We start from the raw sequence: 144,179 nt of genomic DNA on the forward strand, positions 1-144,179 counted from the left end.
CAGGAGATCAGGTTTTAATAATGCGTCCAACATCAGAACAAAAACTAATCGCCAAATGGCAGGGCCCCTATAAGATAATAAGAGCAGTTTCTCCTGTTACCTACTTGGTTGAACTATCAAACACTCCCCAGAAATCACAGATTTATCATATAAATCTCCTTAAAAAATGGGAAGAACCAGACAACTCGAACTCTTCCAGAGTGTTGGCAGGATTCCTATATCCGAATAACGAGTTAAGTATTGAGTTCTGTCCAACCGAACACAGCAATGGGGAGGGTCTACCCGCAGTAAATGAAACATTAACAAGATCAGAGAAGGAACAGGTATACAGCTTACTAGAACACTTCCGGGATTTTTTTTCAGCATTACCGGGTAAAACCACCTTGATAACCCATAAAATAGGAACTACCCCAGGGAAAATTGTGAGGTTACGGCCGTATCATATTCCTGAGGCGAGGAAACAAATTATGGAGGCTGAAATACAGAAAATGTTAGAACAAGGAGTGATTGAACCATCAAATAGTCCCTGGTGCTCCCCGGTTGTTTTGGTGCCAAAACCCGATGGTACTATTAGATTCTGTATTGATTTCAGGAAGCTTAACGAAAACTCCATGTTTGACACATATCCTATACCCAGAGTTGATGACGTATTAGAGAAACTAGGAAAAGCCGAATATATGTCTACCCTAGATTTGACAAAAGGGTATTGGCAGATTCCCTTAGCCACAGAGGATAAAGAGAAAACAGCTTTTGCCACTCAGTCCGGTCTTTATCAATTCACTGTGCTACCATTTGGTCTCCATGGAGCACCAGCTACATTCCAACGGTTAATGGATAAACTCTTAAACCCCTTCCAGTCTTTTGCAGCAGCCTACCTAGACGATGTAGTGATTTTTAGTGAAACCTGGAACGATCATCTAAAACATTTACACCAGGTTTTCCACACTCTTACCACCGCGGGATTAACTGCCAATCCTAAAAAGTGCGTCATAGGAACACCCGACATATCATACTTGGGCTACAAAATTAGTCAAGGGAGCCTAAAACCTCAAACAAAAAAAGTAGAGGCCATTCTAAATGCACCTAAACCGACAACAAAGAAAGAGTTACACTCCTTCCTAGGATTGGTAGGCTACTATAGAAGGTTCATACCTGATTATTCTACCCTGGCGGCCCCTCTCACGGACCTTCTGTCTAAATCCCATCCTAATAGGCTAGCACCCTTTTCGGATCAACAGAAAAACAGCTTTGAACAACTAAAGTCCTACCTGACCAAAGACCCAATACTCCGGTGCCCGGATTTTTCGAAACCTTTTCATCTCTATACTGATGCCTCAGATCTCGGTTTAGGGGGAGTATTGGCCCAACCCGACGGGGAAGGTAGGGATCATCCAGTAGTATACGTCAGTAGGAAACTGTTTCCCCGGGAACAACACTATCCGACCATTGAAATGTCTGGCCATTAAATGGGCCGTGGATACATTACAATATTACCTTCTAGGCCGACCCTTTATACTTTTTACGGATCATGCTCCCCTCACGTGGTTGTCTGCCCATAAGGATACCAATTCACGGATTTTAAGATGGTTCCTTGAACTGCAACCATTTTCATTTCAGGTCCGTCACATACCAGGCCACCAACATGCCCCAGCTGACTATTTATCTCGCTTCCCAGACTCTGCTACGGTCCTCGAGCAGGACCTTTCATGGGGAGAGGTGTGTAGCCGGGCGATCCCGGCTACGTGCGACTCGGATGACGTATCAGCAAAGGCCGATACGTCCTTTCCGCGTCTTCCCGTTGCCGGGGAGACGCGGCGCGAGCGAGGCCGGCGGGACATCGTTGCCTGGGAAACGAGGTCAGTTTCCCGGGCTGGAGGACAACAAGAGGCAGACGCGCTGGGAGGAAAGGGGGAGAGAGACACGGCCACGGAGACAGAGACCGGGAGACAGGAGGAGAGCGAGGAGGAACGGAGGAACAGGAGGAGAGAAGCAGACGAGGAGCAGGAGGAGGGAGAGAGAGAAGAAGAGCGCCAGAGCCTGGGAAAATGGGACCAGCAGGAGGACCACTACCAAACCAGCCACGACCCTGGAGGGTCGTGGCTAAACAAGGTACGGTCCTTTTGGACAAAAAGAAGGGAAATTAGAGAAAAGGGGACTGGGGAGGGGTCATAGAGGAGGGTTGGAAAGGGAGGTAGAAAGAAGGGCACTACACTTATCACACCAGTGACACTTATTCCTTCACTAAGAATAGATGTGATCACACCATTCCCTAAAAACTCCTCACCGGCACCAACCCCCCTCCTTTTGTGTTTACCGCTTTCCCCAGTCCAGAGATAAGAGAGAGGGGAGAACCCCAGTTATAAAACAATACTTACCTTAGCGTTTTTCCCTTCTGTTTCCGGTATCACCCTGGACTCCGACGAGCGAGCAAGGCAGATGGGTTACCTGTAAAGACAAGAAGCACGAACATAAAATCACCAACCTAGGAAAAGATACGAAAGAAGAACAGAACGACCGAGAAAGACAATCGCCCTTGTTGTTTTGTTGAAATACCTTACTTCCCATATAACTAAAAAAATAAACCACTTACCACTAACAAAACAACGTTTCAGTGGTCTTCATACTGTTCGACCTGCCACACCTACCCACACAAGTGAGGTATAGTTTCTATTCGGTGACTTGAGTGAATGCTGGGTGGAATGAAATCTGTGGCTCCTCTCAGATTCCCGAACTTTCTGTCACTGAAATTTGTGGAAAAAGTGTATTTTTTGCCAAATTGTGAGTTTTGCAAAGTATTCTGGGTAACAAAACGTGGTGAGAGCCCCACATGTCATCCCATCTTGGATTCCCCTAGGTGGCTAGTTTTAAAAAATGCACAGGTTTGGTAGGTTTTCTTAGGTCCCGGCTGAGCCACAGGCCAAAATCCACATCTAGGCACTGTGCAAAAAAGAGTTCTCTTTGGGAAAATGTGATGTGTCCATGTTGTGTTTTGGGGCATTTCATGTCGCGGGCACTAGACCTACCCACATAATTGAGGTACCATTTTTATCGGGAGACTTGGGTGGTTGCTGGGTAGAAGGGCATTTGTGGCTCCTCTCAGATTCCAGTACTTTCTATCACCGAAATGTGAGGAACAAGTGTTTTTACGCCAAATGTTGAGGTTTGCAAAGGTTTCTGGGTAACAGAACCTGGTGAGAGCCCAACAAGTCACCCCAACCTGGATTCCCCTAGGTGTCTGTTTTTAAAAAATGCACAGGTTTGGTAGGTTTTCCTAGGTGCTGGTTGAGCTAGAGGCCAAAATCCACAGCTAAGCACTTTCCAAAAAACACGTTAGATTTCATTGTAAAAATGTAATGTGTCCAAGTTGCATTTCCTGCTGCGGGCATTAGGGCTACCTGTGCATGTGAGATACCATTTCTATTGGGAGTCTTAGGGGAACGCAGAATAGAGGAATAAGTGTTATTGCCCCTTGTCTTTCTCTACATTTTTTCCTTCCAAATGTAAGACAGTGTGTGAAAAATAACTCTATTTGAGAAATGCCCTGTAATTCACATGGTAGTATGGGGAGCCCGGTATTCAGAGATTTGCAATTAACCACTGCTTCGCAACACCTTATCCTGTGCCCATTTTGGAAATAAAAAGGTTTCCTTCATTCCTATTCTTTAATTTTTTTTCTTCACCAAATTAATTGCTGTATTCCTGGTATGCAATTAAAACCCATTGCAAGGTGCAGCTCGTTTATTAGCTCTGGGTACCTAGGATTCTTAATGAACCTACAAGCCCTGTATATCCTCACAGCCAGAAGTGTCCTGCAGATGTAACAGTATATTGCTTTTGAACATCTGTCATTGCAGGTAAAAGTTGCAGATTAAAATGTGGAGAAAATGTGTTTCTTTTTACCCCAATTTCAATATTTTTATTTCAGCTGTTATTTTCTGTTGGAAAACCTTGTAGGATCCACACAAATGACCACTTTATGAATTAAAAAATGTGTCTATGTTTCAGAAATGTTTAGCTTTCCGGGATCCAGCATTGGTTTCACACCCATTACTGTCACTAACTGGAAGGAGGCTAAAAGCACAAAAAATTGTGAAAATGGTGTATGTCCCAGTAAAATACCAAAATTGTGTTGAAATTTTTGATTTTCTGATTCAAGTCTGTCTGTTCCTGAAAGCTGGGGAGATGGTGATTTTAGCACCACAAACCCTTTGTTGATGGCATTTCCAGGGAACAAAAACACATGCCTTCTTCTGCAGCCCTTTTTGTTTAAAAAAAAAGGATTTTTTTGCTGTATTTTGGCTAATTCCTTTAGTCTCCTCCAGGGGAACCCACAAACTCTGGGTACGTCTAGAGTACCCAGGGTGTTGGAAAAAAAGGACACAAATTTGGGGTGGGTAGCTTATGTGGACAAAATGTTATGAGGGCCTAAGCGAGAACTGCCCCAAATAGCCAAAAAAAGGCTTGGCACTTGAGGGTGACAGGCAGTGGCCTGGCAGTGAAGGGGTTAACTATGCGGATTGTGAGTTACACTAACTGAGTCTTATTCACTGTAAGATCTGATCAAAAGGATTTCAGTGCTAACTGCCAGCACCTGCCTTTTCAAATAAGGCCCACTGCTGAGCAGCTAGCGTAAGAGGCTCTGGGCTGGTTGCATGTAATCACCTGCATGTAGGCATGTGCATACATGTGCAGGCTCCGCAAGTGGATCTACCGTCTAACTCAGCTGGGTATTTGCGCACAGGTAGCATGTTATCAGTTGGACCTTAAATTAATTGAATATGGCCTTTGTAGGTCTTATAATATATGTGGGGTTTTAAGATTACCATAAATATGTGTGCTTAACTTACACCTGTAGTTCTTAATTGTATTTACACAAAAGGCAAAAGCTGCCCTAAAGTATAGCTTAACTTTGTTTGGATGTAGAGAAGAGTTTATTGTCTCTTTCTATACATAGAGATTAAAAGAGGCAGGTCACCTTGGATGAATGGTTCCTTTATGGATGTAACACTACCTAGAGTCGTGGAACACCTTGCACTTCTACTTACCTGGACTACGTTGTTCTACCTCTCCAAGGTCACCTCACACCCTCTGTGGAATAGTAGAGAAGTGGACTTGCTGTGATACCCTGGAGGAGAGAGTTTCCTGGAACATCTGTGGATTAGTCCTGGAAGTGAGTGACAAACAATGGGTGATTCCTGACTCCTCCTTATTAGCCTTTGGAGTACAGGCAGGGAGGGTAATCTGACTCGAGGGCCACAGGTTGTGCTGAAGAAAAGATGGGGTCAGGGAGAAGACAGAGAAACAGGTCAAATACTTGAGGAGTTAAAGATCAGGGCGACAGGCTCTGAGTGAAAAGACAAGCTGTTGAATATTCCCAAATTGTTAGATGCTAGGAGGCCAAAATGAACACTCCTGCTCACTAGACCATGACACCAACAGAAAAACATAATAAATGGAAAGAGAGCCTGTGACACCATGAGTACCCCAAAGGGGATCATTGAGTGGCCCTGCTCATGGCCCCCCCTTCTGTATCTTACAGGTAATTCTTATCGGAGGCTAGGGCCCACCGACTGAATCTAGGGAAAATGTGGAGCTTCCCACATTTAGCACTTTTAGGCCCAGACTTTTGAAAAATGAAAGTTGGGTGTCCACATTTTTAACACGAGCTACCATCATTCCCTGATGCTATCCATGCGCCATATTTATGGCGCATGATGGCGCTAGGGAATGGTTAGTGTAAAAAAATTATGCTAACCATTGAAACATGCCGTTATTAAAAATGAGGCTAATGCTGCAAAAGCGGCACTAGATGTTTTGTGGCGCATATTTTTCAATGCAAAACGGGTTAGCACCATATTTAACCGCATTAGTGTAAAAAAATGCACAAGCAGGGAAAAAAAAATTGGAAGGACAAGATGGAGAATGCAGGCCAGGAGAGACCCCCAGAGAGACCCCAATCACCCCAGTACCAGTGAGGAGGGTCCCCCAAAGTCCCAGGAGAAGGAGAAGAGGAAGCAGAAGTGTCACTTTAGTGAGAAGGAGCATGACATCTTGGTCAGAGAGGTGACGGAACACCAGCTCTTTGTCACCTCCACATTGCCAGTTGGTAGGTGAGAGGCCATATGGCAGGCGATAGTAGACAAAGTCAACAGCATGGCAGAGGTAAAGAGGACTGTCACGGATTGCAAGAAGCACTGGCATGATTGCAAGCACAGGAGTAAGGAGAAACTGGCCAGGAACCAAAAGGCAGCACTGCAGACTGGAGGTGGAAGTCCTGCACCAAAGAAAGACCTGGAGGAGATTGTTGGAGCACTCGTCCAGGAGGAGCTGGGCACTGGAATCACAGGACAGGGCAGACTACCAAGAGCTACCACCAATGCAGGGTAAGTTGCTGGGGTTATCTGGAATCTCACAAACGGCAGTACGGGGAGGCACAGAGGACACACTCAAAGCATGCTAAAGGGTTGCATCGGGACACATAGGTCCTGCATCAAAATGCCCCATCGCCACCCAAGCCATACTTGTACTGACGCTCTGGTTGCGCAATGCACTCTGACATATACACAACGTGGTCATAAGCCACCCACTATGGCTATACTCTACCATCTAAATATGCAGCACATTGCCTGGAAGTGACGTGCAATTAGTGTGGCTGTGGCTGTGTCACGGCAACACCCACTGCAAATTGTCATAGCCCCTGATCCAACACAAGGTGCACATCAGAGACTCCGACTGAAGTCAATACCACTCTAGGGGTGGTGTCAGGATGACATAGCAGGGTAAACTGCTTCCCTTCCTCCTCGTGTCATTGCCCTTCTCACGTGTGCTGCATCCTGCAGCACACATTGAAATGCCACCTTGCAAAAATAGCTTGTACATGCGCAGGAAGGGACACCTCCCTTCAAATAAACAATCTATCCCCTCAATGCAGGTATCCCTTCATCATGCTGCAACAATGCCTGCGTTGGTGCAGGAAGAACCTGTGCAGTCACAGGGGGAATGGCAGGGGTGTACTGTATTCCAGTAAACATGGCACATCCCTGCATTTGTAAACTGGTGTGGCATTGTGCAACAAATATTGGTGCTGCACTGAGCCATAAGACTTGAGAAAAAATCAGCCCTTAAGTGCGCAACCTGTGGAACGCAAACCACACAGGGTGAACCAACAACTCTCACACAACTCTATGCTCCATTTGGGAATGGCCACAAAAGTCAACACATACAACACATGGGGCATGCATGTGAACAACATTTGTGCAGCTCTACAAGTAGCTGCAATCTCACCATATGACAAGTTAGAGTGTGTTGTGTGAATGGTTGGTGTACTGCTTAATGGTACAACCAAAATGCGTAAGAACAGGCACAAGTGGCATAAATGTTGCACTACCGGCACAATGTCACTAACCCAGAATGAAACTGTATCATCATTCAAATATTAGCCCATGTGGAACCAAGCTGCACATTCCCCTTGTGCCACATCAACAAAGTCAAAAAATGCATGCATTGATCCACATTCAACAACCTTACACCAACACATGCCTGTTGCAGATATGCTGTGTGCAAGGAAATGTTTCATATTCACGAAGGACAATCTAATGGAGCAGACAATCCAAAATGGTTGCACTGTCCCTTCCAATTAGCACATGTGTGGGCCTGCTACAGGCAGATGAGAATGCAACACAAGCATTGTATGCAATGATCCTACCTGTGCTATGGTGCACTAGTCCCATCATTCATTGTGCCAATGCATCATAGCACCAAAAGAGTGACAGCACACACTACACTACTGTGGCAATATCCACCATGGTGAAAAGGAAGGCAAATTACATGCCAGCATGGAGTCAGTGGCATGGACAAGGAGCCTGCAAGAAACTAGGTGGTGTGGGATCAAAGCACAAAGGGCCAGATGTAATAGTAAATGATGGTGTGCTGAGCTTCCCCAAATTTGGCAGCATTGTGCACCGTCATTTTAAAAACTCAGGGATGCACAATATTTACTAGAATACAGGGCACCCCTGTGCTACTCCCTGTGCTGGTGCTAAATTAGCTGACATGGGCCACTGCAGCAACCCTTGCACCATATGTTTTTGTACAGGAAGGAACACCTTTCTACACAAAAACATTCTTAAAAGGCCATTAACTCTGTCTATGTCTGTTGCAAAATGCAGTACACATGTTGTGCCATGTCAACGCCACCCCTTGGATGGCGTTATATTTTGGCGATGCCTCTAATTTATGAAAACTCGTAAACCTGAGGCACTGTCAAAATACAACAGCTGTTGCTGTGGCATGCCCACAGCAACACCCATGGCAAGCCTCTTCCACACAATGTGCTGCATGTGAAGAGGCCCCTTTTACAAAGTGGGGTAAAGCCACAAGTCACTTAGTGCCACCTTGTAAATCCGGCACAGGGCTTTGTGCCACTGGAGCATTACAAAAAGTGACACTCCAGTGGCCTAGGGGCTCCTAAATATGGCCCAAAATACCTTGTGAGCTTGCCCCATGTGTGATGAACAATGTTATACATAATATACAACTACAACCTTGGGTTTGTAACATGTCACTGAGCCTCCAGTAGCAAGTAAATGATGTGCCATGTTAACAGCCATCACAATCCAAGATTTTCATTTCACTATCTCATTGCAGAGGATGATGCCTTATCTCCTGCTGACCTGCCTATCCTGGATTACACAAATGACATGGATGACCAGCTGCCGACCTTTAATGAAGAGACTCCCCAGGATGTCCTAGGTTCCTTCCAGACACTACCTCCATGCGCAGGGAGGGCACACAGGGTTGCAGGGTCTCCACATGAACGACCCAGCTACCAACATACAGCACCAGTCAGTCATGGCACAGCCCTTGACTCTGAGGACCCAGGCATCACCTTATAGAGAAAAGTGGTAGGAGTCCAGCAGGAGCTGGCCAAGCACATGTGAGTGGGGATGGAGACCATGACAGGCAGCCTAGAGGGAGTGCAGAGGTGCCTAAGTCCAACTAAGGAAAACTCAGCTGTCATCAGAGGCACCCACTCCTCGCTACATGGACTCCAGTAGTCCCTAGCCAACATAGCTGCTGTCATAAGGCAGAGGCTTCAACAATTGCCCTCCCAAAGTGACATCAGCATGACAGACAACTAGCTGGGGGCTATACAGAATACCCTGGAGTCCATACAGTGGGAAGTGGGGAAACCGCCGGAAGAATGAGTCCGGAACCATGAGGTTGTGAAAAACGAAAGCGAAACAATGCTTTAATTTTCCACGACTTCCTGGTTTTGGTACCTTAACCACGCATGTCTGAACAACGTAAATGCGTGGTTAAGGTACAGAAGGGAGTCGGAGTGGAAGCGGTGAAGGAGGAGGTAAGTTGGGCTGGGACTGGGGCTGTTTTTTGGGGGGCTGGAGGTAATTAGGGTTTAGGGGGGCAGGGTTTAGGTTTTAGGGGTGGGGTGGGGACTCAGGGTATTTTTTGTTTTTGGGGTGGGGTGGGGGGCTGGGGGTGATTAGGGTTTAGAGGGGAGGAGGGAGGTAAGGGTTTAGGTTTAAGGGGTGGGGTGGGTGGCTGGGGTGGAAGCATGCTGGGTCATGCATGCGGATTGCTAATGCCTTTACCAGGGATGCGTTTACAATGGTAAAATCGTTGTAAACGCATTCGTGGTAAAGGCAATAGTGGTTAGAACAAGGTCATTGTTCCGACCTCATTGTTGAGCCACGGGTGGTTTAGGCATCCGTGGTTCTGAGATATAACCGTGGGAAGTGGCCTCCCTCTGGAAAAACCTGGCTGCCTACCACCGTGATGTTGCTGCGGTGTTGAGAAATCAGCAGTTCCTCCTTGCTGCAGTGATGCCTTATGTGTTCCCACAAATGGCAGCTACTGGGACCTTTGACTCCATATCTCTATCCCCTGATGTGTGTGTGGCCCACTCAACCTCAACAAAAGCACCACCCATGGCACATGAGGCACCACACACACCAGTATAACTAATATGTGTGGTTCAGAAGCGGCTAATCTAATCAGTGACGGCCAGCTGTCAATGTTGCAGGATACAGTCACAAATTTGGCTATTGTCATGTGCCACACTTTCCTATAATGATACAGCTAGACCCCACCAATGACAGTCAAAGTTCCATAGTTACCTGTCCAAGATAACGTAAACGTACACAATGTGAATGGCTGGAATAGTGGATGACAAATGTATTGACTAGTTGATTTTATTTAGCATTCAATCTGACAGCTCCTTGGTCATAGGGGATGCACATGGTAATTCATGGAAATAAAGACAGGAAGCATACCCTAAGCCAGTGGTTCCCAACCTGTGGTCCGGGGACCCCTGAGGGTCCGCGAGAGCCTAGAAAATTAAAAAATATTAACAAATATTGACACATTAGGTCCCCAGCTTCCAGTAATGACTCAGGCGGGGGTCTCCGGATTCCAATGATGATCAAGTGGGGGTCTCTGGGTTCCATTAATGTTAAAGTGGGGGTCCACAGAAATCAAAAGGTTGGGAACCACTGCCCTAAGCCATTCCTCCTACTTGGCCAGTGCAGACATGAGAACGCCAAGACACTCAATCAACATGGAGAAAAAATAGTCTATTATTATCAGGATTAATTTCAATATATTTAAAACATCATATTGAAACCTATCCTAAAAACACCATTACACTAAACTAACATTAACTACCTTAACTTAACTTACACCTACACCTATCTAACCTATTCTAAACTAATCTTACACATGTAACACCACTCACTAAACATTGTCCCCCCACCCCTCTAAGAGACAAGATACATGTAGGACAACATAAACTAAGGCTAGACATGTACTAACTTAACCAATGTCCTAAACAAATATATATATGTTTAAGTTTTTTTAAAGTTTTTTTAATTTTTTAAACATATAGGCCTTCATTACAACCCTGGCGGTCAAAGACCACCAGGGCTGTTTTGGAGTTTGTACTGCCAACAGGCTGACGGTACAAACCTGGGCATTACGACCGCGGTGGAAGCGCCACAGTCGCACCATCGGGACCGTCAGTTTCCCGCCACTTTTGTCCCGGCGGTTGTAATCCCCCAGGGCAGCGCTGCTTGCAGTGCGGGCCAGGAGATTACGAGTCCCCCTCCTGCCAGCCTTTTCATGGCAGAAAGGGGAGTCGCAGGGCCCCCTGCCACGGCCCCATGGAGCTTTTCACTGTCTGCATAGCAAACAGTGAAAAGCGCGACGGGTGCAACTGCACCCATCGCACAGCCAAAACACCGCTGGCTCCATTTGGAGCTGGCTCCCGTGTTGCGGACGAGATCTCAAAATAGACCCAGCGGACTGCAGTCGCATTGGCGGCCGCCCCACGGTTTCAACTTGGCGGGCGGCGGTTTCCGCCCGCCAAAGTTGAAATTAGGGCCATGGACTCCAACATAACCTCCGACCCAACACTGCCAAAATTAAAAAATGTACTAAAACCCACCCCAACTATACTTACTCTAACTATCTTACACTATTTCACTAACCTAACACTACCCATCTAAAACCTACTATACATTTCTTATAACTGTTAAAGGGAGAGGGAAGGAAGTGGTAGGTTGTAACACTGACTGTACACAATTTGTTGCTTTTTTATAGCACTTTAGCAACTTATGATTTTTGGCACTCTCTTTCTCCAACCGTTCCAATCTGGACATAAAGGCGGCCATGTCCCATCTCATGTCTGATTCAAAGTTTGATGTTGTGGCTGGAGCAGGTGGCAATACAGTGCCTGGCTTAAGACAGCTGCAGCTGATGTGGAGGGGGTAGGACCCGCTGAAGCCCCCTGAACCCCAGATTTCTTTCCCAATGTGGCCTGCTTTGGTTATGGCTATTGCAGGGGTCCCTCATGTGGGAATGCATGCAATGCTCCTGTGGCCTTCTCCTTCCAAAATCTCCTCTCCATCCTTTGGTACATGGCATTCACCTCCAAATATGCCTGTAACTGTCTGCCTGCTGTGAAAAGCATGTTGTTCTCCTGGGGTCATATTGGCAGCTGAAATATGAGGAGAACAAAGCATTAAATATAGCATTGGGTGGAGATCGAACAGACATGTAATGTACACAGCATCCGCAGATGACACATGCAGCCCACCACACATTCCACAACACTGACTGACTCCAAATCTATACCTATTTCCTACCAGTCATCTATGGTATCGTGTACCTGTCACTGGGATAACAGCTATCCATTGTTGATCATCAGGGTCCAGAGGTGAGTGGACTACTGCGTCCTTGTTCAACATGTTTGTGAACAAACTAGTGAGGATCAAGTGGCCCAACAAGTCTAGATTCCCTGTGCATTGTCAATATGTGGTGCTTTGTATGCAATCCACCGCTTTGACACCTCTGCTGCTGCATCAAGCCTTGCCCAGACATCATGAATGCAAGGTGAGAGTCATCTGATATGTGTGCTGGAAACTTCTCACCTACAATTCTATGGTTAGATAAAGCTTAATCAATGTATCCTGGGTTAAGACCTGCTCTGAGAATACATTACAAGGGAGTACATCATTGCTTATGATGTGTCCACATTGCAATTTGCCAGACATCACCTAAGTACCAGCTACACACTCAGCATTCATATTACATGCACATGTGATGTGAGCAAGATCACTCACAAATATCATGATGGATAGACCATGTTGGTAAATGTGCTGAGATCTAACCTTGTTACAATCCATAGGCATTTCCCACAACCATCTGGAGCTCAGTTGTATACTAACTGTGTACTCTACTCACTGTTGCCCAGCACAATATGGCTCCTTGCATGACTGCGGCCTCAATTTACATCTGAAGAGTACTGAGGCACCAGTTGTGCAAGTGTCTCCTACATAAGCACCCTAGAGATCTCTATACATTTCCTTCATCTGTACCATTTCATGAGTAACTGAAAGCTACCTGTGGCACACAGTGCTGTCAAAAGGGCTGTGACAAGGTTGTTGGGAACAGGCATGCTAATCACATTAACAGCAGCTCTGCCACCTATCATCATTGACATCAATGTATATGTGGGCATGCTTTCCTTTTCCCTACACCCACAATTCCATAGCAGCACGTGCTGCCACTTCTGCAACAATCAAGCCATTCTCAATGCTCAACATTGCATCAGACATGATGTCAACATCCTAACTCAGATAGTTTCATAGTATTGGTCACACATCGCTTTTAATCATTGCATTGTGCACATGAGACAGTCTCACATAAAAACCTGAAATGCCAAACGTGATGCACAAGTTGACACCTACTGGCAGCATTGGGGCCTTCAAATTTTGACACTTCTCCACTGGTGTAGGGTGGAGGCCCACCTGAACTACATGAAAGGAAAACATAGCTTTGTGATATTTGGATATTTCTGTGCATGAATGACAGTTTCAAAATCAACTTGTTAAATTGAGTGAGGAAGTCAACCTAGTGGTAGATCAGAGCAACTGTCAAACATCTATAATCAGTCAGACACAGGGTCAGATAACAGAGACCCTGGCACCTACAAAACATCACTTTCCCTGACACTCCTGTGGTGCATTTAACTGCACCATATGTACATGGAATTGTGATGCCGGTATTTTGTTGCTTTATGCCTCCATGACCATATGGGGCTGCATGACACAGTATTCTGCATCTGAGGGGCATGTGATGGTTGATGCAGTGGCTATCCCATTGTGATAACCATAGCTTTTGACCCTGCCCTAGATATTGGACATCTAACTCATTAAAAGACGGACAACTGCCCAAGGGTTGTGTGAGTATTGCAAAGGGTTGAGGAATGCAATGATACATCCTTGTTTCTTGTTTCTAATATGTGTGTGCCGTTACAAGGCCCACACACTTGACTTATCATGCCAAGGCAATTTACTTATGTTTATTTAGTTGTTCCTACCTGCACATTAACTGAATGACATTACGGATTTCTTGCCAATACTGTGCGGCCAGCTATTGTTTCCACAATATAACATTTATTCTCCAGGAAGAGATACCAACATGCGCACAGACATTCCCCTCAACACAGACACACTTGCTCTGTGGTCTAAGGATGCCTGTGTTGGTGTAGGTATCTGAGTAATGTGTTAGTGCAGATGCTCGTCTGCCACATGCTGCCGGAAAGACGCGGCAGGCCTGTGGTACAAATTCAGCACATGTGTGTGTGGCAATAGACACACAGGGTGTATGTGATAATGTGATACACAATGTACAGGAAGAGGAAAGTGCTAGTAGTCTGAACTCAGTGCAGAGACAAGCTCCCTTAAATGGCATTGGCCAATAACACAAAGGGCCAGATTTAAGGAAAATGGTGCTGCACCAAGTGTATCACTACAGTCCTTGTGGCCCATAGTGCACCCCTTTCCCCGCCATGTGTGCGCCTTATGAAATATACGGTGCAGCATGGTGTAGGTAGGGGGCAAGTGCATCAATTTATATGGATGCAAATTATTTACTCAGCAGGAGTAGCAACAAAAAGATTAGCACTACTTCTGCTGAATACGTAGAGGCCCATCATATGCAATGAGATGCCCCCTTTTAACACTTGCTCTAAGCAGCTGTTCAAAGTGCAGGAAATACGGCAATAGGAAATGTATCATATTTCCCAGACCCCTGCATTTTAGCCCCCCTCACAGGAGTAGGGCCCCCCTCTCATACATGATGCCTGGCACAGGCCTCGTGTTGTGCTGGTTTAAACTGAGTGACGCTATGCATGCATCGCACACCTTTGTTATTATGGCGCAGGGTAGATGGCACTTCTGCCCTGGCTCAGCTTCATTAATGAAAATCACAATGGCAGCCCTAAGGAGGCGCTGGGGCTCTTAATACAAGCCCAAACCAACCTGTCCAGATCCCTTGACAAAACATGCTGCACTCAACCTTATCTCCACCTGTAATACACATGAAAATAATGGTGTTGCTATGCAAATGGGATACTTACCAACTGCTCCACCAATCTGAATCCCCAGGTGATCCAGTAGGTCTAGCTCCCTTGAGATTAGGTCAGCCCAACGGTGTTTCAGTTGGTGGTCATTGCGTCTTCCTCCAGAAATTCTGGTTAGGTGGTGGAGCACCTGTGTCCCCACAGCTTCCTGGCCTCTATGTGGTAGCCCTGTATAACGCGACCACCCAAAACCAGCATCATTAGTAGATAATGCAGCACAAACCATAGAAAGCCTCCCAGTTCATCAGCTGTCATCTTTGGCATCCTCCCTTTCCCAGACATACCTCTGTTTTTGTACACTGCAAATGTAATAGCACAAACATAAAGTAAATATAAAACTACCCCGCCTACCCCAAATACCCAACAAACTATACTACCCCTAATCAAACACCCCACAATACAGTGACAGATACAGTACAAAAACACTACAAAAGACTGATGAAAAGACAGATAGGACACAGCAGCAACAGCATACAGCACAAAAACACTACAAAAACTCCAATCCACCAACAACACCAGCTCCACACAGTCACAGACAATATGACTGTGAAGCGAAAGTGAACTCACTGTACCATGTATGCAGGCAGGATGTCCTGTTTCATCACTTCCTGGGCCTGTGCGTAACGGTTTCAGATATGCATCATTTTTTTGATGCATGATGGTCATGCTGTAATTTTTTCCCATTGCGCCCGACAAGGCCTGTGGACTTGCGATTGATGCTTAGGGGCCAAGCGTAACTTTTCTGCATTGGAAAGTATGAAGTTTTGGCATTGCGTCAAAATCTTTGACGTATCATGGTCATGCGTAGTATTCCTTCTGATACAGCCTGACAAGGCCTGTGGCCGTACGATTGACACGGAGGGGCCAGTCGTCATTTTTCTGGCCTTGCAGAGTACAGAATTTATCAGTTTGCGTCAAAATATTTTGACGCATGACAGGAATGCGCAGAAATTATTTTGAAAGGGTTACAGTGCACTAAGATTCACATACCATGTCACAGGGGCTACGTATGTATGTAGTCAGTGTGGTATGGCTACATGTGTGTGCATGTCCATTTATATCTTGAAGGTGACCGGTACGTTTTACCTGTATGTTTGTATATGTGTGTGATGCAATGGATGACTGATACCATGTGCATATGTGCATGTGTAGCGAGACTGTGGCCACATATATGTGAGCACATGTGTACTATGAGTGTACATAAGTGTTCTAACACATATTTGTAGGTGTATCACATTTTAATGTCAGATGTATAAAAGTACTTATACCAACCACAGAATAGATATGATCCAGGCTATGTCCAATACATGGTAAAACATGTGACAGCCATGAAAAATTGCATTCAGAGGATGCAGTAGACTACGGCTGGGTTGAAATCACGTTACCCCTGGAAATGTGTGTGCATGTGTGTCCACTCTGTGGTGTGATGTTAGGTTCAGCCTTCATAATGCTCTGCTACATGTGTGACATATAGTTCCCTTGGCATCTTAGATGCAGGAGCTGGTGCACACACATGTCAACGAAGGTTGGTATATGAAACCTCACATATCTATCTTCCTGCATGGACACATGTTGGACTTTGACAAATGCCTGTGCACACACATGTCAACGAAGGTTGGTATATGAAACCTCACATATCTATCTTCCTGCATGGACACATGTTGGACTTTGACAAATGCCTGTGTAGTCATATCAGTGCCACCTATGTTTCCGTATGTCCGAACACATGTGAAGGTCATTTTATTATGTCAATTATCTTGTGATATATATGAACTTACATTTGTGGAAAGTTGCCTTTTGTTCAGACTCTAATACACATTACCAGGCCTGTGCCCTTTAAGTGGTACATATTTGCAGAGCTATACTAGGTACTCACATTTGACCACATCAAGTTTGTTATGACTGTCACATACAATGGCATACCACTGTGTAGCAGTGTTGCAGTCTAGCAAAAATGGCAGCCTGCTTATCATCACTACTGTGGGAGTTTGTATGCCCACACAGACCCATGGTTGCAATTTTAGGCCCAGGTTTACGATACTCCACACTACTCAGTCCACTGTGCCCAGGCATCATGCCCCTGACAATGTTAATAGTATATGTGGCCTGAGCAGTGGTGTTAGAGTGTTTTGGGAGGGGATATAGCTGCTTAATAATTCCTCTTCAGCAGAACAATGCACTGCTCCCTGCAGACATACATAATCACAATTGTGATCAAAAGGACTGGAAAATATTTTTTTGTAACATAACTGTCTATTTCTTCTTCCATTTATTTTTGGATGGGTCTGTGACATGTTTGGACACTGCTGGACATATATGCACATCCCACACCTGACTGATATGTTGGAGACCTAAATACATTAGGGAATGTTGTCACTGTTGGTAACTTTCTCTTGGTCTGGCATGTGAGTATCAATGAGTGGTGTGTATTGATATGTTCTGTGTGATGGTGTGATACAGACTATACTAGGTTACCTTGCTGACACTTTAACAATTGTTGGTAATTGGAAACCCTTTGCGGCCTAGGTCATAAGCCTGTACATTAGTCTTCACATGTATATACAGATTAGCTGTAGGCATGTGTCATGACAGCAGATTTGTGTGACAAGTATGTATAGAATGTACATAGGGAGTGGAACACACTCTGTTTACATTCCGCCGAGACATTAATTTGAGGGTGCATTGTCCCATTTTATTCTTGAATCCTGACAATGGGCCATATGTTAAGAGAGTTGTTCAGCATCCATTGCAGCTTCATTTGTCTGGCAAACCATAGCGCACTCCACAGCCAACGTTTATGTGCCATATTTGAGGTACAGCGCACCATGTGGCAGAGTTGGGCCTAATGGCAGTGCGAGGACATAAGCCCATTGATATACAGTGAAGGCTCTAACATTGGTTACTAACTCTGAACAGTAAATTAAGGTCCATAATTACCAATGGTGTCCCCCCTTGTCACAAAGGCACAGTGCTAGCGTAGCAGAGATCCACCTGAGATGTGACACTGTTCAGTTCTGACATTACGTGAACAGTATTTGAAAAATCCCCTGCCTTATGTATGCCCCCTTGCATACAACCCGACAGGTGTGGGGATGATGTGGGGGAAGGGCTAGGATTTTGCACATTGCCCACTTCATGCCACGTTATATTTAGTTGTGCATGGACCTAGGCCTTTAAGCGCCACATGCCCATAAGTTATGTGACACTGATGTGTGACATGGAGGCACCAGACCCTCTTACAACACAAACTATGTTGCAACCATACTTTTAACTATTGTGTTTCTTTTCTGCTCTCTGAGGTATGAGTTACATTCCAATGGTATATGTAGTGGAGAAGGAGTACGCCATGGAGGTACTAAATAATTTATTGGTGATATTTACAAAGTGATTATATTTGTACAGCTACTATGTCTATAGAAGTTCTGTACAATTTGTAGTCTCCTCCAAACTCCAACAGCAGTGTTTTGTAGTCCCCCTTCCAAATGTGCTGCACCACTGTCATCCTCCTCCTCGTTGGGGACATCTACCTGTTCATCCTAGAGAACATTGGTCTTCATATATATATTATGCAAGATTCCACATACCACTATCATCTTACATACCAGTGGTGGAGCATACAACAGGCTTCCTTCTGTCAGGGCCAGACACCTGAACCTTGACTTCAGAAGCCCAAATGTCCTCTCCACCACATTTTGTGTTCTTCTGTGCCCTTCATTGTATGTGTGCTCTTCCACCATGTGTGCTCTTGGATTGCCAAATGGAGTTATCACCCATGGCTGTATACCATAACCTTGGTCAGCTGCAAAGGAAGGAGAGAAGATGTGTTGATAATGCTTGATAGTAGTAAGGTATGTTCCTTGGCAATTTTTAGTTTTAGGTGCAGTGATGTCTCTGACTTATTTCTGGTATAGTGTATGTTCCTGTTTTGTGAAATTGTTTCTTAGGTCTGTGTTGATGGTTCAGCCATTGCCAATTAGGTGTTGTCAATATTTGTGCCAGTGTCCTTTTGTTGGTGTAACCTTCCATCTCCTTGCACCGCAGTGGTTTTATATGTAGAGACACCATGGTAGCCCTACAAAGCCAAACTGTGGCCTCCATGTTAACATGTGGTGCTACGCATGCAGTGCAACACATAGGCCCTCATTACAACCCTGGCGGATGGTGGAGAAGTGGTGGTAATACCGCCAACAGGCCGGCGGCAAAAAAAATTGAATTATGACCATGGCGGTCACCGCCATGGTCATCCGCCACTTCTCCATTCCGACCGCTGGGCTGGAGACTTCGGTCTCCAACCCGGCGGCCGTCCCCAGACTGCCGGAGGTATCACGACCCTGCAGATCGCCATGGATTTCAGGTGGTTTGGCACCGCCATGAAATCCATGGAGGTAGGCACTATCAGTGCCAGGGAATTCCTTCCCTGGCACTGATGGGGGTCTCATCTGGTGAGTCCTCACACCATCCCCCCACCCCTCTCCCCACCCCTACCCCCAACATTGGAACACACCCCCACCCTACGCGCATACAGACACCACCAATACACATACCCGCACTCCTACCAACAAACATACCAACAGACACGCACACAGTCATACACGCACACATACATACAGACATACATGCACACATACTCACAGACATACAAACAGACAGACACGTACACATTTTCAAACACACAACACCCCTGCATGCATACACGCATTCACACCCCCTCAACATACTCACACGTACACCCCCATGCACACACACAACACACAACACCCCCGCCCCCTCCACTAACGGACGATCAACTTACCTGGTCCGTTGATCCTCCGGGAGGGGACGGGATCCATGGGGGCTGCTCCGACACCAGCTCCCCATCACCAGAACACCGCCACACTGAATCATGGAACGTGATTCGGTGGGCGGTGTTCTGATGATGGGGCGTTGGAGGTGGAGCAACCTCCACTTCCCCGCCAACCACCTGTATGGCTGCTGGCAGCTCTCCGTCCAAAAAAGGATGGAGGGCTGCCAGCAGTCATAATTCGCTGAGCGGAAAACCACCTGCACTGGCGGTCTTCAGCACAGCGGTTCCTCGGCGGTCTTTGAAAAAGTCCATGAGGTCGTAATGACCCCCATAGTGGCCCTTTATGCCAGATGATGGCTGTTTCAGCCATCAAGTGTATTAGGGTGTGAATCACACAATTGGAAGATAAGCAAAAGTTGGTACAATATAATCTCCTAAATTTCTATACATGATTTATCACAGACACTTTTAAAACATGCACAGTGCTGGTATTGGGAGGAGCCACACCATTCTTTACATGGGTCCCTATGCACAGTGCATGAAAGGTCAGGTATGTCTTCTATACTCCTATAGATTCCTACTATGGCATCCATGATGTTTACTGTATTGCACAAACTCTGCGCCATGGTTGGCCGTTTCTTGTACACGGCACACACATGGTGATGTTAAGGGGTGCTAAGGGGTGCATATGAGGGACACTGGACTAGGTGCTGCACAACTTCTCTTCATTCTGTCCCATGGTCTTTCATGGCAGGTAATGTTGTATTCCTATGTGTGTGACACAATGCAACAGACAGGTGAATGTGCACATTACAGGTATGTCAGGTATTTGTAGGTGATATGTAGTTGGTCATGGCACCACGTAGTGGCATTTGATATTGGTGCTGCCAGAGGCTTGAACTCCATGACTGATGTGGGGCTGTGCCCTTGTGTTACTTTCTTTACAGTGACATGGCCTATGCCTTTCATATTGCTGAGCTATTCCTTATTAGGAGTAATGTGTGTGGGATCTGTATTTAGGTTTCAACCATTGGACACTTGTAGTGGTTTGGGCCCACATTCTGCATGCAAAGGGGACATGACTGAGTGTATATGTGTGTGTGTGATGTGCAATGATTGCGGTGTAGTGTGCCATGTGGCATATGTGTTGTTGCCTGTACGTCTGTGTTCCCCTGCCTCTGTGTGTTTAGTATGGTGTATGTCTTGTTTGTCCTACAAGGAAGGAGTGTTGTCTATGTACTGATTAGTATGGTTGCTTACTTACGAGTAGGCCATTGCCATATTGCCCATCCTGGAACCGCTCATTGATAGTGGAATGCCAGAATAAGTACGCATCATGTATGCTACTGGGGTATTTGGTAAGTATGTTTTAGGAGAGCCCACGGTGGTCCACAGTGACCTGCACATTTATGGAATGGGTGTGCTTACGGTTCTTGTATAGGTGCTCCGTTACTGCCGGTGGCACAAGTTGGACATGGTTGCAGTCCATTGCTCCCAGCACATGCGGGAACCCAGCAATTAGATAGAAACCTTGCTTGGTCTCCTGCTGCAGTTGCTGGGTGTTGGGGAAGCAGATGTGCTGGGGTGTGAGAGGTATGATTGCGTCCAGAACCTTTGGAAGGAAGACCAAGAAGGATGGCTGCGAGATACCTGCCACTCGTGCACCCATTATCTGAAAAGATCCTGACGCCAGAATATGGAAGACAGTGAGGAGTTTGATCATGGGTAGTATGTTTCTTGCAGTTGCCACCCTTGCAGTGATGTCTGGCGCAATGTGGTGCAGCAGGCATACTATTGACGCCCGGTTCAGACAGTAATTTCTGATGACATCTTGTTCCCTGAGTCCAAGAATTGTTGTACGTAGTCAAAATATCCTCTCCTGCCTTCTGCGCTGCCTTTATGGCTGCTGTGGTGGTGTTTGGGGTTCCGGCTGTGGTGGTGGAAGGACCTGTTGTCGTCGCTGATGTCTGCGGCATGTGCCAAGCTGGAGCAATGACAGTTCAATGTTGTCCAGGACGTGGCTGATGCTCCTTCTGTGTGTTTTCCTTAAGTGGTGATGTGTGGGCCTCTTTTCAACACCTGACCTGACCAGGAGTTAAAATTTGACACAAATAGGCCTTTGCGTCATTTTTTGGGTCCACTTCCTTTCCGTGCATCATTTTTGCATTGGGGTAAATATGGTGCTAGAGGGCTAGCGTAATTTTTTGGAAGGGAATGCCTACCTTCCATATAATTGTCGCAATACAGCGCAAGGTTGGTTGGCGCTTCCAAAAAATGATGCTAACTCTGATATTTTGATGCTACACATGCCTAGCATCAAAAAAGTAATATGGTGGTAGGTTTGCGCCACTGTTGCATAAAGAAAATGACACAAAGGAGGCACAAACTTTTCATAAAACTAGGCCTCGGTCTTTTGGGAGGGACAACGTGCTGAGGTGAACTGGAGTGCAGGCACTCCTGATTGAAGAAGCTTTTGACAAAGAAATCCCCACCTTCATGGACCACAGGAGAGACAGGAACTAAAAGGCTAGCTCCTATGTCATTTGCATGGGAGCTGTGCCTAGCAGGGGAGCAGTGATAGAGTAAGGGCTATGGGGCTCCCTCAGGACCCCCAAATAGACAACCACTTGGGTGGACCTGTGGAATTGTGCATCTGCAATTAAAACACCAAGCACCAAGGGCAAGTTAAGAAAAGAAATAGAAAGGGGAAACAACGGTGGCGTCACAAGAAACACTGCAGGCTGCCCCGAAGGATTGGTCAATAATGGCTTGAAAAGCTTCTGAAAAGGTTCATATTTTGTTTGATGGTGCCCCAGGAGGGCAGGGGCAGCAATGGATAATGTGTGCTGGGTCTCTGGGGCTGCTAGTTGTGCAGCAGCCCAGTAGGAGCCTTCAATACAATTCAAAAGATTGCTGTAAGTCTCCCAGGTACACGCCAGAGTGACCTGAGAAAAGTGTTCTCTTAAGCTGTTCTGTTGTGGGCATTTTTCATCTTTTTGCTCGAGTGCTTAGAGGTCTTTGTTTATAGGTCCTGTGGCTGCTTTGTAGAAGGTACAAAAGTAGACAAACACTCATGCACTGAATAAGAATAAACTTTGAATCAATACATTGATTGGTGCATTGTACAAGTACTATCCTGAATAATTTGAATTTTGTTCGCCTTGTGATTTGATATCTCTGATCTTAACAATTGTTGTGACACCCTGAAAAAGCTTAAATCCCTGACATTAATTTTCTGCACCCACTGTATTGTGCTCGGCATTTAATAGAGGTATATTGTGGCTTTAAGTGTCAGGCTTGCTGGTGAGCAGACCTTTACTGGTACTTCCAGCACATGGGGAACAAGGAGAACAGAGTACAATTAGGGAATTTTCAACCACACAAAAAGTGATGGAAGGAATGCTAGAAATGTGTCTAACCACTGGCAGTCACCTGGCGCACATTCCAATCCATCATTCTGTTGCCCACCACAATACCTTAGATGGTCCCAGCCATTTGCAAATCAGTCTTAACCCTGCTCCAACAGGGACTGTCAGGCCTATACTTCCAGGCCAGATTCTCCCTGAACCAGAACGCAAACAACCAATGACCCGTTGCACCCTAATTGGGACTCATCAGTGAATTGCTTATATATAAAAATATAAACACAGTGAAAGAGGTTTCATTATGCATGTATATGAAAATGTATATTTGTGAATCAGCCCTTTATGTAATGGCATATGCATGCTCCCTCTTCACTTCGTTGGTAATATAATGACTCAGTGGTGTGTTAAGACTTTTAAATAAAATAGTTGGCTTTCCTCAATCAACAGAATCATTTTGTTGAACAGTATGATGTTTTCCTCTGATTAAAAAGAAATAAGCAAGATTCATGATATGCCATAAGCTTGGGTCTCAATTTTTAAACAAATGTGTGCTGGTCCACAAATGTTTTCTTGAAAGGCTGAGTATAGATGTGACCTGGGTGAGGGAGGCATGCCTAAGCTTCCCATGAATTAAGTGCTGGTGGTGCCTGTGGGAATCTGGCCTGGCGTGTGGTGGACACCTATTGTGTAATCACCTTCTACCAGGTCCAGGTATTCCCTATTAGTAAAGTGTCGGCAGTGTCTAGAAAGCCAGGTCTCTCTAAAGGTAGCTGTGGATAAGCAGCCAAGACGTATGTAGGAGACATGCAAAGCTTATGCAATACCAATATAGTTACACAGCAATGTATCACACATGAAAGAACCACACAGTGTTACAAAAAGAAAGGTACTTTACTATAGTAACACAATGCTAGAACACTTATAGGCAGTTCCCCCCAACTGGAGGAAAGTACACACTAATTATATACACAGTAGTAATCAGCAAAGAGCATAAAAAGCAACAAGCATTGGCAATATGAGAGGGCCAAATCATATTCCAGAGAAAGTGGAATGCAAGATACAGTCCCACACCCAAGGATGTGGAATCATTAGAGGGGAGCTGGAGGAACTAGGAACCCCAAGAAGGGAGATCCAAAGTGACCCCCAGCGACCAGAACAGCAGAGGTAAGTACCTGGTTGTCCCAAGACCTAAAAGGAGTACTTAAAAAAAGGATAGCACGAGATCAGTAACAGACAGGAAGAACCCAGAGGTGGGTTCCATTATAAGGGGACCAAATCCTGTCATGACCAAATCCAGTGTCCGGTCATGGCAGGGACCACTACCCACCCTTGTGTGGATGCAGGACCAGGTCTACAGGGGATAAACAAGACCAGCTGTGCGGAGCAGGAGCTGAAGAGGGGTCCCTGAAGCATTGTAGATGGTGTCACACATCAGTTGTTGGACGCAGATGGTCAGTGGTACAGGAGAACCACCAACAAGCCTTTGCAAATACAATGAGTAAAATTGAAGAATTGCAAGTCTGAAGAGGGCCAGCAAGCCCCAGGGGAATCAACCCAAGGAGGGAGTCTGAGCTGACCCTCAGCAGTCGAGAGGGTCAACAGAAGCAGTTACAGCCCCCACAGGCAGCCCACTAGCAGTAGGCATAGCACGTCGCAGTGAGGCCCAGTCAGCACACCTGAAGAGGAGTCCCACGTTGTTGGGGCAGCAGGAGTAAACAAGCCTTGGTAGCTGCGAGAGTTGGGGTGCATGGGGTTACTCTCCTGCAAGGAGAAGCAAGGGCTTGGCAGGAGAGCAGTTGCATGCAGGCATATGTTGATGCAGTGGTGCCTGCAGATGCAGGTGAGTGACTCATTCATTCCAAGGGAGATTCTTTCTTGCTGCTTGGTACAAGCTGAAGTCTTGTCAATCTCAGAGGATGCACAGCTGGGGAAATGTTGCAGGTGCTGGAAGGAGCCAGGGAAACATTGTTGCAAAGCTGAGTCATTGCTGAAGTTGCAGGTTGTTGTTTCCTGAAGAGTCCAGTTGCGGTTCCAGTGGCCAGAGGGAGACCCTAAATAGCCCAGGAAGGGGGTTTGGTCACCTAGCAAGGAGACCACCTATCAGGAGGGGGCTGTGATGTTATCTACCTGACCTGGCCACTCAGATGCTCCCAAGGGCCTTTGCACATCTTGGTTTGAAGATGGCAGAATCCAGCTGCCACCTGGAGGAGCTCTGGGCATCACCCCTGGGGTGATGATGGACAGGAGAGCTGTCACTCCCCTTTCCTTTCGCACCTGAGCAGGGACGAAGGGTCCCTGGGCTGTTACAAACTATGTTTATGCAAGGAGGGCACCAAATGTGTCCCTCAAAGCAAACCAGCGGCTTGGGGAGGCTACCCCTCCCAAGCCTTGTAACACCTATTTCCAGTGGAGAGGGTGTTATCTCCCTCTCTGATAGGACATCCTTTGTTCTGCCTTCCTCTGCCTGAGCTGGTCAAGAAGCAGGAGGGCAGTAACCTGTCTCAGGGGTGGCAGTGCATGGAATCATACAACCAATACTAGCAACAGTATTGGGATATGGTTCCAACATTTTTGACACCAAACATGCCCAGGTTCGGAGTTAGCGTTAGTTAGCTGGACAGAGGTTGTGACCTGTGTCCAGTACAAGGGTAAAATGACCTCCCTGCACTTACGAAGTTGAGTGTAATTGTGCTGGATTTCATAGGGGCATCTCGCACACTGGGACCTGCACCATGCCCTCTGGGTTAGGAGGACCTACAGTATGGGTGACTTACAGTGTCCTGGTGCAGTGACCTGTTGTGAAAGGGTGCATGCACATTTTCATACAGGCTGCAAAGGCAGGCCTGCAGACACATTTTGCATGAGCTCCCATGGGTTGCACAATATATGCTGCAGCCCCTGTGGATTCCCTGGTGCCCCGATGCCTTGGGTACCTAAGTACCATATACTAGGGACTTAAGGACAATATACTAGGGACTTATAAGGGAGCACCAGTATGACAAATGTGGGGTGTGAGAAGTCCTAGGCAATCAAATGTAGGGATAGAGAGAGCACAATCACTGGGGTCCTGGTTAGCAGGATTCTAGTGAAAACAGTCAAAGCATACTAACAGCAGCGGAAAGTGGGGATAACCAGGCCAAAAGAGAGTACTTTTCTACAGTGCCCACATGCAACAGCCTGCATGAATTAAGTATTGCATAGGCTTTTAAATATCTCTGAAATTAGTTATGCACTATGTTTGGATGAAATATTGAGTTTTTAATATAGTGATAGAAAAATATAATAACCAAAATATTGTAGTGCAGCAATATTGTGTCACAGAATATTGTTGACAGGAATATTGGGTTTTTGGTATATAATATTATTTTAACTGAGGTATTTTTATTTAATATTTTATTATCTAAATACAATTATAAAAATATTTTATTGGAAATTTACTATGTAATGGTTTTAATGTTAATGTTTTGGTGGTATTATTGTTTGTATAATTGTTATTCGTTTTTTAGATATAGTTTATAATTTGAAATGTTTAATTATTTTTAATTGAGTTATTATTTTATAATGTAGTAGCATGTTGTTTGGTTTGTAGTCAAATAGAGAGGGGAGTTACATGAATTGTCTTACATGTAATGTTAATTATTACTGTATTGTAATTGAACATTTAATTATTTTATAATTATTCAAATAATGTAATTGTTTACTAGTTGAGTTATGTATTTATAATTAGTTTGTTATGTTCATTGTATATTTGATTTTTACATTTGTATAATTATTATTAATGTAGTAGCTGGATGCAGATTTTTGCTGTGGAATTCAGTGGGTACTTAAATTACTAATACATTTATAGTAATGTTGATTATACCTTCATTATTTATTAAATATGTAATGGATTATTAAGTATTTAAATTGCTTTATTTTTCAATGCCTTAAACATTCTAAAGCATATTTAAATGTTTAAGTTTAGTTTGCAATCCATATTTGTGTAGTGAGTTGTTAGTTTTGTTGGGGAATAGAATTTTCAATTCTTAATTAATTATGTGATTGTTGATTATATTAAATTGTTTTATTTCGTAAATGTTATATTCATTTACATTTTTCATTTTCACAATATATTTAAATGTTTAAATTTTTGTTAGCATTGTCTAGTACAAGTATTTTTGTAGTGTGCTATTGGTTTTGCAGCAGAATAGGGTAGAAAGTTATTGGGATAAAAGTATATGTTAAAATAATTGTTAACTATATTTGATCAATTAGTTGATCATTATTTTTTATTTGTGTTTTTTATGTATGTATGTTATGTATGCTTATTGGAAATGTACACTATTTGTTTTATTTAATAATTTTATAATTTTTTAATTAATAATGTTCGCACAATGCATTCATTATTAACTTGTTTGTTAAAGGAACAGAATGAAAATATTAAATCTAACACCTACATGTTCCAACATTTTACCTACTATTGTGTATATTGGAACGGAAATAGTAAATGTAATCTTTCTGGAGTCCAACACTTTCTCTACTGTTGCTTAGGCTGAAGTGAAAATAATAAAGCTAACCTCTCTGGAACCCAACACGTTCTCTTCTGTTGCTTAAACTGCAATGATAATAGTAATTCTAACCCCTCTGGAGTCCAACACTTTCCTCACTGTTCTGTAGAGTGTAGTGGGAATAGTAAATGTAATCCTTGCAGAATCCAACACATTCCTACTCTTGAGTAGATTGAAGTGGGAATAGGGAGTCTAACCCTTCCGGAGTATTACACTACTATTGCATAGATTGGAGTGGAAATATTCAGTCTAACCAATCCAGAGTCCATCACTTTCCCTACCATTGCTTAAATTGGGGTAAGAATAGAAAATCAAACTCCTTTGGAGGAAACACCTTCCCTACTGTTGCTTAGACTGGAATATTAGTTGTAAATCTAACCCCACCAAAGTCTAACCCTTATCTTACTGTTTAATTGGATGCAGTTGGAATAGTAAATTTTTTTGAAATTACATATTTTAATTAATGCTTTTATAGTATTTGTTTAATATTGTGCATTTATATTTTTTAATTCTTTTTATTGTTTAGGGCATATTATTTTTAGTAAAATGTTACTTAGTTTGATATTCATTATAATTGTTTAATAATTGTTATTTTCTGTTGTACCTATTTTTGATTGTTGTTACTGTTTAAAAGTTTTTTTTTATTTTTTATTTGGACTATCTTGGTTAGGACACCCCAGACAAAGCTGTGTCTCTCTGACAAGCTCATAAAATGCGACATAAATGTCAGGGACTTCTTTTATTAATTTCAGTTTGACTTGGATGGTATTTTATCAATCTAAAGGTGAAATACTATACCTGGTGTGGTAAAAGGCTTGTAGAATTTTTCAGATAGGCATGTATGGCACTAGCTATGCTATACCTAAAGACGTTGCTGCAGAATAGCAAAGGACTTTATCAGTTTTCTACCTCAGCATGGATCTATATATATATATATATATATATATATATATATATATATATACATATAGATATATATATAATAATATTTGTGTGCTTGTGTGGGTGTATATATTTTGATTATATTCCCTTCGCGCTTGATATTTTGTTAAAACTTTGCATTCATGGTTCAGTTTGAAATAAATACAATAGTTTAGACCCAGAAAACTATGGAATGGACAATTGTTCTTATAATGATTATGTAATATACTATAACTAATAAGGCTAAGTGGTAACTGTCTACTTCTCTCAAAGCGCTTAGTTAGGAACAGAGTTAATGCATCTACTTAAAGCTGCTACTTTTATGGATTTAACGTGTTGTTGATATGTTCATAAGGTGTAATTAGTAAGTATGGTGATCTTTCTGATAATATATTTGGCAACTCTTTGCATCATTGTTTAAAGTACTCGAATCAACTGTACCAAGGAAGTCCGATAGAGTGAGAACTACTCTCCCATTACTATAAAATAGTAAAATGTCAGTGCTGAGTAAATGGAAAATTTTAAAGACAGTTTATCTGCGGTCAGGTGAGGGTAAGACCACGTAGTAGGGCAGTCATGACAGTAATAGTCTCATTACCAAAGGGTCCGTTAACTGTAGGGGTGCAGAATTAATAAGTAAGCCTAATAATCTAGATGATTTGATGGCGGAATCAGTAATTCTACGTCTGATTTCCCTGTTAATTATTATTTCTCCACATTGTTTCCCCCTGGATTTCTAGAGGAAATATTACAGGCCTGTAGATCTGCAACTCTTGTAATTACCGATGGGGCCTGCAACCCTGTTACCGGGGCCATTGGGAATTTCACGATACTCGTAATGATGGTAATTGGAGTATGGAAACCTGCTGTGTAGAACAGATGATGACAATTCATAACATCTTCTTGTGAGGTTAAAGTTTGTACTGCTGCATGTGTATGTGCATGCATGTGAGCATAGGTGTTTGCATATTTACACTTATGGTTGTATGTGTGAGTGTGAGTATGTCTTGTTCCACATGACTTAATAGAATACTACAAAGAGTTTATGTCTTGTGAATTAGATGTAGTGTGAAATATTAGTTGAGTATTCAGTTTGTTTGGTGCTGTATTATACTAACAGAATCCATCCGGGCAGTCTCACTTTCTGAATGTAGCAATGTATCACTAATCGTTCATATAACACACCACAGCAACCAAATTTGGTGTTCTGCTTTCCACAATAGGAAAAACACAGTGCACATTAAGATCTGCTAATATTGGCCTGCTCTCATTGCCTGCAAGTGTGCAATAGTTAGCACACATTGCGCGATGCAAAGCCATGCACAATGGAGTTGAGGTGAATGTGCACTTTTTAGCATAGAATTTCTCATGGAAGCATAACCTTCAAGTACAAATTTATATGCCTAAACATATTTCAAAAGGATGCCAAGCACACTGTAGCTGACACCTTCTCTCTGGGTTTTGGGGCTCTTTTGAGACATAAAATCATTTTCCCTTGATAAAGTCTGCTTCGAAGAGGTATTGGGGGGCAGATTTATGAAAAGTTGCGCTGCACCTAGTGCAGCCCCACTTTTCTTGTGCCCCTTAGCGCCCCCTAACGCCTCGATGGTAGCAATATATTTAAAATCCAGCCACCATGGCAGTAATTAGGGTGATTAGCATCATAATTTCTTTAGCTAGTCCAGCGCTTTGCAAGAGTAGCATACAAAATTATGACGCTAATCCTGCAAAGCACCCAGAGGCCCATTGTAATCAATGGGAGCCTCTGTTTAATGCCGGCGTTAAAAAATGACGATAAAAATGGCACAAAGGAATCTCATAGATTCCTTTGCTCCATTAACTCCCCCCGGCATACATTATGCCTGGCACAGGCATAATGTGGCACAATGGGTTACAAAGTGGCGTAATGCAAGTATTGTGCAACTTTGTAAATAAGGCGCAACGTTTTTCCCCTTTCAACGCCACATTAGCATAAAAAAAATGATGCTAATGTGGCATTGGAACGGCGCAAGACCAGCATAAATCTGTCACTGGGTTTCTTAGTAGGTAGGAATTTGTCTCAAAACGTGTCAATGTTTGCACTGATTTGGCCAAGTATTTCCCTAATAGTGCTCTCTTGAGGCAGATTGACCCTACGTGATGCAAAGCAGCAAAAATCGATTTGTTCGCTGAGAAAAGTCAACTCGTCCACCATAACTTACCTTTTGCTTTGGAAAGCAAATACCACTGCATCGCTTTGAGTCGCTTTGCGAGGGTCAAATCCTAGAAAATCTGGGCCAAAATATTACTTACTTCCAACTCTTTTTCTTATTTTGGCTCATTTACATACACAAATTGCGTAACCGATTTCAACTCATTTTACAATTTTCCAAACTCACAGTACTTACAGTTACTAGATGTCAGGCTTCTTCGGTTTTAATAGTGCGTCCAGGACCCCTTGAAGGGGTTACTTACGACTGCTGTGTGGCTTGAATGAAGAAAGCAGGCCTGAGTTTAAAATAGAGAAAGAACATATGTGTTGTCAGGGGAGATGAATTTGAAAATAATACCCCACTTAGAGATATTCCAAGCATCTGCAGTGAAATGTGCAACACCGAAATGGCATGCCTTGGATCACTCTTCCCCTCCCTGTGAATCTACGTATACTATGATGTAATACATTCAGAATGTATACTTCGCTTCCTTTTGTGTCAGAGGCTGATGTAGTTGTGTTGCCTGGCATGTGGACACTGCAGCCAGATCTGATCCAGACCTCTGCAGGTGATTATGATATATTTCATTTGGAGTAGATCTCCTTTGATTCTTTGGGGTACAATAAAAAGTGGAAGTCTAGCCTGATTAATTGATATTTAACTGTGCTTATATTGCCGAATGAGGTTAGCACATTGTACCTCAATAAAAGTTTAATATGGCATTAGTAGTAAGTCAGCCAATTTACAGCAAAAAGTCTCGCAGTTGGTAAAGTACTCACGAATTTATGTTTATTGATATTAAATCTAAATCTACTTTAGGGAAGAAAACACATATTCCCGAAGCTATGTATTTTTCCGTGTTTCAACACATTAACATTCTTGTTGCATACTTTTGCTCTCTCCCATCTAGGTCTAGCAGACAGAATGGTCACCGATTTACCAAGGAATGACGGAAAAAAAGAAGCAACAAAAGTCCAGAATCACAAAGTTTTATTTTTCCACGAGTAGGGCTTTCATACTACTGAAATTCCAGGAAAAGAGATTTGCGAATCGAGCCCTTGACAGACAAGACGTCTACTATAGCTAAGAAAAAAAGTTAAGGCAAACAAAGTTACATTTTAAAATGAAAAAAATTGGTTGAAACTAAACAAATTTCATTGTATGTGTCTGGATATTTATTTGAAAAATCAGACAATGGATGCAAAGTGTACACTTTTCTGGAATGTATTGGCAAAGCGCTCAGGCTGAGATTCAAGATGTGAGATTGTAGTGTTCCGCATTGTGATATTGTAAGCGCTCTGTGCAAGTTTTTGCAGCTTACCTGATTTTTTTTGTTTTGTTTTTCTGCCTACATGGCGAAAAACTTTTTTTGACTCCTTTGCTGCCAGGTCTTTCCCCACTCAGGTGCCAGGCCTTTTTTTGGCTAATTGGGTCAGCTTGCGCTTAGGCCCTCATAACTTGTTGTCCACATAAGCTACCCCAACATACTAGGGATTCTAGAGGTACCCAGAGTTTGTGGGGTCCCCTGGAGAAGACCAAGAAATTAGCCAAAATAAAGCAAACATTTCCTATTAAATTTTTTTTTTTTTAAAATAGGAAAACAGGGCTGCAGAAGAAGGCTTGTGTTTTTTTTCCCTGAAAATGGCATTAACAAAGGGTTGGCAGTACTAAAATCACCATCTTCCCAGCTTTCAGGAACATGCAGACTTGAATCAGAAAATCACATTTTTCAACACAATTTTGATATTTTACTGGGACATACCCCATTTTTACTATTTTTTGTGCTTTTAGCCTCCTTCCAGTTAGTGACAGAAATGGGGGGTAGAAACCAGTGATCGATCCTGGACAGCTAAATATTTCTGAAAAGTAGATAACATTTTGAATTCAGCAAGGGGTCATTTGTGTAGATCCTACAAGGTTTTCCTACAGAAAATAACAGCTGGAACAAAAAAATATTGTAATTGAGGTGAAAAAACAAGCAATTTTTCTCCACATTTTACTCTAACTTTTTCCTGCGATGTCAGATTTTCAAAAGCAATATACCATTACATCTACTGAACTCTTCTAGTTGCAGGAATATATAGGGCTTGCAGGTTCATCAAGAACCCTACGTACCCAGAGCCAATAAATGAGCTGCGCCTAGCAATGGGTTTTCATTGTATACCAGGTATCCAACAACTTAGTGGGTGAAATATAAAGAGTGAAAAATAGGCATCAAGGAAACCTTTGTATTTCCAAAATGGGCACAAGATAAGGTGTTGAGAAGCAGTGGTTATTTGCACATCTATAAAATCTGGGGTCCCCATACTAGCATGTGAATTACAGGGCATTTCTCAAATAGACATTTTTTTTCACACACTGTCTTACATTTGGAAGGAAAAAATGTAGAGTAAGACGAGGGGGAAATAACACTTATTCTGCTATTCTGTGTTCCCCCAAGTCTCCCAATAAAAATGGTACCTCACTTGTGTGAGTAGGCCTAGTGCCCACAACAGGAAATGCAACATGGACATATCACATTTTTACATTGAAATCTGCTGTGTTTTTTGCAAAGTGCCTAGCTGTGGATTTTGACCTCTAGTTCAGCCAGCACCTAGGGACACCTACCAAACCTGTAAAATTTCGACCTAGAGGAATCTAGGATAGGGTGATTGTGGGGCTTTTACCAGGTTCTGTTACCCAGAATCCTTTGTAAACCTCAAAATCTGGCAAAAAAACACTTTTTCCTTAAATTTCAGTGATAGAAAGTTCTGGAATCTGAGAGGAGCCGCAAATTTCCTTCCACCCAGCATTCCTCCAAGTCTCCCGATAAAAATGGTACCTCACTTGTGTGGGTAGGCCTAGTGTCTGCGACAGGAAATGCCCCAAAACGCAACATGGACACATCACATTTTTACATTGACAACTGATGAGTTTTTTGGAAAGTTCCTAGCTGTGGATTTTGGTCTCTAGCTCAGCCAGCACCTAGGAAAACCTATGAAACCTGTGCATTTTTTAAAACTAGACACCTATGGGAACCCAGGATGAGGTGACTTGTGATGCTCTCACCAGGTTCTATTGCTCAGAATCCTTAGAAAACCTCACAATGTGGCCAAAAAACCCCACTTTTTCCTCACATTTTGGTGATAGAAAGTTCTGGAATCTATTAGGAGCCACAAATTTCCTTCCACCCAGCATTCCCCCAAGTCTTCCGATAAAAATGGTACCTCACTTCTGTGGGTAGGCCTAGTGCCCGCAGCAGGAAATGCCCCAAAACCACAACATGGACACATCACATTTTCCCAAAGAAAACAGACCTGTTTTTTGCAAAGTGCCTAGCTGTGGATTTTGGACTCTAGCTCAGCAGGAACCTAGGGAAGCCTATCAAACCTGTGCATTTGTGAAAACTAGACACATGGGGGACTACAGGATGGGGTGACTTGTGGTGCTCTCACCAGGTTCTGTTACCCAGAATCCTTTGCAAACCTCAAAATTTGGCAAAAAACACTTTTTCCTCACATTTCAGTGACGGAAAGTTCTGGAATCTGAGAGGAGCCACAAATTTCCTTCTACCCAGCATTCCCCCCAAGTCTCCCTATAAAAACGGTGCCTCACTTGTGTGGTTAGGCCTAGAGCACATGACAGGAAATGCCCCAAAACACAATGTGGACGCATTACATTTTCCCAAAGAAAACTGACCTGTTTTTTTGCAAAGTGTCTAGCTGTGGATTTTGGACTCTAGCTCAGCCGGCACATAGGAAATCCTAGCAAACCTGGACATTTATGAAAAACAGACACCTAGGGGAACCCTGGATGAGGTAACTTGTGGTGCTCTCACCAGGTTCTGTAACCCAGAATCCTAAGCAAACCTCAAAATTTGGGAAAAAAAACACTTTTTCCTCACATTTCAGTGCTGCAAAGTTCTGAAATCTCTGGGGAGCTACAAACTTCCATATACCCAGCATTTCCCTAGGTCTCCCCATAAAAATGGTACCTCACTTGTGTGGGTAGGCCTAGTGCCACAACAAGAAATGCCCCAAAACACTTTGTGGACACATGATAATTGTCAATTACTAAACTACCTGTTTTTGTGGGGGGCACCTGCGCTTTTGGTCCTGGGCTCAGTAACCATCTAGATAAACTTCCCAATTTGAAACATTTCTGAAAACTAGACACCCGAGGGAGCCCAGGGAGGTGTGACTTGCGTGGATCCCCCAGTGTTTTCTTACCCAGAATCCTCGGCAAACCTCAAATGTAGCTAAAGACCCACATTTTCCCCACATTTCTGGATGGGATCACATCACTGGCACACATTTCCTACCACCCAACGTTCCTCTCAGTCTCCCAGTAAAAATGATACCTCACTTGTGTAGGTGGGTCAAGTGCCTGTGACAGCGAAGAGCCAAAAATATGTCTAAATTGAGAAGAAACCAAAGTGGGTACAAAAGAAAGGCCAGTTTGAAAAAAAACATTTGAAGGCTGACAAGTGGGGCAGAGTTTTTACCGGTATAGATGCAACAATGCTGGGTGGTAGGAATTTTGTTGATTCCTGCAGATTCCGGAAGGTTCCATCACAGAATTTTTTTTTTAATTACCTGGAATCTAGTAGGCTTTCTGCCCCCCAGGGAGTGGATCGGGGGTACTTGTCCCATCTGCCCACCGGTGGGCAGAACAACTTTGTCCCCATTTATTTGGGTGGGGGTATGGCCAAAGCCCCACCCTCTTTTTGTGAAAAAAAAAAAAACTTCCTTGGTCTCTGGTGGACTTTCTGACCCCCTTGGTGGCAGATGGACATTATAAAAATAAGCCGATCTTCCCCCAAGGGGGGCAGAAATGGCCAACAGTAATGTGCCCCCATGGGGAGCTACCCTTGCCCAAAGGGCTGCCCCCGAACAAAACACACTCACATACATACACCAATCCCTGGTGCCCAAGTGGTATCTGCCTCCTGGGAGCAGACGGCCCTTATAGAAATAGGCTAATCTGCCCCGAAGGTGGCAGAAATGCCTTAAAAAAAATGTTCCCCCCAGGGGAGCGAATCTTGCCTAAGGGGTCGCTCTCCTTGCATGAAACTGACATAACAAAAAAATCCCTGGTGTCTAGTGGTTTCTGCCCCCCTGGGTGGCAGATTGGCCTAAGAAAAATAGGCAGATCTGCCCCTAAGGTGGGCAGAAATGGCCTAAAATAAAATTGTCCCCCAAAGGAGCAACCCTTGCCTAGGGGGTCGCTCCCCCTCTGTAAAAAAAAATACAAAAAAAAAAATCCCAGGTGCCTAGTGGTTTCTGCCCCCCTTGGGGGCAGATCTGCCTAATCATAATAGGCCGATCTGCCCTCAAGGGTGGCAGAAATGGCCTAAAATAAATTTGTCCCCCAGGGTAGCGACCCTTGCCTAAGCGTGCAATGTCATCAGACGTCACTGGGGGAGTGGGGGGGGTCAGGGGTGGAAGGGGAAACGATTCCCGTTCCATCCCTGATAGGGGTTGTGGGCCAGGTGCAGGACGAGTAATGAGACTACTGGATTTGGGTGGCAGAATAACTTACACTGTGGGGGTCTGAGTCTGAACCCACTACAGGTGACACCTGTCGGCCTAATCCGGGTTTTGCTTCGGCTAACTAGCAGTGCCTCATCTCTACCCAGGAGCAGGGATGATTGGGCTGCCGAACGCATGACACAATTGACTCCTAGGGGAAATCGTGGTCGCTCAGATCGCATCCCTTTCTCTCAGTTACATTAGTCTCACGTATACAAGGACAATCAGAGGCAGAATAGAATTCAATAAGATTTTGTTGAAATAACTGCATCTTAGATAACAAAGCATGTACTGCAATAACTAGAATGATGAAGCATGACAGGAATAAAATTGTGACAAGGAGAGTGAAGCATAAGAATAACGCTACCTTATTGTCACTAGAACTATTAAAATAGCTCCTGCCTAGGCTACATTAGAGCACAGCATATTAAGCTCTAGTCCTGCCCTTCAGGTTCCCGTGGGAAGACATCATCCCTCATACCTGAGCAAGACACCTGTAATCTACATAAGCAGCTGTAGCGAAACACTCAGCATCAGCATACAATCGTAGTCTTCTCGCTGGAATCTCCCTCTAACGTACATGGGTCAAAGTAGTGTTTTTATAATAAAACAGCTGATGTTTCAAGAAAGGATCCCTATGTAAGAGTGTGTATGTTTCTATGAACACTAGAGACAAAACGTTACTACGTTTGCCACAAACCTATCTTACTGCAGCCTTCAGAAAAAGCACAGAGTGAAAGAAATGTCTTGTTTAAGAATGCAGTGCTGGCCTAGGTAAAGAACAGCTAAATTGAGAAAATAAAACAAGACTGCAAATGTGGCTATTTTTAAAATAATAAAACAAAGCTGAATAAAATATGTCTAGATTAAAGTGCACAGCGGTAGGTCTAGTTTGCTAAAAGAACATGTATGAATCTATAACTAAAATGGCTACACAACACTGTCCTCAGCACACAATATCCGTGGCCGAAGACAAGACCCGCTTGTACCGGGCACCCTGGAGGTTAAAGTTTTTGTTGGGCAGAAGTGCACTGAACAAGACTGGGCTAGACTGGGCAGCCAAATCTGCCCCTGAAAAAAATCCTCACCCTGCCCCTCTCCCTTCCTCTTCTCAACAGCTTCCCATCCATCATTCTCTCTTGTTTCTCTCTTTTCCACCCCTGATCACTTGTTGGCTGTCCATACCCTCTCCAACTCTTTCTATCTTTCTTGAAGCACCCCGCTACACCATTACTCAGTACCTGCTGCAATTAATCCTTTTAGTACTTGAGAGCTGAAGAAAGTGATACAGGACCGGCCCTGGGTTTCAAAACCAGTGTTTAATGGCTCCAGCCCATTGGGAAAGTTCCCAGTGGAATAAAAGGCCAGTCTTGTCTGAAATACAGCATCAATTTAAAAGGGACAATTCAACAGATGAAGTGACAGTATGTGCCAAAACCAAAACAGACCTGATCAAACAAAGCTACTGTCCAGAACGCCTACTGTCCAGAACGCCTAAGTGTGAAACCTCCAATAGCTACAAACGTGCCTTAGAGTCCTTTTTTGAAGTATCTACATGCACAGTTCGTATTACTGAGAATAACTCAGTCGTGCTACTTTTGAAGGTCAATAACACATTTTGAACTGCATTTAAAAAAAAAAAAACAAGCCTCTGGTTACCCAATTGGGACGTTTTTAGATCTGGCATAAGCCAAGACATATGCGTAATATGTTTATCTGCAGGGGCGTTCTGACTGCTCTCTTCAATTTTGGTATGTTATAATGCTATTCACATTTTTCTTCTGCCTCACTGCAGCATACATCATGGCGAAATGGGTCTGTCTACTTCACTCATTGGATAACTTCACTGAGAGATGGCATTTTGACCTTTGGGGAGCACATCCACACACAAAGTAGTCATTTTAAATTTTAGTTAGGATTATAAATGTGTGCTGTTTGAGACCCCACAAATAGCTTTGCTTTTAGCCCATGTTTTCCTTTTAGATCGATGAGGCAGCTTCACCAACAGTAAAGGTTCTCTGCGACCTTGTCAAAACTAAACAATCATTCATAGAGCCAAAAGTCTGTCAGACAAAGTCGACCTATTGAATTTGGCAATGCTCATTTGAGAACTGCAATGACAATTGTGAAAATGGAGGTTTACTCGCAGTTCCCAGCATTTTAGCATCTTTCCTCCACTGCATAGCCAATTTAGTCAAATAAGAAAAATATGAAAATTTATGGAAGGTGAGAAATAATAGCCATGTGTACTAGGTGCTGTAAAGAAAAATAAGTGTTACCGGATTTTTTAGCAGGTATCTCACATGTTTTCCGGTTGTGTAATGGAGAACGTCCTTGCTGGGCCTTAATGGTGCAGATGAACTAGTTTTAGTGTGAGAGCACTGTGCTTCGATGAGATGCTAATAAAGTGTAGTCTTGGAGATTGTGGAAATAAAACAGCACCGATCATTGTAGGACCCAATGAACAGCAGACAATGGCTGTGGCTGTGGAATAGAGGGACGTTACACACACAGTGTGGACCTCTACCATATATGTCCCCTGCACTACACACAACACAAAACACCACATACACACCCGTATCTATTATCATTCCACCAAATCACAATACATAGATGCTGCAAACAAACACTGATGGACATCCACAACACAACATTCATTCACCATTGTGACAGAGTGATAGTAGAGTTAGTGCACTCGACTTCCTTGAAACTGAATCACTCTTTCTGATATGGGCAAGGGAGGGGTAGAAAAACACTGGGATGCTCCAGCACTTTTCTTGGATAATAATAATTGTTGGCACAATTACTAACACTCCATTACCAAAACCCAAACTGAGAACCATAACAATAAGTACTGCAACACTAGGGCTGGCCTCCTAGAGATTCACTGTTACACACTACAATTAGAACTGTGGTTGCACTTATCATGCACAAGAAAGACAAACAAGGGCATTAATTATATCACGTATAACTTTCCTGCATGCATATGGTTAAATTAAAAGGAACAAAAACAATCCAAGAAATACAAATGTCCACTCATGGTTTAAACAGTTAGGGTGGCACAGTTTGATTTGGTTTCCCTGTGTGTGTGAAAAACCCTTCAAAAGCAAATTCCTCAAACCTGAAACACAGGCATGAATGACACAATTTAAATTCAAGAGTTATGCTATTAGAGAAAGAAAAGTCATGTAAAAACACTTTTAAAATTGCACTGTCACTTTTTGTAGTACTTGAACTCAAGCAGGTTTCCTGAAGCACATTTAGGCAAGTAAGTACAATAATAATGTAGAATTTTCAGAAATGCTTTTGTCTCCTCAAGATAAGCACTCTGCCGAAATACGAGGACTGAAATACACCAGCTGTTCTAGGAAAGTGCAGCGCTCAAAGAACAAACTCCCTGGAGAATACTAGTCACTTAGCTGCAGTCTTTTTCCAGAGTGCTAGAGGAATGCCTAGTGTCAGCTGGTACAGGAACAAAGAAAATAATTGTCTCAAAAGTCCTGAATACGAGGATGAAAGCAGGAGCTGGACTGCCAAATCAAATGCTGTGATCAGGAAGCAAAACAAAGCCAAGCAGGGAGGCATGCTTCACTCTGCTATTTATAGGCAATCAGGAAAGCAGTTGAGTTTCCACATGTGGATGAGTCACCACGCCCAATTAGAAGCACATGTCTACACCACACCCAATTAGAAGCACATGTCTAACCCTGCTCACATTAGCAAACAAGCATTGGCAAAACAAGCATTGATAAAACCAATTGTGTAACACAACACATTCTGTTTACTTAGAAACATGAAGGTTTAACCAAGAACAGAGATATGACTTAACCCTAATCCCTGGGGATGCAGACAGAAAACACAGGAGGCACCTTCAGGCCAGCTTAAAACCCACAGTGAGCAAGGGATCCACGTCTGGACATTCTCTTCCCACTTAGGGCAACACAAAAGGATGATGGGCGGAGTGTTGAAGCTTTTCAAACACTCACCCCCAGTCACAGATCAGAGTTTAATCCATCTTTTGTTTGCTCACCATGCCATCCTTGTTTGGACCCAGCTATATGCAAATCAGTCTTGACCCTGTTCCCCATGGGAACCGTCCAGCCCAAATTGCCAGGCCAGGTCCTCCTGAACCGGAAACAACCATCCTGGGACTGGTTTCAGGGTATCACCCTTCATCAGCCAGGCTAGCCTGAATCCAGTGGCACAGTGAGCAAGGGATCCACGTCTGAGCATACCCTTCCCATGTGGAGCCGTCAGATATGTTAGCCTATGACAGCATCCATTGCGGACATTTCCACCTATCACGCTGTCAACCTCTGCTGAAAGACGTCTGGTAGCCAATGGCCTGACATGAAGGTTAGGCAGCCACCATTTTAGGGTGTGCAGCTGTGTACATTTAAATTATTAGTGCGTCACCAGTACTCAAAATGGAGACTGGTGTCTATTTAAATGTCAAATACAAACAACACTGTTTTTATCAAGATATGGCACATTAACCTGATCTGTGCCTTGGACGAGATGATCTCGTCCAAGGCTACAGTTCCCCTGTGCCTTGGACGAGATCATCTCGTCCATGGCACAGGGGAACTTGGGGGACGCTAGCGTGCCCCCCGTGCACCCCCCTCCTCCCCCAAGTCGGGGATGGAAGGGGAAGACCTTCCCCTTCCACCCCCGACCCCCCCACCCCCCCTGTGACGTCAGCACATGAGCGCGCGCTGATTTGTCACAGGGGCCTCCCTCGTCGCGCTGGAAGCTCTGCTTCCAGCGCGATTGAAAGAGAAATGCAAAAGCATTTCTCTTTCAATCACTGGGGAGGCCCGGAGGGGCTTCAAAGGGAAGGAAAAGTATTTCCTTCTCTTTGAAGTCTCTCCAAGGGTTTCAAAAGCCGGATTGCTAGCAATCCGGCTTTTGAAACCCCACTAGACACCAGGTTTTTTTTTTTTTTTACTAAAATTCACATAAGGGAGCGACCCCTTGGGCATTATTATTATTAGGCCGATCTGCCCCCGGGGGGGCAGAAACCTCTAGACGGCAGGGCAATTTTTTTTGGTGTGTTTTTTTTTTTTTTTTTTTCTTTTTTTAGAGATGGGGAGCGACCCATCAGGCAAGGGTCGCTCCCCTGGGGGACAAATTGTATTTAGACCATTTCTGCCCCCCCTGGAGGCAGATTGGCCGATTTTAGGTCAATCTGTCCCCAAGGGGGCAGAAACCACTAGGCACCGGGGATTTGTTTTTTGGCGCCAATGTCACACAGGGGGAGCGACCCCGTAGGCAAGGGTCGCTCCCGGGGGGTGGGGGTTGAGGGGGGGGAAATTTATTTTAGGCCATTTCTGCCCCCCCGAGGGCAGATCGGCTTATTATTAGGCCGATCTGTCCCCAGGTGGGGGCAGAAACCTCTAGGCGCCAGGGCAATTTTTTTTTTTGCGTTTTATTTTTTTGTTTGTTTGTTTTTTTAGAGATGGGGAGCGACCCATCAGGCAAGGGTCGCTACCCTGGGGGGCAAATTGTATTTAGGCCATTTCTGCCCCCCTTGGGGGCAGATTGGCCGATTTTAGGTCAATCTGCCCCCAAGGGGGCAGAAACCACTAGGCACCTGGATTTGTTTTTTGGCGCCAATGTCACGCAGGGGGGAGCGACCCCGTAGGCAAGGGTCGCTCCCGGGGGGGGTGGGGGTTGGGGGGGCAAATTCATTTTAGGCCATTTCTGCCCCCCCTGAGGGCAGATCGGCCTATTATTAGGCCGAACTGCCCCCGGGGAGGCAGAACCCTCTAGGCACCAGGGCAAATTTTTTTTGTGTTTTTTTTTTGTTTGTTTGTTTTTTTAGAGATGGGGAGCGACCCATCAGGCAAGGGTCGCTCCCCTGGGGGGCAAATTGTATTTAGGCCATTTCTTCCCCCCTTGGGGGCAGATTGGCCGATTTTAGGTCAATCTGCCCCCAAGGGGGCAGAAACCACTAGGCACCTGGGATTTGTTTTTTGGCGCCAATGTCACGCAGGGGGAGTGACCCCGTAGGCAAGGGTCGCTCCCGGGGGGGTAAATTTATTTTAGGCCATTTCTACCCCCCCTGGGGGCAGAACCCTCAGGGCACCAGGGCAAATTTTTTTAGGCCATTTCTGCCCCCCTTGGGGGCAGATTGGCCGATTTTAGGTCAATCTGCCCCCAAGGGGGCAGAAACCACTAGGCACCTGGGATTTGTTTTTTGGCGCCAATGTCACGCAGGGGGAGCGACTCCGTAGGCAAGGGTCGCTCCCGGGGGGGAGCTTGGGGGGGGGGTCAAATTTATTTTAGGGCATTTCTGCCCCCCCTCCCGGGGCCGGCTGAGCTAGAGGACAAACTCCACAGGTAGGCACTTTGCAAAAAACACCTCTGTTTTCTGTGAAAAAATATGTTGTGTCCACGTTGTGTTTTGGGCCATTTCCTTTCGTGGGCGCTAGGCCTACCCACAGAAGTGAGGTACCATTTTTATCGAGAGACTTAGGGGAACGCTGGGTAGAAGGAAATTTGTGGCTCCTCTCAGATTCCAGAACTTTCTGCCACAGAAATTTGAGGAACATGTGTTTTTTTAGCCAAATTTTGAGGTTTACAAAGGATTCTGGGTAACAGAACCTGGTCCGAGCCCCACAAGTCACCCCATCTTGGATTCGCCTAGGTCTCTAGTTTTTAAAAATTGACAGCGTTGGTAGGTTTCCCTAGGTGCCGGCTGAGCTACAGGCCAAAATCCACAGGTAGGCACTGTTTTCTTTCAAAAATTTGGATGTGTCCACGTTGCGTTTTGGGGCGTTTCCTGTCGCGGGCGCTAGGCCTACCCACACAAGTGAGGTATCATTTTTATCAGGAGACTTGGGGGAACCCTGGGTAGAAGGAAATTTGTGGCTCCTCTCAGATTCCAGAACTTTCTGCCACAGAAATGTGAGGAACATGTGTTTTTTTAGCCAAATTTTGAGGTTTGCAAAGGATTCTGGGTAACAGAACCTGGTCCGATCCCCGCAAGTCACCCCTCCTTGGATTCCCCTAGGTCTCTAGTTTTCAGAAATGCACAGGTTTGGTAGGTTTCCCTAGGTGCCGGCTGAGCTAGAGGCCAAAATCTACAGGTAGGCACTTCGCAAAAAACACCTCTGTTTTCTTCCAAAAATTTGGATGTGTCCACGTTGCGCTTTGGGGCGTTTCCTGTCGCGGGCGCTAGGCCTACCCACACAAGTGAGGTATCATTTTTATTGGGAGACTTGGGGGAACGCTGGGTGGAAGGAAATTTGTGGCTCCTCTCAGACTCCCGAACTTTCTGCTACAGAAATATGAGGAACATGTATTTTTTTAGCCAAATTTTGAGGTTTGCAAAGGATTCTGGGTAACAGAACCTGGTCCGAGCCCCGCAAGTCACCCCTCCTTGGATTCCCCTAGGTCTTTAGTTTTCAGAAATGCACAGGTTTGGTAGGTTTCCCTAGGTGCCGGCTGAGCTAGAGGCCAAAATCTACAGGTAGGCACTTCGCAAAAAACACCTCTGTTTTCTTCCAAAAATTTGGATGTGTCCACGTTGCGTTTTGGGGTGTTTCCTGTCGCGGGCGGTAGGCCTACCCACACAAGTGAGGTATCATTTTTATCGGGAGACTTGGGGGAACGCTGGGTGGAAGGAAATTTGTGGCTCCTCTCAGATTCCAGAACTTTCTGCCACAGAAATGTGAGGAACATGTGTTTTTTTAGCCAAATTTTGAGGTTTGCAAAAGATTCTGGGTAACAGAACCTGGTCCGAGCCCCGCAAGTCACCCCTCATTGGTTTCCCCTAGGTCTCTAGTTTTCAAAAATGCACAGGGTTGGTAGGTTTCCCTAGGTGCCGGCTGAGTTACAGGCCAAAATCCACAGGTAGGCACTGTTTTCTTTCAAAAATTTGGATGTGTCCACGTTGCGCTTTGGGGCGTTTCCTGCCGCGGGCGCTAGGCCTACCCACACAAGTGAGGTATCATTTTTATCAGGAGACTTGGGGGAACCCTGGGTGGAAGGAAATTTGTGGCTCCTCTCAGATTCCAGAACTTTCTGCCACAGAAATGTGAGGAACATGTGTTTTTTTAGCCAAATTTTGAGGTTTGCAAAGGATTTTGGGTAACAGAACCTGGTCCGAGCCCCGCAAGTCACCCCTCCTTGGATTCCCCTAGGTCTCTAGTTTTCAGAAATGCACAGGTTTGGTAGGTTTCCCTAGGTGCCGGCTGAGCTAGAGGCCAAAATCTACAGGTAGGCACTCGCAAAAAACACCTCTGTTTTCTTCCAAAAATTTGGATGTGTCCACGTTGCGCTTTGGGGCGTTTCCTGTCGCGGGCGCTAGGCCTACCCACGCAAGTGAGGTATCATTTTTATTGGGAGACTTGGGGGAACGCTGGGTGGAAGGAAATTTGTGGTTCCTCTCAGATTCCCGAACTTCTGCCACAGAAATATGAGGAACATGTGTTCTTTTTAGCCAAATTTTGAGGTTTGCAAAGGATTCTGGGTAACAGAACCTGGTCCGAGCCCCGCAAGTCACCCCTCCTTAGATTCCCCTAGGTCTCTAGTTTTCAGAAATGCACAGGTTTGGTAGGTTTCCCTAGGTGCTGGCTGAGCTAGAGGCCAAAATCTACTGGTAGGCACTTCGCAAAAAACACCTCTGTTTTCTTCCAAAAATTTGGATGTGTCCACGTTGCGCTTTGAGGCGTTTCCTGTTGCGGGCGCTAGGCCTACCCACACAAGTGAGGTATCATTTTTATCGGGATACTTGGGGGAACGCTGGGTGGAAGGAAATTTGTGGCTCCTCTCAGATTCCCAAACTTTCTGCCACAGAAATGTGAGGAACATGTGTTTTTTTAGCCAAATTTGAGGTTTGCAAAGGATTCTGGGTAACAGAACCTGGTCCGAGCCCCGCAAGTCACCCCTCCTTGGATTCCCCTAGGTCTCTAGTTTTCAGAAATGCACAGGTTTGGTAGGTTTCCCTAGGTGCCGGCTGAGCTAGAGGCCAAAATCTACAGGTAGGCACTTCGCAAAAAACACCTCTGTTTTCTTCCAAAAATGTGGATGTGTCCACGTTGCGCTTTAGGGCGTTTCCTGTCGCGGGAGCTAGGCCTACCCACACAAGTGAGGTATCATTTTTATCGGGAGACTTGGGGAAACGCTGGGTGGTAGGAAATTTGTGGCTCCTCTCAGATTCCAGAACTTTCTGCCACAGAAATGTGAGGAACATGTGGTTTTTTAGCGAACTTTTGAGGTTTGCAAAGGATTCTGGGTAACAGAACCTGGTCCGAGCCCCGCAAGTCACCCCTCCTTGGATTCCCCTAGGTCTCTAGTTTTCAGAAATGCACAGGTTTGGTAGGTTTCCCTAGGTGCCGGCTGAGCTAGAGGCCAAAATCTACAGGTAGGCACTTCGCAAAAAAAAAATCTGTTTTCTTCCAAAAATTTGGATGTGTCCACGTTGCGCTTTGGGGAGTTTCCTGTCGCAGGCGCTAGGCCTACCCACACAAGTGAGGTATCATTTTTATCGGGAGACTTGGGGGAACATAGATTAGCAAAACAAGTGTTATTGCCCCATGTCTTTCTCTGCATTTTTTCCTTCCAAATATAGGAGAGTGTGTAAAAAAGAAATCTATTTGAGAAATGCCCTGTAATTCACATGCTAGTATGGTCACCCCGGAATTCAGAGATATGCAAATAACCACTGCTCCTCAACACCTTATCTTGTGCCCTTTTTGGAAATACAAAGGTTTTCTTGATAGCAATTTTTTACTCTTTATATTTCAGCAAATGAATTGCTGTATACCCGATATAGAATGAAAACGCACTGCAGGGTGCAGCTCATTTATTGGCTCTGGGTTCCTCGGGTTCTTGATGAACCTACTAGCTCTATATATCCCCGCAACCAGAGGAGTCCAGCAGACGTAACGGTATATTGCTTTCGATAATCTGACATTGCAGGGAAAAGTTACAGAGTAAAACGTAGAGAAAAATTGATGTATTTTTCACCTCAATTTCAATATTTTTCTTTTTCAGTTGTTATTTTCTGTAGGAAACCCTTGTAAGATCTACACAAATGACCCCTTGCTAAATTCAGAATTTTGTCTACTTTTCAGAAATGTTTAGGTTTCTGGGACCCAGCATTGGTTTCATGCCCATTTCTGTCACTGACTGGAAGGAGGCTGAAAGCACAAAAAATTGCAAAAATGGGGAGTGTCCCAGTAAAATGCCAAAATTGTGATGAAAAATTGGGTTTTCTGATTCAAGTCTGCCTGTTCCTGAAAGCTGGGAAGCTGCTGAGTTTAGCACCACAAACCCTTTGTTGATGCCATTTTCAGGTGAAAAACCACAAGCCTTCTTCTGCAGCCACTTTTTCCAATTTTCTTGATAAAAACAAAATGTTCCCTGTATTTTGGCCAATGTCTTGGCCTCCTTCAGGGGAACCCACAAAGTCTGGGTACCTCTAGAATCCCTAGGATGTTGGAAAAAAAGGACGCAAATTTGGCTTGGTTAGCTTATGTGGACAAAAAGTTATGAGGGCCTAAGCGCGAACTGCCCCAAATAGGCAAAAAAAGGCCTGGCACAGGAGGGGGAAAAGGCCTGGCAGCGAAGGGGTTAAAAAGTGAACTGTGACTGTGTTTTTGATAGTGCCGCCGGGGACGTAATACCTTTGTTCACAGTACTTTGAACATTTGTTTTAATTTTGTGCTAAACATACATTTCAAATGTGTTATCTGCCCATAATTACCAAAAAATGAACATATAAAAAGTGAGTTTTGAAGTAAAAAAATGATAACGCTGCTTGTACATGTATGACACAATGAGGTTCCTATGTTAGCAAGACTTAAGATGAGTATTATCAAAGTGTGATGTGACCATTTAAACTGACATTTTCTTTTACATACATGCAGACATTTGAACCCAGGGATGGGTAGGAGACAAGGGCCTCAGGTCTTCAAGCCATTTCCAGACCTTGCCACCATAGAGGGAAGGGATATTATTAAGATGTTTTGGTTAAATATGCAAACTATCCTGGATTTTTGTCAACAGCTGGATTCTGATCTCCTGCTTCACAATAGGAATGCAGAAGCAATAATACAATAGTAAAACTCATGGCAGTACCTCATTTTGTGGCCACTGGCTTTTTTCAATACACTGTGGCAGTATATGGGGCATGTCCCAATCAACTTCATTGGTGTGCTACAAGAAGTCCCCTTTCTTCAATGCTGAGACACATCAACAGCTACATCCATTTCCATGAGAACATGATTTGGCCAATGTTAAGGGAGAATGTTCTGCTTTAAGTGGACTACCACATGTGGTTGAAGCATTAGAGGGCGCCCGTGTCACCTTGGTACCACCACACACAGCAAACAGGTCTACTTCAATTGGAGGAACTTCCATCTCATCAATATGCAGTTTGTCTTCTTAGTGAATTTGTTCATCTCAAGTGTGTGTGCCTGCTTTCCTGAATCAACACGTGCTTCATTTGTACTGTGGAAGAGCACCATACCCCTGCAAATGTAACAGCTTGGACCTGAGAGGGCGTGGCTAGTTGGTAAGTACATTATCACTTGAGGGTCATTTGCTTGAATTCTAGTTTAGGAAGGTACAATGGCTTGATATGATATTATTCCATTGATATGTTGCTATGATGTAGGAGACTCAGCCTATTCTAACAGACCATGGTTGTTAACACAGCTGAGGAATCCAACAACACCAGGGGAAGTCAGCTTCAATTAGGCCAATGGAAGAAAATTGAGGCCAGTGGAGTGGGCCTTTGGGCTCCTTAAGGACATCTTTAGGTGCCTGGACAAGACTGGTGGAGCATTCCTCTACTCACCTGATAAGGTGTGCCAAGTCACAGTTGTCTGCGGCATGCACCCCAACATCGCCCTGAGACAGAATATCCCAATCATTGCAGAGAATGGAGACCATGAAGAGCCACTGGGTGAGGATATTGAAATGCCCAATGAAGATGACAGTGGTGAAGAAGAAGGAATTAACATATTTCAGGATGTTATTGACCACTTCTTAACCAGAGTGTGTGTACCTTTACAAATTGTAACCTCCAAAGTCAGAACAACTTGTTGTCATAACTTGAACGCTTCTTACTGCTGTAATCTGCCAGTCACTGGGCACCACCTGGTTTCTTGATTGTTCTTGATTGGCCAAGGTAGGCGCAAGCCTTTCCAGTAGCCACGGTTCTGCTGATAATAGAACACCAAGCAGGCTGTAACCTCAAGGAGTCCTAGAGGAAATAAACCCAACTAGGGAAAAATCTCAGATCAAGGAACTCTTGAAAAAGGTGTAAAAGAAAAGAAAAAGTGAGGCACAAAAACATCTGGAACAAAAACATCAGACAGGGGAAAGCAGGTGAAGTCCAAAATCACAGGATACAGGAGCATGTTACACAGCCAGAACGTAAGTGTTTGCATTACAAAGAACAGAAGATCAACTGAGCTTATATACTGACAAACAGGAAGTCATATGCAGGAAGTATTGAAGACACCATCTTGGATTGGGGAAAGCCACATTAATGTAAATGGGAAAATAGCCATAGTCTAGAAAAAGTAGGGAGCAAAGCACGCAGGGAAGGAAACACAGATTGCTGGGAAAGAGAAGCTATGGCCAAAGAAGAAACAAAAAGAAAAGGAGAAAAAGAAGAAAAACTGCAAAAAACAGGTAAGTAAAACTAGGGGGGCAAAAGTGGGCGTAGTGCGAAACAGAGCCAAAAGGGAAAGTTTCAGGTCAAGCTACGGCCCAAAAAACAGGTTGCGACCCGAAAAGTGGCCTGTGACAGAAACGGCCATCCAAGACACGGACCCCCGATCTGACCGCGGCCCGCAAGTGGGGCGCCGCTGGTCTTCGCAGCATCACACTTGTGACGTAAGAAACATATCAGTCCTGTATGGTAATTTGGTAAGAATGGTCAGTTCAGGAAAGTCCAAGGCGAAGATGTATGTTGATCAGAGTTTCCCTACATAGACTGCTGTGGTTATTGACATAGATTAACAGTACTTGTGCTAAGTATATGTGTTCTCCTATCTTATCATTTGAGTCAGCTTGGGTATGTGAAATCATTAGTTTTCCCTTGTAAGTCTGTTTCAGGGTACTTCACCGTGTCATCTTCATTTGGACATTTCAAAGTTGTGACATGTGTAGTATTATATTAATGTTGGAAAGTAAAAAGTGAACATGTGTTAATCCTGGGGCAGACACCCACTTGGGATGGACAGATTTTATACAGAGACAACTTGCACTGTCATTGGATGGAAATTCTTGCAGTGGTATCAGACCTGTTTTCTGTGGGATGTTGCCATCAACGCTATATGTGCCAGTTAATGTGCTCCAACCAAATAGCACACTATTCCTTCACATTGGTTAAATCTTCAATACATGTTCAGTGTAGGTAGCTGTTGATATGTCTCTTCATAGTTGATATAACTTTTTTAGCACACCACCGAAAAGTGGTTGTGACATTGCACCAGATACTGCCCCAGTGTCCTGTAATTGTTATGTGGCCTCAAATTGTGCTACTGGCATGATGTAGACTATTGGTGTTATTGATGTAGGATTCCTATTGTGAGTGCACAATGTATGGCTTCAGCTGAGGTCATGCATCAATGATAGTTTGCCTATTTAATTTGATCCCATATAATATTCCTTTTCTTCCATGGTGTCAGGGCTGTGGAGTGTCTACCTCTAAATAGCACAGGCTATTGGGGTTATGCATGGTTTGTGAAACTCAGCTTTGATTTTGTCTACATATGAATGACCTATATATGAATGGCACAAGTACATTTGTATTTTGTTTTGATTTGTTTGAGTGAAATGGATAACACCTTACCTCTTTGTCATATCTAATTTTCCTTTGCAACTAATTGTTCAAAAGATATGTGAAAATGATGGCGAAAAACAGACATGAAAAAAGAAATATCAAAATAAATGCAAAAATAGTCTTGGGGTTTGTGTCCTTATCATTGATTTCCATGAGACAAAGGGACTGAAAAATGTTTCAAACAATAAAACAATTCACAAAAAATAGTCTATCATGGAGGATAGAAGTATAGTAGTAGATTCAAAATTGTTGGAATTCCAAGGTACAAAATGCAACTGTCTTCTAAAGCATAAAAGTGTCCCTGAAATAGTCCACAAAGTGAATGATAGCCACACACTAGAGCAAATTAGGATCTGTGTCTCATGGAGGTGGTGGTTGAAGTCTTGCCATCCTTTCCTAGTAGTCTGGATGACCGTCTTCTCCGAGGAGGAGAGGGAGGCACAAGTGCAGAGACTGGGGTGGGAGGAGCAGGCTTCTCATATGGCATGTTGCCCCTGTCTGTGGCTGTTGTACCTGGTCCAGTTGTAGATGGCCCAGAGAGAGGGGCATATTGTATGAGAAAAGCCCTGCACATGTGGTGACAGATTTCGAAAAGCAACCCAGTCAAGGAGCTCATTTTGTCATTATGGTTGTGTATTTCCAACATGAGCTCCCTCTGCACCTCCTTGATCTACAGGTGATCAGTTACAACTTGGTCCATCCTGCCCTAGGGACTCTTGTACTGCTTCCAGACATGTAGAGTCAACATCATTACCAACTTAGCACTGGAGGTATCTAGAGTCTCTTAATCAAGAGAGGAACTCCAGGGTTGCTGTAAAAGAACCCTTACTCATCAACCTTGTTGGTGACATGCTTCATCATCGGTTTCCCATCCTGGGAGCCGAACACCCCCAGGGTGTGCTTCAAAGCCGGATTTACTGCTGAGCTGGGTTTTTGTAAAGTGTGTGAGATGCTAGTGATTTAAAATTATCTCCAGGTCTACCACCCAATGTGGTTCTTTACTTAATGGTGGCCTTGAATAAGATTAAAAACATGGGGGATATTTCTTAGAGACTTCTATGGTTCTCCTATGTCTCCTATGTCCCTTTTTGTGTGTTCAACATGTTTCAGCCATCTGACTTGTGCCAATCTGGGCCAACAAGGCTTTTGTCAGGACCGTATTATATAATGTGCATGCACGCTCAGGCATGCACCATAAGTGTCTTTTTCACTTACTTCCTTGTGTCAAAGGAGAGGCTTTTGCATCTATACTCATTGGAGAGAAAAAGATCTGAACATGCAATAATAGAGACAGTGTTAATCATGTTGGTACATTCTTATAGAATATTAGCATAAGCCCCCAGGGGGTCAATAACAGGCTCACAACAGTGTTAAGTGGGTAATGATACTCGTCCTACATATTTGGAAGTTATGAATATAAAGAAGATAGACAAACTTCCCCTTCTCTCTCCCCAAATTTGTTTTTTGAATAAGTAAGCAGTGCACAGCTGTGAAAGTGTTTATCCTATGTTGCCTGGGAAAACAATACTTACAGAATGGATGTTTCCCCCAGAAAAAGGAATAGAGAAAAGGAGACATGGAAAAAGTAAAAAAAAAAGTCTCTAAGAAACAATAAAAGAAAAATAAGGGGCAAAAACAAGGAAATTGGGAATAAGAAGAAAATGGCAGAGATTCAAGGTTTGACATTCACTAAGGAAGATATAAATGAGATACGAGCAAGACCTCCACTTTTAGAAGATCTAAATGTGGCACAGACAATCACACAAGCTAAAGATTGGGACAAACACAGCAAAAAAGGAATAGTATCAGCTCAATCCTACAAGGGGTTATAATGATGCAACACATTTGATCAAATTTCACCCCTGAGGGCTTATAGTAACAAACACACCCAGGATCTTCCTGGAGGCTGCTGTCTTCATGAGGAACTAGGCATAGGTTGCCTGGCACTGCACCAGAGACTGGCTAGTGTTGATTATACAAATTGCAGCTTGTCTGTCAGAAGCAATGTTAACTGAGATCCAATTAACTGAGAACCATCTAAAAACTACAATAACTGCACATAAAAGGAGGTTAGAGGAGATTAATAGGGAGATGACAGAGTATAAGGCTTTTCTAACTCAATCGAAAATCCCAAACTTTCTAATTACATTTGGTTTTCTTATAATAGCTGAGTTTTGATAGTCTTCAAGAAACAGCCCCTGGTTTTGGTTCCTAAAATTAACTCATAGATCATTGGTGTTTCAGCTGGACTTGATCTGTGTATCTCACCCATAATCAGAACTCCCATGTGTTGTAACATGTAGGACTAGTAATAAAGCATGAAGTTAGGAACTAATCCCCCTCTAGTTTTGAGAAGACCCATATGTTTAGCAGCCCTTCTTGGCTTCTTAATTTCTCAAAGGAAACTAAAAAGGACACTTTTGAATTTAGTCAGCCAAGATTTGTTAAGGTCCAGAGGGGCACCCTGAATATATATAGCACCTTTAGTAATATTGTCCTTTTCTTGTACTTTACACATCCCCCCAATGAGAGGTATAGATGACTGATTGTCCTATGTTCCTTCTTTATACTACGTAACAGAGGGGTTAAGTTCAGCTTGACTAAGTGATTCAGAACCACTGTTATCCTAACCCCTAAATACAAAGCCTCCTCTACCAGCTGTTGAACATTAAGTCCAGTTCCATTGGTGCAAATAACCTATGTTTTCCCCTCATTGAGTTTGTAGCTAGCAGATGTCCAGATTTGCTTAGCTTCCTTTTTTATTTTAGCAAGAGCCCTGAGGAGGTCTGGTGTGACCACTGCTATGTCATCCACATAGGCCAGCAATGTATATGCTATCTGATTCACCATGACAGGCCTTATCAGCGCATTATTTTCCAGTAATACTATAAGGGGGTCAATATAAAGAGCAAATAGCAATGGTGAGCAAGGATACTCCTGCCTAGTCACCCCGGTTATTCATATTTGATCGTATTCCATTCCCGTAGTTCGTAATCTTGCATTAGGGGCTTGATTCAGAGCTTTAATGGCTTTGATAAATCCAGGGTCAAACCCCTTCAGGTTTAGGACTACCCACAAGAAGCCTCACAAAACCTGATCAAAGGCCTTTTCAACATCATGTCTTACCAGCTCCATTTGTGTCCTAGTGGCTTCAGCTATATGAAATAGAGATGTTACCCTCCTATAATGGTTTACCATCCCTCGCCCAGGAACGAAGTCATGCTATTGAGGTGATACCAGGGTAGAGATGACTTTCCCTAACCAGTTTGCCAGCACTTTTGCATTTATTTTAGCATCAGACTGTATTAAAGAGATTGGTCTATATGACCCAGGACTTAAAGTGAGTTTGCCTTTCTTCCTAAATATGATGATAATGGCCGATTTCCATGAAGGGGGATTTCCCCAGACTGAGATCTTAGGAAACAGAAAGCACATTTTGCCCAAGTACACGCTGCAACTTCCTTATTAAAATATTGAGTAATTGTAGCCCCCGATACAGCGATCTTCTGATGAACCTCCGTGCTAAATTCGCGATCAATAATTGAGTCTGCCTCTCCTCTAGTAGAGCAAACTCTTTGTAAAATCCCTGAATCTCAGTGTGTTTTTGTTTATACCGGTTGTAACTTAGGGTTCTACCCCTAATTCCAGCTTTTAAAGCATCCCAAAGCACACTATCCGAGGCAGCACCCCTGTCAATCCTTAGAAACTCAGTGAGCCATTTGTGCATATAATTTAGGTACTCTAGATCGTATAAAAGCTTTTTTATCGAAAGACTAATTCCCCCTCGGTGTAATAAGTTCAGTGTTCAGAATTCCCAGCACCAGTGGAATGTGGTCAAAAGGGACCTGGGATATCTTTCAATTGTCCCCTGTCCACTAAGTAAGATAGAGGCAAAATATCTAAACACAGTAATTTATTGTGCAGAAAAGAGAAAGATGTATATTCTGGGTCTGGTGCCTTTAATTGATCCCATACATCTATTAGCCCATGATCTTTAATCACCAGTTGTAATGCTGTGAATACCAGTGGCTTCCTCCAGTTTAAGATTTGAGTCCCAATGAGCCCCTTTTAACCTCCAAATGTATGTTGAAATCTCCACATAGGATGAGGGGGACAGGCCAAGATGAGAGTTCAGTAATCAAATAATCGAAAACTTCAACTTCATCTGAGTTCGATCTATAGACCGTACATAGTGAAAATCTCACCCCTCCTACATGACATTCCAGAATAACCTACCTGCCCAGTTTATCAGTAGCACACTGGAATGCTGAGCATCTAGCCTTATTGGCGAAAACAGCTACCTCTCTGGAAGTCAAACTTTGTTGTATGCAGCCAAGAAGTGAAAATCCAAGATCAGCTAAATTTCCTTTCTTTCCCCAAGGATTATGCATCTCCTGAACACATATTCTATCTGGTTTCATCATCCTCAAGCCAAGTACCACCCTACCCCTCTCAGTCCTGTCATTAAGACCACAGACATTGATTGTGCACATATGTAAATTGTGATCAGCCATTCAACAGCTTTTTTTGGACCAATCCCAAAAATAAGCCATCCATCTGTCAGTCCACAAGCTGAACAACCAGGCTCTCAGTGGCACAAAATACTGAAGAAAGCAACTCCTAATGCCTTTAGCTATAGATTTAAAACATTGGCGTTGTCTGCCATAACACTATCCAGTGCCCTGCCCCCTTCCACAACACCCAACCTCCCCCTTCAAGCTCCACCCATCCCTCCCAACACCCCCATTCCCCCCACCCATCCACGAGAGGCATCTAGGTCCATAGATGGTGGTATGCCCTCCTCCCAGATCTGACCCACCCTGAAAAAGAAAATAGTCCACATAAAGCATGTGTTCCCCCATCCCCTTTTAGGGTGCAATCAAATGTTTGTAGTAAACGGTGATCATCAGTCCACTCCCACAAATTATGCAAATCAAATTTAAAATCATCATCAAATAGCAATGTTTCACAAAAGTAATCATGTTCAAAAAGCGATAAACCATCATCAACATTCATGCAGTACCATCTTCAATCTTCAAAACAAAATAGCCTGAGCTCAGGCTCTCGAGGAGCTCCTTTGCTTTAATTTGTAATGTAAAAAAATGGGCCATATCCTGAATGACAATCTTTAGTTTGGCTCGGTTCATCGGGTACACCTGAGCCCCTTAATTCTGAAAGGGCTGTGTCATCTGTCTCAAGCACCACAGCCACTCCACGGTGGCATGACAAAAACCAGGACTAACAAAAAATTAACATCCATCAAAAGTGAGTATCTGATTTGGGCGAGGAAGTTAAAAAACTGATTGTCTGAGAAGAAAGTTCACCAAAAAACCCAAGATTGTCTTTTGCTTTCCACCCTCCTGCTCCTGCAGATGCTGAGAATGCAGTTTGAACAGGAACCTGTGGCACATTGGATCTTTAAATCCCAATTCCAGGAAGGCACCTTTAAGTAGCCCCACTATGGGGCATATTTAAGAGCCCCTAGTGCTACCAGAGCATCACTTTTCGTGATGCTCCAGTGGCGCTATGCCCTGCACCATATTTACAAGATGACGTAAAGCCACTTTTTGTGGCTTAACACCACCTTGTAAAAATGGCCCCTTCACACGCAGCATTTTGCGTGGAAGGGGGATGCAATGGGTGTTGCTGTGGGTGTGCAACAGCAACACCCATTGCATTTTGACGCTGACCCAGATTTACAAGTTTTCATAAACCTGAGGCAGTGCCAAAATCTAACGCCACTCCAGGGGTGGCTTTAGCATGGTGCAACAAGGAGAAATACTTTCATTTCTCCTTGTTTTTTTATCTTTCCATGTGTGCTGCATTGTGCAGAACACATAGAAAGAGCAAATCACCATTTAACATTGGTTTTGTGTAGGAAGGTGTCTCTTCCTGCAGGAAAACAATCTCCCCCTCAACGCAGCCATCCTTGCACCATGGTGCAATGGTGGCTGCGTTGGCGCTTGGCTGCAAATTTACAGCTGGCGCACGAAACAACTTAGGGGTACACAATATTAAATTAAATACAGCACATCCCTGCATTGTGAAAATGACAGAGCGTGTCACTGCCAATTTTGGTGCAGCATCACACTTTGTTATTTTCTGTTAAACATGGGTCTATGTATTTTGCAGTGTCCATTCCATCTCATCCTTCTGCTACACCCAGCACCCTGATTTTGTTATGCCTTAGCCTATTTTCAAATTCTTCAAGTTACCACTGGGTCTCAGACAGTTCCGATTTGAGTGCTTCAGATACTTTCTTATGAGCTCCCACCTTGTTCTCTAGAATGACTACTCTATTTCCCACCTCAGTCATTCTCTCAGAGAAATCGGAGAATGTTTTAGCAACTCTCTGACTAGCACCCTGTAGCTTCCTGTTGGCAGTCTGAGCTCTGTGGCTGTCTGCCCAGGTTTCTTCTCGATAAGCCATAATGCCTTGGTATATCGCTTCCATTATGGTGATGTCTGGATGGTACAGGCCATGTTTTTTGCCATCTGGGATAGTTCCTTCGAAAACGTACAATACTGAGTATTCTTACTTCAAATGATGTGGTAGCCAATCTGTTAGCTTCTTGCTGTGGTTTCTTTTTCTTAACTGTCAGGAAAAAATCATTTTGTGGCAGTTCAGGTGAAGGAGTCTCGTCCCTTCAATGTAAACTGCCTTGTGATATTCTTCTGTGGCTGTTTCCAGGATCTCTAAATTTTCCTCAGATGGATCAGAAAGGGAAAAGAAGGGCCTTTCTGCCCCAAAATCAGCCCACGCATCGGCCTGAGAGTGATCTGCTTTTTTTCAGTGTTTTGGCCTTATCGGACTTGTCATCCTTATCAGGCTTGTCATCTGGGTAGGAGCTCCATGCCTATTTTGTCTGTCAGACCCTTTCAACCCCCCCACCTTCAATGACTTTATAGCAATGACCAGTGTGCCCCCTGAGTTGTGGGATGAAGCACCACTGAATATTGATTTCATAATCTCACTGCTCAATTCCAACCATTTAGGCAAGCTAGTCCCATTGATTCCTATCAGCATAGCCAGTTGACCAGTAAGCACAGCCCCCTTGGATTGTGCTACATCTGACCCCAGGACCACAGGACTCATATTTGCAGTGGCTTCTACTACGTTTCCCAGAGGTAAATTTCTTCCTCTATAAACTGCTTCTGCGTCTGCCCCCCGATTCCACTGAGGACAAGTAGGCTTCTTAAAAAAATCTGACTGAGGGAACATGGTTGCAAAGAGGACTACCATGTGTGAATGGTCGGTTCGGCCCTCCTCCCTACCTGACCCAACACAGACTCCTGCCTGTTGGAAACCTCTCCCTTCTAGTGGGTGGCAGGTGATTAATTCAGGGCTCGCAGCACTGGACTGTTGGCGGCTCTCCGACACCGCTGGTGAAAGGATCCTCATTGTGTTGTGCCAGGCCGTAATAAAGCTGGTTTAGTAGGCTGTTATGTTCATCAGAAGAAGGAGTCACAGGGGAGCCAGCCCCATAACAATGACCCAGTTAACTCTGAAAGCCATGTGAGTCTCAAGGCCCAGTGGGGCTGGCATTATGACAAGCAGAGGTGAGAGTGTGACGTCTTGCCAACACTGAAGCGAAGCAGACTCCATTAAAAATCCAGATGGGAGAGTCAGACCAGACTTGGGGACTGGTGGTCCAAAAGGAAAGCGAACTGAGATGATGCTGATATTGGTTTCTATAGATTCACAATATGGAACATGCAAAACCAGAATCTAGTACATATCGCCTAATATCACTCTTCGAATATTTATAAGAATTCTATTTGTAATACAAGTCTAACTAATTTTCTATCCACAACCAATATGCATGTGATTCTAAATAGTTTTACCCATAAACATTCCATTTTGAAACCCAGTCAAGCATGATGGCATTTATTTAGGTTTTTTAAATGTGTGCTTGCATTATTGTAGGTCATAGTCATTATAAGTCTTTGGAGATGTGGGATTGCAGCGGTTTTCCAGTATCTCACAATTTCCTGCCTTGCAATATTTTTCATATAAAAGATGAATTTTTCACCTCAACTCAGATTCAATGGTTCTCCTACTATCCCCAAAAATCTTGTAAACGTTGTTATAGTAACACATTTACATTGAAGTATCTGGTTGATCTTTATGTTGCTCTTTTCTCTATACATGAGTATTTGTGCGACATTAGATAACATTATCTGTAGAGACTCACATTCATGCAATCATTGGGGTTATTTCACAAAGGCCATTATGAGTGTGTGAAGTAATATCACATGAATGTTGCTTTACAGACTCCCCATTGCTAAAAGTGCAAAAGAGGCATAGGCCTTTCTATTTGCACTATTTATATAAGAAATGTTCCTGAATTTTTCCATTTTAGATATCTTGTGGCCAATATGATGGCCTTTATGAGTATATGAAGCAGTTGTACAGGATTTCCTCCTGTAGTACTACTCCTCTGCAGGAGCCTTTGTGAATTATCCCAATTGAGTCCTACTATCAGCTAATTGGACTACAATACTGAACAATCACTCTCGCGTTAAATAGAGATGTTGTATAGTGAAGAACTGCTTATGATGGATTGTTGCAGTGAGAGGGTCTTATTTAAAGTTTGGATGGACCTCAAAATCAGTAAAGGAAGTCACAACTTCAGGCCAACTCTGATGGAATGCAGGCCAGATAGAGGGATCAGGTTAATGCTGCTGACAAAGTCACTTTCTCCAAGTCTAACATGAAAAGTACAGTTTGCGGAGGGGGGAACTGTGAGGAGAGAGTTGTGGATGGTCATCGCTGTAGCATTAATAGCAGGTTGGGCATCAGAGAAGGTTGTTGCTGTAGAGTGAATTTCCTGTCAGGTGTTGCAAATGGTCACTGCTGGAGCTTCATGTTCACAGTCACTGTAGGCAAACTTCAGACCTCGTGTTGCTATTCATTGCTGGTGGTTGCTGTAGTTAGAAGCTTTAGGTTTACAGGAGATTTGCAACAGTAGTAGTTGTGGGCGGCAAGATCTTGGTGTGAATGAGCCTGTCTGCTTTCCTGAAGAGCCCAAAACCTCAGGAATTCTCCCTTTACTCCTCACAGGAGGCCCCCAATTAATGCTTGCCAAGGCTTCAGGACCTGGAAAGGCACCTCTTGGGGATCAGGAACTCATTCCAGCAGAGGCCAGCAGGACTCAGGCAGGTCCAGTGCAGTAGATCAGCAGGGCAGTTGCAGGGAGGCCTCCGGAGCTTATGGTCATCCTGTAGCTCAGAACAGGGGGTCAGCTACCAAACTCTTGGAGTATGAAGCAGACCTGCTGAAGGTCCTCTCCAGATCCAGGTGTGAACTAAAGATTGGGTCTGAGGGTACTGTCTTTATAACTGGTGCCAACTTTGAGGTGGTAAAAAACTTCTGGGCTTCCACTCACACCTGGTGCTGTAATTTCCTTCCTCCCCTGCTGAAGCTCCATGGAGTATAAGGAGACAAAATACTTCAGTGAAGTTCTTTGCGAGTGTGCTGAGGCAACCCCTTTGAAATGCAAGTGGGGCAGGGAAGAGCTACACCCCTACCATCCTAGCAAGATGGCCTATTCTGCCAACAACTAGCCTCCTTTATCTCAGTTTCTGGGAGGAAGACACAAAGGCCAACTATACCCAGTTACATGACATAAGAAATAGGCTGCAGGCACCAAATGGTTAAGACAAGAACATGTGAACTTCCCAAAAGTGGTATTTTCAGTATTGCCACTCAGAATCCAGCTTTGCCATTGAAGAATATTTTAAATTACAATTAATTTGCATATAAATATGACATTCCTATCTGCTCCCAATGAAAATTATAAATTGTTAAATGTAATAAGGTAACCCAAAGTTATCCTTTGGGGGTGAGCCTTGCAGTAGTAAAAATAAATTTATTACGTTTTCACTACCAAGTCATGTAATAATTGAAAGTGCATGCCCAACTTTTTAAATACACCACACTCTGTCCTATAAGCTGTGTAGGGTCTACCCTAAGGGTGTTTTATGTGTATTAAAAATAAATGTTTAGGTCAGGCTAAAGATTTATTTTGCCAGGTCAAATTGGCAGTTAAAAACTGCACACAGGCTGCAATAGCATCTGAGAGCACGTTTTAAGGGCTATTGAAGTGGGTGGCTCAATAAGTGCTGCCCTGGGTACATGTTGTATCACTTCTACTAGTGATTTATAACCAAACTAAATGCATCAATCAGATGTAGGCCAATTTTACCATGTTATTTATGTTGTCACAACTCAGCACTAATAAGCTGTTACAGTTGGGAAATCTTGTCATTTCATTAGTACAGGTGACTATAGACATCCCAACTTTGACTCTAGAGTGAAGTGAATGGACTGAAAGTAGGGAAATGCTTTTCAACAGGGACTGCAAGTTCACATGTATTACTTTAGGAATACAATATCCCCCACTGTATGTAATAGGAATGTTGAAAGCCACCTCACTTGTACTTCATCTTCATTCCTCTATTTTGTCATGGAACTACTTGTTGACTTGTTTTGCTGTTAGACCTGGCAGCCTTGGGGTGGTGTCCCCTAACTTTTTGCTTCTACTTCCCAGGTTGTTGCTGTGCGCTGGGCTTTTTGCTGTTTTTGTTACTCTGGGCACTTTCCCACTGCTGACCAGTGCTAAAGTGCAAGTGCTCCCTACGTGAAATTGTATGTGTGATTAGCTTTTCCATGATTGGCATATTTGATTTACTAGTAAGTCACTAATATTGTGCACTAGCAGTGCCTAGGGCCTGTACATAAAATGCTGCTAGTGGGCCTGCAGCACTGATTGTTCCACTCACCTGAGTAGCCCTGTAAACATGGCTCAGACTTGTCACTGCAGTGTATGTTTGTGCAGTTTTAAACTACCAGTTTGACCTGGCAGGTGTACCCTCTTGCCAGGCCCGCACCTTCCTTTTTTATACCTGTAGGGCACCCCTAAGGTAGGCCCGATGTAGCCCTATGAGCAAGGTGCAGTGTATGTGAAAGGTGGGACATGTACTGATGTATTTTACATGTCCTAACAGTAAAATAGTGCCAAATCCGGGTTTCAATGTTGCATGGCCTCTCCCTCTCATAAGTTAACATGGGGGCTCCCTTTAAATATCTCTTAAATGCAGCTTCCTTTTGAGAGCTGATAGAGATATGGAGTTTGGAGTCTCTGTACTCACAATGTAATAATACATCTTGTGGTAAAGTTGGTTTTAGATTGTTAGTTTGAAAAGCCACTTTCAGAAAGTACACATGTTCTTGGTTGAACCATTCTGTGACTCTACTTGTTTGTGGATTCCCTGTTTGAGTCAGACTGACAGTTGGGCTATTTGTGAATCTCCTCTAGGGAGCTGGGGTGTGTAGGAGGCTGGCCTGGCTTGTAGTGGGTACCAAAGGTACTTACACCTTGTGACAGGTCCAGTTATCCCTTATTAGTGTATAAGAGGTGTTTCTAGCAGCTTAGACTGATTGAAGGTAGCTATTGCAAAGCAGCTTAGGCTGAACTAGGAGACATGCAAAGCTCCTACTATACCACTTATATTATATGCACAACATCATAAGAAAACACAATACACAGAGATACTTATGACAATATGCCAAAAGTGTCTCAGTGAGTACACTCAGTAAGAAGGTAAGTAATATACACAAGTTATATGTACGCAAACCAAAATTAGGTAAGTAAGTGCAAAAAAAGTAATGCAAACAGTGTAGAATTACAATAGGTTGCAATAAGCAAGCATAGGTATAGGGGCAACACAAACCATATACTCCAAAAGTGGAATGCGAACCACGAATGGACCCCAAACCTATGTGAGCTTGTAGAGGGTCGCTGGGACTGTAAGAAAACAGTGAGGGTTAGAAAAATACCCCACACCAAGACCCTGAACAATAGGAGTAAGGTACACCTACTACCCCCAGAGAGCACAGAAGTCGTGATAGGGGGATTCTGCAGGAAGAACAAACCCCAGCAGTGCACTGACAATGGATTTCCAGACCTGAGTACCTGTAAGACAAGGGGACCAATTCCAATAGTCCCGACAGTGTCCAGGGGGGCAGGAACCCAGGAAAACCCGGATGAAGGTGCAAGGAAGCTGCCTCCGGTTGGAAGAAGCTTGGAGTTCTGCAAGACAGAAGAGGACTAGGAACTTCTCCTTTGGAAGACGGATGTCCCACATCGCGATGAAGCTTGCAGAGGTGTTCCCACACAGAAAGACCGCAAACAAGCCTTGCTAGCTGCAAGGGTCGCGGCAGACGTTTTTGGGTGCTGCTGAGGACCAGGATGTCGCATTTTGGAGAAGGAGACAGAGTGGGCACTCAGCAACTTAGAGAGCCCTCACAGAAGCAGGCAGCAACCGCAGAAGTACCCCAAAAGGCACTTAGAAGAAGAGTGAACCGGAGTCCACGCGAAGTCACAAAAGGGGGTACTTTGCAGTCTAGCGTGGGGAAGCAAGCACTTACCTCCACCAAACTTGGACTGAAGAGTCACTGAACTGTGGGAGTCACTTGGACAGAGTTGCTGTGTTCCAGGGTCCATGCTCGTCAGGATGAGAGGGGACCCAGAGGACCAGTAATGCAGTCTTTTGGTGCCTGCGTTAGCAGGGGGAACATTCCGTCGACCCACCGGAGATTTCTTTGGAGCTTCTGGTGCAGGGTGAAGGCAGGCTACCCCCAGAGAATGCACCACCTGGAAACAGTCGAGAAAGCCAGCAGGATTAGGCGCTACAATGTTGCTGGTAGTCGGCTTGCTACTTTGTTGCGGTTTTGCAGGCGTCCTGGAGTAGTCAGCGGTCGATTCTTGGTAGAAGGTGAAGAGGGAAATGCAGAGGAACTCTGGTGAGCTCTTGCATTTGTTATCTGAAGAATTCCCCAAAGCAGAGACCCTAAATTGCTAGAAAAGGAGGTTTGGCTACCAAGTTAGGAGGATTGGCTACCAAGAGAGGTAAGAGCCTATCAGAAGGAGCTTCTGACGTCACCTGCTGGCCACTCGGAGTAGTCCAGTGTGCCCCCAACACCTCTGTTTCCAAGATGGCAGAGGTCTGGGACACACTGGAGGAGCTCTGGGCACCTCCACTGGGAGGTACTGGTCAGGGGGAGTGGTCACTCCCCTTTCCTTTGTCCAGTTTCGTGCCAGAGCAGAGCTGGGGGATCCCTGAACCGGTGTAGACTGGCTAATGCAGAGATGGGCACCATCTGTGCCCATCAAAGCATTTCCAGAGGCTGGAGGAGGCTACTCCTCCCCAGCCCTTCACTCCTATTTCCAAAGGAAGAGGGTGTAACACCCTCTCTCAGAGGAAATCCTTGGTTCTGCCTTTCTGGGCCAGGGCTGACTGGACCCCAGGAGGGCAGAAACATATATGAGGTGTTAGCAGCAGTAGAGACCCCGGAAAGGTAGTTTGGCAGTACCCGGGTTCTGTGCTAGAGACCAGGGGGATCATGGAATTGTTCCCCCAATACCAGAATGGTATTGGGGTGACAATTCCATGATCTTAGGCATGTTACAATGCCATGTTCGGAGTTACCATTGTGACGCTATACATAGGTAGTAACCTATGTATAGTGCGCGCGTGTAATGGTGTCCCCGCACTCCCAAAGCCGGGGAATTTACCCTGAACGATGTGGGGGCACCTTGGCTAGTGCCAGGGTGCCCACACACTAAGTAACTTTGCACCCAACCTTCACAAGGTGAAGGTTAGACATATAGATGACTTATAAGTTACTTATGTGCAGTGGTAAATTGCTGTGAAATAACATGGACTTTATTTCACCCAGGCTACAGTGGCAGGCCTGTGTAAGAATTGTCAGAGCTCCCTTTGGGTGGCAAAAGAAATGCTGCAGCCCATAGGGATCTCCTGGGACCCCAATATCCGGGGTACCTCAGTACCATATAGAAGGGAATTATATGGGTGTACCAGTATGCCAATGTGAATTGGAAAATTTTGTCACTAGCCTGTTAGTGACAAATTAGGAATGCAGAGCGAGAGCATAACCACAGAGCCTCAGTGAGACAGTTAGGCATCACACAGGGAACACATACAGGGCACATACTTATGAGCACTGGGGCCCTGCCTGGCAGGGTCCCAGTGACACCTAGACTAAAACAACATATATACAGTGAAATATGGGGGTAACATGCCAGGCAAGATGGTACTTTCCTACACCCCTCTCCACCAAACGAAGGACAATAAGACTAGCCATGACCTGATGAGTCTTCATTGTCTAAGTGGAAATATCTGGAGAGTCCATCTGCATTGGAGTGGGTACTCCCAGGTCTATGTTCCACTGTATAGTCCATTCCCTGCAGAGATATGGACCACATCAACAATTTAGGGTTTTCACCTTTCATTTGTTTTAGCCAAAGTAGAGGTTTGCGGTCTGTCCGAACAATAAAGTGAGTGCCAAACAGGTACGGCCTCAACTTTTTCAGTGTCCAGACTACAGCAAAGGCCTCCCTCACTATAGCAGACCAACGCTTTTCTCTAGGGGTCAACCTTCTGCTGATAAAAGCAACTGGTTGATCCTGGCCCTCAGAATTCAGTTGTGATAAGACTGCCCCTACCCCTAATTTAGAAGCATCAGATTGAACAATTAATTTCTTGGAGTAGCATGGGCTTTTTTAGGACAGGTGCAGAGCACATAGCCTGTTTGAGCTCCTCAAAAGCTTTCTGACAGCTAGCTGTCCATAATACCTTTTTAGGCATTTTCTTACTTGTGAGATCATTAAGAGGGGCTGCTATGGAGCCATAGTTTTTAATGAATCTCCTGTAATACCCTGTGAGGCCTAAAAAGGCTCTCACCTGAGTCTGAGTTGTAGGGGGAACCCAATCGATGATTGTCTGGATTTTCCCCTGTAGTGGTGCAATCTGTTCTCCACCTACCAGGTGTCCCAGATAAACCACATTACCCTTCCCTATCTGGCACTTTGAGGCCTTGATAGTGAGGCCTGCCTTTTGCAGGGCCTCCAAAACTTTTCAAAGGTGGACCCGGTGCTCATCCCAGGTGGAGCTAAAAACAGCAATATCATCAAGATATGCTGCACTGAAAGCCTCCAACCCTTGCAGGACTGTGTTCACCAACCTCTGAAAAGTGGCAGGTGCATTTTACAAACCAAAGGGCATCACTGTGAATTGGTCTTGCCCTTCTATAGTTGAAAATGCAGTCTTAGGTTTAGCATCTTCTGCCAATTTGATCTACCAATACCCTGCAGTCAAATCAAAAGTGCTAAGATACTTGGCAGATGCCAGTGTATCAATGAGCTCATCTTCCCTGGGTATAGGGTGAGCATCAGTTTGTCTTACCTGCTTGAGACCTCTGTAGTCTACACAAAACCTCATGTCCCTCTTTCCATCTTTGGTGTGAGGTTTTGGTACAAGCACCACAGGGCTAGCCCATGGGCTTTTAGAAGGCTCAATCCCTCCCAGATCCAAAATGTTTTGCACCTCTTGTTTAATGCAGTCCCTGACATGGTCAGGCTGCCTATAAATCTTACTTTTGACAGGCAAGCTCTCTTCAGTATCAATTGTGTGTTCACACCAGGATGTTGTACCTGGCACAATTGAAAAGTGGTCATAAAATTGTCCAAGGAGACTGATGCAGTTGTCTTTCTGTTCTGCAGTCAGACAATCTGCCAAAACTACTCCCTCCACTAAAGCATCTGTTTCAGTGGTGGAAAAGAGATCAGGGAGAGGGTCACTTTATTCTTCCTGTCCCTCATCTGTTGCCATGAGCAGGGTGAGATCAGCCCTGTCATAGTAGGGTTTTAGGCGGTTGACATTAATCACCCTAAGGGGACTCCTGGCAGTGCCAGGTCTACCAAATAGGTAACCTCACCCTTTTTCTCAACAATTAGATGGGGTCCACTCCATTTGCCCTAGAGGGCTCTTGGGGCCACAGGCTCCAATACCCACACCTTCTGTCCTGGTTGGTACTGGATCAGAACAGCCTTCTGATCATGCCTTTGCTTTTGCAGCTCCTGGCTGGCCTGAAGGTTTTTACTGGCCTTTTTCATGTACTCAGCCATTCTGGATCTTAGGCCAAGTACATAATCCACTATGTCCTGTTTTGGCGCTTTTAAAGGTTGTTCCCAACCGTCCTTCACAAGAGTGAGTGGACCTCTTACAGGGTGTCCAAAGAGGAGTTCAAAGAGGCTGAAGCCCACTCCTTTCTGGGGTACCTCCCTGTAAGCAAAAAGGAGGCAAGGTAAAAGGACATCCCATCTCCTCCTGAGTTTTTCAGGGAGTCCCATTATCATACCTTTGAGAGTTGTATTAAACCTCTCTACCAGTCTATTAGTCTGTGGATGGTAAGGAGTGGTAAACATGTAGGTAACACCGCACTCCTTCCACATTGCTTTCAAGTATGCAGACATGAAGTTGCTACCCCTGTCTGATACCACCTCTTTAGGAAAACCCACCCTGGAAAAGATTCCCAGGAAGGCTTTTGCCACTGCAGGAGCTGTAGTGGCCCTTAGAGGAATTGCTTCAGGATATCTTGTGGCATGGTCCACAACCACAAAGATAAACCTATAGCCAACTATGTCAACCCCTACCCTTTCAAAGGGCACACCCAACCACTGGGACTGGGATTAGAGGGGCCTTTGGAGGGGCACCAGTCTTGCCACTGGCTTGGCAGGTCACACAAGACTTGCAAAAATCTTTAGTGTCCTCTGACATCCTAGGCCAGTGAAACAAGGGGTCAAGTCTTTCCCATGTTTTGATCTTGTCCAAATGCCCAGCCAAAGGAATGTCATGTGCAAGAGTTAGGAAGAACTCTCTGTACTGCAGAGGAATGACCAGTCTCCTGGCTGCTCCAGGTTTTGTGTCCCTTGCCTCTGTGTACAAGAGGTTGTCCTCCAAGTAAACTCTATGGCTGTCACTGACATCCCCATTTTGCTGTTTGACAGCTTGCTGTCTGAGACCCTCTAATGTGGGACAGGTTTGCTGTGCCACACTCAGCTCTTCCCTTGCAGGCCCCCCTCCACCCGACAGCTCAGCAGTGTCTGCTGCCAGCTCATCTGGTGAAGGTTCTGCACAGGGAGGACATTTTCCTTCCTCAGAAGGAGAATCATCTGTGGAGAGAGGGATAGTGGGTAGGGATTTACCCTTGCTACCCCTAGCTTTAGGGAGCACTTAGTCCATTGTTCCAGGATCCAAGTTACCCTGTCCTTTTTGCTTTTTGGCCTGAGCCCTGGTTAAAGCAAAAATATGCCCAGGAATGCATGAGCCTGCAACTCCACTTCTGCCCAAGTTGATGTCTCTAAATCATTTCCTAGTAGAAAGTCTACAGGGAAATCTGAGGCAACCACAACTTTCTTTGGACCAGTAAACCCCCCCCAGTTGAGATTCACAACAGCCATGGGGTGGCTAAGAGTCTTGTTATGAGCGTCTGTCGCTTAGCACTGCTGACCAAGTAGGTGTTGTTCAGGGTGGACCAGTTTCTCTATCACCATAGTTATACTGGCTCCTGTGTCCCTGTAGGCCTGAACCTCAACACCATTTATTAGGGGAAGTTGCTTGTACTTATCCATATTAAGGGGACAAGCAACCAAGGTGGCCAAATCAATGGCACCTTCAGAGACTAAAACAGCCTCTGTTGTCTCTCTAACAAGACCAACCCCAACTACATTGCCAATAGTGAGCCCAGCTACACCCTTGGATTGGCTATTAGTAGGTTTCCCACCACCACTGCTGTTACTAGGGGCACTAGAATTTGCAGCAGGGGTTGTGGTAGTGGGAGGTTTGGTGTTTTTCTTTGGACAACTGGAATCAGTTGCCCAATGGCCTTTGACTTTATACAAATAACACCAAGGCTTTTTAGGTTGATTATTGGAAGAGGATTTGGACCCACCACCCCCACCAGAGGATTTTTGTGGGCCTGATGAAGACTCAGTATTTTTACCTTTGTCCCCACCCTTGTCAGAAGACTTACCATCCTTCTTCTTGCCATCCTTGTCACCCCCTGTATGAACTTTTCTGTTCACCCTTGTTCTAACCCACTTGTCTGCCTTCATTCCCAATTCTTGGGGAGAGGTCAGATCCAAGACCATTAGGTATTGGTGCAACAAGTCAGACACATAGTTATTCAGGATATGCTCTCTCAGAATAAGATTATACAGGCTTTCATAGTCAGATACCTTACTGCCATGTAACCACCCTTCCAAGGCCTTCACTGAACAGTCTACAAAATCTGTCCAGTCTTGAGAGGACTCTTTTCTGGTGTCTCTGAACTTAATCCTGTATTGCTCAGTGGTTCAGCCAAATCCATCCAAGAGTGCATCCTTGAATACTGTGTAGTTGTTAGCTTCACTTACTCTAACAATAGGGAGCCTATCCCTACCCTTTCCAGTGAAAGATAGCCACAAAATAGCAGCCAACTGCCTCTGAGGGACCAACTGTACCATACAGGCCCTCTCAAGAGCAGCAAACCACTTGTTGATGTCATCCCCCTCCTTGTAAGGGGGGACTATCTTGTGCAGATTCCTGGAATCATGCTTTCTAAAAGGATTACTCTTAGGAATACTGCTGCTGCCCCCATGGGGTCCTAACCCCATCCTCTGTCTCGCCTTCTCAATGGCTAGGGATTCCCTATCTAAGGCCAGCTGTTGCTGTTTAGGCTTCAGTCCGGTCTTTTCAACACTCAACCTTTTGAGTTCCCTTTCTAACAAGTTATCCTCAGGGTGGGTGGGTTGGGAATGCTTTGACACAGATGACAAATTGGAAACTTCAGAGGGGGATCTGTCCCTATCTGTCTGGACCCTGGTAACTTGGCCTCTAGGAATAAAGGATGCCCTACTGTGATGGGACCCTCCATTACTACCAACATTACTAGGTGTTCTGCTAGGGGGCAGACCCTGTACAGAACCCTCCCCACCCTTCTCAGGGAACTCTCCTGAAACAGACTGGGAAGTTTCTACATGTTTTAACCTCTCATTTGATGGGCCAGCTTGGGTCTCATCATCTACAATAAGCATGTTGAACAGAAACTCTTTTGTAGGGTTCTTTCCTATAACTAAACCTCTATCTAAGCAGAGACTCCTTAAGCTCTTGTAATTCAAACTGTCATAAGTAGCATTGACAGTTTTGAGAGCTGAATCTACCACAGACATGATAGCAAAAGATTTAGAGATAGTGAGAAAAAAGAAAACGTTTCAGAACTTTTTAAAGCACAGAGAAAAAAACGTTTTCTATTTTTTAGAAAACTTTTAGAAGTTTTAAGAAACTTTCAGAACTTTGTAAAAAGTTTTAAAGAAGAAAAGCAAACTTTTTTGGTTAAGTGTACATACACTGAACTGTTTGGTATATGATTCTCTTATGAAAAGTACAAAACTGACAAAGTGGTAAGTAGTTACAAGTACTTATCCCACTGCTGCACAACTAATGTACGAGGCTGGCCTGGCTTGTAGTGGGTACCAAAGAGCCTGCATATCCTGATGAGCCATCTCGGCTGGAGTAGAGGGAGGTTTGGTCACTTATACCTGAATGGTCTGTGCCTGTTCTCACACAATGTAGTCTCCAACCCCCTCATGTGTGTCTGTGGTCTGGCCCTGGGCAAGGCAGAATCCTGTAAAAAAAAGAGACTTTCCTTTGAAGTTTGGCAACTTCAAATGCAGAAAGGGGTATAAGTAGTGGCCCCGGAACCCCAAACTTTAGATTTCTTCATGATTTGCTTCTGGAGCCAAGAGGAACCTCTGCCAAGGAGAAGAGATGAAGAGCTGAGGAGAAGTGTCCCCTGCCAAGTGGTGCCTAATCGAGTCCCAGGGCCCTCGAAAGGAGAAGCTGGTGGAAAATCAAGAAGATCCAAGGAAACCAAATTCGGAGGACTCCAGACTGATGCCCCTGCCACATCTTGTGATGCCTCATGCAACCAAAGTCGTGGTCCTCGCTGGAGTGCGACGACCCCGCAGGCCCAATGTCGCTGCAGCCTCACCGAAGTCCACGACTCCATTGAAGTTGCTGCACCACTTTGTGCCTGCCGGATATCGACTCCGCTGGAAGTGCGCAGATCCAACGCTTCACACTGATGCCAGCTCACCTCCATCGCTCCACAGCAAGGACCCAATGCCTCTTTGTGACACCTCCACTATTTTGTTCTACAGCACCAAAACGGAATCCACCTCAGAACCTTGTCTCTGTGCACCAGCTTGTTTCCTCATTTTCACAAGGCACTGTACCTAGCATGTGTGTGAATCTCTGACCGGCGCCATTGACATTGGATTGTTGGGAACAACTCTGTTACAATGCCGTGATATCACCTAATCGAAGAATTTGTGTTTCAAAGCGCAAATATTGAAGTTTAATCTTTAAACATTAATAACTTTGCCTGTGTATGTTGGATGTTTGTTATTTTGGTCTTGTTTTGCTCCAATAAATATTGCCTATTTGTCTAACCTGGTGTTGAGTCATTTTGTAGCATTTGTACTGTATTACTGCTTGCGTTGGTACAAATACTTTGCACATTGTCTCTGGGTTTAACCTTTTAGCTCGTCCAAAGCTACCAAGGGAGAGAGTGAGGGTTAACCGGTGTGTTTCTCCTTTGATCTGACTAGAGTGAGGGTCCTTGCTTGGACAGGGGGCAACCTGATTGCCAACCAAAGACAAATACACATAATATGCATTATCAAATAAATGTTTTCCATTGTTATTGCCATCACTTACCAGCCACCAACTCAAATATCTTCTTTCAATCTGCATGCACCTAATTTACATAGCCCTACATATCGTTGACCATCTGATATGCATAGCATTTCTCAGAGAAATTAGGGGCATATTTATACCCTGTTTGCGCTGAATTAGCGTAATTTTGTTTTACGCTAATTCAGCGCAACCCTAACTCCATATTTATACTTTGGCACTAGACCTGTCTAGCGGCAAAGATATGGAGGTAACATCATTTTCTGGACGTGAAAACCTGCCTTGCGTCAATGAGATGCAAGGTAGGCATTCCCGTCAGAAAATGACAATATGGCCTTAATGCCATATTTATCTCCCTGTGCTAAATTCAAGCAAGGGGGCCTTAAATGATAGTGCTAAGCTTGCTTAGTGCCATTTTTAACGCCTGGGTATGGGCAGGCGTTAGGGGACCTGTGGGCTTTTTCCAAGGTCAGAGATCATGGAAAGAGACAACAGGGGCCATTCCCTGGCCCCAGGGACACCCCCACCCACACCAGAGGGACATCATAGGATGGGGGACCTGATCCAAGTAAGTCTCAGTAAGTATACCTTTTCTTTTTTTCCACTCAGGCCTTAAATTGGGGCCCCCTGAATGGCTCTGGCCCCAGTGGCAATGCCCAGGGGACAATTGTCCCTTGGGCATGGCCATTGGGGTGGTGGGCATGGTTCCTGTCTTTACTAAGACAGGAGCCATGTCCATGGGGGTTGTGCACCAGGAAATGGCGTTACACTGCTAAGAGACATTAAACGGTGTAGAGACATAATTTGGCGCACAAGCTCTGGTTTCCCCTATGGCTCCCCCATCCGGTTAGCGTCCTTTACAAGGACGCTAACAGGGCATTAGCGCCGGCTAGCGCCATTCCATAAATATGGTGCCTGGCCGGCGTCCAGTAATGGCGCTAGCCCACGCTATACTTTCACACGCAAGACTGCGCTAACGCAGTTTTGTGTATAAAAGAATAAATATGGCCCACAGTTTGTTGAATAAATAAATATAAGTTATATACCTAGCCAACTAAGAGGTATTTTAAAACTGAAGACATGAATGGCTGGATTATACTCTGAATGCAAAAAAGAACAAGTGAAAGACGGAATGCTAAACAATGTAAAACATTCACCCCCAGTACAGAGATCTGGGCCTAAATCCATCGTTTTTTTGCTGCCCATGTCATTTCAGTTTGGACCCAACCATATGCAAATCAGTCTTGACCCTGTTCCCCATGGGAACATTCCAGCCCGAACTGCTAGGCGAGGTCTTCCCTGGACTGGAAACAAGCATCCTTGGACCGGTTTCGGGGTTTTACCCCTCATCAGCCAGGCTAGCTTGATTCCAGTGGCATGGGAAGCACAGGACCCACATCTTGGCATACCCTTCCCACTTAGGGCAACAAATGCAAAAAAGAACAAGTGATGGACGGAATGCTGAACAATGTCAAACATTCACCCCCAGTACAGAGATCTGGGCCTAAATCCATAATTTTTTTGCTGCCCATGCTATTCCAGTCTTGACCCTGTTCCCCATGGGAACAGTCCAGCCCGAACTGCCAGGCCAGGTCTTCCCTGGACTGAAAACAAGCATCCTGGGACCGGTTTCGGGGTTTTATCTCTCATCAGCCAGGCTAGCTTGATTCCAGTGGCATAGGAAGCACCGGACCCACGTCTGGGCATACCTTTCCCACTTAGGGCGACAAATGTAAAAAAAAGAACAAGTGATGGACGGAATGCTGAACAATGTCAAACATTCACCCCCAGTACAGAGATCTGGGCCTAAATCCATCGTTTTTTTTTGCTGCCCATGCCATTCCAGTTTGGACCCAGCCATATGCAAATCAGTCTTGACCCTGTTCCCCATGGGAACAGTCCAGCCCGAACTGCCAGGCCAGGTCTTCCCTGGACTAGAAACAAGCATCCTGGGACCGGTTTTGGGGTTTCACCCCTCATCAGCCAGGCTAGTTTGATTCCAGTGGCATGGGAAGCACGAGACCCACGTCTGGGCATGGGGTGGCATGATGAGCAAAAGAAGGATTAAACCCAGATCTGTGGCAGGGGGTGAGTGTTTGCATTATCAGCACTTTGTCCATCATTCTTTTGTGTTGCTCGATTACACGCTGTGCACAAGCATTCATTCGCATTATTTTGCCTGGGCCTAAACTATATAAACTATACAAAACTTTTGGGTTTCTTGTAAGCTTTTGTTGACCTCTTCATATACCAGCTTCTTTAAAAAACGTCATAATTAATGAAATAAAGTATTTTCAGGACAAAGAAGGAACAGTTCATTCCACACTGTTGAAATAACATTGAGAGATCAACTGTGTTTGGCAAATTCTTAGAAATAATCTGGCAATACACCCATCAGGTTAACCAGAGACCATTCGCTCTAGGAAACGCCCCCTGTCCCCGAAACTTGTAACTTTCTGAAAGGGTAACCAGTGTCCAAATGGGAGAGGAAGAGAAAGCTGAGTTACTAAGGAACTCCAAACCAGAACATTGATTAAACATCCAAATGTCCTGATAATTGCCCGCAAAAAATATTTAAACTTGAAGATGTAATCTCATTCCCACATCCATCAAATTAATTTTAACTACGGGAATAAACAGACGAAAATTAACCAGATAACTTTTGCAAGGTGCCCACAGCTCTGAAATTAGAAACCATCTTGCAGATTATGTTTATTATGAAGCAAAACCCATTAAATGGTGTCCTTCCCAGGGCATTGATTGCAAAATAAAATTACATTCATTACGACATTTTGGAACAACTTCATTCTCTAACATATGTTGCATAGTCAGCGGTCCTTGTATTTTGGAGAAATTCATGCTGGCCCAATGGAGGATTGATGAAGAGATAGTATGGAGGAGACGAGGCATGGTAGCAGAATGTGAGATATACTATGGGTTCCAGACTGAGGGAGTCTGAACGCAAGTACAACATGAAGTCAAAGGCTGTGAAGGGGAGTATGTCAAGTGTTTGACATAGTTTGATTGGGTTCCCATTATCACCTGCACCTACCCTCCACTGCTCATAGATTGGTTTCTATGTCCAAATGATGATTGCTGTTTATGTTCATCTGTTTAATACTGTGCCCTATTGGTCAATATACTCATATATTCGTATAATAATAGCTAGTGTTTTGTACAAAAGTAGTTTCATTGTATGTGTAACATCGTAAGGGTTAATTTTGTTGAATTATATGCGTATCATGAGTAAATTCTCATGACACAGACTTTTTTTCTTGGTGGACGCGAGAATCACTATTAAACGGTGTTTTCAGCCCTCTGAAGGAAAGATGAATATTTTGGACTTCCCTTATTTCTCCACCAAGGCTCTTGACCAAGCGCTTACTGAATTCTCATGAATAGAATTTCACATAGCAGGCTCCAGACTGTCTGCCTTCAGCTTTGTGGTATGTGGCAAATGCAGCGTACCCCTCACAATGGCAGATCTGGGCACAGTAAGAAGGGAATTCATATATTATGTTACATGCGGCCTGCTTTTACATTATTTATTCTTCAATCATTTATAATTACCAGGTTTCTACTAATATCTACTGTAATACTTTTGCATATTGTCAACACCACAAAGGTTTCATTAAAAATTTATAAAATGCTTTTCTAAATTTCTTCTGAATGCTCACAAGAAGAAAGTGTTAAGGGAACGGCCCCAAAAATGTCCATGTTATGTTCCTAAAATGAACACCCTCTGAGTACGCTCACTGAAGCTTCGTGGGACGCAAGCTATCCGTTTTCTCTGCTTTGAAAGGTAGGTTAATATACTTGCATTTCCTTAGGGCCACGTGAAACCTTCCTAGTGTGGGCAGGATATGCCCGGTCGTCTAACAAGGCACCTGAAGGATACGACCTGTGCTGGATATTCATGTTGGAACCAGGAAGCAGACTTGGCATTGGAGCAGGAACTGCTGCGAGACCACCTATTATAGACTACATGCAGGAGATCATTTTGAAACAGGCCTACAGCGATCAATTTTTTTGTTGGTGATGGACATTATTTCTAAAGGAGCAGGGGTCCCTCGAATGTAATGAATAAAGAGAGGTGAATATAGAAATACAATGAGATCTATATTTGATATTCAATTGAACTCGTCCAAGCGTTTATTGAATCAAAATATAAAAACATTGCAGTGGGTATGAAACCACAGGACGTCAACAAAAAATGCAAACTCAGGCATAAACAAGTGACTACAACCACAGAAGTGGTAAAGTCACTCACATTGAGTACCCATGCTTATAAACAAAAAACAATAATTGCGACAGTTCAAGCCAAGGTACTGTAGTCGATGACGTTTTGATCCCCTAAATGAATATCGGGATCATCATCAGCACACATGGATTTATACCTGAAATATAAGTGGGGTTACTGTATGTGTAACCAAAAGCCAGAACAATAAGAGGAAAAGAAAAAGAAAGGGGAAAAAACAAGGAAAAGTAAAAAAAAGCATTAGATAAAATATTATATCAAAAGGAATCAAGTTAAGCATACACACCATGCATAAGAGGTGTATAAGTGTCTCCAGGCATAATATGCGACCCTGAAGATATGGTAATCATATGAAAATATACAATTACAAACTATGTGTCAGCGGCGCAAAGGCGAGAACATGAGGAAGCACCCGGTGAAATAAAGAAAGGAATCATGCAAACAATGGGAATCAAATCAAAGACCAAAAGCCATAGAACACCTGTCCTACACATGTTGTAATCCATCAATTCAAATCTCATATCATAGAAAAAATGCAATAGGGGAAAATAAGCATACTCAGCAGGGCACCACAGTGGTCCTACATGCAGTCAAAATATGCAGAATTGGGCTTGGAACAAAAAAATAATTTGTTCAAGCCAGGCTTCATTCAAGCCATACTGAAAGGAAAGAGTTAGCAAGTGAGGATAAAATAGGAGCCATGTCAGAAAGATTCCATGAGCCCGTGAATGAAGGACTAAAAATAGAGGTATGAGCATGCATGCTGAGAGATGTAGATGCGGCGGCCATGATTGTGGGACAGTGACAAAGGAATCAGTATAAGGACAAGGGGCCATCTCAGAATAGTGCAGTTTAGCCTTCAAGAAATGACACACATAAGTAAGGGAGAAAATAGAGGCCAGTAATGAAAGATTCCATGTGTCTGAAAGCCCTTGAAGGAAGGACTAAAAATAAAGGTGTGAGCATGCGTGCCGAGAGATGACGTGGTGGACATTTTGGCAGGACAGTGCTGTAGGAATAAAATATTTTCAAGCTTACGCATCAATAAGTTTTGTTTCTATTGAGGACACAGAGGAGAGGATTATGCTTCTTTTTCTTTACTTAAATAAAAAGCATCAAATCAGAAACAATAAACTTTAAACTACATATCCCATGACCCTTTGTCTCTTCCAATCATAGGCGTCAAGTCCCCTATAAATATCAACCACTTTGAAGTCCTTCCTCTTTCTTTGCATCTGCAAGCCAAGCTCCAACCCAACTGCAAATGAATTAACTGGAACTGAAAAACCCTTACAATGAACCTCATGAACATCAGCTCCCCATGCAAACATGCAGATGAACATCTTGAACTGAGTAAGATCCTCAGGTCGTCTTTGTTTCTGAACATGGAACGAAAAAACAGTTAGTAACATCCTACCTACTGACATATATCACTCTAAAAAGGGCGGGAAAGAAACATGGATACAGTCACATCCACTGTCATGTAACCTATGTAACCCGATAAGAGACATGTTACATAATCTATATATATCCTGAATATGTTCTGTACTGGGTGGGATAATCCTCACCTCCGTGTCCTTAACAGAATCCAAAATTCTTGACGCAAAAGCTTGAAGATGTTTAATTCTATGTCAGGACCAGAGGCTTTGGATTATGCTAGTTTAAAGTTGATTCACAACTACAGAAGCCACATCCCCAATAGGTTTATGTTAAAACACTTTAAATGTTGAATAAGAAGACCAATCTGCCACAGCCATAATATCTTCCAGACAAGAACCCACAGAAAAAGTTTTAGAAGCCATTGTGCCCCTGTGAGAAACTGGGGCTGATTGCAGAGGCCCCCTAACTTTTTGCCCCCATTTTCCACTTTATGCTGGTGTTTTCCTGACTCTGATGGTGCCCTGGGTACTGCTAACCAGTCCCAGGGCCTGTGCTCTGTGTAAAATGGATATGCAAATTAGGCTAATTATAATTGGCTAAGTTAACCTACCTATAAGTCCCTAGTATATGGTAGGGCATGTAGGTTTAGGGACCACAGCATAGGTGGTGCACACCTAGGTGCATTGCTGAGGTGCCCAGTGTCATTTTAAAAGCAAGCCTGCCTTGCTGGCTGCTTTTAAATTAAAGTTATATGCAAATTCGACTTTGGAATTAAAGGTACTTCCAAAGTCTTAAACTACCTTATTTTTACATATAAGTCACCCCTAAGGTGTGCCCTATGTGCCCCTAGGGCTGGGTGCCATGTAACTATAAGCAGGGACTTTATAAAAATAGATTTATAAGCCCTGGTGAGGTAAAAACAGCCAAATTCGTTTTTCCCTCATTGAAGTAAATGGCCTTCATAGGCTAGAATGGGCAGACTTTATTTTAAATTTTAAAGTCTCCTTAAATGTTACATACCAAGAATTTGGTATCAAATTGATTGTTATAATAAATCCCACAACTTCCAGTTGTAGGATTTAATATAACTAGTGCAGGTAAAAAGTTTAGACTTTACCTAAAAAGTTGCCAATTTCAGCTCTGCATTGTTTTTGCTGCTGTGCTCTGATTGGCCAGCCTGCAGCAGCTTCTGCCAGGCTACTTTAATGAGGTGTGAAGTGGCCTGACTTCACACAAAGGAATGTGCTTGGGGGAGAGAATCTCCCCTCAGCAGATGGGGAAGCAGGAAGGGGGAGGGCTGCCAAACTGGTCTTCAAAGGCAGAGAAGGACATCTGGAGCACCCAGCAACACCCCCACATCCTGCAACCCCAGACAGCTAGGTGCCCCCTTGATTAGATTAGGAGAGGGCAGGAGAGGGGTGTGTTTATGATTTTTAGCCACACCAGTGGGTGGGCTCAGCCAGATCTCTCCTCCAAAAATCAGATTCATCCATTTTGGATTTTTAGAGACTATTGCCTTCTGGGATGGATTTTTGCCACACTTCCCAGGAAGTGGTCATCACAGGGGGTCGACCCTGTCCCTGATTGGAGGACCAGGGCCCCCCTGCTTTTCACCCAGGAGCAAGGATAAAACTGGCAGACCTGCACCCACGCCTCAGATCCCCACCAAATTTCAAGAAGAAAGAACTACAAGGAGAAGAAGGACTGCCCTGCTGGACCCCTGGCCTGCACCTGGACCCTGCACTCAGAAAGACTGCACCAGCTGCACACTTGGGCTTCACCACAAGAAGGACTTTGCCTGGCTTCCACTGGTTCAAGGAGGGACTCCCTGTTTGCTACAGGTGAAAAATTGCTAACCAGAGTCCCCTGCACCAACTCCTGAAAAAGTGACCAGCTGACCACTGCCCAGTGGCCAAAAAGGAGTTTGCGCCAGGTGCACTCTGGGAGTTGAAGTCCGCACTTCCCAAGGACCATCACAGAACTTCTGGACCCTTGGGGTGAGCTGTGGACCCCAAAAGAACCTTAAAAGAACATCTGGGTGAAGCCCCAGAAGTTTGGAAAAGATTGGAGAAATTTTAGAAAAAAAGCTCCATAAAGTGACCGACTCGACGCGGAAATTCTAGCCGGCTTGCCTCAACCGCGACCCGGCCTGACTTCGTGGTTCGTCCCGGTCAAGAAAAACATCCGAAAAAAAGACTAAGTCCGAACGTAAAAAGTTGACCGGGACCTTCCAGCCATCGTATCCGAGAAGGGCTCCACGGACGTCGGATCAAGATCCAGGTTTACCCCGGTCGAAGGATTTTCATCTCGAAAAAACGACTAAGTCCGAAGGTAGAAATCACCACCGAGGAAACCGACTTCGCGTATCCGGACAAGGGCTCCAGGAGGTCGGATCCAACTGGCAGGTTCGTCCCGGTGAAGAAAAACTTCAAAATAAAGACTAAGTCAGAAGGTAACTTTTTAACCGAGGCTTCCCGCGACCTGTATCCGAGCAGGGCTCCATCGCGGTCGGCCTGAAAGTTTGACTTTGTCCCGGTCCTGGTGCAACCAGATGACCCGATTGGCGCTTTTTGTTTCTATGCGCTAGAAAATAATAATACTTTAAAAATTCATATCTCCGGTTCCCCTGAACCGATTTTAATCGTTTTTGTGTCATTTTAAAGATAAAAATATAAGCTATTTTTATAAATTGGTTTTGGATTTTTAAACTGTTTCCTGTGTTTTATTTAATTACTGTTTTGTGATATTTGAATGCTTTACACTTTGTCTCCTAAGTTAAGCCTTGACGCTCGATGCTAAGCTACCAAGGGTAGAGCTGGGATTAATTTACTGAGACCTAACTGTACTTTTGTGGAGGTTTGTGGCTTGTTGCTAGGTGTAGGTACCTACCTGCCCTACCAATAACCCATTTTCCAACAGCCCCTCACTGAGTAAGCACCAAATATGGAGAAATCAATCCCTGCTTCACTTAAAAGCCATTTAACCCACCTAGCAAAGGTAGCCGATGAGACTGGATGAAAAGGTTTCTGCAAAGATATCAACAGCTGACCTTTACAATTCATTCTAAATTCGCAAGTGCAATCCTTATGGGCTTTGATACATTTAATCATGCATAATTTCTGATGATGTGGAGAGGCAGGATAACTAATTCAAGTAGATGCGGTCTTCATATGTCTGGACAATGTACAGGACATCCCCGAAGGAGTAAATACTCTACCAGCTAAATCCAGCGCACACACGTCTGAAACACGTCTGCAAGATATCTGACATAACAGAAAAGCTGATAATAGCTTGTGAAATAGATCCACATCACTGACCAAGATTTATGAAACTTTAAAACAACATCCACATCCCAAAAAGGGGAATATCGTGGTTGTGGGGGTGTACCAACCTGATGCCCCTAAGTACCTTACATAACATAGGATGTTAACCAGCAGGCTTACCATCCAACGGAGGGTGACCCGCCGAAATAGTAGATAGAAAGTGTTAAACCTGGCATCCTTGGCATAGTCTCCCCCCTCTTTTTTGCCTCTGCTTCCCATGTTTTGACTGTGTTGTGGACTCTGTTTTGCTGTTTTTGGTACTCTGTGCACTTTACCACTGCTGACCAGTGCTAAAGAGCAAGTGCTCCTGTGTAAACTGTATATGTAATTGGCTTTTCCATGATTGGCATATTTGATTTCCTAGTAAGTCCCTAATAAAATGCACTAGAGGTGCCTTGGGCCTGTAAATCAAATGCTTCTAGTGGGCCTGCAGCACTGATTGTACCACCTATATGAGTAGCCCTGTAAACATGTCTCAGACCAGCCACTGCAGTGTCTGTGTGTGCGATCTTGCACTACCAATTGCACCTGGCAAGAGTACCCACTTGCCAGGCCCAAACCTTCCCTTTTTATACATGTAAGGCAGCCCTAAGGTAGGCCCTAGGTAGCCCTATGAGAGGGGTGCAGGGTATGTTAAGGGTGGGACATGTACTGATGTGTTTTAAATGTCTAAATAGTGAAATACTGCCAAATTTGGTTTTCACTGTTGCAAGGCCTATCTGTCTCGTAAGTTTACATGGGGGCTGCCTTTAAATAACTTTTAAGGGCAGTTTCCCTTTGGGAGCAGATTGAGCTGTGGAGTTTGGGGTCTCTGAACTCACAATTGAAAAATACATATTTTGGTAACATTGTTTTTTAAAGTTTCTGTTTTAAAATGCCACTTTTAGAAAGTGGTCATTTTCTTCCTTAAACCATTCTGTGACTCTGCCTGCTTGTATATTGCCTGTCTAGGTCAGACTCACAGTTGAGCTGTTTGTGAGTCACCACTAGACAGTGACACAAAGGGAGCTTGGGTGTAACCTGCATATCCTAATGGGCCATCTGGGCTAGGGTGGAGGGAGGAGTGATCACTTACATCTCAATGGGCTGTGCCTGCCCTTATACATTGCAGTCTCCAGCCACCTCATATGTGTCTGGGGCCAGGCCCGGGCAAGGCAGGATCTTGTGAACAACAGAGACTTTCCTTGAAGTTTGCCTACTTAAAATGCAGCAAGAGGAATAAGTAGTGGACACAACACCTCAAATTTTCAGATTACTTTTGGACTCAAAAGGAACCTCTGCCAAGGAGAAGACCTGAAGAGGTGGAGAAGGAGTACTGCCCCTTTGACTGTGCTTTGCTGGGTTGGCCTGCAGTTGCTGATTCTGCCTGAGAGAGGACAAAGACTGGGTTTTGTGGTATATTCCTGCCTGTGAAGAATCTACAAGGCTTGGACTGAGTTTGCCTCCTGTTTTGAAGTCTCAGAGCCATCAAAGACTTCATCTGCCAACACTTGGACTCTCTGCTGAGACTCCCTCCCTTCCAAGTGGTGCCCTATCCAGTTCCTGGTCCCTTGAAAAGTGAAGCTGGTAGAGCAAGGACTGAAATCCATGCACAGGAAGCTGTGTGGGGAAAATTTAGATGTACCACCTGCAACGTGGCTGTAAAAACGACACAAGACTCTCTTGCAGCTGCTGAAAATGACGAAACCCCATGCAGAGTGGTTTTCCAACACCGGGAAACCAGATTTCTCTTGCATCGTCCCAGGGCATCAAAATCATCATGAATGTGCACGGATCTGAGGTGCCCCGACTGGAAATCGACACATTGCACTCTTGCGGGAGAGAAAAACGGTGTATCGCCTACCCGAGCGCAGAAGAAACAACGCATAGCCTCACTTGTGAGTAAGGAATCAACACATCGCTGACTTTTCCGACACACGCTGGCCCATGCAGCTTTATTTTTTACGCAAACCAGGTACTTTGTGTAACAACGTTTCCATTGTTTTCTATTGAGTAAGACTCTATTATTTTGGAAATTCATAACTTTACTTGTGTATGTTGGATTTTTGTTGTTTTGGTCTTGTTTGATTTAGATAAATATTTCCTGTTATTATAAACTGGTGTGGTGTCCATTTTGTAGTGTTTTCACTATATTACTGTGTGTGTTGGTACAAATATTTTACACTTTGCTTTTGAGATAAGCCTGACTGCTTGTGCCAAGCTACCAAGGGGCTGAGCAGGAGTTATATAAGTATGTATATCCATTGCCCTGACTAGCGTGAGGGTCCCTGCTTGGACAGAGTGCAAACTGACTGCCAACCAGAGACCCCATTTCAAACAGAAAACTATTAACAGTCAGGTAAGCTAATCTTTGCCCAGCCAAGTCCGAAAGAAAATTCACAATCATGTCCGCTCCAGTGCCCATGGAATTCTCATTGTTTTAGTTACACCAACAAACCCACCGTAGCCAGGCGGCCTCATACCTTTTGTGAGTAGAGGGAGCCCAGGAATGGGACAAAAAAACATAGCATCCTGCAAAACTCCATTCACTCGCCAATGATTCCTGAAATTCTTCAATCCATGATGGACAAGAGCCCCTGATTTACCAGTGGATGTGATTGGCCCATCAGATCCAAGAGAAGACCTGGGAAAGACAGAATCTCTCACCGGAGGCACACATGCCAGTGTCAACGTCACTGGAACCGTGACAAAGTCTTCCAACACAGACTTATCAGGACCATATCTGCTCTCTGACGCCATACCTGGGCTAGTAACCTCTGTATCATTAAGAAATGAGGGAACACATACATAAGACCGGACACCCAAGACTGAAGGAAGGCATTCGAAGTTGCCGCTTGTGGATCTGGCCTCCAAGAATAAAAACATCGGAAGTTAAGTATTCAGTCAGGACGCCAAAAGGTGTATCTGAAAATGCCCCTTGGGAATTCAATTGACAAAATACTTGCTGATGCAGTTTCCAATAGCTGGAATCCCTCTGAAAGTGAGAATTCCAATCCACAATGACATTGTTCCAGCCTGACATGTACTCCACCATCACAGATATCTGATGTTGGAGGCAATGATACCAAAAGTCCTTGGCGATTTCAACAGAACACAGGACCTTGTCCCCCCAGATGGTTGATATACTATACCACCGAAATGTACATTTCTAACAGTATATACCAGTTTGTATTTCCAGGAGACAGAATGTGGATCGCAGAAGCCCCCCAGAAGTTCCAGGCAATAGATGTGGAGACAAAGTTCCTCCAGGGACCAACAACCCTCTATTTACATCTGGCCTCATCTGGCACTCCAGCCCCATCATCTGGCACCGAATTCTATTATTATCTCCTGAACTGGAGTGAATATCGCTCAGTTGTTTCAGGCATCCATATGATCCAGCCACCAATTCAGTTCCGTCCTGGCCTCTTCCGGCAGGACTATTTTCTCTGAGTAAGCAAGTCCCTGACAAATATGTAAACTTTTCAACCATTGAAGGGCCCGATAATGTAGAGGACCTGGAAATATCTCCTGGATTGACAATGCTAACAGCCCTGCCAGGCGAGCCAATATCTTCAAGGATATAGTCGGAGAGGCAAGCTCTCTCCTCAATTCCTTCTTGATCAAGATCCTTTTCTATAAGGGCCGAAGAAGTTGAGCTGTGACTCAGTCCACTTGGAAACCCAGGAACTCCAACCTCTGAGTCGGAACCAGAATGAACTTGTCCAAATTTACAACAAACTCCAGATCCTGTAGGAGCTCGACTGTCCACTAAAGATGAAGGACCACTGTGTTTCACTCTTGATCCATATCCACGATGTCATCCAGATATATTATTAGATGCACCCCTCGTTCCCGCAAGAATGGAACCACTGATCGTAATAACTTGGTGAAGCACCAAGAGGCCGAAGACAGGCCAAACGGCATGGCTGCAAACTTGTACCACTGGTGAAGCCATTGAAATTGGAGAAATCTCTAATGTAGCAGGAAGATGGGAACTGACAAATAACCGTCTTTGAGGTCCAAAGAGACCAACCAATCTCTCTCATGAAATAGGTTGTGAAGCAAGTGTACGGCCTCCATTTTGAAGTGGTGATACACGATCCATGAATTGATTTTTTTGGGATTGAGGACTAAACGGAAGCCCTTGTCCTTTTTCTGCACTAGAAGTATTGTACTGCCAAGCCCTGAAGACGCAGCATAGCGTAGGAAATCACCCTTTTTATGAACAAAGACTGAAGCTGTTCGTCTATGAAAGAGCTCTCTGTCCGGAAAAAATGGAGAGGAAGATGAGGGGAGCTCTGATGTGCAGTCGAATAAAACTCCAATCTGAATCCCAGAACCGTTTGTAATACCCAGGGGGTTTGAGTAGTCAGTTCCCACTAATGTGGAAATGCCTGAATCTTTCCCCCAACCAATGCCTCTGATGCCGGAATCACACTTACCTGTGTAAAAGGTATCAGCAGTATTATTGCCTGCTCGACATCCACCTCATTGGTTGTGTCCACGCCCTCATCTATTACAGGGAGCATAAAAAGAGGACAATCCAGAAGGGGAACCTCAGTCTTGTGGATAACCTCTGGAAGCCTGATAGGTGCCTTGGCTAGGCTCCCGGCCTCGGAAGTGTCCAGCTCTGGTAAAAAAGGCCACTGAGTAATACCCTTTTCATGAATGTTTGTGCCTTATCCAAGGCTGCAAAGGTTGACAAGTACTTCCCTAGATCTTTCACTAATTTGTCACCAAACAGAAGACCATTTGCCATAGTTCCGACTTCCATGGAGGCCAACTCCATCAATTTAGGGTCAATGCACAACTTTTGCCATTCAATAGACATAGCACAGTTTGCATTGCCCAACATACAAATACTTGTTGAGCCCATTCTAGTACATATGCTGGATCCAGTTGAGTATTTGCCTCCTTGGCCTGGGCTGCCAACTCTAAATTCTTTCTAAGAGGCCCAGAAACATCTAATAATTTGTCTTGACACCCTCTCCAGGCTCTGTCCAGATCCTTTCTAGGGTCCTTGGTGAACTTCTTTAAGAACGTCCAGCTCGGACGTGTCCACCACTTTCTTCAGCAATGATGGTCCGGGGCATTAGAAGCAAAGAATGCTGTGCACTTCACGCTCAAAACCTTTACAAAGTCTCTCCTGCACATAGAGTGTGACTTCCATACATGGAACCCATTCCGTAGACCAGGGTGAATAATATTTTCAGGTTCAAACAATAGATTTTTAGACTGCACCGTAGATTGGTCCCCCATAATATTGTGCATCTTGCGTTTAAGTTTGGAGGGGGTAATGTAACACCTCCTGGGAGACATCGGTGTTCAAGGAGTCCTGCGAAGATGTAGAGTACAGCTCTGTGACCTGGGGTTTTACTCAGACGGGGTTCCCCAAGGCTTCAAAAGCTGCTTCGTATCCATATTCATGGTCCCTGAGAACCGATGTCGCGATTTGCGACAAAGCCTTTGCCGACCTTGAAGCAGAGTTCGATGCAGTACTCCCACCTGTGGGAAATTCCCATCCTGGACAAGGATTCACCTGACTCACCCCCAAATTCTCTTCATCCAAAACGTACCAGGGGTTGCATTAATGGCCTCAAAGCTTTGATGAAAACTTGAGTCACAGATTCTTGTACTTGATTATTCAGTGCTTCCACTAGTCGCTCTTCCATGTGCTGGTCATATGGTGCCTCATTATACTCAGTATATCCTTTCTCGTCATCTGCATAGTACGCTGTGATGCCTGACAAGTTTCAAGCAGTGAGGGATGGAAGAGATTAAGGGTGACTGAACCCTGTGCAGGTAACAGACTTTTCAGAAGCACCATTAACAATTAACACTATTTTCAATATATATAAAGTCTGTTAAATCAGCAAACCCAGAGTGGAGGTAGCCACCTGGAGAAAAGCCCTTAAAATCGTTCTGTGGGGATTTTTACTCTGTGAGCCACTGTTGTGCACTTGTTGTGAATCAAGTTAAGCATACACACCATGCATAAGAGGTGTATAAGTGTCTCCAGGCATAATATGCAACCCTGAAGATATGGTAATCATATGAAAATATACAATTACAAACTATGTGTCAGCGGCGCAAAGGCGAGAACATGAGGAAGCACCCGGTGAAATAAAGAAAGGAATCATGCAAACAATGGGAATCAAATCAAAGACCAAAAGCCATAGAACACACCTGTCCTACACATGTTGTAATCCATCAATTCAAATCTCATATCATAGAAAAAATGCAATAGGTGAAAATAAGCATACTCAGCAGGGCACCACAGTGGTCCTACATGCAGTCAAAATATGCAGGATAGGGCTTGGAACAAAAAAATAATTTGTTCAAGCCAGGCTTCATTCAAGCCATACTGAAAGGAAAGAGTTAGCAAGTGAGGATAAAATAGGAGCCATGTCAGAAAGATTCCATGAGCCCGTAAATGAAGGACTAAAAATAGAGGTATGAGCATGCATGCTGAGAGATGTAGATGCGGCGGCCATGATTGTGGGACAGTGACAAAGGAATCAGTATAAGGACAAGGGGCCATCTCAGAATAGTGCAGTTTAGCCTTCAAGAAATGACACACATAAGTAAGGGAGAAAATAGAGACCAGTAATGAAAGATTCCATGTGTCTGAAAGCCCTTGAAGGAAGGACTAAAAATAAAGGTGTGAGCACGCGTGCCGAGAGATGACGTGGTGGACATTTTGGCAGGACAGTGCTGTAGGAATAAAATATTTTCAAGCTTACGCATCAATAAGTTTTGATTCTATTGAGGACACAGAGGAGAGGATTATGCTTCTTTTTCTTTACTTAAATAAAAAGCATCAAATCAGAAACAATAAACTTTAAACTACATATCCCATGACCCTTTGTCTCTTCCAATCATAGGCGTCAAGTCCCCTATAAATATCAACCACTTTGAAGTCCTTCCTCTTTCTTTGCATCTGCAAGCCAAGCTCCAACCCAACTGCAAATGAATTAACCGGAACTGAAAAACCCTTACAATGAACCTCATGAACATCAGCTCCCCATGCAAACATGCAGATGAACATCTTGAACTGAGTAAGATCCTCAGGTCGCCTTTGTTTCTGAACATGGAACGAAAAAACAGTTAGTAACACCCTACCTACTGACATATATCACTCTAAAAAGGGCGGGAAAGAAACATGGATACAGTCACATCCACTGTCATGTAACCTATGTAGCCTGATAAGAGACATGTTACATAATCTATATATATCCTGAATATGTTCTGTACTGGGTGGGATAATCCTCACCTCCGTGTCCTTAACAGAATCCAAAATTCTTGACGCAAAAGCTTGAAGATGTTTAATTCTATGTCAGGACCAGAGGCTTTGGATTATGCTAGTTTAAAGTTGATTCACAACTACAGAAGCCACATCCCCAATAGGTTTATGTTAAAACACTTTAAATGTTGAATAAGAAGACCAATCTGCCACAGCCATAATATCTTCCAGACAAGAACCCACAGAAAAAGTTTTAGAAGCCATTGTGCCCCTCACTGAGTAAGCACCAAATATGGAGAAATCAATCCCTGCTTCACTTAAAAGCCATTTAACCCACCTAGCAAAGGTAGCCGATGAGACTGGATGAAAAGGTTTCTGCAAAGATATCAACAGCTGACCTTTACAATTTATTCTAAATTTGCAAGTGCAATCCTTATGGGCTTTGATACATTTAATCATGCATAATTTCTGATGATGTGGAGAGGCAGGATAACTAATTCAAGTAGATGCGGTCTTCATATGTCTGGACAATGTACAGGAAATCCTGAAGGAGTAAATACTCTACCAGCTAAATCCAGCGCACACACATCTGAAACACGTCTGCAAGATATCTGACATAACAGAAAAGCTGATAATAGCTTGTGAAATAGATCCACATCACTGACCAAGATTTATGAAACTTTAAAACAACATCCACATCCCACAAAGGGGAATATCGTGGTTGTGGGGGTGTACCAACCTGATGCCACTAAGTACCTTACATAATATAGGATGTTAACCAGCAGGCTTACCATCCAACGGAGGGTGACCCGCCGAAATAGTAGACAGAAAGTGTTAAACCTGGCATCCTTGGCATAGTCTCCCCCCTCTTTTTTGCCTCTGCTACCCATGTTTTGACTGTGTTGTAGACTCTGTTTTGCTGTTTTTGGTACTCTATGCACTTTACCACTGCTGACTAGTGCTAAAGAGCAAGTGCTCCTGTGTAAACTGTATATGTAATTGGCTTTTCCATGATTGGCATATTTGATTTCCTAGTAAGTCCCTAATAAAATGCACTAGAGGTGCCTTGGGCCTGTAAATCAAATGCTTCTAGTGGGCCTGCAGCACTGATTGTACCACCTATATGAGTAGCCCTGTAAACATGTCTCAGACCAGCCACTGCAGTGTCTGTGTGTGCGATCTTGCACTACCAATTGCACCTGGCAAGAGTACCCACTTGCCAGGCCCAAACCTTCCCTTTTTATACATGTAAGGCAGCCCTAAGGTAGGCCCTAGGTAGCCCTATGAGAGGGGTGCAGGGTATGTTAAGGGTGGGACATGTACTGATGTGTTTTAAATGTCTAAATAGTGAAATACTGCCAAATTTGTTTTTCACTGTTGCAAGGCCTATCTGTCTCGTAAGTTTATATGGGGGCTGCCTTTAAATAACTTTTAAGGGCAGTTTCCCTTTGGGAGCAGATTGAGCTGTGGAGTTTGCGGTCTCTGAACTCACAATTGAAAAATACATATTTTGGTAACATTGTTTTTTAAAGTTTCTGTTTTAAAATGCCACTTTTAGAAAGTGGCCATTTTCTTGCTTAAACCATTCTGTGACTCTGCCTGCTTGTATATTGCCTGTCTAGGTCAGACTCACAGTTGAGCTGTTTGTGAGTCACCACTAGACAGTGTCACAAAGGGAGCTTGGGTGTAGCCTGCATATCCTGATGGGCTATCTGGGCTAGGGTGGAGGGAGGAGTGATCACTTACATCTCAATGGGCTGTGCCTGCCCTTATACATTGCAGTCTCCAGCCACCTCATATGTGTCTGGGGCCAGGCCCGGGCCAGGCAGGATCTTGTGAACAACAGAGACTTTCCTTGAAGTTTGCCTACTTAAAATGCAGCAAGAGGAATAAGTAGTGGACACAACACCTCAAATTTTCAGATTACTTTTGGACTCAAAAGGAACCTCTGCCAAGGAGAAGACCTGAAGAGGTGGAGAAGGAGTACTGACCCTTTGACTGTGCTTTGCTGGGTTGGCCTGCAGTTGCTGATTCTGCCTGAGAGAGGACAAAGACTTGGTTTTGTGGTGTATTCCTGCCTGTGAAGAATCTACAAGGCTTGGACTGAGTTTGCCTCCTGTTTTGAAGTCTCAGAGCCATCAAAGACTTCATCTGCCAACACTTGGACTCTCTGCTGAGACTCCCTCCCTTCCAAGTGGTGCCCTATCCAGTTCCTGGTCCCTTGAAAGGTGAAGCTGGTAGAGCAAGGACTGAAATCCATGCACAGGAAGCTGTGTGGGGAAAATTTAGATGCACCACCTGCAACATGGCTGTAAAAACGACACAAGACTCTCTTGCAGCTGCTGAAAATGACGAAACCCCATGCAGAGTGGTTTTCCAACACCGGGAAACCAGATTTCTCTTGCATCGTCCCAGGGCATCAAAATCATCATGAATGTGCACGGATCTGAGGTGCCCCGACTGGAAATCGACACATTGCACTCTTGCGGGAGAGAAAAACGGTGTATCACCTACCCGAGCGCAGAAGAAACAACGCATAGCCTCACTTGTGAGTAAGGAATCAACACATCGCTGACTTTTCCGACACACGCTGGCCCATGCAGCTTTATTTTTTACGCAAACCAGGTACTTTGTGTAACAACGTTTCCATTGTTTTCTATTGAGTAAGACTCTATTATTTTGGAAATTCATAACTTTACTTGTGTATGTTGGATTTTTGTTGTTTTTGTCTTGTTTGATTTAGATAAATATTTCCTGTTATTATAAACTGGTGTGGTGTCCATTTTGTAGTGTTTTCACTATATTACTGTGTGTGTTGGTACAAATATTTTACACTTTGCTTTTGAGATAAGCCTGACTGCTTGTGCCAAGCTACCAAGGGGCTGAGCAGGAGTTATATAAGTATGTATATCCATTGCCCTGACTAGCGTGAGGGTCCCTGCTTGGACAGAGTGCAAACTGACTGCCAACCAGAGACCCCATTTCAAACAGAAAACTATTAACAGTCAGGTAAGCTAATCTTTGCCCAGCCAAGTCCGAAAGAAAATTCACAATCATGTCCGCTCCAGTGCCCATGGAATTCTCATTGTTTTAGTTACACCAACAAACCCACCGTAGCCAGGCGGCCTCATACCTTTTGTGAGTAGAGGGAGCCCAGGAATGGGACAAAAAAACATAGCATCCTGCAAAACTCCATTCACTCGCCAATGATTCCTGAAATTCTTCAATCCATGATGGACAAGAGCCCCTGATTTACCAGTGGATGTGATTGGCCCATCAGATCCAAGAGAAGACCTGGGAAAGACAGAATCTCTCACCGGAGGCACACATGCCAGAGTCAACGTCACTTGGAACCGTGACTAAGTCTTCCAACACGGACTTATCAGGACCATATCTGCTCTCTGACGCCATACCTGGGCTAGTAACCTCTGTATCATTAAGAAATGAGGGAACACATACATAAGACCGGACACCCAAGACTGAAGGAAGGCATTCGAAGTTGCCGCTTGTGGATCTGGCCTCTAAGAATAAAAACATCGGAAGTTAAGTATTCAGTCAGGACGCCAAAAGGTGTATCTGAAAATGCCCCTTGGGAATTCAATTGACAAAATACTTGCTGATGCAGTTTCCAATAGCTGGAATCCCTCTGAAAGTGAGAATTCCAATCCACAATGACATTGTTCCAGCCTGACATGTACTCCACCATCACAGATATCTGATGTTGGAGGCAATGATACCAAAAGTCCTTGGCGATTTCAACAGAACACAGGACCTTGTCCCCCCAGATGGTTGATATACTATACCACCGAAATGTACATTTCTAACAGTATATACCAGTTTGTATTTCCAGGAGACAGAATGTGGATCGCAGAAGCCCCCCAGAAGTTCCAGGCAATAGATGTGGAGACAAAGTTCCTCCAGGGACCAACAACCCTCTATTTACATCTGGCCTCATCTGGCACTCCAGCCCCATCATCTGGCACCGAATTCTATTATTATCTCCTGAACTGGAGTGAATATCGCTCAGTTGTTTCAGGCATCCATATGATCCAGCCACCAATTCAGTTCCGTCCTGGCCTCTTCCGGCAGGACTATTTTCTCTGAGTAAGCAAGTCCCTGACAAATATGTAAACTTTTCAACCATTGAAGGGCCCGATAATGTAGAGGACCTGGAAATATCTCCTGGATTGACAATGCTAACAGCCCTGCCAGGCGAGCCAATATCTTCAAGGATATAGTCGGAGAGGCAAGCTCTCTCCTCAATTCCTTCTTGATCAAGATCCTTTTCTATAAGGGCAGAAGAAGTTGAGCTGTGACTCAGTCCACTTGGAAACCCAGGAACTCCAACCTCTGAGTCGGAACCAGAATGAACTTGTCCAAATTTACAACAAACTCCAGATCCTGTAGGAGCTCGACTGTCCACTAAAGATGAAGGACCACTGTGTTTCATTCTTGATCCATATCCACGATGTCATCCAGATATATTATTAGATGCACCCCTCGTTCCCGCAAGAATGGAACCACTGATCGTAATATCTTGGTGAAGCACCAAGAGGCCGAAGACAGGCCAAACGGCATGGCTGCAAACTTGTACCACTGGTGAAGCCATTGAAATTGGAGAAATCTCTAATGTAGCAGGAAGATGGGAACTGACAAATAACCGTCTTTGAGGTCCAAAGAGACCAACCAATCTCTCTCCTGAAATAGGTTGTGAAGCAAGTGTACGGCCTCCATTTTGAAGTGGTGATACACGATCCATGAATTGATTTTTTTGGGATTGAGGACTAAACGGAAGCCCTTGTCCTTTTTCTGCACTAGAAGTATTGTACTGCCAAGCCCTGAAGACGCAGCATAGCGTAGGAAATCACCCTTTTTATGAACAAAGACTGAAGCTGTTCGTCTATGAAAGAGCTCTCTGTCCGGAAAAAATGGAGAGGAAGATGAGGGGAGCTCTGATGTGCAGTCGAATAAAACTCCAATCTGAATCCCAGAACCGTTTGTAATACCCAGGGGGTTTGAGTAGTCAGTTCCCACTAATGTGGAAATCCCTGAATCTTTCCCCCAACCAATGCCTCTGATGCCGGAATCACACTTACCTGTGTAAAAGGTATCAGCAGTATTATTGCCTGCTCGACATCCACCTCATTGGTTGTGTCCGCGCCCTCATCTATGACAGGGAGCATAAAAAGAGGACAATCCAGAAGGGGAACCTCAGTCTTGTGGATAACCTCTGGAAGCCTGATAGGTGCCTTGGCTAGGCTCCCGGCCTCGGAAGTGTCCAGCTCTGGTAAAAAAGGCCACTGAGTAATACCCTTTTCATGAATGTTTGTGCCTTATCCAAGGCTGCAAAGGTTGACAAGTACTTCCCTAGATCTTTCACAAATTTGTCACCAAACAGAAGACCATTTGCCATAGTTCCGACTTCCATGGAGGCCAACTCCATCAATTTAGGGTCAATGCACAACTTTTGCCATTCAATAGACATAGCACAGTTTGCATTGCCCAACATACAAATACTTGTTGAGCCCATTCTAGTGCATATGCTGGATCCAGTTGAGTATTTGCCTCCTTGGCCTGGGCTGCCAACTCTAAATTATTTCTAAGAGGCCCAGAAACATCTAATAATTTGTCTTGACACCCTCTCCAGGCTCTGTCCAGATCCTTTCTAGGGTCCTTGGTGAACTTCTTTAAGAACGTCCAGCTCGGACGTGTCCACCACTTTCTTCAGCAATGATGGTCCGGGGCATTAGAAGCAAAGAATGCTGTGCACTTCACGCTCAAAACCTTTATAAAGTCTCTCCTGCACATAGAGTGTGACTTCCATACATGGAACCCATTCCGTAGACCAGGGTGAATAATATTTTCAGGTTCAAACAATAGATTTTTAGACTGCACCGTAGATTGGTCCCCCATAATATTGAGCATCTTGCATTTAAGTTTGGAGGGGGTAATGTAACACCTCCTGGGAGACATCGGTGTTCAAGGAGTCCTGCGAAGATGTAGAGTACAGCTCTGTGACCTGGGGTTTTACTCAGACGGGGTTCCCCAAGGCTTCAAAAGCTGCTTCGTATCCATATTCATGGTCCCTGAGAACCGATGTCGCGATTTGCGACAAAGCCTTTGCCGACCTTGAAGCAGAGTTTGATGCAGTACTCCCACCTTTGGGAAATTCCCATCCTGGACAAGGATTCACCTGACTCACCCCCAAATTCTCTTCATCCAAAACGTACCAGGGGTTGCATTAATGGCCTCATAGCTTTGATGAAAACTTGAGTCACAGATTCTTGTACTTGATTATTCAGTGCTTCCACTAGTCGCTCTTCCATGTGCTGGTCATATGGTGCCTCATTATACTCAGTATATCCTTTCTCGTCATCTGCATAGTACGCTGTGATGCCTGACAAGTTTCAAGCAGTGAGGGATGGAAGAGATTAAGGGTGACTGAACCCTGTGCAGGTAACAGACTTTTCAGAAGCACCAGTAACAATTAACACTATTTTCAATATATATAAAGTCTGTTAAATCAGCAAACCCAGAGTGGAGGTAGCCACCTGGAGAAAAGCCCTTAAAATCGTTCTGTGGGGATTTTTACTCTGTGAGCCACTGTTGTGCACTTGTTGTGAATCAAGTTAAGCATACACACCATGCATAAGAGGTGTATAAGTGTCTCCAGGCATAATATGTGACCCTGAAGATATGGTAATCATATGAAAATATACAATTACAAACTATGTGTCAGCGGCGCAAAGGCGAGAACATGAGGAAGCACCCGGTGAAATAAAGAAAGGAATCATGCAAACAATGGGAATCAAATCAAAGACCAAAAGCCATAGAACACACCTGTCCTACACATGTTGTAATCCATCAATTCAAATCTCATATCATAGAAAAAATGCAATAGGGGAAAATAAGCATACTCAGCAGGGCACCACAGTGGTCCTACATGCAGTCAAAATATGCAGGATAGGGCTTGGAACAAAAAAATAATTTGTTCAAGCCAGGCTTCATTCAAGCCATACTGAAAGGAAAGAGTTAGCAATTGAGGATAAAATAGGAGCCATGTCAGAAAGATTCCATGAGCCCGTGAATGAAGGACTAAAAATAGAGGTATGAGCATGCATGCTGAGAGATGAAGATGCGGCGGCCATGATTGTGGGACAGTGACAAAGGAATCAGTATAAGGACAAGGGGCCATCTCAGAATAGTGCAGTTTAGCCTTCAAGAAATGACACACATAAGTAAGGGAGAAAATAGAGGCCAGTAATGAAAGATTCCATGTGTCTGAAAGCGCTTGAAGGAAGGACTCAAAATAAAGGTGTGAGCATGCGTGCCGAGAGATGACGTGGTGGACATTTTGGCAGGACAGTGCTGTAGGAATAAAATATTTTCAAGCTTACGCATCAATAAGTTTTGATTCTATTGAGGACACAGAGGAGAGGATTATGCTTCTTTTTCTTTACTTAAATAAAAAGCATCAAATCAGAAACAATAAACTTTAAACTACATATCCCATGACCCTTTGTCTCTTCCAATCATAGGCGTCAAGTCCCCTATAAATATCAACCACTTTGAAGTCCTTCCTCTTTCTTTGCATCTGCAAGCCAAGCTCCAACCCAACTGCAAATGAATTAACTGGAACTGAAAAACCCTTACAATGAACCTCATGAACATCAGCTCCCCATGCAAACATGCAGATGAACATCTTGAACTGAGTAAGATCCTCAGGTCGCCTTTGTTTCTGAACATGGAACGAAAAAACAGTTAGTAACATCCTACCTACTGACATATATCACTCTAAAAAGGGCGGGAAAGAAACATGGATACAGTCACATCCACTGTCATGTAACCTATGTAACCCGATAAGAGACATGTTACATAATCTATATATATCCTGAATATGTTCTGTACTGGGTGGGATAATCCTCACCTCCGTGTCCTTAACAGAATCCAAAATTCTTGACGCAAAAGCTTGAAGATGTTTAATTCTATGTCAGGACCAGAGGCTTTGGATTATGCTAGTTTAAAGTTGATTCACAACTACAGAAGCCACATCCCCAATGGGTTTATGTTAAAACACTTTAAATGTTGAATAAGAAGACCAATCTGCCACAGCCATAATATCTTCCAGACAAGAACCCACAGAAAAAGTTTTAGAAGCCATTGTGCCCCTCACTGAGTAAGCACCAAATATGGAGAAATCAATCCCTGCTTCACTTAAAAGCCATTTAACCCACCTAGCAAAGGTAGCCGATGAGACTGGATGAAAAGGTTTCTGCAAAGATATCAACAGATGACCTTTACAATTCATTCTAAATTCGCAAGTGCAATCCTTATGGGCTTTGATACATTTAATCATGCATAATTTCTGATGATGTGGAGAGGCAGGATAACTAATTCAAGTAGATGCGGTCTTCATATGTCTGGACAATGTACAGGACATCCCCGAAGGAGTAACTACTCTACCAGCTAAATCCAGCGCACACACGTCTGAAACACGTCTGCAAGATATCTGACATAACAGAAAAGCTGATAATAGCTTGTGAAATAGATCCACATCACTGACCAAGATTTATGAAACTTTAAAACAACATCCACATCCCACAAAGGGGAATATCGTGGTTGTGGGGGTGTACCAACCTGATGCCCCTAAGTACCTTACATAACATAGGATGTTAACCAGCAGGCTTACCATCCAACGGAGGGTGACCCGCCGAAATAGTAGACAGAAAGTGTTAAACCTGGCATCCTTGGCATAGTCTCCCCCCTCTTTTTTGCCTCTGCTTCCCATGTTTTGACTGTGTTGTGGACTCTGTTTTGCTGTTTTTGGTACTCTGTGCACTTTACCACTGCTGACCAGTGCTAAAGAGCAAGTGCTCCTGTTTAAACTGTATATTTAATTGGCTTTTCCATGATTGCCATATTTGATTTCCTAGTAAGTCCCTAATAAAATGCACTAGAGGTGCCTTGGGCCTGTAAATCAAATGCTTTTAGTGGGCCTGCAGCACTGATTGTACCACCTATATGAGTAGCCCTGTAAACATGTCTCAGACCAGCCACTGCAGTGTCTGTGTGTGCGATCTTGCACTACCAATTGCACCTGGCAAGAGTACCCACTTGCCAGGCCCAAACCTTCCCTTTTTATACATGTAAGGCAGCCCTAAGGTAGGCCCTAGGTAGCCCTATGAGAGGGGTGCAGGGTATGTTAAGGGTGGGGCATGTACTGATGTGTTTTAAATGTCTAAATAGTGAAATACTGCCAAATTTGTTTTTCACTGTTGCAAGGCCTATCTGTCTCGTAAGTTTATATGGGAGCTGCCTTTAAATAACTTTTAAGGGCAGTTTCCCTTTGGGAGCAGATTGAGCTTTGGAGTTTGGGGTCTCTGAACTCACAATTGAAAAATACATATTTTGGTAACATTGTTTTTTAAAGTTTCTGTTTTAAAATGCCACTTTTAGAAAGTGGCCATTTTCTTGCTTAAACCATTCTGTGACTCTGCCTGCTTGTATATTGCCTGTCTAGGTCAGACTCACAGTTGAGCTGTTTGTTAGTCACTACTAGACAGTGACACAAAGGGAGCTTGGGTGTAGCCTGCATATCCTGATGGGCCATCTGGGCTGGGTGGAGGGAGGAGTGATCACTTACATCTCAATGGGCTGTGCCTGCCCTTATACATTGCAGTCTCCAGCCACCTCATTTTGTCTGGGGCCAGGCCCGGGCAAGGCAGGATCTTGTGAACAACAGAGACTTTCCTTGAAGTTTGCCTACTTAAAATGCAGCAAGAGGAATACGTAGTGGACACAACACCTCAAATTTTCAGATTACTTTTGGACTCAAAAGGAACCTCTGCCAAGGAGAAGACCTGAAGAGGTGGAGAAGGAGTACTGCCCCTTTGACAGTGACTGTGCTTTGCTGGGTTGGCCTGCAGTTGCTGATTCTGCCTGAGAGAGGACAAAGACTGGGTTTTGTGGTATATTCCTGCCTGTGAAGAATCTACAAGGCTTGGACTGAGTTTGCCTCCTGTTTTGAAGTCTCAGAGCCATCAAAGACTTCATCTGCCAACACTTGGACTCTCTGCTGAGACTCCCTCCCTTCCAAGTGGTGCCCTATCCAGTTCCTGGTCCCTTGAAAGGTGAAGCTGGTAGAGCAAGGACTGAAATCCATGCACAGGAAGCTGTGTGGGGAAAATTTAGATGCACCACCTGCAACGTGGCTGTAAAAACGACACAAGACTCTCTTGCAGCTGCTGAAAATGACGAAACCCCATGCAGAGTGGTTTTCCAACACCGGGAAACCAGATTTCTCTTGCATCGTCCCAGGGCATCAAAATCATCATGAATGTGCACGGATCTGAGGTGCCCCGACTGGAAATCGACACATTGCACTCTTGCGGGAGAGAAAAACGGTGTATCGCCTACCCGAGCGCAGAAGAAACAACGCATAGCCTCACTTGTGAGTAAGGAATCAACACATCGCTGACTTTTCCGACACACGCAAGCCCATGCAGCTTTATTTTTTACGCAAACCAGGTACTTTGTGTAACAACGTTTCCATTGTTTTCTATTGAGTAAGACTCTATTATTTTGGAAATTCATAACTTTACTTGTGTATGTTGGATTTTTGTTGTTTTGGTCTTGTTTGATTTAGATAAATATTTCCTGTTATTATAAACTGGTGTGGTGTCCATTTTGTAGTGTTTTCACTATATTACTGTGTGTGTTGGTACAAATATTTTACACTTTGCTTTTGAGATAAGCCTGAATGCTTGTGCCAAGCTACCAAGGGGCTGAGCAGGAGTTATATAAGTATGTATATCCATTGTCCGACTAGCGTGAGGGTCCCTGCTTGGACAGAGTGCAAACTGACTGCCAACCAGAGACCCTATTTCAAACAGAAAACTATTAACAGTCAGGTAAGCTAATCTTTGCCCAGCCAAGTCCGAAAGAAAATTCACAATCATGTCCGCTCCAGTGCCCATGGAATTCTCATTGTTTTAGTTACACCAACAAACCCACCGTAGCCAGGCGGCCTCATACCTTTTGTGAGTAGAGGGAGCCCAGGAATGGGACAAAAAAACATAGCATCCTGCAAAACTCCATTCACTCGCCAATGATTCCTGAAATTCTTCAATCCATGATGGACAAGAGCCTCTGATTTACCAGTGGATGTGATTGGCCCATCAGATCCAAGAGAAGACCTGGGAAAGACAGAATCTCTCACCGGAGGCACACATGCCAGTGCCAACGTCACTGGGAACCGTGACAAAGTCTTCCAACACAGACTTATCAGGACCATATCTGCTCTCTGACACCATACCTGGGCTAGTAACCTCTGTATCATTAAGAAATGAGGGAACACATACATAAGACCGGACACCCAAGACTGAAGGAAGGCATTCGAAGGTGCCGCTTGTGGATCTGGCCTCCAAGAATAAAAACATCGGAAGTTAAGTATTCAGTCAGGATGCCAAAAGGTGTATCTGAAAATGCCCCATGGGAATTCAATTGACAAAATACTTGCTGATGCAGTTTCCAATAGCTGGAATCCCTCTGAAAGTGAGAATTCCAATCCACAATGACATTGTTCCAGCCTGACATGTACTCCACCATCACAGATATCTGATGTTGGAGGCAATGATACCAAAAGTCGTTGGCGATTTCAACATAACACAGGACCTTGTCCCCCCAGATGGTTGATATACTATACCACCGAAATGTACATTTCTAACAGTATATACCAGTTTGTATTTCCAGGAGACAGAATGTGGATCGCAGAAGCCCCCCAGAAGTTCCAGGCAATAGATGTGGAGACAAAGTTCCTCCAGGGACCAACAACCCTCTATTTACATCTGGCCGCATCTGGCACTCCAGCCCCATCATCTGGCACCGAATTCTATTATTATCTCCTGAACTGGAGTGAATATCGCTCTGTTGTTTCAGGCATCCATATGATCCAGCCACCAATTCAGTTCCGTCCTGGCCTCTTCCGACAGGACTATTTTCTCTGAGTAAGCAAGTCCCTGACAAATATGTAAACTTTTCAACCATTGAAGGGCCCGATAATGTAGAGGACCTGGAAATATCTCCTGGATTGACAATGCTAACAGCCCTGCCAGGCGAGCCAATATCTTCAAGGATATAGTCGGAGAGGCAAGCTCTCTCCTCAATTCCTTCTTGATCAAGATCCTTTTCTATAAGGGCAGAAGAAGTTGAGCTGTGACTCAGTCCACTTTGAAACCCAGGAACTCCAACCTCTGAGTCGGAACCAGAATGAACTTGTCCAAATTTACAACAAACTCCAGATCCTGTAGGAGCTCGACTGTCCACTAAAGATGAAGGACCACTGTGTTTCATTCTTGATCCATATCCACGATGTCATCCAGATATATTATTAGATGCACCCCTCGTTCCCGCAAGAATGGAACCACTGATCGTAATAACTTGGTGAAGCACCAAGAGGCCGAAGACAGGCCAAACGGCATGGCTGCAAACTTGTACCACTGGTGAAGCCATTGAAATTGGAGAAATCTCTAATGTAGCAGGAAGATGGGAACTGACAAATAACCGTCTTTGAGGTCCAAAGAGACCAACCAATCTCTCTCCTGAAATAGGTTGTGAAGCAAGTGTACGGCCTCCATTTTGAAGTGGTGATACACGATCCATGAATTGATTTTTTTGGGACTGAGGACTAAACGGAAGCCCTTGTCCTTTTTCTGCACTAGAAGTATTGTACTGCCAAGCCCTGAAGACGCAGCATAGCGTAGGAAATCACCCTTTTTATGAACAAACACTGAAGCTGCTCGTCTGTGAAGGAGCTCTCTGTCTTTAAAAAATGGAGAGGAAGATGAGGGGAGCTCTGATGTGCAGTCGAATAAAACTCCAATCTGAATCCCAGAACCGTTTGTAATACCCAGGGGGTTTGAGTAGTCAGTTCCCACTAATGTGGAAACCCCTGAATCTTTCCCCCAACCAATGCCTCTGATGCCGGAATCACACTTACCTGCGTAAAAGGTATCAGCAGTATTATTGCCTGCTCGACATCCACCTCATTGGTTGTGTCCGCGCCCTCATCTATTACAGGGAGCATAAAAAGAGGACAATCCAGAAGGGGAACCTCAGTCTTGTGGATAACCTCTGGAAGCCTGATAGGTGCCTTGGCTAGGCTCCCGGCCTCGGAAGTGTCCAGCTCTGGTAAAAAAGGCCACTGAGTAATACCCTTTTCATGAATGTTGGTGCCTTATCCAAGGCTGCAAAGGTTGACAAGTACTTCCCTAGATCTTTCACAAATTTGTCACCAAACAGAAGACCATTTGCCATAGTTCCGACTTCCATGGAGGCCAACTCCATCAATTTAGGGTCAATGCACAACTTTTGCTATTCAATAGACATAGCACAGTTTGCATTGCCCAACATACAAATACTTGTTGAGCCCATTCTAGTACATATGCTGGATCCAGTTGAGTATTTGCCTCCTTGGCCTGGGCTGCCAACTCTAAATTCTTTCTAAGAGGCCCAGAAACATCTAATAATTTGTCTTGACACCCTCTCCAGGCTCTGTCCAGATCCTTTCTAGGGTCCTTGGTGAACTTCTTTAAGAACGTCCAGCTCGGACGTGTCCACCACTTTCTTCAGCAATGATGGTCCGGGGCATTAGAAGCAAAGAATGCTGTGCACTTCACGCTCAAAACCTTTACAAAGTCTCTCCTGCACATAGAGTGTGACTTCCATACATGGAACCCATTCCGTAGACCAGGGTGAATAATATTTTCAGGTTCAAATAATAGATTTTTAGACTGCACCGTAGATTGGTCCCCCATAATATTGTGCATCTTGCGTTTAAGTTTGAAGGGGGTAATGTAACACCTCCTGGGAGACATCGGTGTTCAAGGAGTCCTGCGAAGATGTAGAGTACAGCTCTGTGACCTGGGGTTTTACTCAGACGGGGTTCCCCAAGGCTTCAAAAGCTTCTTTGTATCCATATTCATGGTCCCTGAGAACCGATGTCGCGATTTGCGACAAAGCCTTTGCCGACCTTGAAGCAGAGTTCGATGCAGTACTCCCACCTGTGGGAAATTCCCATCCTGGACAAGGATTCACATGACTCACCCCCAAATTCTCTTCATCCAAAACGTACCAGGGGTTGCATTAATGGCCTCAAAGCTTTGATTAAAACTTGAGTCACAGATTCTTGTACTTGATTATTCAGTGCTTCCACTAGTCGCTCTTCCATGTGCTGGTCATATGGTGCCTCATTATACTCAGTATATCCTTTCTCGTCATCTGCATAGTACGCTGTGATGCCTGACAAGTTTCAAGCAGTGAGGGATGGAAGAGATTAAGGGTGACTGAACCCTGTGCAGGTAACAGACTTTTCAGAAGCACCATTAACAATTAACACTATTTTCAATATATATAAAGTCTGTTAAATCAGCAAACCCAGAGTGGAGGTAGCCACCTGGAGAAAAGCCCTTAAAATCGTTCTGTGGGGATTTTTACTCTGTGAGCCACTGTTGTGCACTTGTTGTGAATCAAGTTAAGCATACACACCATGCATAAGAGGTGTATAAGTGTCTCCAGGCATAATATGCAACCCTGAAGATATGGTAATCATATGAAAATATACAATTACAAACTATGTGTCAGCGGCGCAAAGGCGAGAACATGAGGAAGCACCCGGTGAAATAAAGAAAGGAATCATGCAAACAATGGGAATCAAATCAAAGACCAAAAGCCATAGAACACACCTGTCCTACACATGTTGTAATCCATCAATTCAAATCTCATATCATAGAAAAAATGCAATAGGTGAAAATAAGCATACTCAGCAGGGCACCACAGTGGTCCTACATGCAGTCAAAATATGCAGGATAGGGCTTGGAACAAAAAAATAATTTGTTCAAGCCAGGCTTCATTCAAGCCATACTGAAAGGAAAGAGTTAGCAAGTGAGGATAAAATAGGAGCCATGTCAGAAAGATTCCATGAGCCCGTAAATGAAGGACTAAAAATAGAGGTATGAGCATGCATGCTGAGAGATGTAGATGCGGCGGCCATGATTGTGGGACAGTGACAAAGGAATCAGTATAAGGACAAGGGGCCATCTCAGAATAGTGCAGTTTAGCCTTCAAGAAATGACACACATAAGTAAGGGAGAAAATAGAGACCAGTAATGAAAGATTCCATGTGTCTGAAAGCCCTTGAAGGAAGGACTAAAAATAAAGGTGTGAGCACGCGTGCCGAGAGATGACGTGGTGGACATTTTGGCAGGACAGTGCTGTAGGAATAAAATATTTTCAAGCTTACGCATCAATAAGTTTTGATTCTATTGAGGACACAGAGGAGAGGATTATGCTTCTTTTTCTTTACTTAAATAAAAAGCATCAAATCAGAAACAATAAACTTTAAACTACATATCCCATGACCCTTTGTCTCTTCCAATCATAGGCGTCAAGTCCCCTATAAATATCAACCACTTTGAAGTCCTTCCTCTTTCTTTGCATCTGCAAGCCAAGCTCCAACCCAACTGCAAATGAATTAACCGGAACTGAAAAACCCTTACAATGAACCTCATGAACATCAGCTCCCCATGCAAACATGCAGATGAACATCTTGAACTGAGTAAGATCCTCAGGTCGCCTTTGTTTCTGAACATGGAACGAAAAAACAGTTAGTAACACCCTACCTACTGACATATATCACTCTAAAAAGGGCGGGAAAGAAACATGGATACAGTCACATCCACTGTCATGTAACCTATGTAGCCTGATAAGAGACATGTTACATAATCTATATATATCCTGAATATGTTCTGTACTGGGTGGGATAATCCTCACCTCCGTGTCCTTAACAGAATCCAAAATTCTTGACGCAAAAGCTTGAAGATGTTTAATTCTATGTCAGGACCAGAGGCTTTGGATTATGCTAGTTTAAAGTTGATTCACAACTACAGAAGCCACATCCCCAATAGGTTTATGTTAAAACACTTTAAATGTTGAATAAGAAGACCAATCTGCCACAGCCATAATATCTTCCAGACAAGAACCCACAGAAAAAGTTTTAGAAGCCATTGTGCCCCTCACTGAGTAAGCACCAAATATGGAGAAATCAATCCCTGCTTCACTTAAAAGCCATTTAACCCACCTAGCAAAGGTAGCCGATGAGACTGGATGAAAAGGTTTCTGCAAAGATATCAACAGCTGACCTTTACAATTTATTCTAAATTTGCAAGTGCAATCCTTATGGGCTTTGATACATTTAATCATGCATAATTTCTGATGATGTGGAGAGGCAGGATAACTAATTCAAGTAGATGCGGTCTTCATATGTCTGGACAATGTACAGGAAATCCTGAAGGAGTAAATACTCTACCAGCTAAATCCAGCGCACACACATCTGAAACACGTCTGCAAGATATCTGACATAACAGAAAAGCTGATAATAGCTTGTGAAATAGATCCACATCACTGACCAAGATTTATGAAACTTTAAAACAACATCCACATCCCACAAAGGGGAATATCGTGGTTGTGGGGGTGTACCAACCTGATGCCACTAAGTACCTTACATAATATAGGATGTTAACCAGCAGGCTTACCATCCAACGGAGGGTGACCCGCCGAAATAGTAGACAGAAAGTGTTAAACCTGGCATCCTTGGCATAGTCTCCCCCCTCTTTTTTGCCTCTGCTACCCATGTTTTGACTGTGTTGTAGACTCTGTTTTGCTGTTTTTGGTACTCTATGCACTTTACCACTGCTGACTAGTGCTAAAGAGCAAGTGCTCCTGTGTAAACTGTATATGTAATTGGCTTTTCCATGATTGGCATATTTGATTTCCTAGTAAGTCCCTAATAAAATGCACTAGAGGTGCCTTGGGCCTGTAAATCAAATGCTTCTAGTGGGCCTGCAGCACTGATTGTACCACCTATATGAGTAGCCCTGTAAACATGTCTCAGACCAGCCACTGCAGTGTCTGTGTGTGCGATCTTGCACTACCAATTGCACCTGGCAAGAGTACCCACTTGCCAGGCCCAAACCTTCCCTTTTTATACATGTAAGGCAGCCCTAAGGTAGGCCCTAGGTAGCCCTATGAGAGGGGTGCAGGGTATGTTAAGGGTGGGACATGTACTGATGTGTTTTAAATGTCTAAATAGTGAAATACTGCCAAATTTGTTTTTCACTGTTGCAAGGCCTATCTGTCTCGTAAGTTTATATGGGGGCTGCCTTTAAATAACTTTTAAGGGCAGTTTCCCTTTGGGAGCAGATTGAGCTGTGGAGTTTGCGGTCTCTGAACTCACAATTGAAAAATACATATTTTGGTAACATTGTTTTTTAAAGTTTCTGTTTTAAAATGCCACTTTTAGAAAGTGGCCATTTTCTTGCTTAAACCATTCTGTGACTCTGCCTGCTTGTATATTGCCTGTCTAGGTCAGACTCACAGTTGAGCTGTTTGTGAGTCACCACTAGACAGTGTCACAAAGGGAGCTTGGGTGTAGCCTGCATATCCTGATGGGCTATCTGGGCTAGGGTGGAGGGAGGAGTGATCACTTACATCTCAATGGGCTGTGCCTGCCCTTATACATTGCAGTCTCCAGCCACCTCATATGTGTCTGGGGCCAGGCCCGGGCCAGGCAGGATCTTGTGAACAACAGAGACTTTCCTTGAAGTTTGCCTACTTAAAATGCAGCAAGAGGAATAAGTAGTGGACACAACACCTCAAATTTTCAGATTACTTTTGGACTCAAAAGGAACCTCTGCCAAGGAGAAGACCTGAAGAGGTGGAGAAGGAGTACTGACCCTTTGACTGTGCTTTGCTGGGTTGGCCTGCAGTTGCTGATTCTGCCTGAGAGAGGACAAAGACTTGGTTTTGTGGTGTATTCCTGCCTGTGAAGAATCTACAAGGCTTGGACTGAGTTTGCCTCCTGTTTTGAAGTCTCAGAGCCATCAAAGACTTCATCTGCCAACACTTGGACTCTCTGCTGAGACTCCCTCCCTTCCAAGTGGTGCCCTATCCAGTTCCTGGTCCCTTGAAAGGTGAAGCTGGTAGAGCAAGGACTGAAATCCATGCACAGGAAGCTGTGTGGGGAAAATTTAGATGCACCACCTGCAACATGGCTGTAAAAACGACACAAGACTCTCTTGCAGCTGCTGAAAATGACGAAACCCCATGCAGAGTGGTTTTCCAACACCGGGAAACCAGATTTCTCTTGCATCGTCCCAGGGCATCAAAATCATCATGAATGTGCACGGATCTGAGGTGCCCCGACTGGAAATCGACACATTGCACTCTTGCGGGAGAGAAAAACGGTGTATCACCTACCCGAGCGCAGAAGAAACAACGCATAGCCTCACTTGTGAGTAAGGAATCAACACATCGCTGACTTTTCCGACACACGCTGGCCCATGCAGCTTTATTTTTTACGCAAACCAGGTACTTTGTGTAACAACGTTTCCATTGTTTTCTATTGAGTAAGACTCTATTATTTTGGAAATTCATAACTTTACTTGTGTATGTTGGATTTTTGTTGTTTTTGTCTTGTTTGATTTAGATAAATATTTCCTGTTATTATAAACTGGTGTGGTGTCCATTTTGTAGTGTTTTCACTATATTACTGTGTGTGTTGGTACAAATATTTTACACTTTGCTTTTGAGATAAGCCTGACTGCTTGTGCCAAGCTACCAAGGGGCTGAGCAGGAGTTATATAAGTATGTATATCCATTGCCCTGACTAGCGTGAGGGTCCCTGCTTGGACAGAGTGCAAACTGACTGCCAACCAGAGACCCCATTTCAAACAGAAAACTATTAACAGTCAGGTAAGCTAATCTTTGCCCAGCCAAGTCCGAAAGAAAATTCACAATCATGTCCGCTCCAGTGCCCATGGAATTCTCATTGTTTTAGTTACACCAACAAACCCACCGTAGCCAGGCGGCCTCATACCTTTTGTGAGTAGAGGGAGCCCAGGAATGGGACAAAAAAACATAGCATCCTGCAAAACTCCATTCACTCGCCAATGATTCCTGAAATTCTTCAATCCATGATGGACAAGAGCCCCTGATTTACCAGTGGATGTGATTGGCCCATCAGATCCAAGAGAAGACCTGGGAAAGACAGAATCTCTCACCGGAGGCACACATGCCAGAGTCAACGTCACTTGGAACCGTGACTAAGTCTTCCAACACGGACTTATCAGGACCATATCTGCTCTCTGACGCCATACCTGGGCTAGTAACCTCTGTATCATTAAGAAATGAGGGAACACATACATAAGACCGGACACCCAAGACTGAAGGAAGGCATTCGAAGTTGCCGCTTGTGGATCTGGCCTCTAAGAATAAAAACATCGGAAGTTAAGTATTCAGTCAGGACGCCAAAAGGTGTATCTGAAAATGCCCCTTGGGAATTCAATTGACAAAATACTTGCTGATGCAGTTTCCAATAGCTGGAATCCCTCTGAAAGTGAGAATTCCAATCCACAATGACATTGTTCCAGCCTGACATGTACTCCACCATCACAGATATCTGATGTTGGAGGCAATGATACCAAAAGTCCTTGGCGATTTCAACAGAACACAGGACCTTGTCCCCCCAGATGGTTGATATACTATACCACCGAAATGTACATTTCTAACAGTATATACCAGTTTGTATTTCCAGGAGACAGAATGTGGATCGCAGAAGCCCCCCAGAAGTTCCAGGCAATAGATGTGGAGACAAAGTTCCTCCAGGGACCAACAACCCTCTATTTACATCTGGCCTCATCTGGCACTCCAGCCCCATCATCTGGCACCGAATTCTATTATTATCTCCTGAACTGGAGTGAATATCGCTCAGTTGTTTCAGGCATCCATATGATCCAGCCACCAATTCAGTTCCGTCCTGGCCTCTTCCGGCAGGACTATTTTCTCTGAGTAAGCAAGTCCCTGACAAATATGTAAACTTTTCAACCATTGAAGGGCCCGATAATGTAGAGGACCTGGAAATATCTCCTGGATTGACAATGCTAACAGCCCTGCCAGGCGAGCCAATATCTTCAAGGATATAGTCGGAGAGGCAAGCTCTCTCCTCAATTCCTTCTTGATCAAGATCCTTTTCTATAAGGGCAGAAGAAGTTGAGCTGTGACTCAGTCCACTTGGAAACCCAGGAACTCCAACCTCTGAGTCGGAACCAGAATGAACTTGTCCAAATTTACAACAAACTCCAGATCCTGTAGGAGCTCGACTGTCCACTAAAGATGAAGGACCACTGTGTTTCATTCTTGATCCATATCCACGATGTCATCCAGATATATTATTAGATGCACCCCTCGTTCCCGCAAGAATGGAACCACTGATCGTAATATCTTGGTGAAGCACCAAGAGGCCGAAGACAGGCCAAACGGCATGGCTGCAAACTTGTACCACTGGTGAAGCCATTGAAATTGGAGAAATCTCTAATGTAGCAGGAAGATGGGAACTGACAAATAACCGTCTTTGAGGTCCAAAGAGACCAACCAATCTCTCTCCTGAAATAGGTTGTGAAGCAAGTGTACGGCCTCCATTTTGAAGTGGTGATACACGATCCATGAATTGATTTTTTTGGGATTGAGGACTAAACGGAAGCCCTTGTCCTTTTTCTGCACTAGAAGTATTGTACTGCCAAGCCCTGAAGACGCAGCATAGCGTAGGAAATCACCCTTTTTATGAACAAAGACTGAAGCTGTTCGTCTATGAAAGAGCTCTCTGTCCGGAAAAAATGGAGAGGAAGATGAGGGGAGCTCTGATGTGCAGTCGAATAAAACTCCAATCTGAATCCCAGAACCGTTTGTAATACCCAGGGGGTTTGAGTAGTCAGTTCCCACTAATGTGGAAATCCCTGAATCTTTCCCCCAACCAATGCCTCTGATGCCGGAATCACACTTACCTGTGTAAAAGGTATCAGCAGTATTATTGCCTGCTCGACATCCACCTCATTGGTTGTGTCCGCGCCCTCATCTATGACAGGGAGCATAAAAAGAGGACAATCCAGAAGGGGAACCTCAGTCTTGTGGATAACCTCTGGAAGCCTGATAGGTGCCTTGGCTAGGCTCCCGGCCTCGGAAGTGTCCAGCTCTGGTAAAAAAGGCCACTGAGTAATACCCTTTTCATGAATGTTTGTGCCTTATCCAAGGCTGCAAAGGTTGACAAGTACTTCCCTAGATCTTTCACAAATTTGTCACCAAACAGAAGACCATTTGCCATAGTTCCGACTTCCATGGAGGCCAACTCCATCAATTTAGGGTCAATGCACAACTTTTGCCATTCAATAGACATAGCACAGTTTGCATTGCCCAACATACAAATACTTGTTGAGCCCATTCTAGTGCATATGCTGGATCCAGTTGAGTATTTGCCTCCTTGGCCTGGGCTGCCAACTCTAAATTATTTCTAAGAGGCCCAGAAACATCTAATAATTTGTCTTGACACCCTCTCCAGGCTCTGTCCAGATCCTTTCTAGGGTCCTTGGTGAACTTCTTTAAGAACGTCCAGCTCGGACGTGTCCACCACTTTCTTCAGCAATGATGGTCCGGGGCATTAGAAGCAAAGAATGCTGTGCACTTCACGCTCAAAACCTTTATAAAGTCTCTCCTGCACATAGAGTGTGACTTCCATACATGGAACCCATTCCGTAGACCAGGGTGAATAATATTTTCAGGTTCAAACAATAGATTTTTAGACTGCACCGTAGATTGGTCCCCCATAATATTGAGCATCTTGCATTTAAGTTTGGAGGGGGTAATGTAACACCTCCTGGGAGACATCGGTGTTCAAGGAGTCCTGCGAAGATGTAGAGTACAGCTCTGTGACCTGGGGTTTTACTCAGACGGGGTTCCCCAAGGCTTCAAAAGCTGCTTCGTATCCATATTCATGGTCCCTGAGAACCGATGTCGCGATTTGCGACAAAGCCTTTGCCGACCTTGAAGCAGAGTTTGATGCAGTACTCCCACCTTTGGGAAATTCCCATCCTGGACAAGGATTCACCTGACTCACCCCCAAATTCTCTTCATCCAAAACGTACCAGGGGTTGCATTAATGGCCTCATAGCTTTGATGAAAACTTGAGTCACAGATTCTTGTACTTGATTATTCAGTGCTTCCACTAGTCGCTCTTCCATGTGCTGGTCATATGGTGCCTCATTATACTCAGTATATCCTTTCTCGTCATCTGCATAGTACGCTGTGATGCCTGACAAGTTTCAAGCAGTGAGGGATGGAAGAGATTAAGGGTGACTGAACCCTGTGCAGGTAACAGACTTTTCAGAAGCACCAGTAACAATTAACACTATTTTCAATATATATAAAGTCTGTTAAATCAGCAAACCCAGAGTGGAGGTAGCCACCTGGAGAAAAGCCCTTAAAATCGTTCTGTGGGGATTTTTACTCTGTGAGCCACTGTTGTGCACTTGTTGTGAATCAAGTTAAGCATACACACCATGCATAAGAGGTGTATAAGTGTCTCCAGGCATAATATGTGACCCTGAAGATATGGTAATCATATGAAAATATACAATTACAAACTATGTGTCAGCGGCGCAAAGGCGAGAACATGAGGAAGCACCCGGTGAAATAAAGAAAGGAATCATGCAAACAATGGGAATCAAATCAAAGACCAAAAGCCATAGAACACACCTGTCCTACACATGTTGTAATCCATCAATTCAAATCTCATATCATAGAAAAAATGCAATAGGGGAAAATAAGCATACTCAGCAGGGCACCACAGTGGTCCTACATGCAGTCAAAATATGCAGGATAGGGCTTGGAACAAAAAAATAATTTGTTCAAGCCAGGCTTCATTCAAGCCATACTGAAAGGAAAGAGTTAGCAATTGAGGATAAAATAGGAGCCATGTCAGAAAGATTCCATGAGCCCGTGAATGAAGGACTAAAAATAGAGGTATGAGCATGCATGCTGAGAGATGAAGATGCGGCGGCCATGATTGTGGGACAGTGACAAAGGAATCAGTATAAGGACAAGGGGCCATCTCAGAATAGTGCAGTTTAGCCTTCAAGAAATGACACACATAAGTAAGGGAGAAAATAGAGGCCAGTAATGAAAGATTCCATGTGTCTGAAAGCGCTTGAAGGAAGGACTCAAAATAAAGGTGTGAGCATGCGTGCCGAGAGATGACGTGGTGGACATTTTGGCAGGACAGTGCTGTAGGAATAAAATATTTTCAAGCTTACGCATCAATAAGTTTTGATTCTATTGAGGACACAGAGGAGAGGATTATGCTTCTTTTTCTTTACTTAAATAAAAAGCATCAAATCAGAAACAATAAACTTTAAACTACATATCCCATGACCCTTTGTCTCTTCCAATCATAGGCGTCAAGTCCCCTATAAATATCAACCACTTTGAAGTCCTTCCTCTTTCTTTGCATCTGCAAGCCAAGCTCCAACCCAACTGCAAATGAATTAACTGGAACTGAAAAACCCTTACAATGAACCTCATGAACATCAGCTCCCCATGCAAACATGCAGATGAACATCTTGAACTGAGTAAGATCCTCAGGTCGCCTTTGTTTCTGAACATGGAACGAAAAAACAGTTAGTAACATCCTACCTACTGACATATATCACTCTAAAAAGGGCGGGAAAGAAACATGGATACAGTCACATCCACTGTCATGTAACCTATGTAACCCGATAAGAGACATGTTACATAATCTATATATATCCTGAATATGTTCTGTACTGGGTGGGATAATCCTCACCTCCGTGTCCTTAACAGAATCCAAAATTCTTGACGCAAAAGCTTGAAGATGTTTAATTCTATGTCAGGACCAGAGGCTTTGGATTATGCTAGTTTAAAGTTGATTCACAACTACAGAAGCCACATCCCCAATGGGTTTATGTTAAAACACTTTAAATGTTGAATAAGAAGACCAATCTGCCACAGCCATAATATCTTCCAGACAAGAACCCACAGAAAAAGTTTTAGAAGCCATTGTGCCCCTCACTGAGTAAGCACCAAATATGGAGAAATCAATCCCTGCTTCACTTAAAAGCCATTTAACCCACCTAGCAAAGGTAGCCGATGAGACTGGATGAAAAGGTTTCTGCAAAGATATCAACAGATGACCTTTACAATTCATTCTAAATTCGCAAGTGCAATCCTTATGGGCTTTGATACATTTAATCATGCATAATTTCTGATGATGTGGAGAGGCAGGATAACTAATTCAAGTAGATGCGGTCTTCATATGTCTGGACAATGTACAGGACATCCCCGAAGGAGTAACTACTCTACCAGCTAAATCCAGCGCACACACGTCTGAAACACGTCTGCAAGATATCTGACATAACAGAAAAGCTGATAATAGCTTGTGAAATAGATCCACATCACTGACCAAGATTTATGAAACTTTAAAACAACATCCACATCCCACAAAGGGGAATATCGTGGTTGTGGGGGTGTACCAACCTGATGCCCCTAAGTACCTTACATAACATAGGATGTTAACCAGCAGGCTTACCATCCAACGGAGGGTGACCCGCCGAAATAGTAGACAGAAAGTGTTAAACCTGGCATCCTTGGCATAGTCTCCCCCCTCTTTTTTGCCTCTGCTTCCCATGTTTTGACTGTGTTGTGGACTCTGTTTTGCTGTTTTTGGTACTCTGTGCACTTTACCACTGCTGACCAGTGCTAAAGAGCAAGTGCTCCTGTTTAAACTGTATATTTAATTGGCTTTTCCATGATTGCCATATTTGATTTCCTAGTAAGTCCCTAATAAAATGCACTAGAGGTGCCTTGGGCCTGTAAATCAAATGCTTTTAGTGGGCCTGCAGCACTGATTGTACCACCTATATGAGTAGCCCTGTAAACATGTCTCAGACCAGCCACTGCAGTGTCTGTGTGTGCGATCTTGCACTACCAATTGCACCTGGCAAGAGTACCCACTTGCCAGGCCCAAACCTTCCCTTTTTATACATGTAAGGCAGCCCTAAGGTAGGCCCTAGGTAGCCCTATGAGAGGGGTGCAGGGTATGTTAAGGGTGGGGCATGTACTGATGTGTTTTAAATGTCTAAATAGTGAAATACTGCCAAATTTGTTTTTCACTGTTGCAAGGCCTATCTGTCTCGTAAGTTTATATGGGAGCTGCCTTTAAATAACTTTTAAGGGCAGTTTCCCTTTGGGAGCAGATTGAGCTTTGGAGTTTGGGGTCTCTGAACTCACAATTGAAAAATACATATTTTGGTAACATTGTTTTTTAAAGTTTCTGTTTTAAAATGCCACTTTTAGAAAGTGGCCATTTTCTTGCTTAAACCATTCTGTGACTCTGCCTGCTTGTATATTGCCTGTCTAGGTCAGACTCACAGTTGAGCTGTTTGTTAGTCACTACTAGACAGTGACACAAAGGGAGCTTGGGTGTAGCCTGCATATCCTGATGGGCCATCTGGGCTGGGTGGAGGGAGGAGTGATCACTTACATCTCAATGGGCTGTGCCTGCCCTTATACATTGCAGTCTCCAGCCACCTCATTTTGTCTGGGGCCAGGCCCGGGCAAGGCAGGATCTTGTGAACAACAGAGACTTTCCTTGAAGTTTGCCTACTTAAAATGCAGCAAGAGGAATACGTAGTGGACACAACACCTCAAATTTTCAGATTACTTTTGGACTCAAAAGGAACCTCTGCCAAGGAGAAGACCTGAAGAGGTGGAGAAGGAGTACTGCCCCTTTGACAGTGACTGTGCTTTGCTGGGTTGGCCTGCAGTTGCTGATTCTGCCTGAGAGAGGACAAAGACTGGGTTTTGTGGTATATTCCTGCCTGTGAAGAATCTACAAGGCTTGGACTGAGTTTGCCTCCTGTTTTGAAGTCTCAGAGCCATCAAAGACTTCATCTGCCAACACTTGGACTCTCTGCTGAGACTCCCTCCCTTCCAAGTGGTGCCCTATCCAGTTCCTGGTCCCTTGAAAGGTGAAGCTGGTAGAGCAAGGACTGAAATCCATGCACAGGAAGCTGTGTGGGGAAAATTTAGATGCACCACCTGCAACGTGGCTGTAAAAACGACACAAGACTCTCTTGCAGCTGCTGAAAATGACGAAACCCCATGCAGAGTGGTTTTCCAACACCGGGAAACCAGATTTCTCTTGCATCGTCCCAGGGCATCAAAATCATCATGAATGTGCACGGATCTGAGGTGCCCCGACTGGAAATCGACACATTGCACTCTTGCGGGAGAGAAAAACGGTGTATCGCCTACCCGAGCGCAGAAGAAACAACGCATAGCCTCACTTGTGAGTAAGGAATCAACACATCGCTGACTTTTCCGACACACGCAAGCCCATGCAGCTTTATTTTTTACGCAAACCAGGTACTTTGTGTAACAACGTTTCCATTGTTTTCTATTGAGTAAGACTCTATTATTTTGGAAATTCATAACTTTACTTGTGTATGTTGGATTTTTGTTGTTTTGGTCTTGTTTGATTTAGATAAATATTTCCTGTTATTATAAACTGGTGTGGTGTCCATTTTGTAGTGTTTTCACTATATTACTGTGTGTGTTGGTACAAATATTTTACACTTTGCTTTTGAGATAAGCCTGAATGCTTGTGCCAAGCTACCAAGGGGCTGAGCAGGAGTTATATAAGTATGTATATCCATTGTCCGACTAGCGTGAGGGTCCCTGCTTGGACAGAGTGCAAACTGACTGCCAACCAGAGACCCTATTTCAAACAGAAAACTATTAACAGTCAGGTAAGCTAATCTTTGCCCAGCCAAGTCCGAAAGAAAATTCACAATCATGTCCGCTCCAGTGCCCATGGAATTCTCATTGTTTTAGTTACACCAACAAACCCACCGTAGCCAGGCGGCCTCATACCTTTTGTGAGTAGAGGGAGCCCAGGAATGGGACAAAAAAACATAGCATCCTGCAAAACTCCATTCACTCGCCAATGATTCCTGAAATTCTTCAATCCATGATGGACAAGAGCCTCTGATTTACCAGTGGATGTGATTGGCCCATCAGATCCAAGAGAAGACCTGGGAAAGACAGAATCTCTCACCGGAGGCACACATGCCAGTGCCAACGTCACTGGGAACCGTGACAAAGTCTTCCAACACAGACTTATCAGGACCATATCTGCTCTCTGACACCATACCTGGGCTAGTAACCTCTGTATCATTAAGAAATGAGGGAACACATACATAAGACCGGACACCCAAGACTGAAGGAAGGCATTCGAAGGTGCCGCTTGTGGATCTGGCCTCCAAGAATAAAAACATCGGAAGTTAAGTATTCAGTCAGGATGCCAAAAGGTGTATCTGAAAATGCCCCATGGGAATTCAATTGACAAAATACTTGCTGATGCAGTTTCCAATAGCTGGAATCCCTCTGAAAGTGAGAATTCCAATCCACAATGACATTGTTCCAGCCTGACATGTACTCCACCATCACAGATATCTGATGTTGGAGGCAATGATACCAAAAGTCGTTGGCGATTTCAACATAACACAGGACCTTGTCCCCCCAGATGGTTGATATACTATACCACCGAAATGTACATTTCTAACAGTATATACCAGTTTGTATTTCCAGGAGACAGAATGTGGATCGCAGAAGCCCCCCAGAAGTTCCAGGCAATAGATGTGGAGACAAAGTTCCTCCAGGGACCAACAACCCTCTATTTACATCTGGCCGCATCTGGCACTCCAGCCCCATCATCTGGCACCGAATTCTATTATTATCTCCTGAACTGGAGTGAATATCGCTCTGTTGTTTCAGGCATCCATATGATCCAGCCACCAATTCAGTTCCGTCCTGGCCTCTTCCGACAGGACTATTTTCTCTGAGTAAGCAAGTCCCTGACAAATATGTAAACTTTTCAACCATTGAAGGGCCCGATAATGTAGAGGACCTGGAAATATCTCCTGGATTGACAATGCTAACAGCCCTGCCAGGCGAGCCAATATCTTCAAGGATATAGTCGGAGAGGCAAGCTCTCTCCTCAATTCCTTCTTGATCAAGATCCTTTTCTATAAGGGCAGAAGAAGTTGAGCTGTGACTCAGTCCACTTTGAAACCCAGGAACTCCAACCTCTGAGTCGGAACCAGAATGAACTTGTCCAAATTTACAACAAACTCCAGATCCTGTAGGAGCTCGACTGTCCACTAAAGATGAAGGACCACTGTGTTTCATTCTTGATCCATATCCACGATGTCATCCAGATATATTATTAGATGCACCCCTCGTTCCCGCAAGAATGGAACCACTGATCGTAATAACTTGGTGAAGCACCAAGAGGCCGAAGACAGGCCAAACGGCATGGCTGCAAACTTGTACCACTGGTGAAGCCATTGAAATTGGAGAAATCTCTAATGTAGCAGGAAGATGGGAACTGACAAATAACCGTCTTTGAGGTCCAAAGAGACCAACCAATCTCTCTCCTGAAATAGGTTGTGAAGCAAGTGTACGGCCTCCATTTTGAAGTGGTGATACACGATCCATGAATTGATTTTTTTGGGACTGAGGACTAAACGGAAGCCCTTGTCCTTTTTCTGCACTAGAAGTATTGTACTGCCAAGCCCTGAAGACGCAGCATAGCGTAGGAAATCACCCTTTTTATGAACAAACACTGAAGCTGCTCGTCTGTGAAGGAGCTCTCTGTCTTTAAAAAATGGAGAGGAAGATGAGGGGAGCTCTGATGTGCAGTCGAATAAAACTCCAATCTGAATCCCAGAACCGTTTGTAATACCCAGGGGGTTTGAGTAGTCAGTTCCCACTAATGTGGAAACCCCTGAATCTTTCCCCCAACCAATGCCTCTGATGCCGGAATCACACTTACCTGCGTAAAAGGTATCAGCAGTATTATTGCCTGCTCGACATCCACCTCATTGGTTGTGTCCGCGCCCTCATCTATTACAGGGAGCATAAAAAGAGGACAATCCAGAAGGGGAACCTCAGTCTTGTGGATAACCTCTGGAAGCCTGATAGGTGCCTTGGCTAGGCTCCCGGCCTCGGAAGTGTCCAGCTCTGGTAAAAAAGGCCACTGAGTAATACCCTTTTCATGAATGTTGGTGCCTTATCCAAGGCTGCAAAGGTTGACAAGTACTTCCCTAGATCTTTCACAAATTTGTCACCAAACAGAAGACCATTTGCCATAGTTCCGACTTCCATGGAGGCCAACTCCATCAATTTAGGGTCAATGCACAACTTTTGCTATTCAATAGACATAGCACAGTTTGCATTGCCCAACATACAAATACTTGTTGAGCCCATTCTAGTACATATGCTGGATCCAGTTGAGTATTTGCCTCCTTGGCCTGGGCTGCCAACTCTAAATTCTTTCTAAGAGGCCCAGAAACATCTAATAATTTGTCTTGACACCCTCTCCAGGCTCTGTCCAGATCCTTTCTAGGGTCCTTGGTGAACTTCTTTAAGAACGTCCAGCTCGGACGTGTCCACCACTTTCTTCAGCAATGATGGTCCGGGGCATTAGAAGCAAAGAATGCTGTGCACTTCACGCTCAAAACCTTTACAAAGTCTCTCCTGCACATAGAGTGTGACTTCCATACATGGAACCCATTCCGTAGACCAGGGTGAATAATATTTTCAGGTTCAAATAATAGATTTTTAGACTGCACCGTAGATTGGTCCCCCATAATATTGTGCATCTTGCGTTTAAGTTTGAAGGGGGTAATGTAACACCTCCTGGGAGACATCGGTGTTCAAGGAGTCCTGCGAAGATGTAGAGTACAGCTCTGTGACCTGGGGTTTTACTCAGACGGGGTTCCCCAAGGCTTCAAAAGCTTCTTTGTATCCATATTCATGGTCCCTGAGAACCGATGTCGCGATTTGCGACAAAGCCTTTGCCGACCTTGAAGCAGAGTTCGATGCAGTACTCCCACCTGTGGGAAATTCCCATCCTGGACAAGGATTCACATGACTCACCCCCAAATTCTCTTCATCCAAAACGTACCAGGGGTTGCATTAATGGCCTCAAAGCTTTGATTAAAACTTGAGTCACAGATTCTTGTACTTGATTATTCAGTGCTTCCACTAGTCGCTCTTCCATGTGCTGGTCATATGGTGCCTCATTATACTCAGTATATCCTTTCTCGTCATCTGCATAGTACGCTGTGATGCCTGACAAGTTTCAAGCAGTGAGGGATGGAAGAGATTAAGGGTGACTGAACCCTGTGCAGGTAACAGACTTTTCAGAAGCACCAGTAACAATTAACACTATTTTCAATATATATAAAGTCTGTTAAATCAGCAAACCCAGAGTGGAGGTAGCCACCTGGAGAAAAGCCCTTAAAATCGTTCTGTGGGGATTTTTACTCTGTGAACCACTGTTGTGCACTTGTTGTGAATCAAGTTAAGCATACACACCATGCATAAGAGGTGTATAAGTGTCTCCAGGCATAATATGCGACCCTGAAGATATGGTAATCATATGAAAATATACAATTACAAACTATGTGTCAGCGGCGCAAAGGCGAGAACATGAGGAAGCACCCAGTGAAATAAAGAAAGGAATCATGCAAACAATGGGAATCAAATCAAAGACCAAAAGCCATAGAACACACCTGTCTTACACATGTTGTAATCCATCAATTCAAATCTCATATCATAGAAAAAATGCAATAGGGGAAAATAAGCATACTCAGCAGGGCACCACAGTGGTCCTACATGCAGTCAAAATATGCAGGATAGGGCTTGGAACAAAAAAATAATTTGTTCAAGCCAGGCTTCATTCAAGCCATACTGAAAGGAAAGAGTTAGCAAGTGAGGATAAAATAGGAGCCATGTCAGAAAGATTCCATGAGCCCGTGAATGAAGGACTAAAAATAGAGGTATGAGCATGCATGCTGAGAGATGTAGATGCGGCGGCCATGATTGTGGGACAGTGACAAAGGAATCAGTATAAGGACAAGGGGCCATCTCAGAATAGTGCAGTTTAGCCTTCAAGAAATGACACACATAAGTAAGGGAGAACATAGAGGCCAGTAATGAAAGATTCTATGTGTCTGAAAGCCCTTGAAGGAAGGACTAAAAATAAAGGTGTGAGCATGCGTGCCAAGAGATGACGTGGTGGACATTTTGGCAGGACAGTGCTGTAGGAATAAAATATTTTCAAGCTTACGCATCAATAAGTTTTGATTCTATTGAGGACACAGAGAAGAGGATTATGCTTCTTTTTCTTTACTTAAATAAAAAGCATCAAATCAGAAACAAACTTTAAACTACATATCCCATGACCCTTTGTCTCTTCCAATCATAGGTGTCAAGTCCCCTATAAATATCAACCACTTTGAAGTCCTTCCTCTTTCTTTGCATCTGCAAGCCAAGCTCCAACCCAACTGCAAATGAATTAACTGGAACTGAAAAACCCTTACAATGAACCTCATGAACATCAGCTCCCCATGCAAACATGCAGATGAACATCTTGAACTGAGTAAGATCCTCAGGTCGCCTTTGTTTCTGAACATGGAACGAAAAAACAGTTAGTAACATCCTACCTACTGACATATATCACTCTAAAAAGGGCGGGAAAGAAACATGGATACAGTCACATCCACTGTCATGTAACCTATGTAACCCGATAAGAGACATGTTACATAATCTATATATATCCTGAATATGTTCTGTACTGGGTGGGATAATCCTCACCTCCGTGTCCTTAACAGAATCCAAAATTCTTGACGCAAAAGCTTGAAGATGTTTAATTCTATGTCAGGACCAGAGGCTTTGGATTATGCTAGTTTAAAGTTGATTCACAACTACAGAAGCCACATCCCCAATAGGTTTATGTTAAAACACTTTAAATGTTGAATAAGAAGACCAATCTGCCACAGCCATAATATCTTCCAGACAAGAAACCACTGAAAAAGTTTTAGAAGCCATTGTGCCCCTCACTGAGTAAGCACCAAATATGGAGAAATCAATCCCTGCTTCACTTAAAATCCATTTAACCCACCTAGCAAAGGTAGCCGATGAGACTGGATGAAAAGGTTTCTGCAAATATATCAACAGCTGACCTTTACAATTCATTCTAAATTCGCAAGTGCAATCCTTAAGGGCTTTGATACATTTAATCATGCATAATTTCTGATGATGTGGAGAGGCAGGATAACTAATTCAAGTAGATGCGGTCTTCATATGTCTGGACAATGTACAGGACATCCACGAAGGAGTAAATACTCTACCAGCTAAATCCAGCGCACACACGTCTGAAACACGTCTGCAAGATATCTGACATAACAGAAAAGCTGATAATAGCTTGTGAAATAGATCCACATCACTGACCAAGATTTATGAAACTTTAAAACAACATCCACATCCCACAAAGGGGAATATCGTGGTTGTGGGGGTGTACCAACCTGATGCCCCTAAGTACCTTACATAACATAGGATGTTAATCAGCAGCCTTACCATCCAACGGAGGGTGACCCGCCGAAATAGTAGACAGAAAGTGTTAAACCTGGCATCCTTGGCATAGTCTCCCCCCTCTTTTTTGCCTCTGCTTCCCATGTTTTGACTGTGTTGTGGACTCTGTTTTGCTGTTTTTGGTACTCTGTGCACTTTACCACTGCTGACCAGTGCTAAAGAGCAAGTGCTCCTGTGTAAACTGTATATGTAATTGGCTTTTTCATGATTGGCATATTTGATTTCCTAGTAAGTCCCTAATAAAATGCACTAGAGGTGCCTTGGGCCTGTAAATCAAATGCTTCTAGTGGGCCTGCAGCACTGATTGTACCACCTATATGAGTAGCCCTGTAAACATGTCTCAGACCAGCCACTGCAGTGTCTGTGTGTGCGATCTTGCACTACCAATTGCACCTGGCAAGAGTACCCACTTGCCAGGCCCAAATCTTCCCTTTTTATACATGTAAGGCAGCCCTAAGGTAGGCCCTAGGTAGCCCTATGAGAGGGGTGCAGGGTATGTTAAGGGTGGGACATGTACTGATGTGTTTTAAATGTCTAAATAGTGAAATACTGCCAAATTTGTTTTTCACTGTTGCAAGGCCTATCTGTCTCGTAAGTTTATATGGGGGCTGCCTTTAAATAACTTTTAAGGGCAGTTTCCCTTTGGGAGCAGATTGAGCTGTGGAGTTTGGGGTCTCTGAACTCACAATTGAAAAATACATATTTTGGTAACATTGTTTTTTAAAGTTTCTGTTTTAAAATGCCACTTTTAGAAAGTGGCCATTTTCTTGCTTAAACCATTCTGTGACTCTGCCTGCTTGTATATTGCCTGTCTAGGTCAGACTCACAGTTGAGCTGTTTGTGAGTCACCACTAGACAGTGACACAAAGGGAGCTTGGGTGTAGCCTGCATATCCTGATGGGCCATCTGGGCTAGGGTGGAGGGAGGAGTGATCACTTACATCTCAATGGGCTATGCCTGCCCTTATACATTGCAGTCTCCAGCCACCTCATATGTGTCTGGGGCCAGGCCCGGGCAAGGCAGGATCTTGTGAACAACAGAGACTTTCCTTGAAGTTTGCCTACTTAAAATGCAGCAAGAGGAATAAGTAGTGGACACAAAACCTCAAATTTTCAGATTACTTTTGGACTCTAAAGGAACCTCTGCCAAGGAGAAGACCTGAAGAGGTGGAGAAGGAGTACTGCCCCTTTGACAGTGACTGTGCTTTGCTGGGTTGGCCTGCAGTTGCTGATTCTGCCTGAGAGAGGACAAAGACTGGGTTTTGTGGTATATTCCTGCCTGTGAAGAATCTACAAGGCTTGGACTGAGTTTGCCTCCTGTTTTGAAGTCTCAGAGCCATCAAAGACTTCATCTGCCAACACTTGGACTCTCTGCTGAGACTCCCTCCCTTCCAAGTGGTGCCCTATCCAGTTCCTGGTCCCTTGAAAGGTGAAGCTAGTAGAGCAAGGACTGAAATCCATGCACAGGAAGCTGTGTGGGGAAAATTTAGATGCACCACCTGCAACGTGGCTGTAAAAACGACACAAGACTCTCTTGCAGCTGCTGAAAATGACGAAACCCCATGCAGAGTGGTTTTCCAACACCGGGAAACCAGATTTCTCTTGCATCGTCCCAGGGCATCAAAATCATCATGAATGTGCACGGATCTGAGGTGCCCCGACTGGAAATCGACACATTGCACTCTTGCGGGAGAGAAAAACGGTGTATCGCCTACCCGAGCGCAGAAGAAACAACGCATAGCCTCACTTGTGAGTAAGGAATCAACACATCGCTGACTTTTCCGACACACGCTGGCCCATGCAGCTTTATTTTTTACGCAAACCAGGTACTTTGTGTAACAACGTTTCCATTGTTTTCTATTGAGTAAGACTCTATTATTTTGGAAATTCATAACTTTACTTGTGTATGTTGGATTTTTGTTGTTTTGGTCTTGTTTGATTTAGATAAATATTTCCTGTTATTATAAACTGGTGTGGTGTCCATTTTGTAGTGTTTTCACTATATTACTGTGTGTGTTGGTACAAATATTTTACACTTTGCTTTTGAGATAAGCCTGACTGCTTGTGCCAAGCTACCAAGGGGCTGAGCAGGAGTTATATAAGTATGTATATCCATTGCCCTGACTAGCGTGAGGGTCCCTGCTTGGACAGAGTGCAAACTGACTGCCAACCAGAGACCCCATTTCAAACAGAAAACTATTAACAGTCAGGTAAGCTAATCTTTGCCCAGCCAAGTCCGAAAGAAAATTCACAATCATGTCCGCTCCAGTGCCCATGGAATTCTCATTGTTTTAGTTACACCAACAAACCCACCGTAGCCAGGCGGCCTCATACCTTTTGTGAGTAGAGGGAGCCCAGGAATGGGACAAAAAAACATAGCATCCTGCAAAACTCCATTCACTCGCCAATGATTCCTGAAATTCTTCAATCCATGATGGACAAGAGCCCCTGATTTACCAGTGGATGTGATTGGCCCATCAGATCCAAGAGAAGACCTGGGAAAGACAGAATCTCTCACCGGAGGCACAAATGCCAGTGTCAACGTCACTGGGAACCGTGACTAAGTCTTCCAACACGGACTTATCAGGACCATATCTGCTCTCTGACGCCATACCTGGGCTAGTAACCTCTGTATCATTAAGAAATGAGGGAACACATACATAAGACCGGACACCCAAGACTGAAGGAAGGCATTCGAAGTTGCCGCTTGTGGATCTGGCCTCCAAGAATAAAAACATCGGAAGTTAAGTATTCAGTCAGGACGCCAAAAGGTGTATCTGAAAATGCCCCTTGGGAATTCAATTGACAAAATACTTGCTGATGCAGTTTCCAATAGCTGGAATCCCTCTGAAAGTGAGAATTCCAATCCACAATGACATTGTTCCAGCCTGACATGTACTCCACCATCACAGATATCTGATGTTGGAGGCAATGATACCAAAAGTCCTTGGCGATTTCAACAGAACACAGGACCTTGTCCCCCCAGATGGTTGATATACTATACCACCGAAATGTACATTTCTAACAGTATATACCAGTTTGTATTTCCAGGAGACAGAATGTGGATCGCAGAAGCCCCCCAGAAGTTCCAGGCAATAGATGTGGAGACAAAGTTCCTCCAGGGACCAACAACCCTCTATTTACATCTGGCCGCATCTGGCACTCCAGCCCCATCATCTGGCACCGAATTCTATTATTATCTCCTGAACTGGAGTGAATATCGCTCTGTTGTTTCAGGCATCCATATGATCCAGCCACCAATTCAGTTCCGTCCTGGCCTCTTCCGACAGGACTATTTTCTCTGAGTAAGCAAGTCCCTGACAAATATGTAAACTTTTCAACCATTGAAGGGCCCGATAATGTAGAGGACCTGGAAATATCTCCTGGATTGACAATGCTAACAGCCCTGCCAGGCGAGCCAATATCTTCAAGGATATAGTCGGAGAGGCAAGCTCTCTCCTCAATTCCTTCTTGATCAAGATCCTTTTCCATAAGGGCAGAAGAAGTTGAGCTGTGACTCAGTCCACTTGGAAACCCAGGAACTCCAACCTCTGAGTCGGAACCAGAATGAACTTGTCCAAATTTACAACAAACTCCAGATCCTGTAGGAGCTCGACTGTCCACTAAAGATGAAGGACCACTGTGTTTCATTCTTGATCCATATCCACAATGTCATCCAGATATATTATTAGATGCACCCCTCGTTCCCGCAAGAATGGAACCACTGATCGTAATAACTTGGTGAAGCACCAAGAGGCCGAAGACAGGCCAAACGGCATGGCTGCAAACTTGTACCACTGGTGAAGCCATTGAAATTGGAGAAATCTCTAATGTAGCAGGAAGATGGGAACTGACAAATAACCGTCTTTGAGGTCCAAAGAGACCAACCAATCTCTCTCCTGAAATAGGTTGTGAAGCAAGTGTACGGCCTCCATTTTGAAGTGGTGATACACGATCCATGAATTGATTTTTTGGGGATTGAGGACTAAACGGAAGCCCTTGTCCTTTTTCTGCACTAGAAGTATTGTACTGCCAAGCCCTGAAGACGCAGCATAGCGTAGGAAATCACCCTTTTTATGAACAAAGACTGAAGCTGTTCGTCTATGAAAGAGCTCTCTGTCCGGAAAAAATGGAGAGGAAGATTAGGGGAGCTCTGATGTGCAGTCGAATAAAACTCCAATCTGAATCCCAGAACCGTTTGTAATACCCAGGGGGTTTGAGTAGTCAGTTCCCACTAATGTGGAAATCCCTGAATCTTTCCCCCAACCAATGCCTCTGATGCCGGAATCACACTTACCTGCGTAAAAGGTATCAGCAGTATTATTGCCTGCTGGACATCGACCTCATTGGTTGTGTCCGTGCCCTCATCTATTACAGGGAGCATAAAAAGAGGACAATCCAGAAGGGGAACCTCAGTCTTGTGGATAACCTCTGGAAGCCTGATAGGTGCCTTGGCTAGGCTCCCGGCCTCGGAAGTGTCCAGCTCTGGTAAAAAAGGCCACTGAGTAATACCCTTTTCATGAATGTTTGTGCCTTATCCAAGGCTGCAAAGGTTGACAAGTACTTCCCTAGATCTTTCACAAATTTGTCACCAAACAGAAGACCATTTGCCATAGTTCCGACTTCCATGGAGGCCAACTCCATCAATTTAGGGCCAATGCACAACTTTTGCCATTCAATAGACATTGCACAGTTTGCATTGCCCAACATACAAATACTTGTTGAGCCCATTCTAGTACATATGCTGGATCCAGTTGAGTATTTGCCTCCTTGGCCTGGGCTGCCAACTCTAAATTCTTTCTAAGAGGCCCAGAAACATCTAATAATTTGTCTTGACACCCTCTCCAGGCTCTGTCCAGATCCTTTCTAGGGTCCTTGGTGAACTTCTTTAAGAACGTCCAGCTCGGACGTGTCCACCACTTTCTTCAGCAATGATGGTCCGGGGCATTAGAAGCAAAGAATGCTGTGCACTTCACGCTCAAAACCTTTACAAAGTCTCTCCTGCACATAGAGTGTGACTTCCATACATGGAACCCATTCCGTAGACCAGGGTGAATAATATTTTCAGGTTCAAACAATAGATTTTTAGACTGCACCGTAGATTGGTCCCCCATAATATTGTGCATCTTGCGTTTAAGTTTGGAGGGGGTAATGTAACACCTCCTGGGAGACATCGGTGTTCAAGGAGTCCTGCGAAGATGTAGAGTACAGCTCTGTGACCTGGGGTTTTACTCAGACGGGGTTCCACAAGGCTTCAAAAGCTGCTTCGTATCCATATTCATTGTCCCTGAGAACCGATGTCGCGATTTGCGACAAAGCCTTTGCCGACCTTGAAGCAGAGTTCGATGCAGTACTCCCACCTGTGGGAAATTCCCATCCTGGACAAGGATTCACCTGACTCACCCCCAAATTCTCTTCATCCAAAACGTACCAGGGGTTGCATTAATGGCCTCAAAGCTTTGATTAAAACTTGAGTCACAGATTCTTGTACTTGATTATTCAGTGCTTCCACTAGTCGCTCTTCCATGTGCTGGTCATATGGTGCCTCATTATACTCAGTATATCCTTTCTCGTCATCTGCATAGTACGCTGTGATGCCTGACAAGTTTCAAGCAGTGAGGGATGGAAGAGATTAAGGGTGACTGAACCCTGTGCAGGTAACAGACTTTTCAGAAGCACCAGTAACAATTAACACTATTTTCAATATATATAAAGTCTGTTAAATCAGCAAACCCAGAGTGGAGGTAGCCACCTGGAGAAAAGCCCTTAAAATCGTTCTGTGGGGATTTTTACTCTGTGAGCCACTGTTGTGCACTTGTTGTGAACCAATCGGGAAGGTAAGCCCAGAGTCTGCTTACCGCGCATGCGCAAGTATGGCCACCGAAAGAGGACAACATCCCTTATGAGGGGAGCTCTGCTCTAATTCCTACCCCCTCCACAATACTGTAAAATCAATGAAATACTGGAATAAAATAAAACCACTGCGGGCAGAAGCATCAAGAACAACGCTACCTGCCCCACATAAGAAATTAGCACAATTAAACAATTTGGTCACAGAGAAAAAGCTTAAGTGAGAAAGCAGTTAACTGGGCTGCTTTGGCAGCTGAGAAAGAAGAAGGAATTCAGAGTGGTTGATATTTATAGGGTACTTGACGCCTATGATTGGAAGAGACAAAGGCCCGTATTTATACTTTTTTTAGCGCCACATTTGCGCCGCTTTTTGATGCAAAACGGCGCAAACCTACAAAATACAATGGTCTTTTGCAAATTTGCGCCGTTTTTGCGTCAAAAAATGACGCAAATGCAGCGCAAAAAAAGTATAAATATATGCCAAAGGGTCATGGGATATGTAGTTTAAAGATTATTGTTTCTGATTGGCTACTGTTAAGTTAATTAAAGAAAGAGAAGCATAATTCGAAGCCTCTGGCCTTGACATACAATCAGTATAAAGACAAGGGCCATCAAGGAGGAGTGCCATTTAGCATTCAAGAGATTACACGCTTACGTCAGGGAGAAAATAGAAGTCAGCGAAGAATAGAGGGACAGGTAAGAATACATCAGAACAGAGTATGTAAAAAAATTCCAAATGCACAGTTAACACAAATGTTCCATATAAACAGTTATGTGTGGCTTAACAAGTGCTTGGTCAATCAAAAAGCAAACATAATCATTATGACAATAGAATAATGTGATCTCATGTAATGTAAAAGACTCATAAAGGCATGCAAAAACATAACAAAAAATTGAGAATACATGAAAAAATATTGCGGCCATTTTTGGAATGGGTTTCACTCAAAGAGCACAATATTTATGAATATATACACCACTCAATGTGTAATCTCCAATGATGAATTGATTTCAAATTACTTAAAGAAAAAGGTAGGAGAATTATTACTGAAATTGACCAACAATGCTGTAGTGAACCCAGCACTAATGAAACTCAGAATGTTCCCAGATAACCTATTCAATCGTCGCAGGAGTAACAAACGTAGATTGAATACAATTTAATGGCCACAGTGAGGCTGAGTCCCCTCCGTGACCACAATCTCAACAGAGCATCTTTAAGGGGAGACATAGTGAGGTTCATTGTTTAAATATTCTGGAAAAACCTTAATTTGTAAAAACATGAATAAAAGTGGCTAATCATGCCAGAAGAATACACACCTGGAAAATAGAAAATAGAAAAATGAAAATTGAAAGAGTCAAATCGTCCGTAGCAAGGTCATACAACCTCTGTGTGAGAGATCAACAAGAGAGATTAGTAACAAAGTCAATCAAACAAGATGAAACAGGCTATACAACCACAGTCTAGTCTGCCATCCTATTAAGGACAGAATGTTAGCTGTTAGTGCACAAAATTCATTTAAGTTCCTCCTTATTGAGAATACAAGAAATAGCCGGTCCTTTTGGTGGCGGCTTAACCACGGTGATCACCTGTCATTAGAGATCATCTTCAGTATTTCCCTTATCAATGAAGTGATCCACCAAAAGTGTATTAGCAACTTTACAGCATAGTCGACTCCTGTGCTGGCAGATATGAATGCAGACTTTTTGTGTCATCTGACCGATCTAGATTTTATTGCTTGAACAGTTAATCGCAAAAAATCATATTAGCTGTGTTGCAATTTGAAAGCTGGTTCAAGGTGATTTTAATAGTAGATGTTCTCTCCAGTCTCTAACCTGTTGAAAAAATATATTCTTAAACATTGGCCAGTCCTTAATGCTGGTGGCCTTAGTCTCAAATGTCACTTGTTTGCATTCCGGAAGGGAAATATTATCAAAAACGATTGGGCCACAGCATTTCTACCTTCTACAAAAATTAACCAAACACTCACTGAACTTTTGGGGTTATCTCTCTGACTAGACATAACATGTGCAAGCCACCATATGAATTTTCTCCTTCAGAAACAATATATCCGTTCCTAGCAAGACAGCTTTTGTTTACTTGTTATTGTTGTCATGAACAAAATAGAAACCAAAGCATATCTCTCATAATGACTTTATTTCGATCACCAGGATCACAAACGTACAATTTAAAATCATAAATACATCACAACAATAATCAATAAAAAGAAGGAAAGGGACATAAAAATGCATTGGTTAAGACTTTCTCCACCCTTCACATATAGTTCTAGTCTTTGCAACAAATCTTGGGCTTTGAGAGTAAATCATTTAAAGCAGAATTGAATAAAAGAACAAGAGCTTCAGGTGAGCACATAGCTTTAAAGCTAAAACAGAGGCAACATACCAAGGTTAACTATATCGATTGCTAGTAGGGTTACTCCATAAATCCTACTTTGTAAGTTCATTACTAAATCAGTGCAAAATATCAGTAAAGCACAAGAGGGTGCATATATCAATATATGTAGTGATTATAAAGTGCAAGAGTGACAACAAAGTGGAAAGAGACTCAAATTACATATATCCGTCGTTAAATCCCAAAAAGGCATGTTACAATTGGTTAAAGACTTTGAGAATAAGCCCAACAGAATAAAAATACACAGTGTAAGAAAGCTTTCAAGTGTATTACGAGATTAATTTCCATATTTATCCATGGAAGAGTAAAGAATGCAAATGATCATACCATGTTCATCCCAGTGGCAAGGTCATCTATTTCTCGGCTTGAGTGAATTTACTATGCCAGATCCATGCAGACATAAGAAATTTTGCAATGGAGTAAATCGTCAACCTATTCGTGTCAGTGCCAAGGATTCTAAAGAACTCCAAAAGCTGCCTGATACCCAAATTCCTACAAAGAGAAAATATCCATTTAACTCTTTGGGAGGCATACGCCGGGTAAAATAAATAATATATGGGCTGCACCACTTTATAGTAAATGAGTCGTTGATTATACAATTTACTTGCAAGGGAAGGCATTATTTTGTTATTTGTGGACTCATACCAAGGGCATGGTTTGAAATCTATAAACTCCCTAGTCAATGATCCCTTGCAATTTATAACAGTTTTGACAGCCACGGAGTCCCATTACATACTCTTAAACTAGCTTTTGTGACTGAACCTAATTCATCTGGGGATGACTAGATTCTTTCCAATGCCAGTTTACTCAATAAACTTTTCACTAATTTCAATTTATTATTGCCCTTTGGGCCAGATCCAGGAGAACCGGAACCACTGGTGTACTCGCAGGGAGTCCCAGAAGCAATCTTAGAAACTTGTCTTCAATTATTGACAAGATTCGAGTGTTCAGACATCCCCAAATTTCCTAACCAAACATAGCAGCTCCCATTGACTTCACATTATAAATCACTATGGCTGGTGCAACCAACCCTCTTTGATAAAGTCCTTTTGTGGAGTTTAACACCTTGAGGGCCATGGACGTAACCATTACGTCCATTTACCAGCCCTCGGGGGAAGCGGTAGTGCTCTCCCCGAGTGCCACCCCCCCAGGTCAACGCTGGGAGGGGAATTGTTTCCACTTCCACCCCCGACACCACCAGTGACGTCTGATGACGTCAGCACGCTTCCAGCGCGATTGCAGATGAGAAATGCTCAGAGGAGAAGAGGGGGCCAGCATAGGCATAAAAAGGAAAGAAAATGCCTTTCCTTTCATGTCTCTGCTAGCGTTTCTGCTGCCCAATTGTTATGCGATCGGGCAGCAGAAATACACACTAGACACCAGGGATTTTTTTTTGTGGGTGAAATGGACATGATGGGAGTGGCCCCTTGGGAAAGGGCTGCTCCCCAGGGGGGCAAATAATTTTTAGGTCATTTCGAAGCGAATAGACACCAGGGATTTTTTAAAAACTTTTTATGTACTACTGCAAAAGGGGAGCGGCCCCTTGGGCAAGGGCGGCTCCCCGGGGGGGGAGAGGCAAAATATTTAGAGGCCTTTTCTGCCCCCCCCCTAGAAGCAGATCGGCCTAATGTAATTAATGTAATTAGGCTAATCTGCCTCCGGGTGGGACAGAAACCTCTAGACACAAGGGATATATAGATATATTTTTATTTACTTTATGTTTTTATGTCTGGGGAGTGACCCCTTAGGCAAGGGTCACTCTCCTGAGTGGCAAATTGTATTTAGGCCATTTCTGCCCCCCTTGGGGGCAGATCATCCTATTTTTGTTAGGCCAATCTGCCCCCGAGGGGGGCAGAAACCACTAGACACCAGGGATTGGTGTGTGTGTATGTGTGTGTTTTGTTTGCTGGGGCTGCCCCTTGGGCAAGGGTCGCTCCCCTTGGGGCCACATTACGGTTGGCCATATCTGCCCCCCCCCCTTGGCAGATCAGCCCATTTTTGGAAGGCCCATCTTCCCCCAAGGGGGAAAGAAAGCCAACCAGAGACCAGGGAAGATTTTTTTTCAAAACAAGAGGGTTGGGGTATGGCCACACCCCCACCCCATATAAATGGGGCCTAAGTTGTTCTGCCCACCAGAGGGCAGATGGGGCAATTACCACCAATCCACACCCCGGGGGGCAGAAAGTCTACTAGATGGCATGGAATAAAAAAAAAAGAATAGTGGGGTGGTGACTAACAACCAGTATGGGCCTGGTCATGACCCCATCCAAACCCCAACTGAAGGGGGTAACAGTCTTTCAGCTCTCTCCCCGCACACTAAAACATCTTATCCCACGGCAAGCAAGAGGACATTTGATTGTTTTGGGTTTTGGTTTTACATTTGGGCCATGAGAGCTTGGTAACTCTCAAAACCGCCCCACTTCGAATGGTGAGGGCTGCACTTTTTTGACTTTGGGATACTGCCATGGAAAAAAATCCACAAGACACAGACACATCTGAAAACTAAACATATGGTTGATTCCAGGGTGGGGTGCTTTACATGCACCCCGCACCATTTTCTTACCCACAATGCCCTGAAAACCTCCAACTTTGCTGGAAATCACACATTTTTCTCACATTTTTGTTGTGATGGAACGTTCCGGAATCTGCAGGAATCCACAAAATTCCCACCACCCAACATTGTCTCATCTATACTGATATAAATTCTGCTGCATTTGTCAGCCTAAAAATGTTTTTTTTCAAACTGCCCTTTTGGACACTCTTTGGTTCCCCCCCAATTTCGACATGTTGTTGTCTCTTCCCTGTCACAGGCACTTGGCCCACCTACACAAATGAGGTATCATTTTTACCGGGAGACTGAGGGGAACGTTGGATGGTAGGAAATGTGTCCGGGTGAGGTGATCCCACATAGAAGTGTGGGAAAAAAGTTATTTTTTTAGCTAAATTTGAGGTTTGCTGAGTATTCTGGGTAAGAAAACATTGGGGGATCCACGCAAGTCACAGCTACTCCTTTTGGTGTCTAGTTTTCAGAAACATCTGGGTTTGGTAGGTTTCCCTAGATGGCTGCTGAGCCCAGGACCAAAAACGCAGGTGCCCTCCCCCCTCCAAAAATAGGTAGTTTTGTATTTGATAATTTTGATGTGTCCAGATAGTGTTTTGGGGCATTTCCTGTCACGAGCACCAGGCCTAACCACACAAGTGAGGTACCGTTTTAGTCAGGAGACTTGGGGGAATGCTGGGTGGAAGGAAATTTGTTGCTCCTCACAGATTCCAGAACTTTCTGTCACTGAAATGAGAGGAAAAAGTGTTATTTTGGCCACTTTTGAGGTTTGTAAAGGATTCTGGGTAGCAGAACCTGGTGAGAGCCCAACAAGTCACCCCATCTTGGATTTCCCTAGGTGTCTAGTTTTAAAAAGTGCACAGGTTTGGTAGGTCTCCCTAGGTGCCAGCTGAGCTAGAAGCCAAAATCCACAGCTTGGCACTTTGCAAAAAACAGCTCTGTTTTCTTTGGGAAAATGTGATGTGTCCATGTTGTGTTTTGGGGCATTTCCTGTCACGGGCGCTAGGCCTACCCCCACAAGTGAGATACCATTTTTATCGGGAGACTTGGGGAAACGCTGTGTGGAAGGAAATTTGTGTCACCTCTCAGATTCCAGAACTTTCTGTCACCGAAATGAGAAGAAAAAGTGTTTTTTGGGCCAAATTTTGAGGTTTGGAAAGGATTCTGGGCAACAGAACCTGGTGAAAGCCCCACAAGTCACCCCATCTTGGATTTCCCTAGGTGACTAGTTTTCAAAACTGCACAGGTTTGTTAGGTTTCCTTAGGTGCCGGCTGAGCTAGAGGTCAAAATCCACAGGTAGGCACTTTGCAAAAAACAGGTCACATTTCAATGTAAAAATGAGATGTGTCCATGTTATGTTTCCTGTTGCGAGCATTAGGCCTACCCATGCAAGTGAGATACCATTTTTATCGGGAGACTTGGGGGGACATAGAATACCAAAACAAGTGTTATTGCCCTTTGCCTTTCTCTACATTTTTTCCTCCCAAATGTAAGACAGTGTGTAAAAAAGATGTCTATTTGAAAAATGCCCTGTAATTCACGTTAGTACGGGAACCTCGGATTTCAGAGATGAGCAAATAACCACTGCTTCTCATCACCTTATCTTATGCCCATTTTGGAAATACAAAGGTTTTCTTGACACCTATTTTTCTCTTTTTATATTACAGCAAATTAATTGCTGTTATCCCGGTATAGAATGAAAACCCATTGCAAGGTGCAGCTCATTTATTGGCTCTGTGTACCTCGGGATCTTGATGAACCTACAAGCCCTATATATCCCGCAACCAGAAGAGTCCAGCAGACGTAACAGTATATTGCTTTCAAAACTCTGACATGGCAGGAACAAGTTACAGAGTAAAACGTGGGCAAAAATGGCTGTTTTTTACCTAAATTTCAATACTTTCTTTATTTCAGCTGTTATTTTCTGTAGGAAACACTTGTGGGATCTACACAAATTACCCCTTGCTGAATTCAGAATTGTATCTACTTTTCAGAAATGTTTAGCTTTCTGGGATCCAGCATTGGTTTCATACCCACTTCTGTCACTAACTGGAAGGAGGCTGAAAGCACAAAAAATAGTAAAAATAGTAAAAATGGGGTGTGTCCCAGTAAAATGCCAAAATTGTGTTGAAAAATTTGATTTTCTGATTCAAGTCTGCCTGTTCCTGAACGTTGGGAAGATGGTGATTTTAGCACTGCAAACCCTTTGTTGATGCCATTTTCAGGGAAAAACTCACAAGCCTACTTCTGAAGCCCCTTTTCCCATTTAAAAAAAAAAAATGAAATTTTCACTAACTAATTTCTTGGTCTCCTTCAGAGGAAACCCCAAAGTCTGGGTACCTCTGAAATCCGAAGGATGTTGAAAAAAAAGGACATAAATTTGGCGTGGGTAACTTATGTGAACAAAAAGTTATGAGGGCCTAAGCGCAAACTGCCCCAAATAGTCAAAATAAGGCTTGGCACCTGAGGTGGAAAAGGCCTGGCAGCGAAGAGGTTAACTATACTTACAGTGTGATAAGTTAATTATGGTTATGTTTTTTGGAGTTGAGGATCCCAATTGAAATTTGGCATTAATCTTAGCAACAGATTATCAAAGTTGGTCACCTGTTCAATTACATAGTTTACACTGGATCGCAGGGAACTTGGATCTTTCTCTTTTTTGTTTTGCATGGAAAAATACAGTTAATTTCGCAATTGAGCTATTCAGATTGAGTTCCCACTCTACACAAAAGGTGTTGAAATCAATTAGCAGCTGCCGTAGCCTCCGAGAGGTTTTTGATAGCAATAACGTGTCACCTGCATAGAGTAAGGCGGGCACCCTAAGACTACCCACCTTTGGTAAATCACACTCATCTCTGATCAAACAATACACTACTGCATTAATATGCAAAGAAAACAATGATGGTGCAAGGACGCAGCCCTGGCTAATGCCACAATAAATACTCAATGGATCCGACAATTGTCTATGATCCCCCCTTCTAACTCTGGCATAATTATCCAGATGTAGCCATACTAGGATGTCCAACAGGTGTGCAGGAATACCCATTTCTTCCAACACCCTCCACAGCTTGCCCCTTGGTACCAGATCAAAAGAAGCACACAGATCGAAAAAGGCAACATATAACTTGTCTCTGCTGAGTAATGATGTTTTCCAGCAATTAAAATGAAACATCTGGTCAATTGTACTAATATTGCACCGAAATCCAGCCTAAACGTCCATGTCCAGATTGGCACTAAGGGGCATATTTATACTCTGTTTGCGCCGAATTTGCGTCGTTTTTTTCGACGCAAATTCGACGCAAAACTAACTCCATATTTATACTTTGGCGTTAGACGCGTCTAGTGCCAAAGTTCATGGAGTTAGCGTCATTTTTTTGCGTGAACACCTTCCTTGCGTTAATGATATGCAAGGTAGGCGTTCCCGTCTTAAAAAATGACTGCGATGCATATGCGTCGTATTTATACTCCCGGGCAAAAATGACGCCCGGGAGTGGGCGGGACTAAAAAACCCGCATTTGCGCCGGATTTTAGCGCCTGGGTCAGGGCAGGCGTTAATGGACCTGTGGGCTCAGAATGAGCCCAGAGGTGCCCTCCCAAGCCCCCAGGGGCACCCCCTGCCACCCTTGCCCACCCCAGGAGGACACCCAAGGATGGAGGGACCCATCCCAGGGAACAAAAGGTAAGTTGTGGTAAGTATTTTTTTTAATTTTTTTGTGTGGCATAGGGGGGCCTGATTTGTGCCCCCCCTACATGCCACTATGCCCAATGACCATGCCCAGGGGACATAAGTCCCCTGGGCATGGCCATTGGGCAAGGGGGCATGACTCCTGTCTTTGCTAAGACAGGAGTCATGTTAATGGCGTCTGGGCACCAAAAAAAAATGGCGCAAATCGGGTTAAGACGATTTTTTAGCCTCAGCCTGACTTGCCCCATTTGTGGACGCCCAAACGCCATTTTTCCCTACGCCGGCGCTGCCTGGTGTACGTGGTTTTTTTTCACGCACACCAGGCAGCGCCGGTCGGCTAACGCCGGCTAACGCCATTCAATAAATACGGCGCCCGCATGGCGCTTCAGAATGGCGTTAGCCGGCGCTAATTTTTTTGGCGCAAAACTGCGTTAGCGCAGTTTTGCGTCAAAAAGTATAAATATGGCCCTAAGGGGCATATTTATACTCCGTTTGCTCCGAATTTGCGTCGTTTTTTTCGAAGCAAATTCGACGCAAAACTAACTCCATATTTATACTTTGGCGTTAGACGCGTCTAGCGCCAAAGTTCATGGAGTTAGCGTAATTTTTTTGCGTGAACACCTTCCTTGCGTTAATGATATGCAAGGTAGGCGTTCCCGTCTTAAAAAATGACTCCGATGCATATGCGTCGTATTTATACTCCCGGGCAAAAATGAGGCCCGGGAGTGGGCGGGTCTAAAAAACCCGCATTAGCGCCGGATTTTAGCGCCTGGGTCAGGGCAGGCGTTAAGGGACCTGTGGGCGCAGAATGAGCCCAGAGGTGCCCTCCCCTGCCCCCAGGGACACCCCCTGCCACCCTTGCCCACCCCAGGAGGATACCCAAGGATGGAGGGACCCACCCCAGGGACATTAAGGTAAGTTCAGGTAAGTATTTAAAAAAAAAAAAAAATTGTGGCATAGGGGGGCCTGATTTGTGCCCCCCTACATGCCACTATGCCCAATGACCATGCCCAGGGGACAGAAGTCCCCTGGGCATGGCCATTGGGCAAGGGGGCATGACTCCTGTCTTTGCTAAGATAGGAGTCATTTCAATGGGGGATGGGCGTCGTAAAAAAATGGCGCAAATCGGGTTGAGGCGATTTTTTTGCCTCAGCCTGACTTGCACCATTTGTGGACGCCCATACGCCATTTTCCCCCTACGCCGACGCTGCCTGGTGTACGTCGTTTTTTTAAACGCACACCAGACAGCGCCGGCGGCTAACACCGGCTAACGTCATTCAATAAATACGGCGCCCGCATGGCGCTTCAGAATGGCGTTAGCCGGCGCTAATTTTTTTGGCGCAAAACTGCGTTACCGCAGTTTTGCGTCAAAAAGTATAAATATGGCCCTAAGAGTACTCGATATTCCCAGTCAAAGCATATCATTGTGATAGAGGTTACAGAGAAAAAGCACACAGTCAAAGTAAAAGTTTAGTGAATGCCAGATAACCCACTCAATTTGTCTTTAACAGTAACTGTATCAGCTTTAAATATCAGTAGGTATCGCATTATAAGGTGCAATACATTCACAGTGTAGTACCATCAGGCAGGTGCAGCAAATTCCTCATCATCTCTATCATGCATTAAGAACCTCATTCAGTTTGATTTGTGATATATTTAGCTCTTTGGCCGATGTCCATTGCATCACAAGCTCACGGTAATTACCTACTGGATAACTGGGCTTTCGAGGGCCTGTGCATTAGGATTCTGTGGTTAGCTTGTAACAGACATAGGGGGTCATTACGACCCAGGCGGTTGCTGTTTATATGGCGGTAAGTACTGCCAACAGGCTGCCGGAACTTACTGCCATATTATGACACTGGCAGATTGGCTGAAGCCAACCCACCAATGTACCACTCTGACCGCCATGTCTGTAATAGGCACTGGGCTAGAGATATCCATCTCCAGCCCGGCGGCCGTCACTGTTCCGCCTGCAGGATTATGAACCCGCCTACCGCCATGGTTTTCGTGGCTTTCTTAACACCATGAAAACCATAGCGGTAGGCACTATCAGTGACAGGGATCTCCCCTTACTCTCCAGTTAGCCCCCCCACCTCTCCAAAGCCCCCCACCCCCTACATTCTCGCCCCCCTTCACACACACACACATACACACACCCATTCCCAAATGCATCCACGCATGCATACATCCATTCACACACACACCTGCACACACTTGCATACATGCACGCAGACTCGCATTCACATAACACAACATACAAGGACTCACACCTCCATACATGCACACACGCATTCAACACGCAACACACACCCGCATCCACGCACACACAAACATTCACACACCCCCACGCACACACACACAACACCTCCACCCCCTTTCAGAGACCTGACTTACCTGCGTTCAGGGGATCCTCCGGCAGGAGACAGGATGGGGTGCTGCTGCCACCAGCAGTGCCCGCCTGCAGAACCCTGCCAGGCCGTATTATGGGTCATAATACGTCTGGTGGCGGTCTACTGGCATGGTGGTGCTGGTGGCAGCAGCACCACCTCACTGCCATCCGCCGGTATGGCCACAGCTCGATTTCGGCCATTGTTGTGGTGGAAATCTGACTGTGGTCATAATACGGTGGACAGGTGGTAGCCGCTGCAACAATCTTTTGGCTGCCATCACCATGGCGGTAGGCGTTTTTTACCGCCAGTCTCAAAATGAGGGCCATAATGATACAAATTTATAATGCCTCTTGCCTTTTCAAGAATCAACATTCAATATTGAATTGTAGAATTAACAGATGGTCCTTTCTTGTCACTTAACTGCATCACCATATTTTCCCATTATTCCTCATAGACAAATGGAGAAAATGTGATTTATTGTTATTCATATTCTGATACTTGTAAGTAATTTAGGGTAAGAAAGTCCTTTGGGATTGGGGCAGATCACATCATCATCAACTTTTCTGTCACTAGTTTTCAAAAATATCTGGGAAAGTCTGCTCACTGCCTGCCAACACTGGGCCCAGACACTGCCACCATGCACCATGGAATATCCTACATTAAAAATATTCTGTGTTGTCTAGTGTGTAGATCGCTGCGCAATTCAGTGGAAATCCTCCAAATGTTGGATAACCCCACACTCAGAGGACTTAAGGAAAACAGATTTGGGTCAAGTCCTGGGTGAAAGATTTCTCTGTGTGAACAATACTGAAAGAAACTATCATGCTTTGGGAAAACAAATGTTGAAAATCTGACACATTTATTGTTTGCCACATTGTTCTGACCTCCAAGTCAGGGAGAGGGCAGTCTGGCAGACTAGCACCCAATGACAGAAGCCTTGGGATGTGTAGATATTGAAAATAAATGGTTGTTTTCATTTACATACAGCATAAGGATTATGCCTAAATCTTTAAGATAAGTAGCCTGAAAGAGCATTTTCTTTCAGCTGATTTCTAAATTTTACAAATGAATTGCACCTGCTTTGCCAACTGTGGGCACCCCAAACCCATAGAAAATTCTTATAATTGGAACTTCCATGCTCAGGAGATCCATAGTTAGAAAGCTGGGGGTTCAAGCCTTGGTAGGCATTTGTTCCTATGCCAGTGAGACTAGAAGGAATTTCTAATTTTAGAAAAAAGGATAAAAATATGGAAAATATTATGATGAACACAATGTCCTCATCAGTCGACCAAGGCAAAGATGATTGGCATCCTTATAAGTGGTCTTAGAATGTATACATGTTATTAATATGTGGATGTTGCATGGTTCCATGAAACCCTGGAGTAATATCTGTGGCCAAAAGACAGGTACTCTAAAACGGTATTTTGCTTGCAGCTGCTTTCCCAAATTAAAAAATGCACTGAACCCAGTTTGTTGTCTATGGCCACCATGAACCTACAGAAACCCATACATGCCTTGACAGGGAATAATTCCTGCCTGGCAACCTGGAAGAAATTACCACATTTTGCTTAAAAGCTATCAGGGTGAGAGTGGTCTGTCACTAAGTGATACAACTTTAGAATGTGTAGAAATACAAATAGATGGTTGTGTTATGCATCCATATGGGCCAGAGATTATATCTGTGTATCTTGCAGCAGCCTTTCAAATTTTCCAAAATGTGCTACACTCCATTTATTGCTTGTGTGCACCTTGAACCCGTAGACAGTCCATACATGTCTGGTAACCATGCTCAAAACAAGCCCACCAGATCAAAGTTTAGGTTCAAGGCCTGGAGGGAATATGTTTTAAAGAATTGTCATTTGGGGGCAGAAATGCAAATGATCAACATCAGGTTCAGTGCAATCTTGTGGCCAGTAAGTGAGGGTAAGTGGGGCCAGCACACAGCTAAGGAAACCTAGGTATGTGTAGACATAAACAAATGTGGTTGTTGTCTGATTTCATACAGTCCAGGAGTGATATATGTGACTAAAAGAAAGACTCATAATATGGCATTTAAGGGCACATGTATCATTATTTGAAGCAACGCAACAAGCAACTTTACTGCGCTGTGCTCCGTGGAAATAAAGGAAAGGAATGCACCATATTTAACATGATACAGCACATTATGGTCCTTTCCTTGCAGTGGCACACAATGTGCTGCCTTGTGAAAATGCAGGCCCCAGTGCACCATGGTGCAAGAGGGGCAGTGTTACAGGCAGTATCAGTTGTGTTCAGGAAGGGGTGCCTTCCTACAGAAAATCAATCCTCAGAGGCACTTTTCTCTTTCTATGTGCTGTGCAGAATGCAGCCCACTTAACAAGAGTAAGCAACATAGAGAAATAAAGATGGTTCTCTTAGTTGCACTTCCCCTGAATTGATGCACCAAAATCTATGGGTAGATGCATGGGAGCACCCACGCTCCACTCATGGAACACCTTTCCAGGGCAGAGCAATGCAAGGATGATTTGCGCTGCCATGCGTTACTCCAGATTTATCAAGCCACTAAGGGTCACAGAAGGTGGCCTTGCATGACTTGATTAATATGACTTAGGTTTTGTGGAATACAAACCATGATAAATATGCCTCTGAGATTGTAGTTGTTTTCCAAATTTCTCACCTTTGCACCTAGTTTATCTCCAGTGGGCACTGTGAACCCTTAGAAAACTGAGACCTCTCTGGTACCCTTACCCTTACGCGACCCACAAGAATAAAGCTGGCAGTCAAACCTTTTTGGAAATATGTTTCTTGTGGGAAATACAAAACAATTGCTACACATCTGACAAACGTCATGTTACGACTATTGTATTGCTAGCCAGTCAAAACAAGTTACAACTGACTTCCAACAATCGATTTCTTAGGTCATACAAAACAAGAATTATATAATTTCTATACTTTCCATATAATCTTCAGTTTTCAATCCATCATTAAATAATGATGCACCTTAGACAGTGATTCTGCCACAATTTCAAGATCTCCACTAATGGTACAGAATTGATTATGACGACTTCATTCCCTGTCAAAACCCATACATATTTGGTATTGCCAGACTAAATGATTCCCGGACATCATTTCAATGGTTTACTTTCTGGGATTTTTTTGTCCATTTGAGAAATGCAGGGATATATTAAGAAAGTTTATTAAAACAATGAAAATATCTCCACATTTTGAATTGTATCTTCAGGCTCCTACTGAATATTAAGGCAGGCTTGTATGGCTGCACAAAGAGACCAAAAATTAGGTACTTGAACAACCTAATGCAATTTCTCACAAAAAAGCTCTGCCACAGAGAGCTCAGCAGTGGAAGGGTTGAAGTGAGATAATTCAATCACAACAAATGGTACATAAATTATTAGTGAAACACTTGTTCTGCTTGATTGATCGGACTAGGACTTTACTCACAAGATGTAGTAATGCACAATATTGGAAAAATGCAATATTTTTTGGGACGTCAAAAGCAACAAAAAAACAGATGATGGATAGAAGACGGAACAATGCAAACGTTCACCCCCAATCACAGATCTGAGTTTAATCCATTGTTTTTTTGCTCACAACACCACCTCAGTTTGGACCCAGCCACATGCAAATCAGTCTTGACTCTGCACTTCATGGGAGCAGTCCAGCCTAAACTGCCAGGCCAGGTCCTCCCAGTACTGAAAACAAGCATTCTGTGCCTGGTTTCAGTATTTCACCCTTAATCAACCAGGCTAGCTTGAGTCCAGTGGCACAGTGAGCCAGGGTCCCACATCTGTGCATACCTTTCCCACTTAGGGCGACAAACACAAAAAGAACAGGGGAGGGATGGAATGCTGAACAATGTAAACATTCACCCCCTAGTCACAGATCTGGGATTAATCTATTGTTTTTTTTTGCTCACCACGCCACCCCAGTTTGGACCCAGTCATATGGAAATCAGTCTTGACTCTGCTCCTCATGGGAACAGTCCAGCCCAAACTGCCAGGGCAGGTCCTCCCTGTACTTGAAACAAATCAAATAAAATCAAACAGCATTAGTGTGGTGCAGTGCTGTCACCCCTAGGGGTATTGGGCACTGAAGGTGACATGTCTCCATCAAAAAGCCAGGTCTTGATCTTCTTTCTTAAGTCCGCTGGAGGTGCTGTTTGGATGTAAAGGGGCCAGGTCATTCCCGAACCTGGCAGCAAAGTGGGACAAGTAGCAGCCACTTCAGTGACAGATGTGGGGGTGTGTGGAAGGGTGAGTGAAGCAAATCGCAGGTGTCTAGCGGGAAGCTGGAAGTTCAGTCGATGGTTGATGTGGGATGATCCCAGCTTATATTGGGTCTTGTATGCATGCATGAGGATGTTAAACTGGCATATGCTGTGCCTGGGGAGGCAATGATGGTTTCTGAGGTGGGGGTGATATGGGTACATTTGGGGAGGTTAGGAATGAGTCTGGCTGCAGTGTTCTACATGGTCTGGAGTTTTCTAAGGTGTTAGGTGGAAATTCCAGCATAAAGGGTGTTGCCGTAGTTGAATGGGCTGGTAATGAGGGCCAGCGTGATGGTCTTTCTGGTATTGACTAAGAACCATCTGAAGAATTTGTGGAGCTTGCAGAGGATGTGGAAGCAGGAATAGGCAACTGAGTTGACTTCTCTCTTCATGGTCAGTTGGCTGTTAAGGATGATGCCCAGGTTGCATGCATGGTCTGTCAGTGTGGGAGTGGGTCCTAGTTCTGCTGGTCACCAGCTGTGGCCCCAGATGAAGGTGTTCTTACTGAAAATCAGTTGCTCTGTTTTGTGTGAGTTGAAGTTTGGGGTAATTGTCTCTCATCCAATTGGCTACATTGGCCATGGTGTGACAAACGTTGATTGTGGGTTTAGAGGGTCATTGGTCTGGGAGAGAATGAGTTAGGTGTCATCTGCGTAGGAGATTATGTTGATTCTATCAGATCTGATGACGTTTGCTAGCGGGGTCACGTAGATGTTGAACAAGGTAGGGCTGACTGTGATCCTTGGGGTATGCCGCATATGATGTTCCTGGGTGAGGAGGTGAAAGGGGGCTCTGTGTGCGTCCTGTGAGAAAAGAAGCCACCCACTTGAGGGCACTTTGCTGTATGCCAATGTTGTAGAATCTGTCGATAAGGGTGTGGTGGGAGATGGTGTCAAATGCAGAAGAGAAGACGAGGAGGATCAGGGTCACAGTTTCTCCATGGTCAAGAAGTGTTCTGATGGAATCTGCGGTGGCAATCAGCAATGTCTCTGCTGTGGTTGGCCGGGAATCTGGATGAGAGAGGCATCAAGTAGGTGGTTTAGTTCCAGGTATTCGGTGTGGAGCTGTTGGTTGATGGCCTTCTCGAGTACTTTGGCTGTGTAGGGGAGCAGGATGGTAATTTTTTAGGTCGCTGGGGTCGGCTGAAGGTTTCACAAGAAGAGTTCTGACCTCTGTGTGTTTCCATCTGTTGAGGAAAGATGCTGTGGAGATGAAGGTATTGGGGATGCTGGTGAGTTCTGTGCCGATAGAGTTGGTTCTGAGTTTGTAGAAATGATGGGAGCAGGGTTCAGTGAGTACCCTGAAATGGATGGATGCCATGAAGGTTGTGGTGGTCCGTGTGGTGAGTGGAGACCAGGTGGTAATCGTATGTCTGGTGTTCACTGGTTGGTTGAGGTTGTCGAGGTTGAGGGTGGTGGGTCGGGGGTCAAAGTTGTTGTAGATGGTGGCAATCTTGCTGTGGAAGTGGTCCGAGAGGGTGTCACAGAGTTTTTGTGAGGGGTGGATGGTATTCTCTGTGGCTGTTGGGTTTGAGAATTCCTTGACTATTTTGAATAAGTTCTTTGTGTGTTAGGATGCAAAGTAAATTCGAGAGGTGATGGCTACTTTCTTAGTTTTCTTGATGTGCAAATGGTAGTTGCAGAGGGCTGTTTTGTTGGTGGCTCTGTTGGAGGGGTCCCCTGCGCCAACACTTCCTGAGTCTATAGCAGTAGCGCTTGGTGAATCTGAGATCTTCGGTGTACCAGGTGACTTGAGGTTTTGTTGGCTTTTTCTGGTTTCAGTGGGGCGACCCTGTCAGCATACTCAGAAAACCAGATGGTGAAGTTGTGGATGGCCTGGTCCAGGCCCGCTGAGGTTTCGAGTTATGTGGTGCTAAGGGCATGTGTCCATTGTCTCTCAGTTATCTTGCCCCAGTTGAGGTGGGTGGCGTTGTGGTGCTTTATGATTGTGTGCTGGCCACTAGATCTGGTGAAGTGAACTATGGCGTGGTCAGTCCAGGTGGGTTCTGTGACATTGGTGAATTTGATTCTGTCACTGGATGTGAAGTTAGCTTTGAGTGTGTCTGACTCTATGCATAGGTTTGGTGACCAGTTGGCTGAGGCTAATGTTGTTCAGATTTTCTAGGAGGGTGGTGGATCTGGCATCTTTGCGGTCATCAACTTGGAAATTGAGGTCGCCGAGAAGGACATAGTGGTGGGAGTCGATGGCTAAGGGGACACTGATACTGGGGATGGTTTTTCAGAAGGCTGGTTGGTGCTGCCGGCTGTCTGTAGGAGAGGGTGCTTCTTTGCATTGGTATGTAATGGGAAGTCGAGGTGTTCCATGAGAGGCATAGGGTCATCATTAGTGGCAGTGCATCAGATGGTTTCCTTGAAGATGATCACCATGCCCCCACCATGTTTGTTGGAGGGGTTGTGATGTATCATCTTGTAGCCATGGGGAGTGGCAGTGTCAACGTTGGGATAGAGGAGGAGGTGAGTCATGTTTCAGTGATGAAGGCCACATCAGAGGAGAGGGAAGTGATGGTGTTCCAGATTTCCGTGGTGTGTTTGGAGAGAGAGCAGACATTGATCAGGTTACATTGGAATGGTTTGGGGTGTTTGTGGTTGTCCAAGTGGGAGTGGCGCAAGAATAATTGTGGGATGTGTCGCAGGAGAAACAGCTGTGGGAGCAAGTTAAGGGTCTTTTGGTTGATCGCATGGAGGAAGTGAAGGAGCTGTTGTTTTGGTGTCTGGGGTCCAGGTCCAGGAGTGCCTTGGAGGTGTAATGGTAGGTGGTGGGAGGACCAGGGGTGCTGGCATTGGGTGTGGTCCAGGCACAGATAGGTGCAGAATGACTTGCCTTAGGTGCACCCAATGCGTGCGGCCACTGTGATAGGCTAGCAGGGAGAGCAGGGAGAGCAGGGATCAGGACTGGCAAAACTGTCACAGAAGCCCCTTAGAAAAGAGGAACCCACCACACATAGATGAAGCCCTTTCCCAAGTGTGCTAAAATAATATCAAGAACTGCTATGGAAACAAGCATTCTGGGACCTGTTTCTTTGTATTACCCCTCATCAGCCAGGCTAGCTGAATCCAGTGGCACAGTGAGCACAGGACCCATGCCTGGACATACTCTTCCCAATTTTGGCGACAAAAGCAAAAGGAACAGATGATGGGTGGAATGCTGAATAATACAACCAATCACTCCCAGTCACAGATCTGGGTTTAAGCCATTGTTTTTTGGTCACCATGCCACCCGAGCTTGGACCCAGCCGTACGCAAATCAGTCTTGACCCTGCTCCTCATGGGAACAGTCCAGGCCCCACTGCCAGGCCAAGTCTTCCCTGGACCAGAAACATATATCCTGGGACTGGCTTTGAGGTATCACCCTCATCAGAGAGTCTAGCTGTATTACAGTGGCACAGTGAGCCTGGACTGTTCCTGTGGGGAGCAGGGTCAAGAGTGATTTGCATATGGCTGGGTCCAAACTGGGGTGGTGTGGTGAGTAAAACACAATGGATTTAACCCAGATTCAGCATTCCCGCCATCATTTTTTTGTGTTGTTGGTTGTTGGACAAAATATCTTACGTTTTCCTCAAGCAAGAAGAATTTTGGGAGGGATTCAATATTTGAATTCCATTGTAAAACACTAAAACAAAAACAATGCTGATTTGAAGAGAACACAACAGCAGGCAAAAGGGGATAATTAACTGCAATCTAAATTGGAAATCAAACGGGCTTGTTACAGTTGAGCACATTAAAAGAATCCGTGCCCGGTCAGTATATTTG

Source organism: Pleurodeles waltl, chromosome 8 (assembly GCF_031143425.1).
Source record: "Pleurodeles waltl isolate 20211129_DDA chromosome 8, aPleWal1.hap1.20221129, whole genome shotgun sequence".
NCBI lineage: Eukaryota > Metazoa > Chordata > Amphibia > Caudata > Salamandridae > Pleurodeles > Pleurodeles waltl.